Here is a 144,179-nt window from a genome sequence, read left to right on the forward strand (position 1 = left end):
CCCGAGCTATGCCAATTTATACATGGGCCATTTTGAACAAAATTATATATTTGACTCACGCTTTGGGGCGAGCCTGGTATTCTATGGCAGATACATTGATGACCTTATCTTCATCTGGAGAGGTGACCAGTCTTCAGCTATTTCTTTTGTGGAACATTTGAACTCCAACGATAGGGGTCTGATCTTCACAAGTTCGATCAATAAAAAATAATTGTTTATCTGGACCTCAATCTATGTTTCACTGAAGGTAAGGTGACTAGCACACCTATTTTAAGACGGTTGATTGTAACAGTTATCTGGATTTCAAAAGCTGTCACTATCATGCTTGGAAACAAAACGTGCCGTATGGCCAGTTTAAACGTATCAGCCGCAACTGCAGCACTTTATCTGATTTCGACTCTCAAAGTTTGACTTTGAAAGAACGTTTTTTGGAGAAGAATTATCCACCTAGTATTATCGAAAAAGGCTATAGAAGGGCCAGATCTGATGACAGGAATAGGTATTTCATTAGTCCAACCAAACATTTGGGACAAAAAATTAACAATATTAATGAATTCCCTCTTTTCATAACACAATATAATTCCAATCATGAACTAATTAGAAATGTTCTGGATAAACATTGGGATATTTTGACCAAGGATCCTATTTTGGGTAAGCTGATAGGCAACAAACCAAAGGTTGTCTATAGGAGAGCCCCTACACTAAAGACTCTGTTAGCACCTAGTAAGATAGTTAAGCATCAGAGGCAACCTATTTCTACTAAATATATATCAAATGAATTACCTTCTGGGTCATATAGGTGTAGGACCAGCAGATATAAGATGTGTCATTTTATTGACAATAAACAAAAATTTTTTCGATATATTACTAATAGATCTTACTCTATCATTGGTTATGTTTCTTGTGCATCAAACTATGTTGTATATCTACTTACATGTTTGTGTGGCGTTCAATATTTGGGGCGTACCTGTAGGCATTTTAGCACTAGGTGGTCCGAACACAAACGCAATATGAAGAATAATTATAAGAACCATAGTGTCTCCAGACACTGTAATAACGTGCATAACGGTGACACCAATTGTTTTTCTGTGACCCCTATAGAGCATATACCTAAATCTCATTTATACAACCGATACTTTAGATTAAGACAGAGAGAAACATATTGGATCCATGTTTTGAAATGTATGCATCCAGATGGACTCAACCTGTGTGTTGATCTAGCAGCCTTCCATTAGTCCCTTATCTCGTGCCTACCATTAGAGTTTCTATTACCTTTTATATATAATCTTTTTTTACTATTTTTTAGCTTATGACTATTCTCCTATTAGTGTTAGCACTGGTAGTAGTATTTTATGACTACTAACCTACCACAATATCTAATCTAATAATATCTGAATATATATAGAATCTCAGAAAATCGATATTCCAAGCCTGATATTTGTTTTTAATTGCAGTTTTACTTGTATTTCTCAGGGTCAAGAGACTACCTCTTAGATTACCCTTAGTTTCACTGGCACTTTGGATACATTTGAGGGCTTTGAGTCTCTCTAATACGATACTCCCCTCTATACCATTAGGTCCATTTTGATATTTCAGCTTATTATTAGTAATCTTGATACATATTTTTTTATGGATGCTTTAGGTGCCGTCATGTATATATTTTATTTTTGATATATTTGTTTAATAATAATTTATTACAATACATCATTATGGTTATCATTAATTGTATTTATATTTGTATACTTAATTATCAATTGAATATTTTATGTATTAAAGAATATGTTTTGCATAGTTTTAAGGAGCGTATATATGTTTTAGTTTATATTTTAATACTCTATCTATATAATAGTAGTTATTGTCATTTTTATAATCATTTTAAACTGTAATCATTTTTGTATCTATGTTAGCATTTTTAACTTATGATGTTATGAAGTCCATCCACTGCTCTAGCCCCTGTGACACTCCCCGATAAGGTGTTTCATATATCATGTTATTACATACTGGTCGCTATTGGTGGAGGTGTGTTAAGGGCAGGAGCATTGTGTGATTGGCCCAGGTTGTGTTTTAAATAGAGCAGGTATTTCCGTGTATTAGTATCAGCCTGATGAAATGACTACTGTCGAGAAACGCGTTGCTGTACGCATGTTTTTATCTGTATATACTCATTAAATCTATCTGAGTATTTCACACCTGCCTGATTGCTTTTTTGTCTGCCGTTGGCAATTTGTCCGGTCTCTTGTCCTGATGGTTCTCCTTGGAGGTTCCACTGCCGAGATTATTCTTGTCCGATTGGCTCCTCTGCTGGTTTCCGCTCTGACGCTGTCCGTGGAGTGACGTCTGTTTGGTGGTCTGAGTCCACGCTTGTCTGACGGGCGACTTTTGGTTCCATCCTGCCCGCTTTGGTACACGTTTGTACTGCTATTTTTGTGAGTACCATACTGTTGTGGGACTTGTCTGTTGTATCTCCGATTGGGTTCTTTAGACGATACTTGTCCCATGAGGCACCTTTCTCATCTGTTTCTACGGGTTATCCTACTATGTTAGAAAACCCCTTCATAACACATTTATGATGGATATTTTTTTTTTTTTTTTTTTTGGAGGTTAAAAAAAAAAATAAAAAAAAAAATAGAATAGTAAATTGCATTAACAAATGGACCAGATACAGATGGTCAGCTATTGTCACAATACTTACCGTCGGCGACAGGTTCTCCACCGTGCACTAATTCTGAAGCAGTGCTACAGTCATCGGGCACCTCAGCAAGAGTTTGATACAAAGCAGTTTAAGGATGATCCCAGATTCCTCAGCGCATGCTAAATCTGTCTCCACCCCCAGGAGCGCTAACTTATGCTTTTCTAGGCTCCATTACTTCCTAGTTGAGAACCAGATGCACTAAATTCAAGCGCACTAACATCTCTCCAAGTCTCCAACACGTTAATCCACCTTTGATTTCAGGCAAGCTAAATTATTCATTAACCAAGGTACTAGGCGATCAATCCTATACAAGCATACATGACACAGCGCTGAACTAGACTGGTGGGCTAGCGTGCGCACAAGTCTTGGAGCACCAATAAAAATCTAGTTACACCAAGCCAAGGCCTATACATTCCAGAAAGTCCTTCAGTCAGTACTTAGTCGCGAGTCTCCCTAGCTCCCAAAAGTCCTCAGTCTTTCTGGTACACCTTCACGCCTACCTTTTACCTGCCTTGTGCTTTATCTGTTATACTGTCTCCTTGACCCATAGCTGTTCTCATAGATTCTGCTTACTTGCCTGATCCCTTTTGTGTTGTTGCTGGAACTGTTTTACTGGTTTTGGCATCTGGTCTGGACATTAGACCTTGTCTATGGATTCTCCTTGTGGAACACATGCCAATCTCCCTTCTGACAAATCTGTTCCCAAAACCCAGGCTTTATTAATAATTGACATAAGTAAGGGTGTGCTAATGCCTACTCCTGGATTCCTCTACCCAAACGTTCACAGGTATGTTTTTACAGCTAAGGAAGATTACAAACTACATTGCAATGATAAAGTCTATGTCTGAAGATATTCTGCAAACATAGAGGGTATTCCTAGTTAATAAGTGGCTTTCATTCCTAGTGACCATAGTTAAGGTTGCAGAACTATCTAAGCCACTAAGGAGAATTACAATGTCAATTTTGAGAAAGTTTCTAAGTTTTATATTAGATAATAATCTAAATCTAAATATTTATCATTTTGAAAATCTATTTATAATACCAGTGAGTTGCCAAGGTTTGAATACAGGTTTAACCATTTATAACAGTGAAAATACATAAGAGCAGTAATAAAGAACATTTTAAACAATCAATATTCATGTAACACATTTATGTTATTTAGGACCATAGTGGGCACCTGTTAAATACACATGTGTCACTGAAAGTAAGGAGGGAAGAATAAAAAGGGAAAAGGAAGAAAGAATTCCACAAGATGCACACCAGGATAACCAAAGTAGCAGAGGTGATCACCAACCAGCAAACCATCTGACCTGATCTGAAGTAGTGAAATCTTTCTAGCTGTAAAAACCTCCCCATTAGGTCTTTCCAATCACTGACAGTTGACATTTTAGGGAAGACATTGCTTGTATGGATTCTTCCCAAATTGCTCTAGGCAAGGGCAACTCCACCAGATGTGGAGGATGGTGGCTTCTTCCCCTAACCCCTCCAGCACCTCCCATTGGCATGTTTATTTATATACTTGAGCCTAGCAGGTGTATGATAAAAGATAAAAAATTGCAGTTAATTTCCTGGACTTGGGCTGAGTCTTCCCGTCACAAAAGAAGGAGTTTGTAAATATTTGAAATAGAATGTTGTGGTGGGGAGCTCACCATACACAGCGATTCAAATGGTGCGAGAGCTGAGCATATCCATACCGGGAGGAGAAAGACCTTTCTTATAATTCATGTAAGGAGATGTGAGATTTGAGTTTGCCTTATGTAGTTATAGTATGTGTTACATAGTCAAGAATATGATGTGACGACCCATCTACCCACCCGGAAAAAAAAGGTATGTCTGGAATGAATTTGAAAGGTATCATTGGGGAGTAATGTGTGGAAACAAGTGTGCTAGTTTTAAGGAATCTACCACATTGATGAAAAAATTCAACCATAAGCGGAAAACCTTTCCTCATAGCGGATATCTTACTTGGCACTAACCAGGTCCGGGTGCCACTGCCAACATTACCTAAGGAGAGGATCTCATCATCTAGTTGCACCCAAGCCTTTTGCCCGGAATTGTGACACCATTCTACTAGCTTTTGTAGAATGCAGGCCTGTCTGTATGTTCAACCATATAAACTGGCTCAATATTGGCTTCTAATTTAGAGATATATGACTGTGGCATCGGGATGTGGAAGGTTTGCAAAACATATAAAATTCTATGTAATATATTCATTTTAATTACATTCACCCTTCCCATCCAAAACAGGAGTTTATTACGCCAGCTTGATAGGTTGTTTGTAATTTCTGTCTGGAAGGATTTATAATTAAAGTTTCAATTTATGAGGCTGTATTGTCAATGGATAGGATTAATGAAACTGGGACATAACTTTATCAGGGGTTTATACATTATATATTGAGTTTTTACTTGGATTTTATTGTTGTACTTTTTTTTTCTTATTATGCTTGTTTTTTTCATATTTTGAAGTAATTATGTATACTTACTAAGGGCTAGATTACAAGTGGAGTGCTAAATTATTGCTCTCCCTCAAACGGGCAAATGTACCCATTTGCAGGAACACAATAATTAACTAGGTATTACAAGTGGCTGGTTATTGCTGCCACAAAGTTGCAGTAGCAATTAGTGCACAGAAAAATAACCAGAGATTAATCCGATCCGATTAATTTTCTAAAAGTGCCCCAAATGGCCTCAAAATAGAGGGCATTCTAGTTTTCTAATAAAAAACTGCACTAGGCATTTTTCGGGTTAAAGTTGGTGGGAGTGTGGTGTTGGAAAAAACGGCGCTTAAAAGTGCCTTTACATTGCGGTCTAAGGGAACTGTGTGTTCTCATAGACCGAAATGTAAATATATATGTATATTATTATTATTATTATACTTTATTTATTTAGCGCCAACATATTCTGCAGCGCTGTCCATGGATACAATTCATTTAAGTAAAACAATAAAAGACTTGTAAAATACAGGACAAAATTTACAAACACATACAGGAGGGATTGAGGGCCCTATTCCTGTGGGAACTTAAGATTACATACATTTATATTTATGTGTTAATATGTGTATATATACATATTAACACATAAATATATATGTGTATAGTCATATACATATATATATATATATATTTAAAAATGCTGCCCATCGCTGTGCTACTTACCCCCTTCGCTGCACAAGGTTCTGATGCTGTCTCTGACCGCTGCTTTTTAACTTCCGCTTCAGGCGGAACTGAAGCGGAGTGGGTTGGAAGCAGCATTCGCTGCTTCATAAATCGACCCCACAGTCTCTCTCACACACAGTCTCTCTCACACATACTCACACACACAAAATGTCTCACGCACAAAGACACACGCATACCCACACACATTGACTTTCTCATACACACACGCAAAACTCTATCACACAAATACACTGTCTTTCTCTCTCTCCCATACACACTCTCTCACACACATACACTGTCTCTCTCTTCCCCACACACACTCTCTCATGCACACACACTGTCCCTCACACACACTAACACATACTATGGGGCCCATTTATCAAGCTCCGAACGGAGCTTGTGGGCCCGTTTTTCTGGTGAGTCTTCAGACTCGCCAGGAACAGCAGTTATTAAGCAGCGGTCTAAAGACCGCTGCTCCATAACCCTGTTTGCCTGCTCTGATGAGGCGGACAGGAATCACCGGAAATCAACCCGACCGAGTACGATCAGGCTGATTGACACCTTCCTGCTGGCGGTCGATTGGCCGCGAGTCAGCAGGGGCTGGTGTTGCACCAGCAGCTCTTGTGAGCTGCTGGTGCATTATTAAATGCGGAGAGCATATTGCTCTCCGCATTCAGCAAGGTCTTGCGGACCTGATCCGCACTGTCGGATCAGGTCCGCAAGACCTTTGATAAATAGGCCCTACTGTCTCTTTCTCTCCCACACACAGTCTCTCCCACATATATACTTTCACTCTCTCTCTCTCTCTCTCTCTCTCTCGCTCTTATAACACACATGCACACACACACACGCACACACACACACACACTCACAGTCTCTCTCACACATAGTGTTTCTCACACACAGTCTCTCTCACACACAGTCTCTCTCTTTCACACACACACTCTCTCACACTATTTTTCCACACACAGACTAACACACATACACACATAACCTCACACATTGACACTCTCTCTCTACCACACACACACTCTCATACACACCCAGTCTCACCCACAGGATCTCTCTCTCTCCCACACACTCTTCACACAGTCTCTCACACACATACACTGTCAATCTTTCTCTTACACACACAGGGGGATATTTATCAAAGGTATGTTGGACCTGATCCGACAGTGCGGATCAGGTCCGACATACCTCGCTGAATGCGGAGATCAATACGCTCTCCGTATTCAGCATTGCACCAGCAGCTCTTGTGAGCTGCTGGTGCAACAGCGCCCCCTGCAGATTCGCGGCCAATCGGCTGCCAGCAGGAAGGTGTCAATCAACCCGATCATACTCGATCGGGTTGAATTCCGGCGATCTCTGTCCGCCTGCTCAGAGCAGGCGGACAGGGTTATGGAGCAGCGGTCTTTAGAAACACGGGCTCCATTCGGAGCTTGATAAATGGGCCTCACAGTCTCTCTCACACACAGTATCTCTCACTCATAGTCTGACACACACACATACACTGTCTCTCACACACATACACTATCACTCTCTCTACACACTCGCACTCTCTCTCTATTTTGACACACACAAAATAAGACACATACACACATACCTCACACATTGACACTCTCACACACACACACACTCTCACACACATACACTGTCTCTCTCTTTCCACACACACTCTCTCTCACACAAACTCACACACATACTCTTTTTCTTACACACGCAAACATGCACACACATATCCCCACACCGACTCTCTCATATACACACATACACTGTCTCTCTTTCTCTTCCACGTACACTCTCTCTCACTTACACACACACAAACACAGTCTCTCACACACACAGGCTCACACACATACTATCACACTATTTCTCACACACATAGAGTAAAACACATACCCTATTACTTTGACTCTCTCACACACACACTCTCACACACATACACTCTCTCAAACACACAGTCTCTGACACAGTCTCTCTCACATACACATACTCTCTTACACTATTTCTTACACATAGACTAACACACATACACACATACTCTCACAAACTGACTTTCACATAGAATACACTCACTCACACACATACACTGTCTTTCTCTCCAACACACACTCTCACACACACACACTGTCTCTCCCACACACACACACTCTCTCTCACAAACACAGTTTATCTCACACACACAATCAGTCTCTCTCACACACACAGACTCACACACACATAGGGGCATATCTATCAAGCTCCGTATGGAGCTTGAAGACCCGTGTTTCTGGCGAGCTGCTCTATAACCTGTCCGCCTGCTCTGAGGAGGCGGACAGAGATCGCATTCAGCGAGGTCTGTCGGACATGATCCGCAATGTCGGATCATGTCCGACAGGCCTTTCATAAATAGGCCCCATACTCTCTAACACTATTTTTATGTATACACATACCCTTACACACTCTCTCACACACACAATCTCTGGCGCACATACTGTACACTGTCTCTCTCTTTTTCTCTCTCTGTCGCACACACACACTAGAGATGGGCGAACATGTGTGTGTGTGTGCGCCTGATGAAACAGACAGCAGTCTGAGAAACGCGTTGCTTGTTCTTTTAATATCTAGTGTCATGAGACACTGAGATTTTTATTTTATTAATAAAATTTGGTTTTATGTAAACCTCTTTGTGAGAGTCTGAGCTCTGTCAGTCCGGCAAGACATTGGAGAAACCAGTTTCCTTGCAGTGTCAGTGAGCTGGGACACTGTGAGATCCCAGTCTGTTTGATTTAGCACAATTGGGTGCTGCTCCACTTGTGAGTACCTTTTTGATTACCTATCAAATCTCTTTCACCAACTGTATTACACTAGGAAGCGCCTTTGTCTTTTTGTGATTTTTTTCACAGAGAAAACTTGCTCTTAGATAGAAATACGAATGTTATAATAAATTTTCTTTTGTATATTCGTTTTACACAATCAAATATTGATAAGAACAAAATTTCTTTGAAATTCAACAATAGATTGTTATTTTAAATTTTTTAATGTTGTTTTCAATTTCGAATTTTGCTTTCTAATTCGAATGTTGCTTTTGATTTTGAAAGTTTATCATAGTTCAAATATACACATTCAAATTTGAAAATGTATATTTGATATATTCTGAACATTCGGAATCGAATGTTGAAATTTCAAGTCGCATACATTAATTTGAACCGAAATCGAATGTCAAAATACATACCTAAAATTTGAATATGCAAATTAATATTAATGAATGTTAATTAGAATTCAAAAAACAATATTCAAAATTACAATGTTAGAATGTTTGACAAACATTTGAAATTTGACTAGAGCAGACGAATGTATATACATATTTTTTTTTTTTTTTTTTAAATGTTGCTAAATATTTGCCTATCCCTAATACACACACACTTTATGCCAATTTGAACACATATGGGGGCCGATTTATCAAGGGCTGAATGGCCCCTGATGCCCCTGTTTCCGCACAAGCCTTCAGGCTCGCCGGAAACAGTAGTTATGAAGCAGCGGTCTTAAGACCGCTGCTCCTTAACTGGTCCGCTGCCTCTGAGGCTGCGGACATCAATCCGCCCAATCCTATATGATTGGGTTGATTGATACCACCTGATGGCCGCAAATCTGCAGGTGGCAGCATTGCACAAGCAGTTCACCAGAACATATATTGTATATATTAATGTGCATGAAGAACTAGCTTTTCTTTCTTTACAGGTTTTGCACGTTTACACTTAAGCCACACTCTATTACAAAAAAATTTCAAGCAAACACATCTTTTCACTAAACAGAAAAATATACATTATAGCTATTGCTTCTGCTTATTCAGTGCTACTAATACTTGTCCTCCTGGGGGAATGCTAGTTTAATATTATATTATTTCTGGAGATCAATCCATCTATACTGAGTCCTGTACTGGGTATAGATGGATAGCTAATATATGTCCTGCATTTTGGGGAGATCTCTGTTTATTCTTTCATTGCAGATTTAAGGGATCTATAAGGTCGATTCACCCTTAGCAATGGTGGCACTTCACCTACAGACAATACCATATATATATGTGTGTGTGTGTATATATAGACATATATAAAAGTGCACTGGAGCCCTATGCAGTCAAGTAGATAAAAACATATAAAAACATATTTATGCAATATTCATATTTATTTACTGTAAATATTTCACATTCCAATGTTCCTCACATAGCAAAATATGTTCTAAGTATTTATAAATATATACCTATATATCTGTATAAATCTATACCTATATGTTTTCATTTGTGTATAAATGTATATATATATATATATATATATATATATATATATATATATATATATATATACAGGTGGCCCTCGGTTTACTCCGGTTTAATTTGCGCCGTTTCAGAATAACAACCTTTTTTTTCAGTCATGTGACTGCTATTGAAAAGCATTCAAAAGCAGTGCACTAATTAAAATAGCCAGTAGGTGGAGCTATCCGCTTGTGTTGCAGCAAAGTTATGTAAGCTTAGCAGACTTAAATTAATCTGTGTACACAGAACAGACCTTAGCTATTGAGCAACAAGATCTAGCAGCCACTTCCCTATTATCTTCCTGCCCAGCTGCTTGAGGTGAGGGTGCCTAACTGCCTATTAATCACTCCAGATTGAAATGCATAGAATAGGTGCATGCTAACAATGCAGAGAACTGTTTGCAGAAAAATGCAAGTAAAAAAATGTTTTTGTTCATTAAACTTAGTTTGATGATACAGTCTGTTGTGTGATTTTTTAATTAGGTTTATAATGCTGTTTAGCATTTAAAGTCTTCATTTCAAAGCTTTAAAAATAATGTATTAGGTGTTACTTATGTTAATTTTGAGAGGGGCCTGGAACCTAACTCCACTTCCCTTTGACTTACATTATAAACTGGGTTTCAATTTACAACGGTTTCGATTTACAACCATTCCTTCTGGAACCTAACCCCAGCGTAAACTGAGGGCTACCTGTATCTTTAAATGGTATGTGTGATCTTAGAGTGTAGGATAATGGCCAAGAATTCTCTTTTTCAAATCTCATAATTGTACTCTGTTGGAGATTTTTGAAATAGAACCCGTAAGGGTGCAGTGATCCTTCTGGCGTAGGACATTGAGACAAAAGAGCGCCTACTCCTGTCTCAGATTCATTAACCTCAAGGATAAAAGGTAAAGCAGGGTTGGGGTGAGATGGGATCTGAGAGGTAGCAAAAGCGGACTTAAGGGCTTCGAAAGTATTAATGGAACATTAAAAACTAAATAAATGCTAGATAGAATTATGCATTCAACAAAAATATTAGTCTGAGAATCACATTTAGATGTATTTTTATAGATAATTAGTTGTTTAAATATTGACAAAATAAGTGTAAAATTTTAGGGGCCTATTTATCAAAAGCTTGTTCCCCCGGGTCTAAAGATCGCTGCTCCATAACCTGTCTGCCTGCTCTGAGGCGGCGGACAGACATCGCCAGAAATCAACCCGATCCAATACAATCGGGTTGATTGACACCCCCTGCTAGCGGCTGATTGGCCGCGAATCTGCAGGGGGGCGGTATTGCACCAGCAGTTCACCAAAACTGCTGGTGCAATGATAAATGCTGAGAGCATATGCTATCGACATTTATCGATGTGCAGTGGAAAGCAGAGGTCAAGTTACAATTCAGGCAGGCACGGGTTAATCCAAACGAGTTGTCAGGCAAAGCAGAGGTCAAGTTACAATTCAGGCAGGCACAGGTTAATCCAAAAGAGTTGTCAGGCAAAGCAGAGGTCAAGTTACAGTTCAGGCAGGCACAAGCTAACATAGAATAAAATGTTCCCAGGATACAGATGTATTCAACAAGCAGGCAGTGAGGATCTGAGATGCAGGGAATTTAAGGACCCGCCTGACATCCTCAGAACGGGCTGGCACAGAGAGACTGCATCACGTTGCTAGGCAATATGATACAGCAAGCAGAAAAACGGATCTGAGAGCTGCAGCAGCATGGTTAAAAGTGGCAGATCGTGACACTCTTATTGCTTAAAGTGTCATGTTTAGTTAATTACATGGAAGTCCCTTATCGATTTCTCTTATATGTCTTAGTAGGCAAGTTTCAAATTGTATATAACTTTAGAGCACCACTATATAGTTGCACTTTAGGTCAGATTGTTTACTCTTATTTTTAATTTAGTTGTGTATGTAACTTATATACCAATGTATGTTTCCATTCTAAATTGCCAGATTGTGGTATGATCTTGTCATTATAACAGAGCATATATATATATATATATATATATATATATATATATATGCTTTTCATATTATTTAGGGGCTCTTTGTTGCTTTTCATTACTAATTTTGGTGAATCTGATGTTTGAGTACTATCCCTAAGTCCAATACTATCAAGTTAGGGTTGCAGCTACTATTTAGGGCACTAATCTTACTTAGAAACACAAAAGAGTTCCTATTTATATAATTTACTGATACTCTACCTCTTATCTGTTGTTCAGCAATTAGGTGATCTGTTTGAGATACAGTTAATATTTATCTATCGGCTACTGCCTTTTAAAGGGTGGAAGTTGACACATACTGAAGCTCAAAAGCCTATTATATTTTTCCTATTTTCATGTGTCTTAGTAAGGTTGCATCCCAAAACTGACATACCCTGATGCTCTGTGAATATATGATGTTTTCTTTACTAGGTGTAAGGACCATAAGTGGCTTATACATCTGCCTCCAAGCTAGTTTCCATGTGATATATAATATTTATTTTATAAAACTATAGTTATCACATCGCTATCCTATTGACCCACAGCTTTTATGTTTGGCTAGTATACTCTTACAAGGGCTCAATAGTTATTTATTTTATTAAATTGCTCAGAAAATACGTTGTTTTACAATATATACAAAGGTCCAAAAGTGGCCTGTGCAATTTAAATTGTATTTCTCCTACTGAGGAGTCTTAATAAGACTGGAAGTCCAAAATTGGCTTCAATTTTTGTGGGGAGATTTATACCTTATAATTAATGAGACAACTGAGGTGCTGAACTGAGTGTGAATTTTATTTTGTGCGTACAACATTGCATTTTGAAGTACTAATGTTTTTGTTATGGTATGTCTTTAGAATATTGTCTTTTGGATCATTTGTACTTTCTTGTATATTTTGTTGCATGACAAGTTTTTAAAAATTGATGTACTGACTATTGATGCATTTATGTATATTTGCAATGTTTGTCTAAGCACCTCAGTAAAAATTATTGAAACAAAAAAAAAACTGAAACTAAATGTGGAAACAACATGACTTTTGCACGTTCTCTAGAAAGTCCTGGGACTAGCATCCAGATTGGCTGCTTAAAGTTCCTTTACAATAGGATGTGGCTAATGAGGAATATAATATAATTTTTAAAATATTTTTTAAACAGAGAAGTTCAGGTGATATTTTCTATTCAGCTTTTTACAGTTATGCTGCATTACTTTAAGGGCTTCAACAATTGGGTACCATGTCCTTTTAATTAGAATGTGTCCCTGACCCTCGAAATTTGGGGAATTTAGATGTAGGTAGGGTTGCAGTGGGAGAGAATAAGTTAAGTCAGCGGGGTCATCATGTGAATAGTAATTGTGGTAGGACTGTGTTGAGAAGGTAATTGTAATGGGGGCAGTATTCAGTAGTATTGTCATATTGCAAATTTAAATGAAGATACATATAAACATTTCATTCATCAGGGCTTTTATAATGGAACATTGTATCAAGTCATTTCTTTAAAAGGCCTTTGATATATATAACTCCTAGGTGTCCTTAATTAAAGCGGCAATATGGCAAGTTGCAACACAAATATTGGGTGAGCTGGGTGAACCTGTATATTGAGTGGGGCCAGACCCCTGTTAGTTACAATGGCTACATGGTAGTGTTAAATTAGGTGAGACAGGTGTATAGTTAGGGCTATTTCAATAGGGAGTAATCTCAATTTAAAGGACCGGCCACAATAAGTTTAAGACTGCTGAAAGACTGGTGTTCACACACGTTTCAAAAAGTGTTATAAAAGAAGGATTTGTAACAGCATTTTACACATAATAAAGGCAGTCATGGGATGTTATAGTAACTCCAATAGAAGGTAATAGCTGTCATTATTATATCTGGAGATGTTGCATGCTTGAGTCATTAAACTTTGGGGGCCGAATTATCAAGCTCTGAATGGAGCTCCGTAACTTTTCCGCCTGCTCTGAGGCTGCGGACATCAATCCGCCCGATCCTATATGATCGGGGTGATTGACACCCCCTGCTAGCAGCCGATTGGCCGTGAGTCTGCAGGGGGCGGCATTGCACAAGCAGTTCACAAGAACTGCTTGTGCAATGATAAATGCCGACAGCGTATGCTGTCGGCATTTATCGATGTGCAACAGACATGATACGCTACATCGTATCATGTCCACTTGCACTTTAATAAATTGACCCCTTGGTGTGGTTCAAATGTGGTGGCTGGTCAGCTGCAATTGATGGTGACAGGGTTGTAAAAAAAGATAACACATTTTGAATTTCTTACTGAAACTAAATAGTGGAGAATCACAAACATTAATTTTTTACTTAAGAAGCAAAGAAAATGTTGACATATTTAGTATTTAATATAGCTAAATGCAAAATAATACATCTCCACTCTGATTTATGAAACAATATTTATATATTTTTTTACATGTCTCCACATTATAGTGACATTAAATCAAGCATGGCAATTATTTTTATCTTTTATTTATCTGCTGACATTAATATTTAATTTCACAAATGTTTCTTAACAATGATTTGGTTGTAGACATATTTCTTAGTTGAAGTTCTGCAGTCACTTAAAGTTTTAACCCCTTAAGGACCAGCGACGTACCCTGTATGTCGCTTGCCTTTTTTTGGGACTTGATTATTTTATAGCGCGGTCTTGCCACCAGCGTTGAGACTGCTCTATTCCACAAAGCCTGCTGGAGGGAGGGAATTAATAGCGTGTTCTTGCTAGACTTGTGCTATTATGTCCTGAAAAAACCCTTAACGACCAGTGACATACAGGGTACATTGTGGTCATTAAGGGGTTAAAGGTATAAAAATGTTATTTTCTCACGTCTGTTTTAATGGCTAACATTATTTCTTTGTCACAACTTAATTTTCACTGAATAATGTAGCAATGCTATTTATTAACTTGCAACAGCAATTAATTTAGTTTTAAGAATAAACCATTCTGAACAAGCGTAAACTGTCAGTAAAATAATTTGCTACCTTTGAAGACTTTACTAGCTGCCTCCTCCAGACTAACATTTGTCATTTTATTTTAGTTGATATATAATGTATATGAAAAAACAGTGTGTATTAAAATGATGGTAAACTTTAGCTAATCAACCTCCATATATGTAATCTTTGCAATTGAAAAGTATATGTATAATTATTTTTTTAAAAGGGTTAAATCTGTGCCTATAGTAATGCTTTTACTACAATGTTATGCCAGTCCACTAGGATAAACCCTTTTTCTTTGACAATTCCAATGAACATCCAATCAGTGTGTGTGTCATGTGACAGTCTTGAGGTCCCCTTAAAAGCCCTTAGAAACTCTAAGCAGAGAGTGGGTGGGACTTCTCTTTATGTCACAGCCCAGTTAAAAAAAAAGGAAATGAAGGCGGGTGGAGCAACAAAAGATACCAAGTAGGATTTTAAATCTTGTATTTTATATATATATATATATATATATATATATATATATATATATATATATATATATATATATATATATATACTGTTATATATATATACACTTTTAAAAAATAATTATGTAGTTTTGCTTCTTCAATAATATTTTTTTTTTCATTGCAACATTCTTAAAAGTCTGAAATTTACAATCACTTTAAAAAGGTGTGAAAAACAAAACATTTTGGAATTGTTTTACTCTTGTATATATAAATATGCTTTTACTTTTTTTATTATTCCAATTTATTTAAATATCTAATTAAGTTTAATTGTTTGAAGGGTGTATTATTTATTAATACTACATTTACACAGTGTTATCCAGATGTAAAAAATAAAGTTTTGGCCCTTTTAAAACAAAATAACTAATCCAAAAAAAGTAGCCACTGTAATGCCTTGTGGATATGAAACCCACAACTTTTCTTTGTGATTCAGACAGAGCATAACATTTAAAAAACGTTTCCAGTTTACTTCTATTATCAAATTTGCTTTGTTTCCATGGTATTCTTGAAGAGATACCGAGGTATGTGTCTGCAGCACATGCCAGGAAATAGTGCTGACATCTTGTGCTCTTGCTAATATATATAAAATTCTTGCAAGACTGCTGCGATATAGTGCTCCAGACACATGCACGCTCCTGAGTTTACATCTCTGCTTTTTATGTTCCTTTAATGTAGTCTTTGTAGAAAATAATTTAATAAAGATTGATAGACCCCTTAATTACAAAAGGGTCTACTATTTACTTGGTGACACATAGAAAGCTGTAGGTGGTTGAGAGACTGTAGACAGAAACTATTCTTCTTAAATGTATCTTTTTTTTAGCACACTATGGTAAGTAGCTTAGTATAATTAAACATACAGTTGTATGCAAAAGTTTAGGCACCCCTGACAATTTCCATGATTTGCATTTATAGATAATTTAGTGTTTGGATCAGCAATTTCATTTTGCTCTATCAAATAACTGAAGGACACAGTAATATTTCAGTAATGAAATGAGGTTTATTGGATTAACAGAAAATGTGTGATATGCATCAAAATGAAATTAGACAGGTGCATAAATGTGGGTACCCCAACAGAAATATCACATCAATATTTAGAAGAGCCTCCTTTAGCAGAAATAACAGCCTCTAGACACTTTCTATAGCCTGTAATGAGTGTCTGGATTCTGGATGAAGGTATTTTGGACCATTCCTCCTTGCAAAACATCTCCAGTTCAGTTAGGTTTGATGGTTGCCGAGCATGGACAGCCCGCTTCAAGTCACCCCACAGAGTTTCAATGATATTCAGGTCTGGGAAATGGGATGGCCATTTCAGAACATTGTACTTGTTCCTCTGCATAAATGCCAGAGTAAATTTGAGCAGTGTTTTGGGTCATTGTCGTGTTGAAATATCCAACTCCAGCCTAACTTCAACTTTGTGACTGATTCCTCAACATTATTCTCATATATCTGCTGATATTGAGTGGAATCCATGCGTCCCTCAACTTTAATAAGATTCCCAGTAATGGCACTGGCCACACAGCCCCACAGCATGAAGCAACATCCACCTAATTTTTCTATGAGTAGCAAGTGTTTGTCTTGGAACGCTGTGTTCTTTTGCCGCCATGCATAACGCCCCTTGTTATGACCAAATAACTCAATCTTTGTTTCATCAGTCCACAGCACCTTCTTCCAAAATGAAGCTGGCTTCTCCAAATGTGCGTTTGCATAAATCAAGGAACTCTGTTTGTGGCTTGTGTGCAGAAAAGGCTTCTTCCGCATTGTCAGGATATCTGTGAGTGTTATTAAATAATACATATATATATATATATATATATATATATATATATATATATATATATATATATTATTTATACATGATAAGACTAAAGAGTTCATTATATATGAAACTGTTTGCATCAGTTTTATTACTATAAATTGCAGTTATCTCTGTCAGATGGGCTGGGCTTGGTAACTACACCCTCCCTTTCTTGTAGTCAGAGACGCATTGCAAGCCATTGTCCAAATTCATCAAAGGAGTCTGCCTTCAAAAGTTGAGATTTCCTATCTGAAGGAGCAGTCGCTAAGTCTGAACTGATAATGAAATATACAAACATACTTAGAGGAGATAGCCCTTATCATCTAAGTGTTAAGTGCCCCATACTGAGTTTCAAATACACAAAGCTCAGGCGTACATCTCAATGGAAAGTAACAGAAGAAAACAGAGTCATATTTAAGCCTTTGAGTGCTGAAGGCATATAAGTTTTAAAATCTTGGTTTTAAAAAGAGAAGTTAGAAATTCATCTATATGAACTGTATAATTCTCAAAGATTTGATACTTAGACTGTATACATGAGATGTATATATATATATATATATATATATATATATATGTATATATATATGTGTGTATATATATATATGTATGTATATATATATATATATATATATATATATATATATATATATATATATATATATATATATATATATATATATATGGATATCAAAATAACAAGAGTATTGCATTGAGCAATGATACTTTTTTTAATGGACTAACTATACATTTATAAGTTGACAAGCTTTCGGAAGAGGTCCTTCCTTTATCAAGTCTAAAGCAATACTGACCAATTCAATGGAATTTACAGATTATATCTTAAAACACAGAATAGCTAAGAAGACAGTGCAGGGAGAGGAGGAGGTGTCATAAAAATCATGAGGGGGGCTTAGGTAACAGGCAGACAGTGTCCAGTGTAGGATAACAGACAGGGGAAATATATAGCTTTACATAGAGCATATACTGACATAAAGTTATATATCAACATTAAATCAATATCTATAAAGATGTGAAATTGTATATACAGGGGGAATACAAAAGTTAAAAAAAGACAAAAGTGTGGACATAGGCTTACCTGTGTACCTATGTATAAAGAATGTGGAATATACAATGTAATTGAATAAATGAAAGTACATTACAAAAATTATGATAATGTGTTAAGAATCCAGAGTCCACATTTAGTCTAGAATTAAACAGGTTGAAGTTGTAGGGAGGGATGATATGTTGCAAGTAAGGAGATGGTGGTCAGAAAGAGGAAAGGGTGAGTTTGTGAAGTTTGAGAGAGTGCATCGATAGCTAAAGATCAGGTCAAGGGAGTGACCATCTTTGTGAGTGGGAGAATCAGTCCATTGTGACAAACCGAAAGAGGAAATGAGTTGCAGAAGTTGTTTTGCAGAGGAGGTAGTGGGATTGTCAAGAGGGATGTTGAAGTCACCAAGAATGAGGGAAGGGGTGTCTGAGGAAAGAAAATAAGGTATGACATAATCCAATACACATGGAACATGTGGTTTGTTGATACAGGAAATTAAAAGATATTTAATAAATATTTTAAAGGTTAGATTCTAGACTGTTAACAATATTGATAATGAAACTGCATTTCTAGTTATCTGCTTCCCCCTAATGGACTAAAACTGGTATGATCCCAGTAAACCAAGAGATGTTCAGCTCCGAAGGGCCTATCACAGAGACAGCACCAGAAGTGCGTATCCGAATATTCACCAATGATTAGAATAAAAATGAGTGGGGTTTATCACATAATATAACCTCATGCAAGAGGATAGAAATGGTCTTTATCTTGCTAAAATTTTGACTGATAACCTTGCTGGCCTTTTTGGAAATACAGTCTCTATAAGTATAAATTGGGCTAACTTCCTTATCCATATTGCAGTACCTTTTGTACTTTATATTTATAAATCAGTTTTACTAAACTGGTTATTATAGTTAAATTTCTCTGGTGTATTAAGTTATTTGTAGCTATTGTGATATATTTTAAAACTTGTTTGATGGTGGCTAAATAAGAGGTTATTTCAGCTCAGAAAAATTGGCATATCAATTGGCTGGTAAAGTATTTTGTTATATTATTTAACTAAGCATTCCTAAGCTAATAGTCCATATTCTGACCCTCATTTGGGGTATTTTAATGTTATTCATAGTGAATAAGGTTAATTTTAAAGGTATATTTTTTTTATGACCGGTTGTATAGAATATTGTAACGGAATAAGCGTGCATAATTGATGCACAATCTAGTTTCTATATAAATATATTTCAATGTGTTTATAAATGTAACTAATCTAAGAATTTAGGAATAAATATTAATTTCAATTGTTTCGTATGTACATTTTAATTAGAGGTTATTTTAAAGAATAATAAATAAATTATATTTATAACCTGGTATATACCAACAGCATCACTCTCCAATACAGCTTCTCCTTGTGCAAAGTGTGCTGAATTGTTGAGCAATGCACAGTGACACCATCTACAGCAAGATGATGTTGTAGGTCTTTGGGGGTGGTCTGTGGGCTGTTTTTGACCGTTCTCACCATCCTTTGCCTTTGCCTCTCCAATATTTTACTTGGCCTGCCACTTCTGGACTTAACAAGAACTGTGCCTATGGTCTTCCATTTCCTCACTATGTTCCTTACAGTGGACACTGACAGCTTAAAGCTCTGCAATAGCTTTTTGTAGCCTTCCCCTAAACCATAATGTTGAACAATCTTTGTTTTCAGATCATTTGAGAGTTGTTTTGAGGCCCCCATGTTGCCACTCTTCAGAGGAGAGTCAAAGAGAACAACAACTTGCAATTGACCACCTTAAATACCTTTTCTCATGATTGGATGCACCTTTCTATGAAGTTCAAGGCTTAATGGGCTCACCAAACCAATTGTGTGTTCCAATTAATCAGTGCTGGGTAGTTACAGGTATTCAAATCAACAAAATGACAAGGGTGCCCAAATCTATGCACCTGTCTAATTTCATTTGGATGAATATTGCTTATTTTCTGTCAATCCAATAAACCTACTGAAATATTACTGTGTCCTTCAGTTATTTGTTGGATCAAAATGAAATTGCTTATCCAAACACCCAATTATTTATAAATGAAAATCATGGAAATTTTCAGGGGAGCCTAAACTTTTGCATACAACTGTATAGGGCTTGATTAAAAATACTTTATGTAGTTCTTTGTCATACTAATTTATTGAAAGTTAAGTATAAAACACTTCATTCATACATAAATACACATAATAAATATACACAAATATACATACACCTTTTACACTTTCCCATTCTGCCCCTTGTCATACCCCATGGGTTAGATTACAAACTCCACTAGAATTAAGCTTTTTGCGCTAGTCAGGTTTTGTTCATATTACAAGTTCCAAAAAAACGTATTTTGCACCAGCACAAAAATCCTAAAAAAAAGTGCGCATGTATTCCCCTATAGAAATCAATGGAGAAAAAAAAGTAGAAAAAACCCTGAGATTGCACAAACACGATCGCATTTTCGCATTCCTCGTAGAAGTAAATGGTGAAAAAAATGGGGAAGAGAGAGAGCGCAAAAGAGATGGGGGAGAGAGAGAGCACAAAAGAGAGGGGGAGAGAGAGCGCGAAAGAGAGGGGAAGAGAGAGAGCTCAAAAGAGAGGGGGAGAGAGAGAGCGCAAAAGAGAGGGGGGAGAGAGAGAGCGCAAAAGAGAGGGGGAGAGAGCTCAAAAGAGAGGGTGGAGAGAGAGAGAGCTCAAAAGAGAGGGGGAGAGAGAGAGAGCAAAAGAGAGGAGGAGGGAGAGAGCGCAAGGGGTGGGACCGCTGTACTGCAAAAAATGGCCCGTGGGAACGGGCTTTAGGACTAGTATATATATGTGTATATATATATATATATATATATATATATAAAACAAAAAGAAGAGAGAGCGCAACCATGACTCAAGGTAAAAGTATTTAATTCCACTTTGCACATATGAACATACTGCACTTACAGGAATACAAAAATTACAAGCGTCTCTTAAAATCTCACACAGTCCCCGGTCCTCCGGTCTCAGTCAGCTGTAGCTGTTTACTCGCTCGTTTCAATTTCCGGCGTGTGGACTTGGTAGTTGTTCCTTTACATAATGCAGGGATTAGTTCAGACTTTCCTATCCCAATACTATTATTAGACTCGACTGGATCAGCTAACATCTACGCGTTTCGTCTGTCTTCTGCGGACTTTTTCAAGACTTTTGGTCAGTGTATATGGACGAAACGCGTAGACGCTAGCTGATCCAGTCGAGTCTCATAATAGTATTGGGATAGGAAAGTCTGAACTAATCCCTGCATCGTGTAAAGGAACAACTACCAAGTCCACACGCCGGAAATTGAAACGAGCGAGTAAACAGCTACAGCTGACTGAGACCGGAGGACCGGGGACTTGTGAGATTTTAAGAGACGCTTGTAATTTTTGTATTCCTGTGCAGTATGTTCATATGCGCAAAGTGGAATTAAATACTTTTACCTTGAGTCGTGGTTGCGCTTTCTCTTCTTTTTGTTTTATAGTACTATCGATTCTGAAATACTCTGCAAAAGTTCAGTGAACTGTGAAGCTGCACAACACTCATAAGGAAGTTGGGGAGATCCTGATTTAAAGAAAAAGAAATAACTAGTGAATACTAGTCTTCTACCATACTCCCTGAGACATTAAGGTGAGATAAAATCAGTATATGTACAAGAGATTATTTCTATTAAATTGATTTTATATATGTAACATTTTTAACTTAGTTAAATAGTATTTTAAATTTTTAGTAAATCTCAAGGCTGTGAATCAAATGAACTAGTGATAACAAAAGCTTAATAAAGTTATGTACAACGAATGTATTGGTAAAAATTACTGAAGGAAGCAAATCACAGATTTTTAAACATATAAAAGCACTGAAGATAACAAATATTAGTTTATATTGGTGTGAGATATACTGTATTTTTTAGTGCATTTATAAGCCTACTATTGAATCAGTAAGTTAGCACAGTTTTTAAGAGTAAGTGTTTGGATATATATATATATATATATATATATATATATATGTCTATATGTGTGTTAATATAGATTGAGTTTATATGTTTGAAGACGACTTGCTGAAGTTCTAACCGAGCATCAGAATGGGGAAGAAAGGGGATTTAAGTGACTTTGAACGTGGCACGGTTGTTATTGCCAGACAGGCTGGTCTGAGTATTTAAAAAACTGCTGATCTACTGGGATTTTTATGCACAATCATCTCTTGGTACCAATCTCTAGTACTATTTTAGAGCTCTAGCGCAACACTTAATTTATCATTTGTACTGTAATAGGAGCGTTATGAGCATGCTTAAAGGGACACTGAACCCACATTTTTTTCTTTTGTGATTCAGAAAGAGCAGGCAATTTTAAGCAACTTTCTAATTTACTCCTATTATCAAATGTTCTTCATTCTCTTGGTATCTTTATTTGAAAATGCAAGAATATAAGTTTAGATGCCGGCCCATTTTTGGTGATTTATGGATAAATTCACCCACCAATAAACAAGGACTGTCCAGATTTCTGAACTAAAAAAATAGATTAGATGACTTCTTTTTCAAATAAAGATAGCAAGAGAATGAAAAAAAATTGATAAAAGGAGAAAAGTTGCTTAAAATTGCATGCTCCATCTGAATCACAAAAGAAAACATTTGGGTTCAGTGTCCTTTTAAAATGCTTCCTGCGCTACTCATTAAAAATATATAGTGCCATGTTAAGAACTCTGGTTAAAATATTTAACCATCCACTTTAATAGTTACCCGATTGTGCGTTATTCTGTGTGTGAGATTGAGCGACAGGTAACTCAACCTATGACTGTTATTGTTTGTGCTCCACTTGAAATCTAGGAGCAATCAAAATGTGGAACTCTTTGTCTGAGTAGTTAGTAACTGCAATTACAAAACAAATTTAAAAAAGGGTTTACCTATATTTTTGACAAAATATAAAAATCCAAGTAATAATTGGATTTGTGAAAGGGACATTGAATTGCTGGGTATAACAACATCACGGCTACTACTCACCATACTATTGTATATCCTTGTGTCCCTGCAGCTCTCTTTAAAGATGTTTTTTTTTTTAAATTCAAACTCCTTACAATATCTTGTTAGTGAAGTTCTGAATCTTCACACTGGGCACCACCATCTTGGAATTTAAAGGGACACTAAACCCAATTTTTTTTCTTTCATGATTTAGCTAGAGCATGCAATTTTAAGCAACTTTCTAATTTACTCCTATTATCAATTTTTCTTCGTTCTCTTGCTATATTTATTTAAAAAGCAGGAATGTGATGCATAAGAGTCGGCCCATTTTTGGTTGAGAACCTGGGTTATGCTTGCTTATTGGTGGGTAAATGTAAGCCTCCAATAAGCAAGCACTATCCATTGTACTGAACTTAAAATGGGCTGGCTGCTAAGATTTACATTCCTGCTTTTAAAATAAAGATAGCAAGAGAACAAAGAAAAATTGATAACAGGAGTAAAATAGAAAGTTGATTAAAATTACATGCTCTATCTGAATCATGAAAGAAAACATTTGGGTTAAGTGTCCCTTTAAGTTCTTGACAAGCTGTATCATGCGCTTCAGTTAAGTGTGCACAATCAAGAGTAGGAGCTAAATATTTCTGCTGAGACTGCATTTCCCTATATTATTCCAGTGGGCTTTTTTATATTTTGCCATGTATCTTTTAAACTGTAAAAAAAATCGATAATCAAAAGTGCAAAGTACAGCTGTCAAAAAGCCAGCAACATCATTGATTTGTGAAAGCATAGTACTTTTGTCCCAGAATGCAATAATACATGCAAGATGGCACTAGCAAGTAGAAAGATGCCGAGCTTTACTAAGTGGCTTCTGTAATGTGTTAAACAGAACTGTTTTTAAAAGAGCTATAGGTATAGAAGGATTAACAGCAAGGTGAGTACTGTAGTAACTTAACCCTTCTACCGTTGGCATGATCAGTTTAATCTCCCTTGAAATAAATAGACTTTTTAAGTGTATTACTGACAGTTCACTTTGCTGTTTGATATATATATATATATATATATATATATATATATATATATATATTCAGGGCTTTTTTGTGGGGGTACTCAACGATATTAAATACCACCACCTCATAACAGGTAATATTTGTAATCATCATGTAAGGGGGGCTGCAAAATATATCAAGCATTGTAAATAACTTTGTCCCTTTGCTTTTCTCAAACTCACTGAGCTAAATATATCAATAATTAATCAATGAGTACCGGTACCTTTTTTTCTACAAAAAAATCACTATATTTATAAAGATAGATAGATATAGATAGATAGATAGATAGATAGATAGATATATAGATAGATATAGATAGATATAGATAGATAGATAGATAGAGATAGATTGATAGATACTGTATCTATAGAATGACAAAAAAAAATCAAGAATAATAGTAGTAATTTAAAAAAAAAGAAAAAGGAAAGAAGAAGGAATGATTTGTTTATATTTTATATAAGCTTTTAAATGGATTACCAAGCTTTAGTTTAAACTCTATGGTTTCTTATTTATAAAGTGATTATTTTTAAAAAAAAGTATTACAAATAAACATATGTTGAATTATGCATTATTATGAATAAAATATGTTTTAGATATATAAACTGTATGAAATGACATTCGCCTAGATTACGAGTCTTGCGTTAGCCTTAAAAAGCAGCGTTGAGAGGTCCCAACGCTGCTTTTTAACGCCCGCTGGTATTACGAGTCTGGAAGGTACAGGTGTACCGCTCACTTACGTCAATTGCGTATCCTATCTTTTCAATGGGACTTGCATAGCGCCGGTATTACGAGTCTTGGAAAAAGTGAGCGGTAGACCCACTCCTGTCAAGACTCCTACTGCATTTAAAAGTCAGTAGTTAAGAGTTTTATGGGCTAACGCCGTAACATAAAACTCTTAACTAAAGTGCTAAAAAGTACACTAACATCCATAAACTACCTATTAACCCATAAACAGAGGCCCCCCACATCGCAAACACTATATTCAAAATTTTAACCCCTAATCTGCCTAACCGGACATTGCAGGTGTTAGGTTTTTTTCAGCCCGATCTGCCCCATTGATTCCTATGGGGAAATCGTGCACGAGCACGTTTAGCCAGCTTACCACTATCGTAAGCAGCGCTGGTATTACAGTGAGATGTGGAGCTAAATTTTGCTCTACGCTCACCTTTTGCGGCTAACGCCGGGTTTAAAACCCATAATACCAGCGTTGTCTTAAGGGAGCGTTGAAAAAAAAATGCTCGTTAGCAACGCACCCCTGTTACCGCAAAACTCGTAATCTCTGTGATTGTTAGTACAAACTATAAAAATGTAAAGACAAGATCTGTCTGGTTTCACAGTGAAAAACATGCACACTATTATCCACTTAAAATTGTAAAGACCATCTACAACATAAAAAGATGACTAACTAACACCTAGATTTAGAGTTTTGCGGCCAAAGGGGTGCGTTAGCTACGTGTGTTTTTTTCCCCCCGCACCTTTTAAATAACGCTGGTATTTAGAGTTCTCTGAAGGGCTGCGTTAGGCTTCAAAAAGGGAGCGCAGAGCATAATTTTCCGCCACTTCAACTCTAAATACCAGCGTTGCTTACGGTAGCGGCCAGCTTGAAAAACGTGCTCATGCACGATATCCCCATAGGAAACAATGGGGCAGTTTGAGCTGAAAAAAAACCTAACACCTGCAAAAAAGCAGCGTTCAGCTCCTAACGCAGCCCCATTGTTTCCTATGGGGAAACAGTTTCTAAGTCTGCACCTAACACCCTAACATGAACCCCGAGTCTAAACACCCCTAACCTTACACTTATTAACCCCTAATCTGCCGCCCCCGCTATCGACCCCTGCATTATATTATTAACCCCTAATCTGCCGCTCCGGACACCGCTGCAACCTACGTTATCCCTATGAACCCCTAATCTGCTGCCCCCAACGTCGCCGACACCTACATTATATTTATTAACCCCTAATCTGCCCCCCCACGTCGCTGCTACCTTACCTACACTTATTAACCCCTAATCTGCCGACCGGACCTCGCCGCCACTATAATAAATGTATTAACCCCTAAACCGCTGCACTCCTGCCTTGCAAACCCTATAATAAATAGTATTAACCCCTATTCTGCCCTCCCTAACATCGCCGCCACCTAACTTCAAGTATTAACCCCTAATCTGCCGACCGGACCTCGCCGCTACTCTCATAAATGTATTAACCCCTAAAGCTAAGTCTAACCCTAACCCTAACACCCCCCTAAGTTAAATATAATTTAAATCTAATGAAATAAATTAACTCTTAATAAATAAATTAATCCTATTTAAAACTAAATACTTACCTGTAAAATAAACCCTAATATAGCTACAATATAATGACTAATTACATTGTAGCTATTTTAGGATTTATATTTATTTTACAGGCAACTTTGTATTTATTTTAACCTGGTACAATAGCTATTAAATAGTTATTTACTATTTAATAGCAACCTAGTTAAAATAATTACAAAATTACCTGTAAAATAAATCCTAACCTAAGTTACAATTAAACCTAACACTACACTATCAATAAATTAAACTACCTACAATTACCTACAATTAAATCAACTAAACTAAATTACAAAAAAAAACAAACACTAAATTACAAAAAATAAAAAAAGATTACAGGAATTTTAAACTAATTACACCTACACTAAGCCCCCTAAAAAAATAACAAAGCCCCCAAAAATAAAAAAATGCCCTACCCTATTCTAAAATAAAAAGTTAACAGCTCTATTACCTTACAAGCCCTTAAAAGGGCTTTTTGTGGGGCATGCCCCAAAGAAATCAGCTCTTTTGCCTGTAAAAAAAAACACATACAATACCCCCCCAACATTACAACCCACCACCCACATACCCCTAATCTAACCCACCCAAACCCCCCTTAAAAAACCTAACACTAAGCCCCTGAAGATCTTCCTACCTTGTTTTCACCCAGCCTGGTATCACCGATCCGTCCAGAAGAGGGTCCGAAGTCTTCATCCTATCCGGCAAGAAGAGGTCCTCCAGAGGGTCCGAAGTCTTCATCCAGGCGGCATCTTCTATCTTCTTCCATCCGGAGTGGGTCCATCTTGAAGCAGCCGACGCGGAGCCATCCTTCCTCACCGATGGACTAACGACGAATGAAGGTTCCTTTAAATGACGTCATCCAAGATGGCATCCCTCAAATTCCGATTGGCTGATAGGATTCTATCAGCCAATCGGAATTAAGGTTGGAAAAATCTGATTCAATTTCAATCCGATTGGCTGATCCAATCAGCCAATCACATTGAGCTTGCATTCTATTGGCTGTTCCGATCAGCCAATAGAATGCGAGCTCAATCTGATTGGCTGATCCAATCAGCCAATCGGATTGAACTTGAATCTGATTGGCTGATTCAATCAGCCAATCAGATTTTTCCTACCTTAATTCCGATTGGCTGATAGAATCCTATCAGCCAATCGGAATTCGAGGGATGCCTTCTTGGATGACGTTATTTAAAGGAACCTTCATTCGTCGTTAGTCCGTCGGTGAGGAAGGATGGCTCCGCGTCGGCTGCTTCAAGATGGACCCGCTCCGGATGGAAGAAGATAGAAGATGCCGCCTGGATGAAGACTTTGGACCCTCTGGAGGACCTCTTCTTGCCGGATAGGATGAAGACTTCGGACCCTCTGGAGGACCTCTTCTTGCTGGATAGGATGAAGACTTCGGACCCTCTTCTGGACGGATCGGTGATACCCGGCTAGGTGAAGACAAGGTAGGAAGATCTTCAGGGGCTTAGTGTTAGGTTTTTTAAGGGGGGTTTGGGTGGGTTAGATTAGGGGTATGTGGGTGGTGGGTTGTAATGTTGGGGGGGGTATTGTATGGGTTTTTTTTACAGGCAAAAGAGCTGATTTCTTTGGGGCATGCCCCGCAAAAAAAAACCTTTTAAGGGCTGGTAAGGTAATAGAGCTGTTAACTTTTTATTTTAGAATAGGGTAGGGCATTTTTTTATTTTGGGGGCTTTGTTATTTTTTTAGGGGGCTTAGAGTAGGTGTAATTAGTTTAAAATTCTTGTAATCTTTTTTTATTTTTTGTAATTTAGTGTTTGTTTTTTTTGTAATTTAGTTTAGTTGATTTAATTGTAGGTAATTGTAGGTAGTTTAGTTAATTAATTTATTGATAGTGTAGTGTTAGGTTTAATTGTAACTTAGGTTAGGATTTATTTTACAGGTAATTTTGTAATTATTTTAACTAGGTAGCAATTAAATAGTAAATAACTATTTAATAGCTATTGTACCGGGTTAAAATAAATACATAGTTGCCTGTAAAATAAATATAAATCCTAAAATAGCTACAATGTAATTATTTGTTATATTGTAGCTATATTAGGGTTTATTTTACAGGTAAGTATTTAGCTTTAAATAGGATTAATTTATTTAATAAGAGTTAATTTATTTTGTTAGATTAAAATTATATTTAATTTAGGGGGGTGTTAGGGTTAGGGTTAGATTTAGCTTTAGTGGTTAATACATTTATTAGAGTAGCGGCGAGGTCCGGTCGGCAGATTAGGGGTTAATACTTGAAGTTAGGTGGCGGCGATGTTAGGGAGGGCAGATTAGGGGTTAATACTATTTATTATAGGGTTTGGGAGGTGGGAGTGAGGCGGTTTAGGGGTTAATACATTTATTATAGTGGCGGTGAGGTCCAGTCGGCAGATTAGGGGTTAATAAGTGTAGGTAAGGTAGCAGCGACGTTTGGGGGGGGGCAGATTAAGGGTTAATAAATATTATGTAGGTGTCGGCGATGTTAGGGGCAGCAGATTAGGGGTACATAGGGATAATGTAGCTGACGGCGGTGTGCGGTCGGGAGATTAGGGGTTAAAAAATGTATTATAGTGGCGGTGATGTGGGGGGACCTCGGTTTAGGGGTACATAGGTAGTTTATGGGTGTTAGTGTACTTTAGAGCACAGTAGTTAAGAGCTTTATAAACCGGCGTTAGCCCATAAAGCTCTTAACTCCTGACTTTTTTCTGTGGCTGGAGTTTTGTCGTTAGAGTTCTAGAGTTCTAACGCTCACTTCAGCCAAGACTCTAAATACTAGCGTTAGGAAGATCCCATTGAAAAGATAGGATACGCAATTGGCATAAGGGGATCTGCGGTATGGAAAAGTCGCGGCTGGAAAGTGAGCGTTAGACCCTTTCCTGACGGGCAGTAAAAACCAGCGTTAGGAGCCCTTAACGCTGGTTTTGACGGCTAACGCAGAACTCTAAATCTAGGCGTAAGTGAGTCCAACACAGGTAGACAAGAAATGGAAAAAAAAAGATTACAGAAAAGACAAAACTGGAAAGTGTGAAAAGAAGGAACTGAATAGTAATCTAAATTACAATATTACTTAAAGGGACATTATACACTAGATTTTTCTTTGCATAAATGTTTTGTAGAGGATCCATTTATATAGCCCATCTGGGAGTGTTTTTATAAAAATGTATAGTTTTGCTTATTTTTAAATAACATTGCTCTGATTCTCAGACTCCTAACTAAGCCCCAAAGTTTTAGGACAATACTGATGTATACCTACTAGAGTTTGCTTCTGTTTGTGTAAAGAGTCTTTTCATATGCTGAGGGAGGGGGAGTGTCTGTTATTTCCCACCTGCAGTGGGTGTTCCAGCTAACCTTTTTAACAGAGCTAAACTGGGAGCTTCTAAATAAGTTTTTAAACGGTTTTATACTGGATTTTTATATCAGTATCTGTCCATATTATCCTTTATAGTAGTGTCTATTACATGCAGTTAAATGAAAATTGGTGTATATTGCCCCTTTAAGATTAATTAAATCTTTCCAAGAGACAGTGCCACCTCTATAAACCAATTTAATTGCTAAGAGTTATTGATCTTCAGCCTTAAAATGGATATTAGTGAGGGAAAGTATTTAAAGTACAATGAAATGGGTTGAAGGAGGTACCGCAAAATATTTTATTTCCACAGAACTGTTCCTACAAGTGTTGGAGAAATCCCACTTCAATGCAAAAGAAATAGGGCCCTATATATGAAGCCAGTGCAGACAATGTACTAAACTTGTCCACCTGGATTCGCATTAAACAGGTAGCAGACACTGTATGTCCTCTGCCCATATGTACCATTGCACATTCACTCACACTCACCCCAAGTGAACGTATTCGGGGGGATTTCTAATTGCTGACTTTTTACATTGCGAAAAGCAAGGGCAACATGGCAGCATTTGCTGCCTAATATATTAAGCCCTTTGTTTTTCTCAGGATTAAAAAATGCAGGAGATGGTTTAAGAGTTAATGTCAATAACAGACCAAAGTTAAGAACCAGTAGATCTGTAAGAAACCAGGCAGAGATAAACTGGTACAAGCCCAAAATGGGGAACTAGTAAATACATCAGTAATCAAACAGAAGTATAATCAAATACAAAAGCTCCAAAAGTTAGTAACCAGGTAGTCAGCAAGGATCAAGCAATATTCAAAGGGTTGGACATGAATCATAGTCCATAAATCGATCCAAGGTCTCAGTAGAAGGGGGTTTACAAACCAAGAATACCATGATTATCACAAAAGAATAACCAAGCATCAAGTGCCCTTTTCAGAAATCTTTTATATTTTCTGGTGCCCTCTTTAAGCTCTCCTTCTGTAGCAACATCATTTTTCTAAAGCGCAAACTATAAATAGTGCCATTCACAGCTTACTACCTGTGCTATGTCTAGTGCTCCTGCATCTAGAACCAGCGCCATCTTTAGCCATCTTCAGTGCGTATCAGATCTTGAGTAGTGCTACAACCTATGCTACCTCTGCGGGAACTAGTGCCATCATCAGCTCACACAGAAGCCCTTACAGCGCTTCAACCTACAGTCTCCCTAGTGTAAGCTTAGGCTGAATGAGATTTGCCTAAAACAAGGCAAAATTGCTATCTTCATTGTTACGCTCCCATTTTTCATGATTCATAAATAACTGTGGTTGGGGGTTGGGGTTTGCAATTATAACACAGGTTGAAAGGCATGTAGATTGATTCATCCTTTTTAATAGTGTGTATTGATGGTAATGGGTGATATGAGTGAAATCAGTCTATTGTACTTCAAAACCATAGAGATGTCATATATGTGAACGTCTTTCTAAGGGATTTAACAAGGACATTATGAGTACTAAAATTTATATACTAATATAATACAATGTTATAACAAATACAATGTGATACAAAATAAAATAAAAAGAGTACACTGTGCCCTGTGTATTGTTATTGTTATGATTGATGAATGTCTATGTAATTCCTCAACATGACCTTAAAAAGAACAAAAATAAACTTCCATAGCGTAATATCATATAAACATCAAGAAAGTGCCCAACTTAGCCTGGCACTCACACAGGTCAAAGCTCAATAGCTCTAAGTTAAAAGTCCAGTACAAAATGGATCCAACTCTGTTATTCATAGGGGTTTCAAATGTATTAATATAATTTTAAAACAGTAAAGCTTTATATATAAATACAAATAAAGTGTGCATATAACATATCAGGCAGTCAAGTAAGAGGGGTATCCGGAACACGGTCCAACCACTGGTCTGTGCAACAGTGAAAAAGGACTCTGCTACCTAAGTTACCCGGAGTACCGTAGCAAAACGGCGGATCAGGCCGTTTATAGTACAGGAGAGCAAGAAAACGCAGGCACTACTCGGTTAGTGTAAAAAAGTAGTGCCTGCGTTTTCTTGCCCTCCTGTAACATATCAGGCAGTCCCTGTTTAGTTGGGGATATTTATATATTCCAAGTAGAAACATCTACAGATCAAGCTACTATGCATATGCTTAGAGTAGCATCTGTGAATGACTCCAGTTAACTTCAATGAGCGTTCTAGTACTGGATGACATCAGGACACCGTGGCTCCACTTCCCACCTTTCACCTTTCGGCTTTTTCAAGGGACATCATGAGTGTAGTGGGCATGTGTGGTTGTTGGGTTATTGATTTTGCTATTTTTTTCTTAAAGTAAAAGTGCTTATTTTAAATTTTTAAACTTTAATTTATTAAGCAGGTACCATTTGTTACTGTTAAATTAGAGTACCTCAAACCATGGGTCGGAGACCATTACTGGGTCGCAACACCATGTTTACTGGGTCGCAATTTCTGTATGTGTTGTAGGAGTGTGTGTGTGCTGTGTGTGTTGTATGAGAGTCTCCTTTAAGTTTGACTACAATCAGGAATAAAGCACATACACATTTTAGTCTTGTTACTAATTGCAGCTATCTAGTTGTATATAACTTCAGAAATTTTAAGAACAAGCAAAAAAATTGGGTCGGGAAAGCATGTGGTATCATGGCACGTGGTCTTGGGGAAAAAAAGTTTGAAGAACACTGTGTTAGATGACATTGTTTAGTAATGTCAAACAATATGGCAGAAGTGATTTCAGTACATTTTCCCCATGTAACTTAACCAATGTTTCAATTGAAAATGTTTGTGGTACTTGTTAATAATTTAAAGAGTTTTATTTTGTGTATATCAAGCCCTATTAGCTGTAAAATGTTATACCTGAAAAGCAGCCTTGTAAATGTGTTTTTTAAGGGATACTAACCCCATTTTTTTCTTTCATGATTCTGATAGAGCATACAATTTTAAGCAACTTTCTAATTTACTCCTATTATCAATTTTTCTTTGTTCTCTTGCTATCTTTATTTTTAAAATCAGGAATGTAACGCTTAGGAGCTGGCACATTTTTGGTTCAGTACCTGGGTTACTCTTGCTTATTGGTGGCTTAATGTAGCCACCAATAAGCAAGTGCTATCCAGGGTGCTGAACCTAAAATGTGCCGGCTCCTAAGCTTTACATTCCTGATTTTTAATAAAGATAGCAAGAGAACGAAGAAATAATAGGAGTAAATTAGAAAGTTGCTTAACATTGAATGCTCTATCTGAATCATGAAAGAAAACATCTGGGTTTAGTATCCCTTTAAGTATCAAAAATTTGGATTGTGATTAGTCAAACAGGACTGGCATATGTTAAGTATAGGGCTCTTTTACATCAAAACAATAATGAAAAAAGTGCTGATGATAAACAATAAAAAATGGCAGATTATGATTTTATTGACATCAAAAAGATCTTATGTGCAGCCGTTAATAGCTAATGCTGATTATAATGATTTCCAGAGAGAAAGAGTTAGGAAGAAAGCCTGAAAATACATTTTAAAAATAAGCAAAATTAGTAACATGTCATAGGTAAATAGCCATAAGTGTCCAGGAACACATGACCGAGGTGGCAAACCGAGCTGTACAATATGAATATGCATAACAGTAAAGTAGACAGTAAACACAATCCAGGAAACCAGAAATCTTGAGAATTGTTTCTTTTCCTATATGATTGCTTTATAAGTGTAAGGGCAACACTATGCTGGCTGAAGCCTTGTAGTAGTGAGAGGTCAAATCTTGCTCTATTAGTAAGAGCGCTAACTAAGACTAGCTTACTCTAAATAGTTAAAAATTGTGCTGACCCTAGCAGTAAGGTGAGGTTAAATGTTAGGACTTCTGAGTTGCATTTTTACTTACTGAAGCCACCTACCCACTAGTACACGCATGGTTCTACTGGTGTGTGAGAGAAATAGCTTTTACAGTTAAACATGTATGTATATATTTCAGTAATCTTAAAGGGATACTAAACCCAAATATTTTCTTTCGTGATTCACATAGAGCAAGCAATTTTAAGCAACTTTCTAATTTACTTCTATTATCATTTTCTTCTTCGTTCTCTTGGTATCTTTATTTGAAAAAGCAGGAATGTAAGCTGAGCAGCCGGCCCTTTTTTGGTCCAGCACTTGCTGTTTGGTGGCTATATTTAGACACCAATCAGCAAGCAGAACACAGGTGGTGAACAAAAAATGAGCCGGCACCTAAGCTTACATTTATGCTTTTCAAATAAAGATACCAAGAGAACAAAGAAAATTTGACAATTGGTATTAAATTAGAAAGTTGCTTAAATTTGCATGCTCTATCTGAATCACAAAAGAAAAAAAATGGGTTTAGTGTCCCTTTAAGTCTTTATTTGTTCCTTGATTTAGTAAAAAAAAGAATACTTTGCTAAAAAGCAATATTAACAATTTAACATAAAACTGAAATATGTTGTAACCACAACAAGTTCTTAATGTCAAAAATTCTGCTTTTTAACTAAAATATTATGTACTGGTTGGATAAAAAAGCAGGTATAATGTTTTTTTTTGTTTAAAAGGTTTATCACATTATTTATCTACAAAAATTACTATAGATATTATAGGATAATTTTAATACTAATTAAAAAAAGACAATTTTTTTTTTCTATCTGAAATGTAGTGTACTTTATTATTGGCTGCCATGTTGTATTTATTATTGTAATAAAAATGTATTAACATTTGGGCTTTTTACACTGTTAAAATTCAATATTTGATCATTTCAAAATGTCCCTTGAAGGAGGCTCTATTATAGAATTTGAGAGTTTAATGATTTTTTTAAATTTAATTGCAAAGATAAAACAGCACTTAGTAAAATGTGAATTTGACCTACTGTTTTCCTCTCCAGGTAATTGAGTTATAATCAAAGCTTGCATTTCTGTTATACTTTTTAGGATGTCGTCCTGCAGTCGTTGACAGTTCAGCATAATTAGTGACACCAAGGGAGCTGCTACTTAGAAACCTAACTCGACATCTTGATACTTTTTTCCTACCATATACCTATAATTAATGTTATTGCTTTTTAAGTTATTTTATTACAGGCTTGCTAGGGCTCTTCTTGTGAAAAAAAGGCACTCAAAATAAAATCTCTATCCATATATCAGATCTGATACACCAGTGATTATGAAAATGTAATTAATATGATCAACGGCCATTTATAGAACACTTTCATAAGCACTTTATCATCAAAGTGCTTGCTAAATTAGCATATACAGAACAACTTCTTATGTATATAACATTGTAATTGAAGTGTTTCTTTGAAGCCATGATAAATGATTTACTAGCCAATCATTCACTAGTGTGTATTTTTTATGAGAATGTTAAACTTCATCAGCTCCTGTGTTAGCACTTGTTTTATGAGTTTGTTGGCGCAGTTGAGGGCTGAAAACACAACATTTAATTCTGCATAAAAGGTATAATTAAGCATAGTGAAATGAATTTGTTATGCATTTACATTATTTAATGTGATTGCTTTTCATATAATTTAAATCTGAGCTTTTTTGTTTTTACACTCCTCCAGAGAGGTAAGAAAGCATTCTGTGGAATTCAGAACTCTGACCCATTGTACATGATTCCCAGTGATTGTTTAGTGCAAAAGCTCATTTATACTTGTCCTTAATTGGTCACATGAAAGGATATTTTGCTAACAAAATTACAGTTTTAAATGTTTTCAAAATATTTATTTTGTATGCAGATCTGATTCAATGAGGTGCTTAATATGCAATGCACAGAAAAGCTATAGAGCTGCCATTGTATCAGGATCGTCGTCCACCAGATGATTTAATGATCTGCAAAACAATTAACACCTTTTAAGGAGTGTATCAGTATTATAGATGTGGTTTATGCTAATCTTCTGTTTATATCTATGCAGCATAACTGTGTTCATAAATGTGAGGTGAGAATGTTACACAGATGCTAAATCACTTGAAAGTGATGCAGTATATCTGTAAAAAGCTGTCTAGAAAATATCACATGAACATCGCTATGTAAAAAGGGAAAATCAACAATAATTTCATAGCCACATCCTATTGAAACAGATTGTAAACATCCAATAAGGATGCTTGTCCCAGACTTACAGATAAAGCATGAATCTAGCAAGAAACCTCATGAGATTATGGAAGAAACTGGAATCCAACAAAAGTAAAAATGAAAAAAATTCCAGCCTGTTTAAAGATTGACCTTTATTTCACTACTGCATTTGTGTCCAAGGAAAAAAGGGACAATGTTTCAGGCAATCTATTGGCACTTAGTCATCTCATATCAGACATGACTAAGGCCCTGATGATCTAAAGTGCTGCAAGCGGCGAAATATTTAAAATCTCCTAGTCTAATTAACCGATAGAATAAAAGCTTTTTCTATTGGTTAATTGGTAGATTGCACTAGGAATTCACGGGCACACCCCTATATAAGTAGGAACCTTGCATTCAAGCTTTAGTGTGTGGCGGTGACCGCATGAAGAGGACCTATGGAAGAAGAAAAGAAGATACGAAGAAAATTAAGTTTGTATGGAAGATGGAAGAAGAAGTGAGAATATGGAAGACAGAAGATGGAAGAAGAGGACCACCGCCATGAAGAGGATCGTCCCGGAGGACCGCTTGCATGAAGAAAAAAGAGGAGCACCTCTGAAGTCAAGTTGGTGAGTACAAACTTGGGTTCAGCTTAAGGATTTTTTTGGGGTGGGTTATTTTATTTTTAAAATTAGGGTTTGTATTTCCTTTTAAGTTTTTTTTAGTTTAGCTGTGGGCACTGCCCTACCAAATGCTTTTCTAAGGGCAATGCCCTACCAATTCCCTTTTCAGGGCAATCTTTTTTTATGATAGGGATTTTTTTGGTTTAGGATTCTTTTTAGATTGGGCATTTTTCTTTGGGGGTGGGATGGGGGTTACTTTTATTTTTAAATTGGGGTTGTAGTATTTATTTGAAAAAGAGCTGTGACACTTTAGGGCAATGCCCTACAAAAAGCCCTTCTAAGGTCTATTTTTATAGTAACTTTTAGTGTTAGTTTAGGATTTTTTATTTTAGGGTGTGTTTGTTTTTGTTTTTTAAAGGGAGCCATAGTTTTAGTATAGGCATAATTGTGGATTTTTTATTTTTGGTAGTGTTGTTTTTTTCTGTAATGTTAGGTTTTTTGTGTGTGTAAATTTAGCGTTTGCTATTTTTTTGTAACTTAGGGGTTTTTAGCTTAGAGGTGAGGGGGTTAGGTGTTAGGTAGCTAGGTTAGGTGTTAATAGTGTAGGTGTAGATTGTGTTGGGTGGTTGTGGCATTATAGTTAGGGGGCTTATTGCATTTGAAGGCTTGTGGTGGTGTAGGGGTTAATAGGTTATGGGGTGGTTAGATCTTTAGGTTATTGCAGATTAGGGGTTAATATTGTAAGTTCTGCTGGAGACGAGGGCGCATAAGGGATTGATAGATTTTGTATACTTTATTAGTCAGGTAGATTGCAGACATTACGTAGGTGTAGGCATTCTGTGGGAGTTAGCTGGGTGTTCCAGGGGGAGTACAGGGAAGATATGACATAGGTGTAGGCAGTCTGTGGGAGTTAGCTGGGAATTTCATGGAAGTATTGTAAAATGTAGGCGGTATTAGGGAGTTAGCTGGGCATTCTATGAGGATTATGACGTAAGGGTTCTGTGGGAGTTAGCCGGGCATCCCATGGGGAGTAACATGTACTTTTAATAGGATACGTTGCCAGCAGTGCAATATATTCCAATCTCTGAAGTACAGGTTGCGAGTAGTGTGTCAGCCATGGTTGTCTTGCTACCTTTTCAGTGGTGATACTTTACAGTGCGAGGAAGGTAGTATAGGTGTAGTAAGAGTTAGGTCACACAGGTATTATTTGAAGTGTTCAGACACAGAAACCAAGTTGGGAACACTTCAAATACACCCTCCCGTATGCAGAAAGTGCCAACAAGTGGCAATGTTTAGCTGATGTATCGCTCCCCATTATATCCTAAGGGAGACACATCGCCACTTACTGGCACTTTGCGGGTCCGCCCCCTTTTTTAGAAAATATCGACAGACCGACGGACTGTAATGCTTTGAATATTGGGGCCTAAGGGCCAATAGCTGGCTTTTTCTTTGGGACCCTGTGGTGAAATGAAGGTCCATTTTAACTTTAAATAGTTTGAAATATATATATATTTTTTTTGGTTTATTGGAACTGGCAAGTCCAAGATTTTTGCCTTAATAATTGTGGGTACTGAGTTCTATTTGTAAATCTTTATTACCTGGAATCCCTTAGACCACAGTAAAGCTAAGTGTGAACTCAGTTTTGAAGATGCTGATTGGCATTGTATCTTAAGACAGTTGACAATAAGAAAAAATGTTTTTAATGGAGTTGGTATCTCGTTAGCATCTATTTAATTTTGGTGGGTCTGGGAGGCCATTAAATGGCTGACTCTGGTTTACCAAAGCAGAGTAATTTTCCTTTAAGGGCCAGATTTTGAACGGAGCTTGTTGGGTTAGGGTTATCCTCTCATATAATAAGTTGAAAGTAAACATGATCACATGAGCACAATTCCAGTTAACGCTCGTGGGGTTAGTGCATACTTAGAGCCCTGGTTATTTGTTTTGCAAAACAAAAAAGTGTCACAAAACACATGACAAATAAATTACAAAGTACACTTACACTCATAATAACACCAGCTAATAAAAATTATTTTAAAACAAATATTGCACAAAATAGTTATAAGGGCTCAAAGATATAAGGTCTCAAAACAGGCAAAGGGCTTTAATATAGATATACATACGTATACATGTCTAAATATATATATATATATATATATATATATATATATATATATGTGTGTGTACATATGTGTTTATTTATATGCGTACATATGTATTTACAGACATATATACATATATAAACACATAAATACATATGTATACATATATAGACATATGTAAGTGCATTGGAGCCCTTTGCAGTTAAAGGGATGTGAAACCCATTTTTTTCTTTCATAATTCAGATAGAGCATGTTATTCTAAACAACTTTTCAATTTACTTCTATTATCTATTTTTTTTATCTCTTGGCATCTTTTGTTGAAAAGAATAAATAAGTAGGCTCAGGAGCTGCTAATTGGTTGCTGCACATATATGCCTTGTGTTATTGACTCACCCAATGCAATCTGCTACCTCCCAGTAATGCATTGCTGCTTCTTCAACAAAGGATACCAAGAAAAATGAACAAATTGGATGATAGCAGTAAATTGGAAAGCTGTTTAAAATTGTACTTTCTATTAGAATCATGAAAGAACATTTTTGGGTTTTATATCCCTTTAAGTAGATAAAACATGAAAAAAACATTTATACAATATTCATATTTAATAAAGGTTTTAACTATGTATTTACAGTAAATATTTCACATTCCTATGTTCTGCACATAGCAGAATATGTTCTTTGTATTTCTAAATTTATATTTCTATATACGATATATACCTGTATATATCTATACCTATTTATAATCATCTATATATACAGTATATAGGTATAAATATATATTGTACTGAAAAACCATAAGATATATCTAGATATATGTATTTATGAATAAATAGAACATATTTTTCTATGTGAAGAACACTGGAATGTGAAATATTCATTTTTTCATGTCTGGTTAGCACACGTGAGAATATGCACGCAAGTTATTTTTTTTTCGCTTTTTTTCTGCTCCAATGACTTCTATAGGGGAACACGTTATTGTGCGACTGATATTGTAAGTTCGGCTTTTTGCATTCGATGGGTTAGCACCCAAGTGAAAAAACACATAATACGAGCAGAACCTGACGCGCACAAAAAGTTTACTTCTAGCACAATTAACATTCATTGAATAGCGCGCCACTTGTAATCTGGTCCTAAGATGTCAAGTAGGGGAACCTTATCCTCTATACTGTGGTTTATAAAAGGGACTTTTACATGAAGTCAACAGAAACAGTGATATATGGTTATGGGAGGGAAAGATAATACAATTCTCACTGGTGAGTGAATAGTAAGGCTGAGGAAGTTTTGTTTTTGTCAGAATATACTGTTTCTTTTATGTCTCTTTCTGTAGGTGTCACAGAGCAACTTTAAATACTAATTATGATGGTTCCAAACTTGAAAAGGCTGAAATGTAAGTACATTTTTTTCAGCTTACCTATAACTCACCAAGTTGGATTTTCTCTTGATTTGATCTTTAACCTCAGATGTTGTTTCGTGCTTCAATTATTTTCCATTTCCTCTTTCTGAACATCATCTCTTTTCATGCTACACTACACCATCTACCCATTAAACACCATGTCCCCCTACCAAGCTCCACAAAAAAACATAAAATATATTTATTATAGTGCATTCATAAACATTATCACAAGCACCAAAATAGTTTTGTCAGATTTTTATTTTATAAACTTTTGACAATCATGATATAAAATGAAGAAAAAAGACAACATTTCAATGTTTCATGACATAAAAGAAATATATAGAGGGGGCAACAAATACAATGTGTTAGATAATAGTTATAAATGGTACTACTATGTAACAATATAATATACAATATTGCAATATATCTGAAGCAAAAAAAAACCTTTGCAAAAAATGAAAAATATCAAATCAGTAGGTATAAAGAAAATGTTCAAGTTCCCTATATCAAAAAGGGAGGGTATTAAAAGTAGAGCCCAGTGATGTATAGTAAATTCAGGTCAAGGCAACTGTCTGTGTTCGGATCCAAGGCCAAGATCCAAGACCAGCAATCTGCAGAGACAATAAAGGAACAGAAGCACCACATGGTCTAGCACTGTATATACTCTTGTGAGATAATGTATAAGAAGTTTACACTCACATTTAGTGAAGCACCCCTCTTGGTGCAAGTTGATCAGGCTGGAATCTAACAGTCAATCAGCAAACTGACTTCCAGTGTGGTTCGAACTCCAAAATAGCAGGATACGATATCCCAGCGGATAATCCACCAAAAATCAGGGGCGCGATCCGATATCGATCACAGTTTGCGGCGCAAGCGAGGAGTTTCAACTCGAGCCATCCCATATAGGTCGCCGTCAGATGCTAACGTGCCGTAAGTCTCACAAACCAGCGATGTCCAGAAATCTGCGCAAGTACAAATTTCTGGCGTCGCCAGTGACTTGCGCCACGTTAGAATCTGCCGGCGCCTATAAAACCTGACTAAAGTCTAAAACACCCGCACTGTCTAACACGCCTCCCTAACATAGCCCGCACTGTCTAACCCTCTATCCGCTATCCCCCCTCACTATCCTAACAATAAAAAAGCTATTAACCCCTAAACCGCCGCTCCTTTACCCCGCCGCAACCTAATAAAGTTATTAACCCCTAAACCGCCGCTCCCGTACCCCGCCGCCAGCTATATTATATCTATAACCCCCTAAAGTGAGCCCTTAACACCGCCGCCATCTATATTAAAATTATTAACCCCTAATGTAAGCCCCTTACACCGCCGCCATCTCTATTAAAATGATTAACCCCTAATTTAATCTACCTACCCTGCCGCCAGCTATATTATCTATATTAACCCTAAGTATATTATAGTTAATATAGTTACTATAGTATTTATATTAACTATATTAACTCTATCTAACCCTAACTACATTCATATTAAATTAATCTAATTAATTTATAAACTAAAATATACCTATTTAAATCTAAATACTTACCTATAAAATAAACCCTAAGATAGCTACAATATAATTAATAATTACATTGTAGCTATGCTAGGGTTAATATTTATTTTACAGGTAAATAGTTAATTATTTTAACTAGGTATAATAGATATTAAATAGTTATTAACTATTTAATATCTACCTAGTTAAAATAATTACCCAATTACCTGTAAAATAAATCCTAACCTAAGTTACAAATACACCTACACTATCAATAAATTTAATAAACTACAAACATCTATCTAAAAATACAATTAAATTAACTAAACTAAATTACAAAAAAAAAACAAACACTAAATTACAAAAAATAAAAAAAAGATTACAAGATTTTTAAGCTAATTACACCTATTCTAAGCCCCCTAATAAAATAATAAACCCCCAAAATAAAAAAATTCCCTGCCCTATTCTAAATTAAACAAATTTCAAAGCTCTTTACCTTACCAGCCCTTAAAAGGGCCTTTTGTGGGGCATGCCCCAAAGAATTCAGCTCTTTTGCATTCAACAAATACAATCCCCCCCCCATTACAACCCACCACCCACATACCCCTATTCTAAACCCACCCAAACCCCCCTTAAAAAAGCCTAACACTACCCCCCTGAAGATCTCCCTACCTTGTCTTCCCCACACCGGGCCGAACTCCTGATCCGATCCGGGCGATGTCGTCCTCCAAGCGGCAAAGAAGAATTCTTCCTCCGGCGACGTCTTCCTCCAAGCGGCAGCAAAGTCTTCATTCTTCCGGCGGCATCTTCAATCTTCTTTCTTCGCTCCGCCGCCGCGGAGCATCCATCCCGGCCGACTGCTGAACTTGGAATGAGGTACCTTTAAATGACGTCATCCAAGATGGCGTCCGCCGAATTCCGATTGGCTGATAGGATTCTATCAGCCAATCGGAATTAAGTTAAAAAAATCTGATTGGCTGATTGAATCAGCCAATCAGATTCAAGTTCAATCCGATTGGCTGATCGAATCAGCCAATCAGATTGAGCTCGCATTCTATTGGCTGTTCTGATCAGCCAATAGAATGCGAGCTCAATCTGATTGGCTGATTGGATCAGCCAATCGGATTGAACTTGAATCTGATTGGCTGATTCAATCAGCCAATCAGATTTTTTTAACTTAATTCCGATTGGCTGATAGAATCCTATCAGCCAATCGGAATTCGGCGGACGCCATCTTGGATGACGTCATTTAAAGGTACCTCATTCCAAGTTCAGCAGTCGGCCGGGATGGATGCTCCGCGGCGGCGGAGCGAAGAAAGAAGATTGAAGATGCCGCCGGAAGAATGAAGACTTTGCTGCCGCTTGGAGGAAGACGTCGCCGGAGGAAGAATTCTTCTTTGCTGCTTGGAGGACGACATCGCCCGGATCGGATCAGGAGTTCGGCCCGGTGTGGTGAAGACAAGGTAGGGAGATCTTCAGGGGGGTAGTGTTAGGCTTTTTTAAGGGGGGTTTGGGTGGGTTTAGAATAGGGGTATGTGGGTGGTGGGTTGTAATGGGGGGGGGGGGATTGTATTTGTTGAATGCAAAAGAGCTGAATTCTTTGGGGCATGCCCCACAAAAGGCCCTTTTAAGGGCTGGTAAGGTAAAGAGCTTTGAAATTTGTTTAATTTAGAATAGGGCAGGGAATTTTTTTATTTTGGGGGTTTATTATTTTATTAGGGGGCTTAGAATAGGTGTAATTAGCTTAAAAATCTTGTAATCTTTTTTTTATTTTTTGTAATTTAGTGTTTTTTTTTTTTTGTAATTTAGTTTAGTTAATTTAATTGTATTTTTAGATAGATGTTTGTAGTTTATTAAATTTATTGATAGTGTAGGTGTATTTGTAACTTAGGTTAGGATTTATTTTACAGGTAATTGGGTAATTATTTTAACTAGGTAGATATTAAATAGTTAATAACTATTTAATATCTATTATACCTAGTTAAAATAATTAACTATTTACCTGTAAAATAAATATTAACCCTAACATAGCTACAATGTAATTATTAATTATATTGTAGCTATCTTAGGGTTTATTTTATAGGTAAGTATTTAGATTTAAATAGGTATATTTTAGTTTATAAATTAATTAGATTAATTTAATATAAATGTAGTTAGGGTTAGATAGAGTTAATATAGTTAATATAAATACTATAGTAACTATATTAACCCTAATATAATTAGGGTTAATATAGTTAATATATATAATGTAATAACTATATTAACTATAATATACTTAGGGTTAATATAGATAATATAGCTGGCGGCGGGGTAGGTAGATTAAATTAGGGGTTAATCATTTTAATAGAGATGGCGGCGGTGTAAGGGGCTTACATTAGGGGTTAATAATATTAATATAGCTGGCGGCGGTATAGGGGGATTAGATTAGGGGTTAATAATTTTTATATAGCTGGCGGCGGGGTAGGTAGATTAAATTATGGGTTAATAATTTTTATATAGGTGGCGGCGGTGTAAGGGGTCAGATTACGGGATAGATAAGGTAGATGGCGGCGGTTTTAGGGGCTCACAGTAGGGGGTTAGTTTATGTAGATGGCGGCGGGGTCCGGGAGCGGCGTTTTAGGGGGTAATAACTTTATTAGGGATTTCGGGGGGGGGGGGGGATCGCGGTTGACAGGGAGATAGACATTGCGCATGCGTTAGGTGTTAGGTTTATTTTAGCAGATCGCGGTTGACAGGGAGATAGACATTGCGCATGCGTTAGGTGTTAGGTTTATTTTAGCAGATCGCGGTTGACAGGGAGATAGACATTGCGCATGCGTTAGGTGTTAGGTTTATTTTAGCAGCCAGTTTAGGAAGTTACGGGGCTCCAATAGTCAGCGTAAGGCTTCTTACGGCTGCTTTTTGTGGCGAGGTGAAAATGGAGTAAGTTTTCTCCATTTTCGCCACGTAAGTCCTTACGCTGCATATTGGATACCAAACTGCGCGGGTTTGGTATACCTGCCTATGGCCCAAAAAACTGCGGGCGACGGCAGAAATATACGCGTGTAACTTCTAGCTTACGCCGTATATAGGATACCAAATCCGCGCAATTATTGGCGTCGCCGGCTTTTGCGGGCGACGATTTTTATCGGATCGACCCCCAGGTGTGCAGCAGATTAAATGGTATAAAGGCAAGAAATAAGTGCAAAACTTACTTTATTAAAACAAGTATAAAAACAAGCAACACGTTTCTCAGTCAACCGGTGACTGTTTCATCAGGCTTAATCACGCGTTTCTTGACATAACATAACAAACATTGAAAATCAGTTCATAAGTATTTCTGTAGCTATACCTCTCGAAAGGTCAAACTTATTACAGGCTTCAGTATAGCCAAAAATGGTCCTGGCTTTTGATTTGCTAAATTCCTGTTGTTGGAACTTTTCATCAAGAACTACAAAAGATCAATCTCTATATAAGAAATTCCATGTTCCAGGCAAGTTAGTCCATGTCAGGTAGGGATGGGCGAATGTTTCTAAAAATTCGAAAAATAAAATGAAATTTGATACATTCGTTCGTTTGAATTTCGAATGTTTATGTAACATTCTAACATTCTACAGTATTTTCGAATTTCCGTTTTTGAATTTTTCAATAAAATTCGAAAATATTCGTTCGAATGATAGAAAGTTTAGCTATGTAGTCATTCAATTTTTAAATTTAATATTCAAATTTGAATGTGACATTTGAATTCGAATGTGACATTCAAATTTGAAATAGTATTTCTAGTCTACAACTGTAAACCAAACAAACACTTTGAAAAGCGCCAAACTCATATATCCTTAGAATGCTGCTGTATAAGTAAAATCTTGAAAATATTTCAAAACAGACAAGCGAATGTAAAATGTATATAAATACCAACAATATAGAAACATGCAATACAGTTAAACAAGATTAAATAATAAGGGAAGCCTTCCTACTTTATTGCAGGTAGTGTCTCTTTGGATGCCTGTGTAGCAATGTCCAAGTGAAAAAGCAGTGTCTCTATTTCTTATGCAGCTCCTTTTAAATCACTGGTGTGATGGCGATGAGATAGAAGCTAAAAAAAGAAAGAAAAGAAAAACATGGAGCGCAAAAAAGAAAACAAAGAAAAGATCATTGTGCAGTACATCAGGATAAAAATGACAATTTAATAATGACAAAAAACAAACTCACAAACAAACCCTCAAACAATATGAGGTATGTGACAGCGTGTTGTATACAGCAGCATTCTAAGGATATATGAGTTTGGCGCTTTTCAAAGTCTTTGTTTGGTTTTATGTTTGAATTTTGGTGTTTATAGAAAAGCAGCCTTACATCATATACAGGGAGTGCAGAATTATTAGGCAAATGAGTATTTTGACCACATCATCCTCTTTATGCATGTTGTCTTACTCCAAGCTGTATAGGCTCGAAAGCCTACTACCAATTAAGCATATTAGGTGATGTGCATCTCTGTAATGAGAAGGGGTGTGGTCTAATGACATCAACACCCTATATCAGGTGTGCATAATTATTAGGCAACTTCCTTTCCTTTGGCAAAATGGGTCAAAAGAAGGACTTGACAGGCTCAGAAAAGTAAAAAATAGTGAGATATCTTGCAGAGGGATGCAGCACTCTTAAAATTGCAAAGCTTCTGAAGCGTGATCATCGAACAATCAAGCGTTTCATTCAAAATAGTCAACAGGGTCGCAAGAAGCATGTGGAAAAACCAAGGCGCAAAATAACTGCCCATGAACTGAGAAAAGTCAAGCGTGCAGCTGCCAAGATGCCACTTGCCACCAGTTTGGCCATATTTCAGAGCTGCAACATCACTGGAGTGCCCAAAAGCACAAGGTGTGCAATACTCAGAGACATGGCCAAGGTAAGAAAGGCTGAAAGATGACCACCACTGAACAAGACACACAAGCTGAAACGTCAAGACTGGGCCAAGAAATATCTCAAGACTGATTTTTCTAAGGTTTTATGGACTGATGAAATGAGAGTGAGTCTTGATGGGCCAGATGGATGGGCCCGTGGCTGGATTGGTAAAGGGCAGAGAGCTCCAGTCCGACTCAGACGCCAGCAAGGTGGAGGTGGAGTACTGGTTTGGGCTGGTATCATCAAAGATGAGCTTGTGGGGCCTTTTCGGGTTGAAGATGGAGTCAAGCTCAACTCCCAGTCCTACTGCCAGTTTCTGGAAGACACCTTCTTCAAGCAGTGGTACAGGAAGAAGTCTGCATCCTTCAAGAAAAACATGATTTTCAAGCAGGACAATGCTCCATCACACGCGTCCAAGTACTCCACAGCGTGGCTGGCAAGAAAGGGTATAAAAGAAGAAAATCTAATGACATGGCCTCCTTGTTCACCTGATCTGAACCCCATTGAGAACCTGTGGTCGATCATCAAATGTGAGATTTACAAGGAGGGAAAACAGTACACCTCTCTGAACAGTGTCTGGGAGGCTGTGGTTGCTGCTGCACGCAATGTTGATGGTGAACAGATCAAAACATTGACAGAATCCATGGATGGCAGGCTTTTGAGTGTCCTTGCAAAGAAAGGTGGATATATTGGTCACTGATTTGTTTTTGTTTTGTTTTTGAATGTCAGAAATGTATATTTGTGAATGTTGAGATGTTATATTGGTTTCACTGGTAAAAATAAATAATTGAAATTGGTATATATTTGTTTTTTGTTAAGTTGCCTAATAATTATGCACAGTAATAGTCACCTGCACACACAGATATCCCCCTAAAATAGCTAAAACTAAAAACAAACTAAAAACTACTTCCAAAAATATTCAGCTTTGATATTAATGAGTTTTTTGGGTTCATTGAGAACATGGTTGTTGTTCAATAATAAAATGAATCCTCAAAAATACAACTTGCCTAATAATTCTGCACTCCCTGTAAGTATATAAAATAGATAGCACACAGTTTTATTTGTATAACCATACTGAATCTTGCATTACTATTTGCATTTTTAAGTTTCAACTACAATTTGGTATTTTGTTCCTCACAATAATCATATAGGGAGGGAGAAATTTATTTAGTTATCTTTGTAAATACACTTACTATTTAGCATCATATTTGGAAAAGACTTATTGCCGTTGCTAATCTCAGTATACACCTTTTAGCCACTATAGCCTCTGGAGGTAATTTTGGAAGGTATTTTGATCCAGATACTAGAAGTAGACTCTTGTCCATTAATGGGGAAAGTGAGAATGAAAACACAGATCCCAAGTTGCTATTTCGAAGATTAGAGAAATTGAGTAAACAACAAATCAATAGCTGGTACGATCTGATAGCACTGGAGAATTTTGAGAAATATGGTATTATTCCAAAAGGGCTGCGACTGCAGAAGAAATGTATTTTTGAACTAGACGAAGTAGAGTTCCACACAGAATGGGAACTCTCTTTAAAATTGATTCCTATCAATTTTAAAGAGATATAGGGATACAAAAGTTAAAAGTTTGTCTGATGAAATATCCCAAATAGAGATTATTTTAAATGAGCATAGGGATGATGTATTATATAGGGAGCTAGATGAAAGAAATAGATCTTCACTAAAACAATTTGAACAAGAAATTATTAAAAATAAGAAAGAGAAATTAAATAGCCTACTATATAATATGGGTAATAACAATATTGAAACAGACAAAGAAAACCCTGTAGATGAAGGACCAGTAGAGAAGGAAGATACAATTTATGATAGCAGGAGACAACATATTAATGGTCAACCGAAACAACAGAAAAAATTGAGTAATAATAGTCATAAACATGGTAACAATAAAAATAATAAAAATTCATATAAGAGTGGTAACACCAATGGTGAAAGGGGAAATCACCAGCGAAGGCTGGAAGATACAGATAGAGTGGAAATCCCTAGAGGATATAGAGGTAACTACAATAATGAGTATAGAGACAATAGAAGTGAGAGGAATAGGAGGAACTCATGGAGACAACATAATACCCAATTTGATAATTACCATCAACAAAAGACCTTTTTGGGAGCTAGACCAAAAGATAAAAATTGGAGAGCTAATGGGGGACAAGAAGTATCAGAAGATTGGAGAAGGGGACAAGATGTGAATATAGGGGGGTATTTTCCCCACAAAAAAGAACAAGTACAGGATCGTTTTTTAGGGTACCCTTTAGGGGGGACCCCCCAGGGGGGAACAGGAGACCCAAAAGAGGACTAGGAAACGGAGACGAGGATGTAGAGGAGGAGTGGCATATAGAGCCAAGGAACAAAAAAGGCAGAGGAAGGCAATATTGAGAGGATATGAACAGGAAATTTATAACATTTCCTCTAGGACTTTAACGAATGATGAGATTACACTCTTAAAAAGAGGTCTCTCATTTGTTCCAGATAATATCCCAAAAGAATTTGAATTATTTATTGATACCAAAAAACTGGTTAGAAAACTCACCTTGATAAGACATTTTAATTTAACACCAGGACAAGTAGAATCCAATTCTGGGAATGAAATAGGAATTTTGGATGAATCTGTAAATAGTGACGTAACACTAAATAGGCATGATGAAAAGTGGGAACAACCGGATAGTGAAGAACTGATTAATATGTTACAAGAGTTAGAAGAGGAAGCTAGGGATATACCGATCTGCCATACCACATTGAAAAACAAATCTACTTTTTACCCTATTAAATCAAAAGGGAATTTCATACCTGTATTTGAGGCACTCTTAGAAAAAGAGATTAAGGCAATCTGTGAGAAAGACAGAACACTTAAAAAGAATCCAAAGAACCTCTCTATAAGAGAACAAAGAGCACTAAAGGTTCTTGAAGATGATAAGTCTATTATAATACGCAGTGCCGATAAGGGAGGAGGAATAGTTGTGCAGGGTAGGCAAGACTATATAGCTGAAGCCCTTAGACTATTAGGAGATAGCACTACTTATGAGGTTTTAGGTAAGAACCCAACAAATGTCTTTTTGGAAGAATACAAAAACTTGATTATAGAGGGAAGAGAGAGAAGGGTTTTGGATAATATTGAGCATAAATTTTTGGAAGTGGTCAATCCAGTATTACCGATTTTCTATCACCTCCCAAAAGTACACAAAGGGTTGGTCAACCCACCGGGGAGGCCTATTGTATCGGGAATAGGTGGATTGACTATGAAATTATCAGAATACGTGGATCATATTCTAAAACCACTAGTTCTGGTTTTGCAGTCATATGTACGAGATACCCCACATATTTTGAATCTATTGGAAGGCACAATATGGAAGGATGATTATTTATGGGTTACAATGGATGTGAGTTCATTATATACCTCCATCCCCCATGACCTAGGCATTACAGCGGTTATATATTTTTTGAATAAATGTGGTTTTATTAACGAAACACAAAAATGGTTTCTAGAAGAATCTATTAGGTTTATCCTAACAAAAAACTATTTTATCTTTGACAATAGATACTATATTCAGAAAAGGGGTACCGCAATGGGTACAAAATTCGCCCCGAATTATGCAAATCTTTATATGGGGTGGTGGGAGGATCTGTATGTTTTTAATGAAGAGAACCCCTATAAAGAAAACATCATACAGTGGTATCGCTATATTGATGATGTGCTGGTTATCTGGCAAGGAAGCTATGAAAGCCTAAACAATTTTTTAGTGTATGTAAACAGGAATATGATGAATCTTAAATTCACTATGGAAGCAAACAAAGATCTAATCACCTTTTTGGATCTAGAGATTGCCCAAGAGAATGGGGGAGTATACACTAAACTTTATCGTAAACCCACAGATACAAATGGGTATCTACATGCCCAGAGTGGGCATCATGGGAAGTGGATACGAAACATTCCTCTTGGGCAGTTCCAAAGAGCCAAACGCAATTGCTCTAAAATACAGGACTTTATGCAGGAGTCAGAAACAATCAATAATAGATTTTTGGCGAAAGGTTACCCTGAAGATATGGTAAAAACAGCATTTGATAAAGTAGAAAAGATGGATAGGAATACCCTCCTCAATAAGACACAAAGAATAATACATGAAGAAAAGGATCAGAAACGAGAAGTACAGTTTGTAACAAAATACAACAGAGTATCTAAAAAAATTGAGGGAGCAGTTAAGAAATTTTGGCCTATCCTAATGCAAGACCCCATCCTCAAAGACACAATAACTGATAGAGGTCAGGTAGTTTTTAAGAGAAATATGAACCTAAGGAATCGCATCAGTCCCAGTATGTTGAAAGTAGGAACAGAGATGAATTGGCTAAACAAAGCATCATGTAGCTTCTATAGATGCGGAAGAGCAGGTTGTACCTGTTGTGAACATATAGATAAAAATAATAACAATTTTGGAGAAGAAGGAAATGAATTTGCATTTAAAATCAAAGATCTAATGAATTGCAGAACCAAATATGTAGTGTATATGTTGAAATGTCCGTGTAATAGGCTTTACATAGGACGTACTAAACGCCCCGTGAAGATAAGGTTTAGTGAACATTTGAGGAACATAGAAAATGGGCTGATGACACATGGGTTGTCGGCACATTTTTCTGAAGCACATAATAAAGATAGGACAGGGCTAAGCATCAGAGCTATTGAATGTGTTAAAAATAAAATTAGGGGGGGGGGGATAAGTTACTCAAACTCAGGCAACGTGAGACCTACTGGATCCACAAATTGGGAACTATGGAACCAGTGGGTCTCAATAGAGATATTGATCTAGCGGCATTTATAGAAGAATAGTGGATATGTACATTAATCCACTATGAGGAATTAATTTGTTGGAAGCCTCTTTATAATCTATGAAATAAGCATGTCTCTGAACAATGGAATTTTTTTTAATAATAATACTAAGATAAGATATTTTATTAAAATGGTAGTGTATCAGGTTCTAGCAATTAAAATAGCAGTGGATGTATATTTTAAAATTTCTTAAAATATTTTAAAATTTTAACCTATATTTAAATTATATTTTTACATATATCTTTATCTATTTATTTATTAAAGGTCAGATTGTTAGCATTATATTTGAGTATCCACTAAATTTATCTATGTATGTATGAAGTGTTATTATATAATCCTTTTGTGAGTTTACCATTGTAGCATTTTTATGTGTTTGTACACAAATGAATCTATGTTTAGATATAAGCAGGTAATGTTTGCTTTAAAGTGTAACCAAATTTCTACAGACAATGGACATTGCTATTTGACAGCATATGTAGAGCAAACATTGTACTCCCGTGCATAGGCAAATGTGACAGATTGTGGAATTACTGAATTACACTATTGACTATGGGAGCCACAGCTTAAAAGGGGGAACACAAGGAGGAGTGGGCATAAGCCTATGACGAAGCGGGAGGAGTCCCGCGAAACGCATAAGGCCACGCCCACACGCTGAGTTACGCTGTGATCCCTAAGGTTAGGAGTATCTGTTGCCGGCTATACGGATTTACCTACCGTATGAGGGAAATCACAGTTGGAAATTTTGTTTGAAGGACTGCTTGAAGGACTGTAACTAAGACCCTGTATCCTGACTTCCTGTGAGACACACTGAGACTGAACGGTCACAGCCAAGTTAGCCAGGAGGGAGAAAAAAGGATATTATGAGATCGTATAGTAACATCTATACAACACGCTGTCACATACCTCATATTGTTTGAGGGTTTGTTTGTGAGTTTGTTTTTTGTCATTATTAAATTGTCATTTTTATCCTGATTTACTGCACAATGATCTTTTCTTTGTTTTCTTTTTTGCGCTCCATGTTTTTCTTTTTTTAGTCTACAACTGTGTTTAATAAATGTAATATTCGAATTTGAATGCTACATTCGAATTCGAATGTCACATTCGAATTTGAAATAGTATTTCTAGTCTAATACTGTGCTTTAAATGTAATATTTGATTTGAATGTGATATTCGATTCGAATGTGACATTCGAATTCGAAATAGTATTTCTAGTCTAATACTGTGTTTGATAAATGTAATATTCGAATTCAAATGTGACATTCAATTCGAATGTGATATTCTATTCAAATGTGACATTCAAAATAGTGTTTCTAGTCTACAATTGTATTTTATAAATGTAATATTCGAATTCGAATGTGACATTTGAAAACTGTAAATAACATTCGAAAATCGAATTTTTAAGAATATTCGTTCTTATCAACATTCTATTATGTAAATCGAATTTCTACAATAACATTCGTTCTAACATACGAATTCGGATATAAACACATTCGCCCATCCCTAATGTCAGGCAAAACCAATATATTCAAAGGGAAAACATCACATTTAAAGTAAACCTGGGGATGATCAGCAGATAACTAGAGTATTTACTGAAGCAGATGACTCGAACCACAGCCATCTCAGCAGGCACTGCTAATGGAAGTGTAGAGAGCAGATGAGGTTCCATATCGCATCTAATTCAACATTTTGGGGTTAAAATTGTTAAAATTCATGTTTTATATTAAAAGAACTGTAAAATGTTCTCCCCTTTAATGTTTTTGGAATTAACCATTTTATCTACTGGAGTTTGCAAAATTGTTTACATCTATCCGCTTTACCTTTATTTTGTCATTTCAATTAGCTGCTTTTGCCTGTAAAACCACCATCTATAATGAAAGTATTATGGGGTTGATTACAACTAGAGTGCTAAATTATAGCACTCCCGCAAAGGGGCAAATTTGCCCATTTGCGGGAGCGTAATAATTAACTAGCCATTACAAGTGGCTGGTTATTGCTACCACAAGCACAAGAAAATAACCAGAGGCCAGATCTAAAAGTGCACAAATGCCCTCAAAATATTTTGAGTATATTATAGTTTTTTATTAAAAAAGAAAACATTTTTTTTTAATAAAAAATAACTGCACTAGGCAGTTTTGGGGCTTTACAATTGGTGGGAGAGAGGTGTTAGAAACAAAATAGCACTGAAAAGTACCTTTACATTGCGGTCTATGGGAACTGTGTGTTCTCATAGACCGCAATGTAAAAATATATGTATTTGATTATATACATATATATTTAAGTGTTAATATGTCTATATACACATATGAACACATAAATATATATGTATATAAGCATATACAGTACATATATATATTTTAAAATGCTGCCCATTGCTGCGCTACTTACCCACTTCGCACGCAAGCAATATTTAGCGCTCCCCTTGTAATTTACCCCTAATACTTTTGTATCCTCTAAAGAAAAGCTATTGTAACAGGAATAAGCAGCAACCCAATGGGTGGTGAGAGTGCCATATATTAAAGTATTTATTTTCCATTGCTTTCTCTGAGGGCCTGATGATATAAAGCTCCCCTCTCAGATGAGATGATATAAAAATATCCTCCAATACTGAGTGACCCCTTGCAAGATTCTAAAACAGCATTGTTTGTTACAGTTTGATACTTTATGATTATATGGTGATACCGTCACTTTAACAAGTTTACCTTTTAGAAAACACTCCTCTTTTTTCTCTTATGCTTCTTAAAGGGACATGAAACCCTATTTTTTTTCTTTCGTGATTTAGAAAGAGCATGTAATTTTAAACCACTTTCTAATTTACTTCTATTATCTAATTTTCTTCATTTTCTTGATATCACTTGCTGAAAAGCATATTTAGATATGTTCAGTAGCTGCTGATTGGTTGCTGCACATAGAGGCCTTGTGTTATTGGCTCACACATGTGCATTGCTATTTCTTCAACAAAGGATATCTAAAGAATTGAGCAAATTAGATAATAGAAGTAAATTGGAAAGTTGTTTAAAATTGCATGCCCTATCTGAATCATGAAAGTTTAATTTTGACTACACTGCCCCTTTAAGGCATTTCCTGCCCATTAACAGGTGCTGTGTTAATGTATTGTGTTTGCTGCCTTGTGTTGCAAGAAATATGTCTTTCTCTGCTGAAAACCAACTACATATTAAACCTGTGTCTGCTGACAGATTTCCATAACAAAATTACTTTTACTAATACTTCCAACCTATCTTGAATGTTGGATTACCTCCTTATTGTGAATCTTTCCTACCTTTGGATTTAGAGTTTTTATATGCATGCTGAAAGCATCAAGACTACTATTTGGGATCTAAAGTGCATGCTGGATCTGCCCTCTGGTTTTCACTACACTTTTCATTTACTTAAAGGGGGTCGATTTATCAACCTGTCAATGTATTTGTTTCCGCGCAAGCCTTTAGGCTCGCCGGAAACAGGAGTTAAGAAGCAGCAGTCTTAAGACCGATGTTTCTTAACTCGTCCGCCACCTCTGAGGCGGCGGACAGCAATTATGCCGATCGGATACGATTGGGTTGATTGACACCCCTTGCCGCGAATGTGCAGGGGGCGGCATTGTGCAAGCATTTCACTAGAAATGATTGTGCAATGATAAATGCCGACTGCGTATGCTGTCGGCATCTATCGATGTGCGACGAACATGATCCGTTGCTCGCGCATTGTTAAATAGGCCCCATAGCATTAACTCTGCTGTTTGTGATTTGATTTGCAAACTGGGACTATTTTTTTAGATTTAAAGTCACAATGGCCTCTAGTTATCAAGCTCCGTACGTACCTGCCTTCGCCGGCCCCAATACGATCGCCTAAGCTCGCCTAAAATCGCTGCTGCGGACCTGAATACGTTCGCCAAAGTTATCAAAAAAGCTGTCAAAAAGCCGCGCACCAAGTACGGGGTGATGAGCAGCGGACTGTGATAGTTATCACTCATCCGATCTCGCTGCTCTTCGGCTTTTCTACAGCTTTATTGATAAGCTATCACTAAGCACTCACACTATACTATACTGTTCTACCCCCTATACCGCCGCTCCTAGACCCCGCCGCAACTATAATAATTGTATTAACCCCTAAACCGCTCCGTCACCTACATAATACCTATTAACCCTTATCCTGCCCCCCTATACCGCCGCCACCTATAATAAATTTCTTAACCCCTATCCTGCAGATCCCGTACCCCACCGCAACTAAATAAATTGTTTAACCCCTAACCCGCCACTCCCGGACCCCACCGCCACCTATATTAAACTGATTAACCCTAATCTTCCCCCCCTACACCGTCGCCACCTATAATAAATTTATTAACCCCTATCCTGCCCCCCTACACCGCCGCCACCTATAATAAATTTATTAACCCCTATCCTGCGGATCCTGTACCCCGCCGCAACTAAATAAATTGTTTAACCCCTAAACCGCTGCTCCCAGACCCCGCCGCCACCTATATTAAACTAATTAACCCCTATCCTGCCCCCCTATACCGCCGCAACCTATAATCAAATTATTAACCCCTAAACCTAAGTCTAACACTAACCCTAACACCCCCTAACTTAAATATTAATTAAATAAATCTAAATAATATTACTCTTATTAAATTAATTATTCCTATTTAAAACTAAATACTTACCTATAAAATAAACCCTAATATAGCTACAATGTAATTAATAATTACATTGTAGCTATTTTAGGATTTATATTTATTTTACAGGTAACTGTATTTATTTTAACTAGGTACAATAGTTATTAAATAGTTATTAACTATTTAATAACTACCTAGCTAAAAGAAATACAAAATTACCTGTAAAATATATCCTAACCTAAGTTAACATTAAACCTAACACTACACTATCATTAAATTAATTAAATAAATTAGTTACCAATACCTACAATTAAATACAATTAAATAAACTAAACTAAATTACAAAAAAACAAACACTAAATTAAAGAAAATATTTTTTATTTTACAAGAATGTTAAACTAAGTACACCTAATCTAAGCCCCCTAATAAAATAAAAAAAAATAAAAAAATAATAAAAGTCCCTACCCTATTCTACATTACAAAGTAATCAGCTCTTTTACCAGCCCTTAAAAGGGCTTTTTTGCGGGGCATTGCCCCAAAGTAATAAGCTCTTTTACCTGTAAAAAAAATACAACCCCCCCAACATTAAAACCCACCACCCACATACCTCTACTCTAACCCACCCAAACCCCCCTTAAATAAACCTATCACTACCCCCCTGAAGATCTCCCTACCTTGAGTCGTGTTCACCCAGCCGGGCCGAAGTCATCATCCAAGGGGCGCTGAAGAGGTCTTCCATCCGATAGAAGTCATTATCCAAGGGGATGAGTTTGTATTCTGTTTAGCCTTTTCCTCATTATAAACTATAACTGAATAATACAGTAAGAATCATGTGTAAAGTTCTCTTTTAAAAGGAAATGTGTTTACTTTGATTTGATCTAGTACTCAGTTTCAGAATCCATAGAAGTCACTCTCTTAAAAGGACAGTGCATCACATGGTTTGCTATACTTCTCCAAGGGGCATTCTGCGCATTTATGGATGTGAAGGAGAGACAAGCCCAGTGCAAGATAACATTGCATGACATGAGAGTTCAGCTGCATTTACTTTTTGTGCTTTGTATTTTATATTACTGCAGATTAAGTTTTATTACATTAAAAGGGACAGTTCACCCAAAATGTTCTCCCCTTTAAATTGTTCCCATTGATTCATTTTACCTGCTGAAGTGTTTTAAATTGTTTACAAGTAGCTGCTTTACCCATATTTTGGCATTTGAAATAGCTGATTTAGCCTGTTGTATCCCAACCTATACTGAAAGTTTCTATACTAGAGTATATTCTATTGAATAGCCTAAGTAAACACAGCCAGAAGAGATTACACTCTCAGTGAGGGGCAGGATAGTTAAGTAATAAAATTATAATTTTCCATTGTTCTCTCTAAGTATTGAGCTTTAGTTTTCTAGACAAATATATAAGATAAGGAAACAAGTATGTGTACATAAAAGTCATAACATATTGAGATCTGATATTACCTGAAGCTCAACCCATTGTAATAGGCTGTGGTTTAAAAGCACAAAACCAGCTACTTCATAAACACAAATAAACTGAAAAATGCAATTTCTCATATGTTTTATAGTCTGCAGCTGGTATAACAAGTCATTGAAACTACATTCATATAAAAACAATTTTGCAGTGTACTGTCCCTTTAAGCATTGCACTTTCAATTTTGTATTATAATGCAGTTTTCTATATACATCAGTGTATTTAGGATTGTGATTTTCCAAATTACAAATTCTCATCATACTTTGACAGTTTTCTGAGTAACTTTAACAAATTAGAGTCATACTTTGTATATGTATGTGTATCTTTTACAAATTACATTGCACTTTGTATTTTTTCTATTTTAAATAAAACTGAAAGCTGCATTACTTTCTATGGACACAAAGATCAAAAAATCCCTAGTTTGGAGATAAATTATAGGGCAGACTTCACTCAATCAATTCCATAACAAAAAGAGTGTAACCTGGAAGTCACAGAGAGATGAGATATGCCTTCCATATAAATTAAATTTCTTCTCTGTAATACAGAATTTCACAGGGGAGAGTCAAGTTAAGAGGAGAACACCTGTGACTAATATAAAGGCTCATTTAGCAGCAAATACAAATTAATGCTCCTTAATAGTTCAAGTAACTTCAGCCATATTTTCTACCATTTGAAGGGTTTAGTTATCTGGGATATCATGTTGTATCACAATATTCAATTGCCTGCATATTCCCATTCTCCTTAATATAAGAAATCAAGTGTACTAGGCAGAGAAAAATAATGGGTGATATCGGGCAACCTTTTCTGGTTCTGTTATATGTTTAATGTTCTATTTACCTTTAACCAGGAAATATAAGGTATATTTATCTTATTTATAAAATAATCCTGAAACACATAATATCACAGCTTACCCAAGCACATGCCTTTTCAAAATAATGAAAAATAAAGACAATGAGGTAGAGTGCATAGATCACATTTTTTCATGCTTCCCTACCTGATACAATTTAGTTGACATTGCTTTACTAGCACAATACATTGTTGATGGAGACAGAAAAATACATAGCAAGTATTTTAATGACCCAGTTTAAGAAAAATATGGAGCAGAAGTTATCTAGATCCACTTTGTTTCTACTTACTTTAGGGAGAGAGCAATATGTGCTTCTATCATGGACTTAGGCCATTTGGTTTCTTAATACCAAATACAATAGCTTGCAGAGGTAAGAACTAGATGGTTGAATAAAAACATAATATTTGGCTGATTGAATGCAGGAATACACTCTGTAAGAGGCAATTTGGATTACACAAAAAATAACTATCGTATAGTAGGATTTTGCAGGATGAGAAAAAAAGGGAAAGTTTTTGGTGTTAGGAAGGAGAGTAATCCATGCAATGATAATGGAACATATGATCCTGTTCATTAATTTTTTTCATATAATGGATTTGACAGTACAGCATTGTTATCAGTCATTTCAATATTTATTAATATTCAGAAAACTCAGCATTTTTGTTTGTTTTTATATTATCTATGTTGTCTTTTTATGGTACTTTGGTTGGCCAACAGATTTATATATATATATATATATATATATATATATATATATTTATATATTTAATTTTTTAAAACATAGGTCAATATATTATTACTGTGAATTAATGCATATTTGATAAAATGGTTATCTGAAGGATCAAGTTTTTTAGTGCTCCTTTTTTAGCAGTATTTTTGATAATAGTATTTTGGTATGAGGAGGGGCATACCCTAAATAGGGAGCTATCTTTATTTTATGGTGCAATTAGTTCAGTCTCTTATTTAACTAATAGTGTTTACATCCCTTTTTATTTCAGCAAGACCATTTTTAAAGATTTTTTAAATTTTCCAGATAAAGTTATCAAACAGTGAAAAATACTGAGTTTTCATACAGATAAATCGATTGGAGTGGAAGGTCATATGGCTTTTCAATCGTAATGCTATTTTTTGCTGGGGGAGGCAAGTGTCCTTAACACAAGAATATCAAAGTTGATAAGTGAATACAACATGTATTTATATTTTTCACACCCACTGCAAAGCAAGTATCTATCAATATAAATCTTTGCCATTTTTATATTAACCATTTGATATGTAGAAAGTCATAGGACCCACATTGTTAAGAATTGTTTTAGAAGCTGGTTTGCATTTTAGAGGCTGGTTTGGTGCACTATATGAAGCTCAGTGTCTAGTGCAGGAGTCAGCAACGTTGGTGCCCCAGATGTTTTGAAACTACATTTGCCATGATACTCAGACAGACTAAAGAGTGTCTGAGCATCATGGGAAATGCAGTTCCAAAACATCTGGGGCACCAACGTTGCTGACCCCTGGTCTAGTGAATTAAATATTCACTATTTTGGCATTAACCATATAGCATCTAAAGAGTTGTATTATCTCTCATTTGAAAGGAAATTGGCATTGCTAAATATTTCACTTTAGATGTCTCATAGGTTTATGTATCAAAGCTTTGCAGAGAAAGAGACACAATATTAGCCATTCCCCTCTTTTATTGTGCTAAACTTGTTGGGTTAAGAAAATTACATCAGGGGCATGTCTGGGTAACGGGAATGTTTGCTTGTTTCAGAGTCTGTCCAACTTATCTATGTTACTATCAATACCGTAAACCTGCCTATTAAGAATTTAGTCTTGTCCTGACACAGTTAAGAGGAGAGTTCCTAGACAGATGGGAGTCCAAAATACTACAACTCTTAAATGTTCATTGCAGAAAAATGAAACAGAGGCTTTGTGATGTCCTGAGTCTTGTGCTGCAACCATCTGCAGAAGATCAGCAGGGGACCTGTGATCAGTCTAACTCCAAGATTATCAGCTCTGGCACAGGGGGCTTTCTCTCCTCAAGTAAATATATGTCTCTGTGTGTCATCTACTTCTTCATGTATACCATTTAATAGAGATTATGGGGAGTCTGCTAACAGTGACTTGAATGAATAATGGGGGAATTTAGAGGCTGCGGCCACAGATTTTTCCCAGGTCAGCTCCTTCAGATTGTAAGGATATTGAAAATCGTCTCAGGAAAGTATGGACTCTAAGTTTTGATTTTTAGATTATTTGGATCATCTTTTTCTCTATATATCAATACCTACTTGTATGGAGACTTTCCAACCATTTAAGAAGCTTTGCCTCATATGATAATAAGACTAATACAGCCGGCAGAGGCATTTATTCACTATGTCTCCAACATACTGAAAAACAGGGTTGGTTAGAAATTTGATTTTACGGTCAGAGATGCTTTAGGAGCCTGAGACTTACATACTTGCTCTGAAAGCTCTAAAGGGACAATCCATTAATATGGATTTTACCTACTCTCAGTATTTTAACTTTGAACTAGAGATCCTACCCATTTATCAGATTTACAGTTATCCAAGTGCATGTGATTTACTAAGGCTTTCACTATTCATAGCTTTTACTTTTTGTATTTTTTTTATTGCTGTTCTTAATATTTTTACATTATTTTTGAGTTATATGAGAATCTCAATTCTGTTCTCTGATACAAAGGTTTCACACATTCATAAATTTATAAATCCTTTATATTAACATGGATACCAGAACAAGACTCCCTATCTATTGTGTTCACCTGGTCCTATGGGGTCTGCTGAAGGGACTTCCCTTCTGCTTAGCTGCCTAGATGGGTGGTGATCTGTATTTCGTTTATGGAAAATAAAATGGTGCCACCTGTGGCCGGGGTGGTACTAGATATTTATCGATCCCCTTACACCACACTCCTTTTTTTTTTTTTTTTTTTTTTTTAGCATTAGTCTCCTATATGATTAGGTGAAGTTAATTATTTATCTTGCATCTTTCTAATGCCCCACTCTAAGTCATACATTTGATGTTATTGAGATTTCTTTGGGGCATAGACCTTATTTACAAATGTATTCTTCATTTCTATCTGGGTGGACAAAGCTAGTACAATAGTATACCTAATCTATAAACTGCTGTGATATTGTTTAAAAGTTTTGATTAGAGTTGGATTAACCATATTATAATATTAACAATCCTCTGTATCTATAGCATAGCACTTGAAGCACAATCTCCTATTGGTAAAATACAGTCATCTTTTTCAGGGCATTTGTTTCAATTAAATATATGTTTTTATTGCAGGTGCTACTATATTTAGCTATCTTTAAACTGTTCTAGATTAAGAGTGCATTAGTGATTAGTTTTGCAGCCAGTGTGCTAATCTAGATGTATATGTGTATTACTGTAAGTTAGTTGCACTGCACAGTATTTTAAATTTCTGATTTCTTCCACATAAACTTAAGGACCTGATATTAAACCCCTTAGCGGATCATATGGTCATACGATGTAATTATTATAGATACATTGTCTAATGTGAGGAGAATTAGTGAAGCTGACTTCACTGCCATGCTAATGTCTTTTCCAAGTAGTTATTTTCTTATACATGGGCTCAAGAATCATATTAGACCTACTCCTGTTTGAATAGGTTAGGTTCCATGAGTGGCTCTTTGATAGTTATAGAAGGTTAGGATGGTGCAAGTAACATTAAAATTGAAAATGTGAGGTTCACAAATTTAATTAAGAGGTAGTGCAGGGATATAGTATTGCTTAACATTTTCAGATCTTATTTTATTAGGGATGTGGTGTTCAGCCACATAGTAATAATCCTCATTTTGTGTTACGATACAAATGCGTCTGTTAAGTGATTTACTAATTTATGATTTCTCTATATTGCTGGTTTCCTATGCGCAGCCTGGATGAAGACTTCTTGCCGCATGGATGAGGACTTCGACGGCTGGATGGATCCTTCAAGCAGGACTTCAACAACTGTAAGTGGATCGTCGGGGGTTAGTGTTAGGTTTTTTTAAGGGTATTTTGGGTGGGTTTTATTTTTAGATTAGGGTCTGGGCAGTAAAAAAGCTAAATGCCCTTTTAAGGATAATGCCCATACAAATGCCCTTTTCAGGGCAATGGGTAGCTTAGCTTTTTTTTAGAGTTAGGGTTTTTATTTGGGGGGTTGGTTGGGTGATGGGTTTTACTGTTGCGGAGTGTTTGTATTTTTTTACAGGTAAAAGAGCTGATATCTTTGGGGCAATGCCCCACAAAAGGCCCTTTTAAGGGCCATTTGTAGTTTATTGTAGGCTATGAGTTTTTTATTTTGGGGTGGCTTTTTTATTTTGATAGGGCTATTAGATTAGGTGTAAAATATTTTATTTTTGATAATTTGGTTTGTAATTTTTCGTAATTTAGTGTTTTTTTTATAACTGTTTTTTTGTTATTTAGGTTTAATTGTATATTTAAATCATTTTAGTAGGGTTAGGTTTTTTAATATGTAATTTAGTTTATTTAATTGGTAGTTTAATTTAATTTTAGTAAAATAGGGTAGGTTAATTAATAGTTTAAAATTAGTTTATTTTAATTTTAGAGGTAAGTTTTAATTTATATTAAGATAGGGATCTTGTAATTTTAATTTAAAGTTAAGGGGTTTGTTAGGTTTAGGGGTTAATAGCTTAATTTATTTTTTTGCAATGTGGGGGGCTGATGGTTTAGGGGTTAATAGGTTTAGTTAGTGATGGTGATGTGGGAGGCCAGAGGTTTAGGGGTTAATTAGTTGTCGGGGAGCAGCGGAACTGGGTTTAATAAATTTTATTTAGGTTGCAGAGATGTTGGGGCGGCAGATTAGGGGTGTTTCGACTCAGGGTTGATGTTAGGTGTAAACGTAGCTTGTTTTCTACCATAGAAATTAATGGGGTATATTTCATTGTCTTGCATCGAACATAAGCTTTCGTTGCTTTCATACGCCCATTGATTTCTATGGCATCCGCGGCCTCAAGGGTGGCAGATTGAAAACCAGGTACGATGCGTTGGAATAGCCGCAAGCGTACCTGTTAAATTTTATTTAGGTTGCAGAGATGTTGGGGCGGCAGATTAGGGGTGTTTCGACTCAGGGTTGATGTTAGGTGTAAACGTAGCTTGTTTTCTACCATAGAAATTAATGGGGTATATTTCATTGTCTTGCATCGAACATAAGCTTTCGTTGCTTTCATACGCCCATTGATTTCTATGGCATCCGCGGCCTCAAGGGTGGCAGATTGAAAACCAGGTACGATGCGTTGGAATAGCCGCAAGCGTACCTGTTAACTATTTGATAAATTGGAAAAATTGTCAAATAGAGGCGAATGTGTATTCGTAACATCTGTAATGACGTAAGCATCGATCTGCGTCAGATTGAGATCGCGGGATTGTATGTTACGTCACAAATTTCAACATTTGCTGGTCTTGAGGCTTTGATAACTAGGTCGGATCAATCTCGCAACAATTACGATGCAGAATTCTGGCAAATTTTCGGTTGACACTTTGATAAATACGCCCCTTAGTGCAGTGTTTATGTCAAGACACATTTTTTAATCCTTTACTCAGGACAATTTTTAGTATTTATTCAAAGCTTTTTTTTCTTCCTAATCAATAAACAAGTTTCATAGCAAAACCGTATGTACATAATTATTTCCTAAATTTTATAATAAACTTTAAAGCATAATATAATAGCATCCCATAGAGTAATTTCTCCCTAATAAAAAGTGATTACCTAAAACTAGAAATACTAGTCCCTTTATTTATCTGACAAATTAATTAGCTTTCTATAGAAACACTCAATAGATTTTATAATAAAATATGCTAATATAAATATACAAGCGAACCTGTAGTCTGGCCAGACAAGTGTTGCTATTTACAGATTTGTAGCCTTTTTTTTTTTTTTTTTAGTATTCTATATCTGTTTGTTTTTTGCTGTTTTTTTATCAGATATGTTGTTAGCAATTCATATGTTTTAATTTCTGCATCAATACATATAACTTATGCTGCTAGCAAATAGTGCATCCTTCTTTTAGCACTGTCTTAATGTTTACTATATGATACACTGCTAGCATTTTGCATGTTTCATTTCCTGCATCTTTAAGCACATTACTCATGCTGTCAGTAATTAGTGTGTTTCTCTACTTTTTTATATATATATATATCACCAGCATTTAACGTGTCCTGCATTTGACTTATAGGGCCACATTTATCAAGCAGTGTATGCTGCTTTGGAGCCCCATCTTTCCACTCTGATTGGTGGAAAACATTATCGCACTATGCGGACCTGAATGGACCTGAAGAAACTAGATGCTACATTCAAAATAATGGAGGAGGTAGGCGTGATTCTGATTAGCCGCCATGATGTACGTCTAAGCAGACATGTTTGAGAACTACTCCTTATAGCCGTTAGAATTCTTTAGCGCGTCTTCTTCTAAACGGCGACCAATCAGAGATGAGCGACTGCTTTCTGATTAGTCGCTGTTTTATTTACATTTTCAAAAAGTTTTTAGAGTTTATACAGTCTTTTTGTTTTGAGACAGGCCCGTATATGGGCCAAAACGCGTCACCTTGACTTCTGCTGTCCTGTCCAACTTTTTCTACTTGTTGGAGGTATGTGAGGGGGGTCCCCACCCGACGCTGGGGTATCCAGTTATCGGCCAGGAATCTTGGTTGCAAACTTCTCTATCAACTCAGGCAGCTTCAATATCAGCTTTGCTGGCACTTCTCTGAGACCTTGAACAGGCGTCCTCCTAAACAAGGCCCTTCTTGCCCCTTGGAGGAGAGAAGTTTTCAGCTCTTTTTATGGACAATTTTTTTTCCCACTATCCTCACTTTTTGTCTCACTATTAGAATTTTAATGTATAGTAATAAACTTTAGAAATAGTTGCACCCCGAACTCCCCTTCCTAATTTCTTACTATATTTGTTTAAAATGTATGTGGAGTGGGTAGCACCAGGAGAAGATTAGATTATCCCCCTGTAATTTCTAATGATATAATCTAAATCCTGTTATGCTACTAAGTAGTGCCACTGGGGCCTATTTATTATGTGTCTGTCCGACATGATCCGATCAGCACTACGCTCTCCACATTCAGCATTTCACCAGCAGCTCTTGTTAACTGCTTGTGCAACGCCGTCACCTGCAGATTCGCGGTCAATCGGCTGCTAGCAGGGGGGTGTCAATCAACCCGATCGTATATGATCGGGTTGAATTGCAGCGATGTCTGTCCACCTCCTCAGAGCAGGCGGACAGGATATGGAGCAGCGGTCTGTAGACCGCTGCTTCATAACTGGTGTTTCTGGTGAGCCTGAAGGCTTGCGAGAAACACGGAGCTTCAAGTTTCATATAGAGCTTGATAGATAGGCCCCAAAGTCTCCAATCTGTTAAAAAAAAATTACAGTTACACTCATATTAACACCATCTAATAAAAATTTATAAAAAAAATATTGCACACAAGTTATAAAGGCTCAAAGATATGAGATCTCAGGTGTTAGGGAAAAAAACATAAACATACATACATATACATGTCTAAATATGTATGTATATATACAGTATATATGTATTTATTTGTGTATTTATGTATTTACAGACATGTATACATATATAAACACATAAATACATATATAAACACATAAATACATATATATATATTTACTTTAAATAATTGACATTCCAATGTTCTGCACATAGCTGAATATGTTATTTTTATTTATAAATATATATTATGGGGCCTATCTATCAAGCTCCGTATGGAGCTTGAGGGCCAGTGTTTCTGGTGAGCCTTCAGACTCACCAGAAACAGAAGTTATGGAGCAGCAGTCTAATGACTGCTGCTCTATAATCTGTCCACTTGCTCTGAGGAGGTGGACAGACATTGCCGCAATTCAACCCGATCGAATACGATTGGGTTGATTGACAGCCACCTGCTAGCGGCTGATTGGCCGTGAATCTGCAGGGGGCGGCGTTGCACCAGCAGTTCACAAGAGCTGCTGGTGCAATGCTGAATACAAAGAGCGTATAGCTCTCCGCATACAGTGAGGTCTGTTGGACATGATCCGCAATGTTGGATCATGTCCGACAGACCTTTCATAAATAGGCCCCTATATCTGTATATATCTATACCAATATATAATTATGTATATATAGGTATAGATATATTTTGCAGCAAAAAATAAACCCATCATATATATATGTAGAAATATGTATTTATGAATAAATAGAACATATTCTTGTAAGTGCAGAACATTGGAATGTGAAATATTCATATTTTCATGTCGGGTTAGGGCAAATGAAAATATGCAATTGGGGTTTTCTTCTCCATTGACTTCTATGGGGGAATACGTGAATGTGCAGGCGATATTCTAACTTTGGCTTTTTGTGCTTGTCGGGTTAGTGCGAGAGCGAAAATAGTTTACTTTCAACTCATAATATGAACACAACCAGATGAGTGCAAACAGCTTACTTCTAGCCCAATTAACACTTGATCAGGAGCATTATTTAGCACTCCACTTATAATCTGGCCCATAGTTAATACATAAGAAGAAACACAATATATGTTGTATAAGGCTTGTTAACATTTGATTTCCACAATATTCCTACCATTTTAAATGTGCAAACTAGTTTTATTGTGACAAAAGAGTTAATTAACAATAGACTTTGTTGGTTGTAGGTACAGATTGGTGATGGATGGATACAATTGATGAATACCAAAGTTTCATTCTTGCCACAGATTCTCATTTGGATAAAGGTTTGGGCTTTGAAAGTGCCATTTTAAAACATTCAGGTTCTTGATTTTAAACCACTTCAGTGTAGCTCGAATTTTTTGTTTAGGGTCATAATCCTTCTTGAAGGTAAACCTCTGTCACAGTCTCTGGTGTTGTCATGCCGCAATATTCTAGTCGTTGCTAGGGGTGCAGCATCTCCTTCCCTGCTCGTTGCCAGGGACTATGTCAGGTCGGATGTGTGCGGCGCTGACGTCATCGCCAAACGCTCCTCTCAGTTACCGGTCTGGATTCCTGTGGCGCCAATACTGCTCCTATGTAAGTCTACTAGTAACGATCTATCACTGCCCAAGTATAGGTGATTCTTTGTATGCTCCGGGGTGTGATAGATTGTTACTACTGTATTGCCTTAATGTGTTTGAACCCTGCCTGTCTGACTACTCTGCCTGTTATACCCCTGAATTGCTGGATTGATATACTGCTGCTGAACTCTGCCTGTCTGACTACTCTGCCTGTTTAACCCCTAAATTGCTGGACTGATATATTGCTGCTGAACCCTGCCTGCCTGACTACTCTGCTTATTAACCCCTGTTGATCTGGATTGCCTCTTTGTTGCCGAACCCTGCCTGCCTGAGCATTCTAGTGGTGTGCCCTTGGACTGCTTTACCATTGCCAAACCCTGCCTTCCTGACCATTATAGTGGTTTGCCTTGGACTGCTCTGCCGTTGCCACTGGGGACTGTCCTGCCTGTGGTGAGTGCTGCTCTCCTCATCTTACTAACTCCATCTGCTCTGGGATATTCCCTATCATTCTGGCTCGATGCCGGGATAACAAGACTACTGGCCGAGTTCGTTCTGATAGAGGAGTATCCCACGAGTATTACATGTGTCTTGCAAACTGAAATAGTTTTTCTTCTAGAATAGCTAAATTCCACCCATATTCCCTCAGTCCTGACCAGCTTTGGTAACCAATATCCCCACAATATGATGCAACCACCACCGTGCTTCATTGTGTAGTTTTGTATCATAGATTTTACTTTACACTAAGATGAAAAAGTTGAACTTTGGTATCATCAAGTTTGCTGTGTCTCTCACTTTCTGTTTAGCAAACTCTAAATCAAATTATTTTGTTTTTCATCTGTGGTTTTCTTCTTACCATGCTTCCATAATGCCCAAATTTATGGAGCATTTGGGTTATAGTTTTCTCATAGGTGGTTTGTCCTCTCTCAGCATTGGATCTCTCAAGTTCTTTCAGAGCTACTATTGATATTTAGTTTGCTTCAATGACTTATGTCCCTCTTGCCCAGTCACTGAGTTGTTGTGCACGACCTCCCTGGGCAGAACTACTTGTGCCATATTTTTTCCATTTAATGATACCCCAGGTATGTTTAAAATTGCGATATTGTTTGCTAAAACAAGAATTGAAGCATTTAGTAATTGTTTTGTTAGCTCCTTGGTTTTTATAATGCTGTTTGTTAAGATATGATCTCCTCAAAATTCTGAAACAGTTAAGTACTTGTTATCAGTATAGAATCCAACCAAAACTGACATATACCATGGCCCTTTCACATCTCTTAAAGTTACAGTACAGTTTTTTTAATTAACTTCTTTATGTGTAAGGGAAATACTAATTTAAATGTGTGAGATTAACTACTTCTCCATCCTGATCACTGATAAACAATATGAATGCTGTTTGTATATAGACATGAGGGACATACTGAACATGTTTGCTTAATGTTTATACTAAAACTTTTAAAATTTTAATAAAATTGGACCAGATTACAAGTGGAGCACTAATTAATGCTCCGACTAGAGCATTAATTGCACTAGAAGTAAGCTTTTTGCGCATGACGGGTTACCCTCGTATTATGAGTTGAAAGTAAACCATTTTTACGCATATAAACAACAAGCGCAAAAAGCCCAAATTAGAATATTGCATGCGCATTCATGTATTTTACAACAGAAGTCAATGGAGCAAAAGAAGTGGAAAAAAACTAACGCCCCACTTGCGCAAACCTGATCACATATAATCCGACAAGAAAATATGGATATTTCAAATTTGAATGTTCTTCACATACCATAATATCTTCTACTTATTCATAAATACATATTTCTACATATATCGGATAGTTTTTTTTTGTGTACAATATATCTATACATATATAGATGATTATATAGGTATAGCTATATAAAGTTATAGATAGGAATATCTATTTATAGATACATAAAACATTCTGCTATGTGCAGAACATAAGAATGACAAATATTTACAGTAAATACATAGTTAAAAGCTTTATTAAAAATTAATATTGTATAAATATGTTTTTACATGTTTTTATGTACTTAACTGCAAAGGGCTCAAATGCACTTATATATATATACAGGGAGTGCAGAATTATTAGGCAAGTTGTATTTTTGAGGATTAATTTTATTATTGAACAACAACCATGTTCTCAATGAACCCAAAAAACTCATTAATATCAAAGCTGAATAGTTTTGGAAGTAGTTTTTAGTTTGTTTTTAGTTATAGCTATTTTAGGGGGATATATGTGTGTGCAGGTGACTATTACTGTGCATAATTATTAGGCAACTTAACAAAAAACAAATATATACCCATTTCAATTATTTATTTTTACCAGTGAAACCAATATAACATCTCAACATTCACAAATATACATTTCTGACATTCAAAAACAAAACAAAAACAAATCAGTGACCAATATAGCCACCTTTCTTTGCAAGGACACTCAAAAGCCTGCCATCCATGGATTCTGTCAGTGTTTTGATCTGTTCACCATCAACATTGCGTGCAGCAGCAACCACAGCCTCCCAGACACTGTTCAGAGAGGTGTACTGTTTTCCCTCCTTATAAATCTCACATTTGATGATGGACCACAGGTTCTCAATGGGGTTCAGATCAGGTGAACAAGGAGGCCATGTCATTAGATTTTCTTCTTTTATGCCCTTTCTTGCCAGCCACGCTGTGGAGTACTTGGACGCGTGTGATGGAGCATTGTCCTGCATGAAAATCATGTTTTTCTTGAAGGATGCAGACTTCTTCCTGTACTACTGCTTGTAGAAGGTGTCTTCCAGAAACTGGCAGTAGGACTGGGAGTTGAGCTTGACTCCATCCTCAACCCGAAAAGGCCCCACAAGCTCATCTTTGATGATACCAGCCCAAACCAGTACTCCACCTCCACCTTGCTGGCGTCTGAGTCAGACTGGAGCTCTCTGCCCTTTACCAATCCAGCCACGGGCCCATCCATCTGGCCCATCAAGGCTCACTCTCATTTCATCAGTCCATAAAACCTTAGAAAAATCAGTCTTGAGATATTTCTTGGCCCAGTCTTGACGTTTCAGCTTGTGTGTCTTGTTCAGTGGTGGTCGTCTTTCAGCCTTTCTTACTTTGGCCATGTCTCTGAGTATTGCACACCTTGTGCTTTTGGGCACTCCAGTGATGTTGCAGCTCTGAAATATGGCCAAACTGGTGGCAAGTGGCATCTTGGCAGCTGCACGCTTGACTTTTCTCAGTTCATGGGCAGTTATTTTGCGCCTTGGTTTTTCCACACGCTTCTTGCGACCCTGTTGACTATTTTGAATGAAACGCTTGATTGTTCGATGATCACGCTTCAGAAGCTTTGCAATTTTAAGAGTGCTACATCCCTCTGCAAGATATCTCACTATTTTTGACTTTTCTGAGCCTGTCAAGTCCTTCTTTTGACCCATTTTGCCAAAGGAAAGCAAGTTGCCTAATAATTATGCACACCTGATATAGGGTGTTGATGTCATTAGACCACACCCCTTCTCATTACAGAGATGCACATCACCTAATATGCTTAATTGGTAGTAGGCTTTCGAGCCTATACAGCTTGGAGTAAGACAACATGCATAAAGAGGATGATGTGGTCAAAATACTCATTTGCCTAATAATTCTGCACTCCCTGTATATATATATATATATGTGTGTGTGTGTGTGTGTGTATACATATGTATTTATGTGTTTATATGTGTATATTTGTCTATAAATACATAAATAAATACATATGTACACACACACATATATATAAATATATATATATATATATATATATACATATACATCTTTAGACATGTATATGTATGTAATTATGTGTTTAGATATGTCTTTAAATACATATATACACATATAAATACATAAATATATATGTATACATGGTAATGTATATTTATACATATATATATACAAATGTATGTATTTCTATGTTAAATCCCTTTCCATGCTTTTTTTCTAGCACCTGAGACCTCCTATATTTGAGCCCTTATAAGTTTTGTGTGTAATATTTTAGTTTTTAATCATTTTTATTAGTGTTATTGTGAGTTAAAGTGTACTTTGTAATGTATTTTTGATGTGTTTTGTGCATTTTTTTTTGTTTCACGAAACAGTTAAACAGAGCTCTGAAATCATGGTAATCATTTTAGCATAAATCACAATTGCGCTCAAGTGATTGCATTTACCAGCGGTAAGTACGACAAGTGCAAACACACTGCGATAAACCCATTATCGCTCGTGTACAAACATTTGCACTACACTTGGAATTTGGCCCAATATTTCTTTCAATAATACTGTTTTTTTTTATTTTAAAAGAACCGTTTTCCAGTTTTGTGATGTGTACTTCTGAAATCAAGAAGAAGACCACAGTTTTCTATAATAAGAAAGTGGGCATAATTTATCTCATCTTCTAAAATAGGATTGTAACAGTTCCCCCCATAGTAAACTTGGAAACTGCTCCATTGTAATGTGGTTGCAAAAACAAGAGGAAACATGCCTTTGTGACCAGGCTTTCTAATGGCATCATGTCTTTGTGAGTTCAATAATGTAGCCACAAGAACTGGAAAATGCAGAGTTGTAACCATGCTTTTACTTTGTAATTAATCAATGATTCCATATGAAAACTCAGTTATGATGGAGCAGTTCCTTTTGACAAAACGGTCATGAAAGAGCGATCCAATTATGCCTGGTTATAAAGATTTCTGTATTGAAAGTGACAATCACGACAATGCGAGTGAGATTTAGAAACAAACATTAATAGAAAGTAATTGCTACATTCCATTTCTAGATGTTAGTGTCCCTATCTCACTTTGACTGAATATCCCCTTAGCTGTACAGGATATTACATATTAAAATAAAAATACATATGTGCCCTGCAAACTGCAGGTGAAGTGAACTATACAATAGTTGTGAAAAGAGCTTTAATGAACATAGACCATGTATGCAAATACACCTCTAAAACATTTTGTGTGGCCATTTCAGAGCTTCTACCCATGGGCAACCTAATTGCATGTGAAACCCCACCCCCTATTTGTACACAACCGCCCCAAAGGTACTTAAGACAGCCCTAAAGGCACTTAAGAAACTTAATAAATGGGGGCCATAAAATAAGAGATGCTATTTTGTTTTATTTATATGTGTTTTGGTCTTTGCAGCTACCTAGTAGTGTGCACTATATTTTTATAAGGGTGATGACGTTTTTTTTTTTTTTTTTAAATCAAAGTTTTTTATTTAAGGCATTTAGTAATACAACATTCTTATGTCATCATATGTGTCTTAGGAAAGGAAAATTACTTTGGCTGGAGCCGTAACAGGTGTTAAATGTTTGGTGCAAATTGATCGGAATGGTCGATTCTTTAAAAAATACAAATATTCAAATAACATACTAGTGGAGGCTCATATTAGAAACAATGTATACTTATATTTTTCATATTTTAATTAATAAAAAAACGTATCTATAAAAACATGCATTTTAGTGTATGCATACACATAAAAGTATATTGCTTCTTCAAACATGATCCAAATATTTGCCTAATAAAACCGGATAAATTGCGAGTATATGTAAAACCAAATAAGTGGGAATGTGTGATAATGAAAATATAGTATGAGTCATCAGTGTCGACAATTGAACTGGCTTTTGAAATAGTAAGAGAAACAAATATGTTTGTATATTAAAAAATGTAATGTAAAAATAGTAACATCTGATATTTTATGTCCAAATATGTCGGGTATCAATTGTTGATAACCAAACAATGATACATGAAAAAATTAAATATTTAATTGACTTGTATATCTGGTTTGAATGGATCCTCGGTACGATGAGACAGAGGAAAGTATATCTGTACCAATAAAGTCTGTGGTATAAAAATATGTAATTAAATACCAGTATAAAGAATTCCCAGTCGGATCTATGAAACAATAATTTCATATGTGAAATAGAGATCTGTATTCAAAAAGAACCTGATAGGTCTTAAAAACTGACTTATGTAGTCTTATTAGTAAATATGGTTGGTGATGAAAAAGAAAAAATGCTTGATTTTATTGAATTGACCGTAAAAAAATCTATAGTCATATTGTCAATTGAACCTTATGATGGAAATGTAATCTTTGAAAAGAAATATGATGGTTAACTAGTTTCCAGTGGAAGTTAGCTATGTGATGAAAATTTGTGTAATGTAAAGTGCAATGTATGTGACTAACCAACATGTCAACCATCATGTTACTTCAAATTGGAACCTATATCATACTCCAGAGTGTAATGGGTGGGAGCTAGCTGTACAAAGTTGTAACGGATTAATACAGCTGAGATATTCACCTAGGTGGGTGAATGAAGACTAAATGATAGAGTATTTTCTCTATTTTAAGGAAAATCTTAGTCAATTGGGGGGGGGGGGAGAGGTGAGATAATACAGTAGTGACTAAATAATGATAATAATAGAGCATAAATTAATTGTGGCTTTAGCAATTCGATGCATATACGGTCACTTTACAATCTAAATGTACCAGAGAGAACATTGAACTAGGATGAAAAATAACCTATGCCCAAGCTGTCTGCATAAGACTATTTAGGAGGAAGTAACAATGCTGCTCACTCTATGCCACAACTTCCATTTTAGTAGTAGGTGACCTAATTATATGTTCAAGCTAATATGTTGACCTATGTTATATCTTTGATGTAGGATAAATATGAAGGCATAATTATTGTTAGGTCTGGGAACAGAGTATATTAAACATCCATGTTAACTAAAATAGTAAGTGCTCTGTAAGAGCATTGCTGTAGTGTTAACTCACTCTATTGCACTACAGGTGCAAGCAAACATATACTACCCGCTAAATATGAGAAAACAGACTATACTTGTATAAGTAGTTGAGCTGGCTTCTTAAAGATAATTGAGCTTTTATATGTAGTACTAGAGAGAGTATGCTGTCCCGGACGAAGACAACACTCCCCACCCTGTGTAAAGCTTCCAACAAACTGCAACCTACTATGATAGTTTGAACATAGTTATAGCTAGAATCTGAAGATTAAAGACCTGGTAGCTTAATGGATGTCATTCAGGGTAACAATAGATCCATATATGCCACATAGATGTAGATTAAATAGTAAAATATTACCTTATAAACCCATTTGTAATGCGATAAGCCTAATAAAGTACTTTCATAAGGTTTCATGTTTCAGCTATTAATAAGCTGTTTATGAATTGGCTGCAAATGCTATATGATTACCTACTCAAACAACACCATAGGAGCGGACATGGGTTACCATAATATAGGACTTCATTTTATGACATCTTTGTATAAACGGTGTGCCTGAAATAGGCCTGCTACTTAGCTATAAAGTGTAGAAGTGCTGCGTATGATCAATAGAGCTCTAAGGGAAAATATGTTAGGAAATAAGACAAATACACAACTGAGGGAATAAACATAACTGAGAACTGAAGAATATACCGTATGACAAAGTTACTGTATTTAGGATCACCCTTAACTTTCAGATGGAGATAGATAGTTGATTACCCAAACCCTATTTTCTGTGGGCATATGTGGTATTGAAAACTGTTCCAATTTTATTAATTGTAATTGAGAAGTATCTTATAGTATAGTACATAACAAAAACTTTTTACCCTGAAACCTCACTATATATTGTATAATAGTACAGAGAACAAATCCATTACACTTGGTTTCTCTAATTAGCCCCTAAGAGAGAATAAGCCTCGAGATATATGAACCAAGCCAAAATATATGACATATACAGTATGTTAAATCCAGTCATTTGTTGAAATACAATAGGCAAGTAAAATATTTTACAAAGGTGCATAGATCTGTATTAAACTGCCCCTGTCATATAACTAATAATGAGGGACCAAATAGAACTAGAGCAAAAGAAAAAGGTTAATGATTGAATGGCTTATCGTAGAGCTTAACATTTTGTTAAGAGTATCCTCAGACTTTAGGGTCTTTATCCAGGACTCAGTCACTTGAGTGACAACATAATAAAGTATCTGTACAGTGAAGGTAAGGGGACAATCTGAAAACCCAAGGTATGACTGAGGCATACAGTCTGGGTTGCTGAGTAAAAGTACAACAAGTTTAATCCACTCCGACTTTCAAATTAGCACTAAAAGAGTCTCTGTGGCTCTTAGCACAAACCGATATACAATCTTCTGCAGATCCCATGTTTTTAAGGGAGAAAATAGCGCAGAAAATCCTCGCTTTTGCGCCTTCTGAGGAGGTTACCTGTCCGATATGTTTTGAGGTGTACATCAATGGGAACACTGTCCTTTCAGTTGTAGTCAACATGTTCTGATCACTTACTGACCAATCTATCACACCATAATTATCACCGGTTCTCTAGGTGTGTGATAATCAGGCTCCAACGGTTTTATGGTGTTACCCTTAGGTAGCTGCTGTGGATCGTAAAGAATCACTTCCTGTGACTCTGACATACCTGTTCCGCACTGACTTAGTAAATCTTGTGCAATAACTCCTCCAAATGTAGGGGAAGCCTCCCTTCACAGTGGCATAGAATGATTGGAGATGCTACTGTAAACCTTGGAGAGATCCGCAAATCCTTTGTCCATCTTAATCACTAGGTCCTCTAGGAGGCTCTGAATGGTGATCAAGGATTCCTCCATATCTGTCTGTTAAGCAGATCTCAAATTGAGTAAATAGTAAGTATAGCAAGAGCGCCATGTGGTTAGCAAGATGGCTGCTCTCAAGGGGCTGTTGCGGTTGCTTTCGCAGAGATATGTGGTGGAGGTCTCTTTTTGTCGAGCTGCTTCCTATATGGAGAGTAGTTATTATATCTCCCTAAAGCCTATGTCATATCTCAGTTACATATTGAGCTGTACTGAGCGGTCAAAGATCAATAAATTGATGGTATATGTCCGGAGCTAATGCAGTATGCGACCGCTCAGATACAAGGCGGGCTCCGCCCCCCCGGGTGATGACATTATAAAATATTTATTGTCCTTGAAAATTTTGATAAACTTTCTTCTTCAAGAAACAAGTAAAATTAGAAGAAACTTCCTCATGATACTGTTTGCTTATTACTTATCTTAGTATTTTCCAATACAAGTTTTATTAATTAACACGTTAATGTTACACTAAAACCTTCAAAATTAATACATATTTTAAAAAAAATTGTAACCCCTTCACAGCCAGGACTTTCAGAGAAGAACTTGCCCAAAATACCGGAGAATTTTTAGAAGTTTTGTTATCATTAAATTTAAACAGAAATAGAGACATCCCAAGGTATTGATCTAGGCCCATTTTGGTATGTTTCATGCCACCATTTCCTCGCTAAATGCGATCATATAAAAAAAATGTTAACTTCTTTACAATCTTTAGGTTTCTCACTGAAATTAATTACATATCACTTGTGCAATCATGGCACAAATAATTGCAAAAGCTTCTCTGGGATCCCCTTTGTTCAGAAATAGCAGACATCAATGGTTTTGCCATTGCTTTTTGGTAATTAGAAGGCTGCTAATTGCAGCTGCACACCACGCTTCTATTAATCCCGACAGTGAAGGGTTAAATAGGTAGCTTAAAAAGAACAAGGGGATATGGGAACGCGCTGTAAAAAAACAGCATATGAGAGGTAAAGAACTATATAATTTCACAAGTTATGAGCAAATTTCTACGCGTTTCAGCCTAGTCAGGCCTTTATCAAGATGCTCATTATGGTCTTTCATGAATTTAAATACACTGTGGTTCTCTGTGATTGGATCACCATAATGAGCATCTTGATAAAGGCCTGACTAGGCTGAAACGCGTAGAAATTTGCTCATAACTTGTGAAATTAAGTAGTAGGTAAGGTGGTTGAGACCAACTCTAATTCACAGAGTAGTTTTTTCTTGGAAATACCATCATACCCATGATCTACTTTCTTCTGTCCAGCACTGGAATCTGAATAATATGGATGCTGTTACAAACTTCACCTGCAATAGAACTGCTTGACTTACATATGCGGTAGGTGCGGTGCATTGAGCCTCTTTAATATATGAATTGACTCTATATGCGTAATTCCCACCCATGACCCACATCTGTTAAAAGCAGTTTGATTCATTTTAACTTCAAAGAAACGAAGTCTGTCGTTGCTTATCATTACTCCTGCAACTTGACCTCCTGACCGGAACCGGTCCACAGCACGGGATATCCCGCAAATACGGCTGTGAATGTGTCTTTGAAATTTAACTCACAGTCATTGGATACAAGCCAGAAGATTTTGCAAGCTTTTCGCTGTTTTATAAACAACGCAGAGGGAATTATCCAAGTTATACCTGCATTCATATAAACAGCTGGATCAGACACCCTAATCACTGGCCTGATTGTAAAAGGACGGTAACATTGACTCTGTTTCAATTTTAACATTGTGTTATTTTGCAACATATCATTATTTTTTTCAGTTACTTACAGCACTACATACTGATGTTTTATAATTGATGTTGATTCTTATCCTATTTTAATTGTACTATTTTATTTTGTATCAGATGCCGGCATCGCTTATGGTAATACAATTATAAACAAATATAAACTCTTTTATTATACTCTTGTGTAATCCACATTCCTTATATAGTTCTTTACCTCTCATATGCTGTTTTTTTTACAGCACGTTCCCATATCCCCTTGTTCTTTGTCTATTTTGGTTTGATGTTAGGAGGTGCACTTACCTTTTGGGAATAGCATTTGAGATTTGAGCGTTGTATCTTATACCTACCCTGTTGTTTTGATTAAATAGGTAGCTTGTAAGGTTAATTTTAACTTTAGTGTAGAGATTACCCTCCCAACTGACACTTCCCACCCCTTGATCCCTACCTATTCCCCTCCAAAAAGCTCTCTTTCCTCCCTCACTTCCACTGGTCACCACCATCTTAGGTACTGGCAGACAGTCTGCCTGCTTTAAGAGTTAAGGTATTTTTTTAAATTATTAAATGTTTTCTTTTATATTTTTTATATTTTCTGCAGTGAAGGATCCCCCATTACCTTCAACCTCCCTGATCCCTCCCAAACAGCTCTCTAATTATCCCCCCTGTCTGCCAGTACCTATAAACCACTTTTTAAAAATATTTTTGTATTTATTTTAAGTTTTTTTTTTTTTTTTATTCTGTAGGGTAGTGGTCCACCCCCTCCCCCCGGCAATCTCTAGTTAGTTAGCCTCCCACCGCCTACCCTACCATTTTTCTGTAGTGTAGCTCCCCATCCCTCCCTGCACCTTTAGTTTTTTTCTGTAGTGTAGGGCCCTCCTCCCTCTGATGCAACCTCCTCCTGGATTTCATCCCACACCACCCACCGACACCAGCAGATGACCGTTACAGATGGCGACTCACACAGTGTCACCGTCTGTAATGATCTGGCATCTGCCTTCATATGGAACTGGAGCGCGATCCATATGCGGGCAGATGCCTTAAGCTCAGAAACTCCAGCACTTGGCTGTAACTTAACAGCCGAGACTGCTGGAGCTTCCTGCAGCTCCGATGTGTATATATACGCTCGGCTAGATTTGGAGTTTGGCGGTAAAAGGGCTGTTAACGCTCCGCGGGTTTTTTTCTGGCCGCACCATAAATTTAACTCTGGTATCGAGAGTTCAAACAAATGCTGCGTTAGGCTCCAAAAAAGGAGCGTAGAGCATTTTTACCGCAAATGCAACTCTCGATACCAGAGTTGCTTACGGACGCGGCCGGCCTCAAAAACGTGCTCGTGCACGATTCTCCCATAGGAAACAATGGGGCTGTTTGAGCTGAAAAAAAACCTAACACCTGCAAAAAAGCAGCGTTCAGCTCCTAACGCAGCCCCATTGTTTCCTATGGGGAAACACTTCCTACGTCTGCACCTAACACTCTAACATGTACCCCGAGTCTAAACACCCCTAACCTTACACTTATTAACCCCTAATCTGCCGCCCCCGCTATCGCTGACCCCTGCATTACACTTTTAACCCCTAATCTGCCGCTCCGTAAACCGCCGCCACCTACGTTATCCCTATGTACCCCTAATCTGCTGCCCTAACATCGCCGACCCCTATGTTATATTTATTAACCCCTAATCTGCCCCCCACAACGTCGCCGACACCTACCTACACTTATTAACCCCTAATCTGCCGAGCGGACCTGAGCGCTACTATAATAAAGTTATTAACCCCTAATCCGCCTCACTAACCCTATCATAAATAGTATTAACCCCTAATCTGCCCTCCCTAACATCGCCGACACCTACCTTCAATTATTAACCCCTAATCTGCCGACCGGAGCTCACCGCTATTCTAATAAATGTATTAACCCCTAAAGCTAAGTCTAACCCTAACACTAACACCCCCCTAAGTTAAATATAATTTTTATCTAACGAAATAAATTAACTCTTATTAAATAAATGATTCCTATTTAAAGCTAAATACTTACCTGTAAAATAAATCCTAATATAGCTACAATATAAATTACATTTATATTATAGCTATTTTAGGATTAATATTTATTTTACAGGTAACTTTGTATTTATTTTAACCAGGTACAATAGCTATTAAATAGTTAAGAACTATTTAATAGTTACCTAGTTAAAATAATTACAAATTTACCTGTAAAATAAATCCTAACCTAAGATATAATTAAACCTAACACTACCCTATCAATAAAATAATTAAATAAACTACCTACAATTACCTACAATTAACCTAACACTACACTATCAATAAATTAATTAAACACAATTGCTACAAATAAATACAATTAAATAAACTAGCTAAAGTACAAAAAATAAAAAAGAACTAAGTTACAGAAAATAAAAAAATATTTACAAACATAAGAAAAATATTACAACAATTTTAAACTAATTACACCTACTCTAAGCCCCCTAATAAAATAACAAAGACCCCCAAAATAAAAAATTCCCTACCCTATTCTAAAATACAAAAATTACAAGCTCTTTTACCTTACCAGCCCTGAACAGGGCCCTTTGCGGGGCATGCCCCAAGAATTTCAGCTCTTTTGCCTGTAAAAAAAAACATACAATACCCCCCCCCCAACATTACAACCCACCACCCACATACCCCTAATCTAACCCAAACCCCCTTAAATAAACCTAACACTAATCCCCTAAAGATCTTCCTACCTTGTCTTCACCATCCAGGTATCACCGATCCGTCCTGGCTCCAAGATCTTCATCCAACCCAAGCGGGGGTTGGCGATCCATAATCCGGTGCTCCAAAGTCTTCCTCCTATCCGGCAAGAAGAGGACATCCGGACCGGCAAACATCTTCTCCAAGCGGCATCTTCTATGTTCTTCCATCCGATGACGACCGGCTCCATCTTGAAGACCTCCAGCGCGGATCCATCCTCTTCTTCCGACGACTAGACGACGAATGACGGTTCCTTTAAGGGACGTCATCCAAGATGGCGTCCCTCGAATTCCGATTGGCTGATAGGATTCTATCAGCCAATCGGAATTAAGGTAGGAATTTTCTGATTGGCTGATGGAATCAGCCAATCAGAATCAAGTTCAATCCGATTGGCTGATCCAATCAGCCAATCAGATTGAGCTCGCATTCTATTGGCTGTTCCGATCAGCCAATAGAATGCGAGCTCAATCTGATTGGCTGATTGGATCAGCCAATCGGATTGAACTTGATTCTGATTGGCTGATTCCATCAGCCAATCAGAAAATTCCTACCTTAATTCCGATTGGCTGATAGAATCCTATCAGCCAATCGGAATTCGAGGGACGCCATCTTGGATGACGTCCCTTAAAGGAACCGTCATTCGTCGTCTAGTCGTCGGAAGAAGAGGATGGATCCGCGCTGGAGGTCTTCAAGATGGAGCCGGTCGTCATCGGATGGAAGAACATAGAAGATGCTGCTTGGAGAAGATGTTTGCCGGTCCGGATGTCCTCTTCTTGCCGGATAGGAGGAAGACTTTGGAGCACCGGATTATGGATCGCCAACCCCCGCTTGGGTTGGATGAAGATCTTGGAGCCAGGACGGATCGGTGATACCTGGATGGTGAAGACAAGGTAGGAAGATCTTCAGGGGATTAGTGTTAGGTTTATTTAAGGGGGTTTGGGTTAGATTAGGGGTATGTGGGTGGTGGGTTGTAATGTTGGGGGGGGGTATTGTATGTTTTTTTTTACAGGCAAAAGAGCTGAATTCTTTGGGGCATGCCCCGCAAAGGGCCCTGTTCAGGGCTGGTAAGGTAAAAGAGCTTGTAATTTTTGTATTTTAGAATAGGGTAGGGAATTTTTTATTTTGGGGGTCTTTGTTATTTTATTAGGGGGCTTAGAGTAGGTGTAATTAGTTTAAAATTGTTGCAATATTTTTCTTATGTTTGTAAATATTTTTTTATTTTCTGTAACTTAGTTCTTTTTTATTTTTTGTACTTTAGATAGTTTATTTAATTGTATTTATTTGTAGCAATTGTGTTTAATTAATTTATTGATAGTGTAGTGTTAGGTTAATTGTAGGTAATTGTAGGTAGTTTATTTAATTATTTTATTGATAGGGTAGTGTTAGGTTTAATTATATCTTAGGTTAGGATTTATTTTACAGGTAAATTTGTTATTATTTTAACTAGGTAACTATTAAATAGTTCTTAACTATTTAATAGCTATTGTACCTGGTTAAAATAATTACAAAGTTGCCTGTAAAATAAATATTAATCCTAAAATAGCTATAATATAAATGTAATTTATATTGTAGCTATATTAGGATTTATTTTACAGGTAAGTATTTAGCTTTAAATAGGAATCATTTATTTAATAAGAGTTAATTTATTTTGTTAGATAAAAATTATATTTAACTTAGGGGGGTGTTAGTGTTAGGGTTAGACTTAGCTTTAGGGGTTAATACATTTATTAGAATAGCGGTGAGCTCCGGTCGGCAGATTAGGGGTTAATAATTGAAGGTAGGTGTCGGCGATGTTAGGGAGGGCAGATTAGGGGTTAATACTATTTATGATAGGGTTAGTGAGGCGGATTAGGGGTTAATAACTTTATTATAGTAGCGCTCAGGTCCGCTCGGCAGATTAGGGGTTAATAAGTGTAGGCAGGTGTCGGCGACGTTGTGGGGGGCAGATTAGGGGTTAATAAATATAACATAGGGGTCGGCGATGTTAGGGGCAGCATATTAGGGGTACATAGCGATAACGTAGGTGGCGGCGATTTGCGGTCGGAAGATTAGGGGTTAATTATTGTAAGTAGCTGGCGGCGACGTTGTGGGGGGCAAGTTAGGGGTTAATAAATATAATATAGGGGTCGGCGGGGTTAGGGGCAGCAGATTAGGGGTACATAAGTATAACGTAGGTGGCGGTCGGCAGATTAGGGGTTAAAAATTTTAATCGAGTGGCGGCGATGTGGGGGGACCTCAGTTTAGGGGTACATAGGTAGTTTATGGGTGTTAGTGTACTTTAGGGTACAGTAGTTAAGAGCTTTATAAACCGGCGTTAGCCAGAAAGCTCTTAACTCCTGCTTTTTTCAGGCGGCTGGAATCTTGTCGTTAGAGCTCTAACGCTCACTGCAGAAACGACTCTAAATACCAGCGTTAGAAAGATCCCATTGAAAAGATAGGCTACGCAAATGGCGTAGGGGGATCTGCGGTATGGAAAAGTCGCGGCTGTAAAGTGAGCGTTAGACCCTTTAATCACTGACTCCAAATACCAGCGGGCGGCCAAAACCAGCGTTAGGAGCCTCTAACGCTGGTTTTGACGGCTACCGCCGAACTCTAAATCTAGGCCGCTGTGTGGTATGATAGTCAAAGTACCGCACAGCGTATATATACATCTTTTTGGCTGAAGGGGTTAATCTACTATTCATTTTAATCAAATCTTGAATGTTTCATTTATTTTGTAGCAAAGTTTTTTTTTCTTGTGGATTAGTTGATATTTAACAAACAAAAATAGATGTTTATCCCAGGTAGAAAGAATGTTTTTAAAAAAATTCTTCCTACTCCTTTGTTGCCAACTGACTACTGGGGAGAATCCATACTTACAAGTTATTTATCTGTTATTTATTTGCTCTACTTGAGTATTCCAAATATTCCAAGTAAAATAATAAAATATTAAGATGCAGTTACAAAAAACTACTAATATTTTCATATCATTTTTATTTTTAGATTTTTTTTATTTCAGTTATTTCACTGTGCGCATGCTAAATAAATATACTACTCAAACTTATTCTAAAAAAGCAGCAACTGAAAATAAAAAGTAAATACTTTATTGTGCTCTTATAAATCCATGTAAAAACATTCTAAAATTCAGTAGAATTGGTGTGTTTCAGCCTAACCAGCCCTTATCAAAGATCTTAATTGCCCTGTGTGCATAAGCCTTAAATACGCATACTGTATCTCTGAACTAATTGGTTAATAGTAAAAACAAACAATTGAAGGGGACACAAAACACCACGGGCTAGATAACGAGTGGAGCAGTAATTACCGATCCCGCTAGCACGCTAACTCTGCTCGACTTTTGCACATTGGGTAACACGCTTATTGCAAGTTGAATGTAAAAATAATACTGCGTGCAAAAATGAAATTGAAATGGCTGGTTATGAAGGTGATGATGGTAAGCTCAAAACAAGCAATATATATATATATATACCCTCATAATCATAGCCTTTCATGCTAAGGAGCGCTATTTCAAGCCACAGCATTATTGCGAAACCTACAGTTTCCTGGTCTTTTAACCGTTTACAGGCTGAAAGAAAATGACAATATGCACTCCTAATATAATAACATCAATTAAACCTATCCACTAACATTGTTGTAACACATGAGTAGTATAATAGAAATGAGCTTGGCTCAAAATGTAAACCTTAACATGTAAAATACATATGAACAATCGGCTAGATTACGAGTCTTGCGTTAGGAGTAAAAAAACAGCATTAAGCCTCATAACGCTGCTTTTTTACTACCGCTGGTATTACGAGTCTTGCAGATTTAGGGGCACTGCACACTTTTTTGGCCTTACCACAAATGTACTTACCCAAATTACGTATAGTCTTTTTTTCTATGGGACTTCCATAGCGCCGGTATTACGAGCTTGTCTTGGGAGGCCAAAAAGGGAGCTGTACACCCTACCCCATCAAGATTCGTACCGCATTTTAAAGTCAGTAGTTATGAGTTTTACACTACAACGCTGTAGCATAAAACTCATAACTAAAGTGCTAAAGTGCTAAAAAGTACACTAACACCCATAAACTACCTATTAACCCCTAAACCGAGGCCCTCGCCCATCTGGAGGACCACTTTTGCCGACTTCGTTGAGGACATCTTGCAGCTTGGATGAAGACTTCTCCCGGTAAGTGGATCTTCGGCGGTTAGTGTTAGGATTTTTTAAGGGTGTATTGGGTGGGTTTTATTTTTAAGGTTAGGGCTTTGGGCCGCAATAGAGCTAAATGCCCTTTTCAGGGCAATGAGAAGCTTAGATTTTTTTAGTTAGGGTTTTATTTGGGGGGTTGGTTGTGCGGGTGGTGTGTTTTACTGTTGGGGGGGTTGTTTGTATTTTTTTAACAGGAAAAAGAGACAATTTATTTGGGGCAATGCCCAGCAAAAGACCCTTTTAAGGGCTATTGGTAGTTTAGTGTAGGCTAGGGGTTTTTTTTTTTGGGGGGGGGGGCTTTTTTATTTTGATAGGGCTATAAGATTAGGTGTAATTAGTTTAAAGATCTTGTAATTTGTTTTTTATTTTCTGTAATTTAGTGTTTGTTGTTTTTTGTAATTTAGCTAATTGTTTTGAATTTAGTTAATTGTTTTTAATTTATGGAATTTATTTAATTGTAGTGTAAGGTTAGGTGTTAGTGTAAGACAGGTTAGGTTTTATTTTACAGGTCAATTTGTATTTATTTTAGCTAGGTAGTTATTAAATAGTTAATAACTATTTAGTATCTATTCTACCTAGTTAAAATAAATACAAACTTGCCTGGAAAATAAAAACAAACCCTAAGCTAGATACAATGTAACTATTAGTTATATTGTTGCTAGCTTAGGGTTTATTTTACAGGTAAGTATTTAGTTTTAAATAGGAATAATTTAGGTAATAATTGTAGGTTTTATTTATATTTATTTTAATTATATTTAAGTTAGGGGGTGTTAGGGTTAGACTTAGGTTTAGGGGTTAATAAATATAATATAGTGGCGGAGACGTTGGAGGCAGCAGATTAGGGGTTAATAAATGTAGTTAGGTGGCGGCGATGTTAGGGGCGGCAGATTAGGGGTTAATAATATTTAACTAGTGTTTTTGTGATGCGGGAGTACGGCAGTTTAGGGGTTAATATGTTATAGTGGCGGCGACATTGGGGGCGGCAGATTAGGGGTTAATAACATTATGTAGGTGTTGGCGATGTTGTGGGCAACAGATTAGGGGTTAATAAATATAATGTAGGTGTCGCCGATGTTGGGGGCAGCAGATTAGGGGTTAATAAGTATAATGTAGGTGCCGGCGATGTCAGGAGCGGCAGATTAGGGGTTAATAAGTATAATGTAGGTGTTGGCGATGTTGGGGGCAGCAGTTTAGGGGTTAATAAACGTAAGATTAGGGGTGTTTAGACTCTGGGTTTATGTTAGGGTGTTAGGTGTAAAAATAAATTTTGTTTCCCCATTGGAATCAATGGGGCTGCGTTACTGAGCTTTATGCTGCTTTATTGCAGGTGTTAGGCTTTTTTTCAGCCGGCTCTCCCCATTGATGTCTATGGGGAAATCGTGCACGAGCACGTACAACCAGCTCACCGCTGACTTAAGCAGCGCTGGTATTGGAGTGCGATATGGAGCTTAATTTTGTTCTACGCTCACTTCTTACCTTTTAACGCCGGGTTTCTGAAAACCTGTAATACCAGCGCTGTAGGTAAGTGAGCGGTGACAATAACGTGCAAGTTAGCACCGCACCCCTCATAACGCAAATCTCGGAATCTGGCCGAATGTAAGCAAATCCTAATTACTGAAGAGAGATACTAGCTTCACTAACCGTATATCCTCATCAAGTTGTAAAATAGTCTAGCACAGTTCAGCATACTTTTTGCTATTAAATCATACCAGCAGCAAATTAATAAACACTTGTACACACAATAATTATTTAAATCAAATTCAGAATTAAAGCTAAACAATTAAACAAACAATAACAATAGAGCAAAATAAATTAGATAAAAAAAGTAAATTGGAAAGTTGTTTAAAATTATATGCAATCTGAATAATGAAAGTTTAGTTTTGTCCTTACTTTCCCTATAACTTTTAAATTATGTTATACATTACATGTATTTAGTTTCAATGTATTTAATCCACATCTAATTAACCAAAAATATTTCAACCATATTAAAAATGCAGTAATAAAACATAAAAAAATGTATAAATATGTTTTTACATGAGGCAGATTATGTAAAACTGTTTATTCTTAAAACTAAAATTAAATTCAAATTAAAAATAATTACAGTATAATGTTCTCTTAGCAGTATTTATTGGCCCAGACAAACTTTCTCTTTCCTGTTTATTTAGCATTTTCATAAAATGAGTATGATATATTTTTCATATCCCCTCCTTTAAATGGAGCAGAGGAAAATGGGTACAGTGTTCATGTTTAAAGGGACACTAAACCCACATATTTTCTTCCATGATTCAGATAGAGCATGCAGTTTTAAGCAACTTTCTAATTGACTCCTATTATCAAATTTTTATTTTTTCTCTTGCTATCTTTATTTGAAAAACAAGAACGAAACCTTAGGAGCCTGCCTATTTCTGGTTCAGCACCTGGGTTGCACTTGCTGGTTGGTGGCTAAATGTATACACCAATCAGCAAGCACTATCCAGGGTGCTGAATCTAAAATGGGCCAGCTCCTTAGCTTAGAGTCCTGCTTTTTCAAATAAAGATAGCAAGAGACCGAAGAAAAATTGATAATAGAAGTAAATCAGAAAGTTGCTTAAAATTCCATGCTCTATCTGAACCATGAAAGAAAAAATTGGATTTAGTATCCCTTTAACACAATGTTTAAAATGTCCTATTCCCAAGAATTATTATAGAGTCAGAGTATAAAAATAAAAAAGGAATGTTATTGAAAAAGTGTTGTTAAAGGGCCATTATACACCACATTTTTCTTTGCATAAATGTTTTGTAGAAGATCCATTTATATAGCCCACCTGGGAGTGTTTTTGTAACAATATATAGTTTTGATTATTTTTTTTATTATAAATATTTATTTTATTGAGATTCTAAACGTAGTTACAACAGGGAAGTAAAACAAGATAAGTTGTGATATAAACAAGATGAATTAGTTACAGTCAGAAGCTCAAATCCAAAAGATACGTCTTCACTTCCATAACAGAGATTGCATGATAACATGGTCATAATGCGATGGTTCAAATGTACCAATTGTTATAGGCAGTAGAAATATGTGAATGATAACCATAAAAAGAAAACAAAATACATAAATATAGAACCACAATAACATTGTTCTATTATATGACATATTCTAAAGATTTTGACACCTTGTCTTAGACGTGAAGAAGACCTTCCATTTGACTGACTTCAGCGGGTAAACACCGCTTTATAGCAGTCTCAGAAAAAGAGATCAAAGTGGTGCTAAGATTCTAGTGTATCAATGTATTGTGTGTCAGAAAGGAGAGAATAGAGGGGAAGGGGAGGGTGAGGAGGGGGAAGGGAGAAATGCTAGGTATTAAGTATTTAATAGTTAATTTTACGGTTGATGACTATTGATATTGGTATCTTAAAAACAGTGATAATGACTACCATAAGAAATATTCAAGTACTATATAAATTACTCCTCAACTGTATTGAGGAGTTGCATGAACATCGAGGAAGAGGAAGAAAAAAAAAAAAAAAGGAGGGAGGGAGGGGGAGAGGGGGAAATAGGGGAAGGTAAGATCAAAAGGAGGGGATTAGTTCGGTAATAAAGAGAGGAGTGGCTTTATCTAGTTAAGCTGTTCCCCTTTCTGGTTTCTCTAGTTCTAGTTTGGTAGGAATCCCATATTGTCCAAATACTAAAGTAAAGGTCAAGCTTATTCAACAAAAAAATAACAAAAAAATAACAAAAAAATAAACAAAAAAATGAGGGGGCGCCCTACTGGTTGATTAAATAAAATATATATAGACACTAGAGACTATGTCTTCTAATGTGTCAAAAATCTAATATAATTTGTGAAAGGGGTAAATATAAATATGTGAATGTAAACAATAATTACCAATAATATAGTGTCAATTGTGAGTGACCCAAGTGATCACAAAATTACAATAAGCTAGTGATATTAGTAATCAATATCACATATTAATCCATAAGTATATATCAACAACAAAAAATACAATAAAAATTGTGAAACAATTAAAACGTAATACAATTAATTAATATAAGTGTGTGTCATTGCCTAAGATAGACAAATATAAAGGCAATAAAGATATTATGTAAAGTCTCTGGAGAGGAAAGGAGGCAGCTATCTGTGAAGATCCAGACCAGGACCCAGGAACAGCAATCTATAAAGGAAAGAAAAAACAGAAGCGCCACATGGCCCAATATTGTTTGGTCCAAAACTTGTAGATCTTGAAATAAGAAACGGACTCACATTTAGAAGAGCACCTCAATCAGTGCTATAGAGGCAGTCTGGGATTTATTTGGTCACCCAGAAGACCAACTTCCCACACAGGAACTGATGTCTATGTGGACAGAGAAGAGACACAGGTGCCTTAATGGCCTAGAATTGTTGGTACAAGGTGACAGGATCAGATAATGATAAGAGTGGTACATACAATATATAAAGCACCTATTTTGATGCTATAGGAGCATGAAGGGATCAATTCATTGAAGCCTGATGAAACAGCCATTGGCTGAGAAACGCGTTGCCTGTATTTTTATAATTTTTATTAAAGTCATTTTTAGCATTTGAACACTTGCTGCTCTTTCTTTGGGATTTTTCTACTTTTTATTTGAGGATAATCACCATTCGGACCAATGTGGGACCCTCTGAATTACTGAATCTACTTGGATGCCTTGCTACAAGTCTGTTGGGTGACTGAATTGATCCCTTCATGCTCCTATAGCATCAAAAGAGGTGCTTTATATATTGTGAGTACCACTCTTATCATTATCTGATCCTGTCACCTTGTACCAACAATACTAGGCCATATAGGCACCTGTGTCTCTTCTCTGTCCACATAGACATCAGTTCATGTGCGGGAAGTTGGTCTTCTGGGTGACCGAATAGATCCCAGACTGCCTCTATAGCACTGATTGAGGTGCTCTTCTAAATGTGAGTCCGTTTCTTATTTCAAGATCTACAAGTTTTGGACCAAACAATATTGGGCCATGTGGCGCTTCTGTTTTTTCTTTCCTTCAAGCTTATTCAGCATTTTGAAGGCATATAACTCCATTTCTTTAATATATTCCATAGTGGTTATCATTTTTGAATATGAGGGCGGGGATACTTGCTTCAAATCCCTGGCAAGTACTAGCTTAGTTACTACCAACATATAGATCATAAGTGATCTCTCTGTTTCACTGATCTCAGACGCTCCATGATGAAGAATAGCCAAAGAGGGCAACATTTGCACTACAATACTCATGTCCCTAAGCGTTTGAAACACTTGTCTCCACAAATTTCATATCTTAGGACACTCCCACCAGATATGTATATATGTGCCAAGATTACCACACTCTCTCCAGCATAAGGGAGAAGATTTATAAAATTTGTGTAGTGTGGTGGGGACCAGATGCCATCGAACAGCGACCTTGTAATAAATCTCCGAAAGAGTAGCGCAGTGTAATAATTTCTTAGTGTTCACTAGTTCTCAAAACCAATCTTCTGGAGAAGTGGTAGTATGTAAGTCCCTATCCCACACATAATATTGATTGTGTTTGGTCAGAGTTGGAGGTATAGTTAGGGTTTTATAGTGAAAGGATAGAGATCCTCTAAGAGGTCTGCCTCGTAACCATCGGTTTTCCCACTTAGTGGGTGTTCTAAGACTACGTCCATCCAGCTTCCAAGACACTAGGAAGGAAACTAGACGAAGATACTCAAAATTTAGTATTTGTGGGAGATTAAATTCCCTTGCAGCGCACTGGAAGTCTAACAACTTACCTCTCCGATAAAGTACCGAAATTGGGAGATCTGCCGTGTCACTCCACATAGAGAGATGGGTCTCAGGGAGACAAATTAGTACAGTACGAATTTTGTGGATATAAGAAGGATGTGGGGAGAGCTCGGGCCAATGTTGTTTAGTATCCCAATGTGTAAGTTTCATCATGATCAGCAGGTGATCAATACGCAAGTTTTTTCGCAGATGTGGGGGAATACAGGGTAAGTCTATCAGATAGATACCCTTAGGTAGTAGAGACTGCTCGACCTCCTGCCATCGAAAACTGGTCTCCGGAGCAGACCAATTTGCTAAGTTGGAGAGGCGGGCAGCATCATAATACAGTAGTAAACTAGGGTAGGAAAGGCCTCCTCTGTGTATGGGTTTCATGATCGTCGTCATAGCTGTGCGAGGTCATTCTCCTCTCCAAACATAGTTAGATATCATGCTCTGTAACCTGTTCAGGATGGATCTATTGATTGTGAGAGGTAAGCACAGAATAAATATGTCAGTTTAGGTAAAAAGGCCATTTTAATTGCCACTATCCTTCCGGTCCAGGACAATTCTCTGAACTCCCAGCCATCCAGAGTCCTCTGGAAATTTGGAATTCTTTCTAAGAAATTTTTAGAGATGACTATATCTAAATCAGAACTTAAATATACACCAAGGTGTTTAAGGGTTTGGGATGACCATTTAAACGGGTATCTGCGAGTTAATATATTAAGGTCACGTTGTGGGATATTAATATGTAGAACCTCCGTCTTCATGAAATTAAGCTTGTACCAGCTATGCATACTGAAAATGGAAATAATATCAAAGACCGCCGGCATAGATGTCATGGGTGAAGTTAACAAAAGAGTCACGTCATCTGCAAATAACGCTATTTTATGCTGAGAGTTGCCAAACAGCATCCCCGTGACTACCTGACTATTTCTAATAGCCTGGGCCAAAGGTTCAATGGCAAGCATGAACAATAGGGGGGATAACAGGCACCCCTGGGGGTCCCATTTGTAATAGCAAAGGTCTGTGAGGTAAATCCCTCTCCTCTAACTCTCGCTACTGGATGAGAGTATAGCGCCCGGGTTGCTGAGATGAACTGTTGAGGCAGGCCAAAAGTTTTCAATGCGTCCCATAGGAAATCCCACCGGACCCTGTCAAACGCCTTTTCAGCGTCGAGCGACAGGGCCAGGAGGGGAATATTGAGTCTCTTTGCCTCATATAACACCGATAGAATACGTTGTGTGTTATCTGGTCCCTCTCTGCCCGGCACAAACCCAACCTGATCCTTGTGTACTATACTCGGAATTTCTTATGCCAATCTGTTCGCTAAGATCTTTGAGTACAGCTTGATGTCAGAATTGATTAAAGAGATGGGCCTGTAGCTCTGGCAGGAGCGAGGATCCTTGTCTGGTTTGAGAATAGTGACAATATCAGCGCGTAAGTATTCTTCCAAAATTGCTCCTGAGGAGGCAAAATCATTAAAGGTCCTAAACAAGATGGGGCTAAGGACATCAGAGAAGGTCTTAAAGAACTTCCCGGTAAAACCATCAGGTCCCGGGGATTTATTCGGTTTAGCCTGCTTAATGGCTTTTACGAGTTCTTGCATGGTAAGAGAAGCCTTCAAGCGATCAATCTGCTCTGAATTCAACTGGGGAAGTTGTAGAGATCTTAAGTAGTCCTCACTACTACATTCCTTATTGACACATTCTTCTTGTGTGTATTTCAAATTGTATAAGTCCGCATAGTAGGAGCGAAACGCCTCTCCAATATCTTTAGGTGAATTAACCGTGGTATTACCAGACTGAATCGTAGAGATTCATTTCTGAGCTCTTCTCTGTCTATGTTTGCTCACCAGGAGGGCGTTAGCTTTATTATTTTGGGAAAAGAATATCCTGCGAAATCTACTCAACATTCATTGAGTTTTTAGGTATTCTAATCGTTTGATGTCAGCACGGACTTCTTTAAGCTGCACTAGTCCAGTAGTAGTGGGAGTATTTTTTTGGGAATCGGAGATGGTTCTGTATAAGCATGTCAGTTCTGCCATGGATTTGCACATATTCCCTCGTATAGCTGAGGCTTATTTCAAACAGATACCTCTGACGAATGCATTAAGCGAAGCCCATACATACTGAATAGGAGCTTGATCATCATCGTTGGCTGATATAAATTCTATAATTTGTTCCTTAAATTTCTGCTGGGATATAGGGTCCCTTATAAACCAGTCATCATATCTCCAGGCAATATCTGGGGCCTTAATAGGGCCATTTTAATAGCATCAGTACAGGGTCATGGTCTGACCATGCTGTCAATTTTATGCTAGAACTGTATATAGCATCTAGTGTCTGTGATTCAGCGAAAAAATGGTCAATGCGAGAGAACGACCGATGCGGGTTGGAAAAGAAAGTAAAATCTCTATCAGAGGGTCTTAATGCCCTCCAGACATTGTAGAGACCATGCTGGGCTATCAGAGAACAAAAAAAGAATGAGCTAGTGAACTAGTATTACGAGTAGGAGTGTAAGATTTATCACTTGACCTGTCTATAGCTGGGTCCCACACCAAATTAAAATCCCCACCTAGAATTAGAGTACCTCTCTTGATCTCCATCACTAGACCCAGGATTTTCCTGAGAAATGGGATCTGATGAGTGTTAGGAGCATAAATGTTGGCGAGCGTGTAAATCTCACTGTTAAGTCTGCAGATCGCCACCACATATCTAGCCTCAGGGTCACTTTCAACATGGAGCGTCTCTACTGTTAAAGTGTCCTTAATCAGAATTGGAAAGAAGACTCAAAAACTGTGGAAATTTTTTTCAATGGGAATCTCGTAGGGGTGACCCAATGAGTCTCTTGTAGAAATGCCACATGAGTTCTGAACTTTCTGAGATTATGTAGGAGTAAACTTCTTTTTGTGGGCGAATTGAGTCCCTGTACATTATGGGTGAGGAATGTAAGATCCATGATGGCCGTTATAGTGCACAACTATATTTGGAAGGCAGGATGGGAGGGTGAGAGGGTGAGAATGGGAAAAAAAAAGGGGGGGGGAATTTCCTCTTCCTCTGTCCCAACGTCCAGCAAGCGTTATTGGTCCGTAAGTTTATCTCTCAGATTAATGTAGGGGAATAGGGGAGAAGGGAGGGAATAAATAGGGGAAGGGGGAAGAAAAAGGGAGAAGGAAGGAGAAGATAGAGTGGGAGGGCGGGCTTAAGCGTCTAAGATCTTAAATTTTTAAATTTTTTGTGGGGCTATAATTCTTAGCTTATAAGAGAATACAAGATTTTTACTTGATGGGGTTCTCTTCAAGGATGCAAACAATAGTATTGGGGTGGTAGGTAAGAATAATAGTGAATTTAGGCAAAATGAGGAGAGACAGGCACACTGCCCCCCAAATATAAATAACAAAATGTATTGAAAACATGGGGTAAAATATGTCTACAAGAGTCTAGGTGACAAGGGTATGTACTCATCTAAGGTAGTGTAGTGGGTAACTAACTAATCTGTCGTATGAAGCAGGGTTAGAAAAGGAAAGGTGTTCATTACCTCTATAGGTTATTTGGAGGCACAGCTCTGCCACGCTTACAATTATATATATAGTAGGTCTAAATAAGCATATACTAGCCTGTGTGAATCAAACTGATAGCTAACATTTCAATTCAAGAAAGGGAGAAAGAGCATCACAAAGTATTGATTTAATAATACAAGACTAATGGGCTCCTCAAGGCTGTAGCTAAATCTGCTTCTAATGTTTATCACTCATTTGTTTGGGGATTTATAAATAAGTAAAGTAGAGCTTATAACATAACATTGACACAAATTAAGTTTTAACCTAGAGCACATATTTGTGACTAGACTAGAAATCTAACATCCTATATAGCCTAACAGGAGCATAATAATATACAAATACAGGATGAATTTATAACAATAAATGGAACATATATTACTTGGTGTCAAAAAATCCCTAAGACAAAAAGAAAGGACTATACTAATCTGGTTCGCTGTCTAGACGCGTCCTTTCCACTTATGGATTCTGGTATAGGCCAGAAGCAGGGCTCCATTCTTCAGCTTCAAAATTAATTTGTTTAATAATAAAAGTCTGAAGAATTCCACAGAGCTGTGTACAAATCTATGTCTAAAATAGAACATCTAATTGTGTGTTGAGCTATATCTAGACAAGCTATAGCATACAGACTTTCACTGGTATCAATTTTTGTTTAACCCAGGGCTTACAATAATAAATAGTCTAGAAATACAATACCCTATACAACTTAATGCATGTAACAATCTAAAGCATCATAACATATTTATGTCAGATAAAGTCCTCAAAGTTCAAAGTTCAAGCTGGGAGGACCATAAACTTCTGCAATATATATAGTGTAATTTAGAACAAATTTAACAAGTTTGAGAACAAAACTAAGAGTCCATATGTGAGTGTTTACAGACCACGACTAGAATTCTGGACACATAAAATGCAATATCAGAAAGCAGTTACAAAAAAAAACAAAAAACAATGCACTCATCTGTTCTGCTGTCCAGGAATGTCCTTTCTTCTTAGAGGTTCCGACATGTGGCCAGAAGTTGGTCTCCATTCTTGAGCTGTTACATTTAAAGGTGGAGAGTGTTCCCGAGCTTGTGTGGATGTAGTTGAGGGTTGCAAAATATGAAGTCTCTCCAACAGATCTATCCCCTGCTTCAGTGATGGGACGGTGTAGTTTTGTCCATTGTGTTGGAAAATTAGCTTCACAGGGAATCACCATCTATATTTTATCTCCTGTTTCCTCAAGCATTGAGTGATTGGGTGGAAGCTTCTTTTCGCTAGAGTATGTACTGAAAGATCTGGGAAGATCTGGATCTTTTGGTGCGGATCAGGAAGAGATTTGTTTAAGAAGGATGCTCTCAACAGCTTCTCCTTAAAAGAAAAATAATGAAAGCGAATGATGACGTCACGAGATGCTTCAGATGATGTATTCCTAGGGTGTAAGGCTCTATGTGCCCTATCTATTGTTGACTCCTGCTCCTGATAAGACCCTAGGAGGTTCTTAAAGAGGTCTCTGAGGTAGTCAGGAAGTTCTTGATTTGTAAAAGTTTCCGGTATGCCTCTTATACGGAGGTTGCTTCTTCTCGATCTGTCTTCGAGATCTGCCAATTTTGTTTCAACATCCGTGAGTTGTTCTGCCAGCGACTGCGTGTATGCTAATAGGTTGGACTGGTCTGTGGCTATATCTTAATTCTTTCGCTCGAGAGTTTCCCCTAAAGTGGCCATCTCCTTTTTAAGATCAGCTACTGATGACTTGATTTCTTGCCTAAGTGAGGCATAATGCAAATCCATCTTTGTAGACAGGGAGTTAATGAGATCTATAACTGTGGAGTCTGAGTGAGGGTGTACCTGAGTTTGTGGGCCAAAAAGGTCCGTCATCTTAGCAGAAGTAGGTGAATCATGTGAGTCCTCATCAGAAAAGTTTCTGTCTACCTGAGATTTGCTATGAAAATGATCCGCAACTGTACGTTTAGGTCCTTCCTGGTGCTTGGGTTTCTTCCTCTGAGAATGGGACATTTTATCAAATTAGAAGAGGTGACTCGTAGACATCTAGTATTTGGGGGGCATCGCCCGTCTCACTGAGGTCTCTAGCCCAGCATATTGGATCCTTTAGCATTATTAACTGAGGTGGACTATAATAAAGTCAGTTTTTAGGCTAGTTAACTTCCAGCGCCTGTCTCCTGGCTGCCTTCACTAGGATTTGAAAGTGTGGATTATTAGAGACTGTTACTATCCGTCTATCTTGTATATCTCTCCAACGAAATAAACGATACAGCAGAGCTGGCGTGCACTCTCTACAGGTATTTTGCCACCACTGGGCCAGGATGGTACAAGGTGTGAGGATATGACCTGCTGTATTCTCATACAACAGGAAAAGGGGGGGAGATAGTGCGTGAGGAAAAATGGGTGGTCTCTATGCGATTATGTGCTAAGTTGAAGTCACTAAACCAGATGCTTCAATACCAGATGTATGTTTTAGGCTTAGGAGCAGTGCAGAAAGTAATTAGTAGGATATTTGTCTGGTTAAAAAAAAACTTGGATATGTCCACTCCCAGAAGGGTACTAGTTTTAGAATATGCTGATGTTACAGCCGGACTAGAACTGGGTGTCTTGTTATATGAATAAGTGAAAGGTCTGCACAGGGTTTAACTGTGTGAGATTATTGTATATATTTCAGGATACTGCCTCAGCAGTACATATGTCTAAACACTCACTCTCCTTTAATGTTTTAACTGTAGATATTAGGGCCGATTTTCAGGCATACAGGTAACTTTAGTTATATACTGCCACTGGAAAGCTTAAATTCTTCTATCAGCTTCCAAGAATGGGCCAGGCTAAAGTCTGACGTATCGTGAGTATGTCCAGATAGTGCTTTGGTATGTAGGCGGGTAGTTGCGCAGTTATATTCCTGATCAAGATGGCGACTCGCGCCACAAGTATAGAGCTTTTCAGCCGGTGGGTAGGAAAGTGAGGCTAGGACTCTGGTTATTTAGAGGCGGCTTCAGTGTATGATCATCCGGGTGCAATGTCTTAACTAGCATGCAGCTGATCTGTCATGAGCGGTAACCGGGTGTATAATAAAGCGTACCTGATGCTGTTGTTGTTATAAGCCGGTGATCTCTGCAGTCCTCCCAGCTGGAGTCCGATACTGGGTACTTTGCTCAACTTTGCAGCAGCCTGTCTAGTGTGTCTAGGTTTAGAGATCGCCGAGAAGGGCTCCGGTGTTCTTCTCAGGTTGAGTAATGACAGTCTCCTTAGATCTCAGAGTAGAGCAGCTCCGGTGTTTATCTGGGGAGCAATTATCCTCCTTCAGATCGGGATCTCACAAGGAGTGCGCAGCAAAGGATGTTTCCTCTCTGTAGTTAGTTACAGCTGCAAACTTTCTTACTCCTAAGAGTATTTTTGTAGGATATAGCAAGAGTAAAATAATAGTAAGAAAAAAAAAAAAATATGTATCTAAAGCCAGAATTATAGCTAATAAATGTATTTGGATCGCAGAGCTACAGACACACACGTCTGCTCACTCTGCTGGCTAGCTCCGCCCCCCTTGATTATTTTTTAATAACATTGTGCAGCCCCAAAGTGACGGAAATAGACGCACTTTTCCAGTCTACTGCTGGCTTCTGTTTGTATAATTAGTCTTTTCATATGCAGAGAAAGGGGGGAGGGGTAGTGTCTGCTATCAAACACTTTCCCTGGGTGTTCCTGCTAATCTAATCAACAGTGCTAAATTGGGAGCTTCTCAGTAGTGATGTCGCGAACAGTTCGCCGGAGAACAGTTCCCGGCGATCTTAGCTTGTTTGCGTTCACCGCGGCGGGCGAACATATGCGATGTTTGATCCGCCCCCTATTCGTCATCATTGAGTAAACTTTGACCCTGTATCTCACAGTCTGCAGACACATTTCAGCCAATCAGCAGCAGACACTCCCTTCTAGAACCTCCCAGCTTCTGGGCAGCAGCCATTTTAGATTCATTACAATCCTGCATTCTTAGTGAGAGGAGGGATAGTGCTGCTGCTGATGATTTTATAGGGAAATTGATAGCTAGGCTAGTGTATTCAGTGTCCACTACAGTCCTGAAGGACTCTTCTGATCTCTGCTGTAAGGACAGCACCCCAAAAAGCCCTTTTTAGGGCTAGAACTTCAGCCCAAAAAGCCCTTTTTAGGGCTAGAACTTCAGTCGTTTTTTTTTTTTTTTTTTTTTAAATCTAATTGCATTTGCCTGCCTGTCAGCCTGTGTGTGAGGCTCACAGCATATACTGTGCCTACTTCCTCACTGCAACCACTCATATCTGGTGTAACATTAGAGTAAATTTAAAAAAAAAAAACTTTTACATCAGTTTGCTAGTGTAATCTAATTTAATTTTCCATCAGGCCTGTGTGTCAGGCCCACAGCATATACTTTGATTAATTGCTCTGTTTTCAACCACTCATATCTGGTGTAACATTAGTGTAAATTTTTAAAAAAAAAAAACTTTTACATCAGTCTGCTAGTGTAATCTAATTTCAGTTGCCAGGCCAGCCTGCCACTGCCAGCCTCAGTGCCACCACTCATATCTGTTGTAACATTAGTGTAACTTTTTTTAAAAAAAACTTTTACATCAGTGAGTCTGCTAGTGTTATTTAATTTTAGTTGCCAGGTCAGCCTGCCACTAGTGCCAGCCAGTGTGTCAGGCTCCCAGCATATACTGTGCCTACTTCCATCCTCAGTGCCACCACTCATATCTGTTGTAACATTAGTGTAAATTTTTTTTAAAAAAACTTTTACATCAGTCTGCTACTAGTGTTATTTAATTGCAGTTGCCTGCCTGCCAGCGTGTTTGCCAGGCCCACTTGCCAACTAGTGCCACCAATCATATTTGTTATAACAGTAGTGTAAATATTTAAAAAAAAAAAACTTTTTTGACTGTGAAACATCAGTCTGTTAGTGTAATCTAATTGAAGTTGCCTGCCTGCCAGCGTGTGTGCCAGGCCCACTTGCCAAGTTAGTGGCACCACTTATATTTGTTGTAACAGTAGTGTAAATATTTAAAAAAAAAAAAATTGACAGTGAAATATCAAATCTATCTATCTCGTGGTTGCGCAAATGGACTGTTTGCGGTGCGTTACATGGGGAGTTTGGTCTGTCACTGTTGTACCGGATCGATACAACATCACACCTGATGTTTTAAAACACGTTATTCCAAACAATTTAGGAATGTTAGGTGATTTATGCCCTTTATGGCTTAAAACCAAACTCTGCATCAACTATGTAATTTTCCGTGGGAGTTTTGCTATGGATCCCCCTCCGGCATGCCACAGTCCAGGTGTTAGTCCCCTTGAAACAACTTTTCCATCACTATTGTTGCCAGAAAGAGTCCCTGTTGGTTTTAAAGTTCGCCTGCCTATTGAAGTCAATGGCGGTTCGCCCGGTTCGCGAACAGTTTGCGGAAGTTCGAGTCCGCCGTTCGCGAACCGAAATTTTTAGGTTTGCGACATCACTACTTCTCAGTAAGTTTTTAAAAGGTTTTATACTGGATTTTTAGATCAGTATCTATGCATATTATTCTTTATAGTAGTGTCTACATGCAGTTATATGAAAATATATGGCAGCAAAGAAGTTCACATTCTTTGCCCTAGATTATAGTTTTGCAAATTGTCTATTTGGTTCAATAATTTCTAAGCAACTTCAGTCAGTCTATTAAAAACGTATTTTATGGCTGTGATACAACCACATATACCAAACATTGGTATGTGAGTATGTGTTACTACGTTTATTCCTGTTAAAATTATGTATTCGTTTTTGAGGCTATTTTTTTTTTTATTTTTATAAATCTTTGTTATGGCTGTCAAGTTGATAAACAGAAAAGAACACATACAATTAGCCATGCAAGGCTCTGTAAGGTTTATATTTAGTTAAAAAACAAAGATTCACCAATTGATTGCATATCACAAATACAATCAAAATCCTGACATTTTATGGATTTTATATTAAGATTTATATTATGTAGCAATGCTTTGGTACACTGTGCTGAAAGGAACATAGGACTTCCAAATACGTATTGCCCTCCTTTTCCTTTAGAGCTAGTAAATCAAGGTTCTACAATACTTATCATCTATATATAGTAAAGGCACTGATGGCGTTAAAGATTTGTATAGTAGGTAGGGATGGGCGAATGTGTTTATATCCGAATTCGAATGTTAGAACGAATGTTATTGTAGAAATTCGATTTATATAATAGAATGTTGATAAGAACGAATATTCTTAAAAATTCGATTTTCGAATGTTATTTACGGTTTTCGAATGTCACATTCGAATTCGAATCTTACATTCGAATATCACATTCGAATTTGAATATTACATTAATAAAACACAATTGTAGACTAGAAACACTATTTCGAATGTCACATTCAAATCGAATATCACATTCGAATCGAATGTTACATTCGAATTCGAATATTACATTTATAAAACACAGTATTAGACTAGAAATACTATTTCGAATTCGAATGTAACATTCGAATCGAATATCACATTCTAATTGAATATCACATTTAAAACACAGTATTAGACTAGAAATACTATTTCAAATTCGAATGTGACATTCGAATTCGAATGTAGCATTCGAATTTGAATATTACATTTATTAAACACAGTTGTAGACTAGAAATACTATTTCAAATTTGAATGTCACATTCGAATTCAAATGTCACATTCGAATTCGAATATTACATTTCGAAATTGAATGAATACATAGCTCAACATTCTATTATTCAAACAAATATTTTTGAATTTTATTGAAAAATTCGAAAATGAAAATTCGAAAATAGAATGTTAGAATGTTAGAATTCGAACGAAGGAATGTATCAAAATTCGTTTTAAATTTCGAATTTTTTGAAACATTCGCCCATCCCTAATAGTAGGGGGATCATAGTACTGCCCATATAATACTAGTTCAAGGGAAATAAAACACTTTTTTTTCTTTCCTGATTAAGATAGCTAACGCAATTTTAAGAAAGTTCCAATTCGCTTTTATTATCAAATTTCCTTTGTCCTCATGTTATTTTTTGTTGAAGAGATATCTAGATGGGTAGCTTGCGCATGTCTGGAGCACTATATCATAACAGGAAATAGTGCTGCCATCTAGTGCTCCTGCTAATGTATAACATTGTTAAAAACTGCTGCCATATAGCGCTGCAGACACGTGCACACGCTTGAACTTACCTTCCAGATTTTTAACAAAGTATAAAAATAAAACAAAGAACATTTGATAATAGAAGTAAATTGGAAAGTTGTTTAAAATTGTATGTTCTATCTGAAGCATGAAAGAACAAAATGGGTTTTATGTCCCTTTCAGTCAACTGAGATTTTTTTGGAAAGTCGAAAGATAATGGCGTTAGAAACGCTACCTATAAAATAATACGCTGTAGGCATATTGGCCAATACACATCTTAGAATTATTTAGATTGTTGAGTTATGTAGAAAAAATATAAAGCAGACTTATTAACTGCTTCACATTCCATGCCGTCCTAATAGTGCTTGACTTTGACACCGTTAGGACGGCATGGAACGTCTTATATGGCATCCTGCAGCCTCCTTTTAGGGAATAGAACATTGGACTGGGGGGCGTACCTAGCATCATAGGCAGTCCCCCATGATCTGATCCCAGCCTTGAATCATGTGATCGCATCGACAATCGCGTGATTTCATTTTTCCAGCAAGCGTTTACATTGGAACTTTGATCCCATGTTAAACACTTGCTACGGGCATGAAGGGGCTTGTTTATTTAAGAGTGGCATATTTGGTAAATAGTATCACTAATGTCTATATAATTGCAAGGTAAACTTTAAATAATCATTAAAGGGATACTGAACCCAATTTTTTTCTTTCATGATTCAGAAAGAATCATGCATTTAGCCACCAATCAGCAAACATTACCCAGGTGCTGAACCAAAGATGGACCGACTCGTAAGCTTTACATTCCTGCTTTTTCAAATAAAGATTCCAAGAGAATGAGGAATATAGGAGTAAATTAGAAAGGTTCTTAAAATTGCATGCTCTATCTGAATCATGAAAGAATAAACGTATTTTCAGTAATCCCTTTAAGGTTTGCATGAAAAAAATGCACAAAATAATTTGTTACATAACACAATCGTTTTTTTTTGGCACTAATTTGAAAAAATATATATTTTCTTTTAACTTGTATCCATTTTTTTACTAAACCTTGCCTTACAATCAGAAATTTCCAAGATTAAATTCTTATATCAGTCAGAAAAGAAGAAAAAGTATTAAATACAAAAGAAACAGTTTGCAGTTTTGTACCATTACTTATATAATACATCAAACAATAAGTTAAGACATATTTACTTTGTGTCTTAGGGATCTCTTAGCAGATCATTTTTTACAAGTTAAAAACTAACAGAAAAAATTATGTTCTTGAAAACTAAATAAAAATAGCTGAGTTATGTTTAATAAGTAAGCTTTTTTTTGTTTCTTATACACTGATTCTAACAATTCTTGTCTAAATAATAAATCTCAGCCACATAACAAAAAGGAAAGAAAAAAAATGCAGAAGGAAAAAAACTGGAAAAAAAAAAAACCCCATTAGAACATTCAGCACAGTTTCAGACTTCTAAATGAGAAGCTTCTGGCATCCCTGCTGTCAGTAAGGGACATAAATCAATATTTTTGATATGATTTTATAATGAAAATCTCAGCTATTCTTGAAAAAAGGATGAAAAATATAAGGTTACTCTTACAACCAATAAAAAGATGAGACTGATGAACTTGTTGACCGAGTGCCAAAGTTACTCTTGAACTACTTAAATCTTGGTGGCCTGCAAACCAAATTCTGTAAAAATGATATGGTTGTTGGATTGTTATACAGGGGATTGCCCACAAACCCTAAATTGAAACTGTGCATAGAGAAAATGCCAAGTTATACAGGTTTTTTTTTTTTTGCTAAAGAATTTTGCTAAAGAATATTTAATAAAGCTTGAATTTATATTTTAATAACACTAGATAATTAGTTAATATGCCCTTTTGTACAGTAAAATGTCTACAATCTCCCTATTCCAATAAGACTAATTCATACATAAGCATATGTGTGTGTGCCAATTTTAAATTATTTCCAATCAATGGTTAAAGATTACAAATCAATTTAAAAAAAAAAATGGAGTTACCTACATAGGGCTAGGTTACGAGTGGCGGTCAAACAGTTGTGTGTAAGCGATAAGGGGTGTATCCCAGGTGTTTGCGTGCATCAGAAGTAGTGCACTTATTACAAGCTGAAAGTGAATGCATTCGCTAAAGCGCAAGTGAATTAAATGCGCATCAGGTTAGCGCGACTTCAGAGCTCTGGTTAACTGTTATGTTTGAATAAAAAGTTGCACAATATACATTAAAAATACATTACAAAGTACAGTTATACTCGTAATTACACCATTTACAAAAAATCATTGCCACAAATTGCATAAGAAAGTTGTAAGGGCTCAAAGATATGAGGTCTCAGGTGTTCGGGGGAGAAAAGGACTGTAAAAGGCTTTAATATACATGCATAAAAATATTTTTTTTCAGACATATATACACATATAAAAAAATAAACACATATGTACACACATATAGACCTATATATAAGTGCATTGGAGCCCTTTTGCAGTCACGTAGCTGAAAACATATAAAATGAAATTTATGCAATATTAATTTTAAATATAGTATTTAACTCTCTATTTACTGTAAACATTTCCCATTGCAATATTCTTCAATCATTGGAATATGTTCAAAGTATTTTAAATACATATTCCTATATATATATCTGTATATTCCTATAACTATATATACCGTAATCATATACAGTACAGTATATATATATGTGTGTATGTATATATATATATATATAAAAATATATATATATATATATACACATATATAGAACAGTTTCTGTTATGTGAAGAACATTGTAATATGAAATATTAATATTTCTTATTGGGTTAGCACCCTTGAGAAAATATGATCGAGTTTGCATGCGAGTAAGGCTCTTAGACTTTTTTCCACTTTTCTTGCTCCATTGAAGTCTATGGGGGAATATGTTAACAACGTCACAATATTCTACCTTTGGCTTTTTGCGTGCATACATATAAAGTGAGCAAAAACTTTTTACTTTCAACTTGTAATATGTGCTGTACCCAATGCAGGCAAAAAGCTTACTTCTAGCGGAGTTAGCGTGTGAGCAGGGTCGAGTAATAGTGCTCCACTCATAATCTAGCTGATACTATTTCCAGATTTGCAAAGGATTTTTGCTTCTAAAAAACACAGAAAGCATGTGTAAAGGGCATTTTCATGTACTGTACATTGCCCTTTATAGCACTTTCGTGGGCTTTTGATAAGTAGTTTTACACTATTTAAGACCATGCTTTGAAACAAAATTTTAGCTTTATGGATTACACAGAATGAGGGCCAGCTAGGGTAATATTATTTTTCGCACTTATTGTACACACACAAAACACACATCATATTATACATACTGTACACATAAATATCTATTTTTTCTTAAGAAAGCGAGGGAGGAAGTGAGAGTGGTAATCTGAGAGGAATCTACAGTAAAGGAGGAGACAAAGAGAGGGAGTTAGAGAAAATAAAGACTGAAATATGAAGAGACAGGATTCATTAATCAGATGATAGTATGAGGTATGAGAGGTGCGTGAGTGAAAGAATTGTAAGAGGAGTAAAAGAGCAACCTATATCTAAAACCTTCATCATCTGGGGAAAGAAAAAGTAGCATAAATCCATTACAATTATTAAATCATGATGAAGTGTGACATGTTGGTTTTCGTTTATGCTAATTAATTGTCATCTAAAATGACAATAACAAGATTTAAAATCAAAAGAAAATAAAAAAAATAATGTGTATGTTATCCAGGTGAATATTGTATAAACAATCATTAGACTCATGGTATGATTAGAAACCATTTTCACATTGATAGAGTTACACAGTCCCTTTAAGGAATCTCATTATATTGGGTTGTACTTACTGCCATATTACTCTCTGCACATAAAACCATTTCTGTATACTGTGCCAACATTCAGGAGTAGAGGAAAAGACAATTAATCTCTGGTTTTGCTTCCTCAATGTTGTCAGGAAATAACCTAGAAACTTAGTTTATGTAGTCTGGGACATTCCTTGACAAGCCCTTCGACCAACTAAAAGCTTCCATATAACAGAAAATTAATGCAGGCCAACATCCATGGCCAAAACGTACGTCTGGGGTTTTGCTGTTTCTCTCGTTTAGAGAGGGATTGCCTGGTATTTCAGGGCTTAACTGTACTGTTAAAGGGACACTGAACCCAATTTTTTTCTTTTGTGAGTCATATAGAGCAAGCAATTTTAAGCAACTTTCTAATTTACTCCTATTATCAATTTTTCTTCGTTCTCTTGCTTTCTTTATTTGAAAAAGAAGGCATCTAAGCTAAGGAGCCAGCCAATTTGTGGTTCAGAACCATGGACAGCACTTGTTTATTGGTGCTGTCCAATCAGCAAGGACAACCCAGGTTGTTCACCAAAAATGGGCCGGCATCTAAACTTAAATTCTTGCTTTTCAAATATAGATACCAAGAGAATAAAGACAATTTGACAATAGGAGTAAATTAGAAAGTTGCTTAAAATTGCATGCTCTATCTAAATCGTGAAAGAAAAAATTTGGGTACAGTGTCCCTTTAAGTCAGGATCAGACTGATATGCTTCAGGAAAGTTCTTCTCTGTGAAAGGCACATGTTGAGCAAAAAGAGGCTACTTCTTGGGTGGTAATTAGCCAGAGAACACGCTATTATGCTATTGTTCGTTCCCAGGTTGAGCGCTTCTCTCTTTTTATTTATGCAACCTCCATGCTAGCCTAGGCATATCTAGTTAGCTCAAGATAATGGTTCAAAAGACATCCTTAATTAGATCATGCTAAAGAAGGATCCTTGGACAGGGACCTATATCTTTCTACCAATTCTTACATCCCTCAAACCAAGAAGCAGAACCATTTGATGAAATGTTCATGAGACCCCGGACCTTATGGGTATATTATTTTACTGGTTGCGTTCTACTCCACAATAGATCCCCTGGTTATGGCCATCTATCTTTCTCACACCATATCCACTGGCCAAGCCCCTTTTTCAAACCTTTCCCCTCTCACTCTGGCCTCTCAAGCTCAATAAGCTTCAGATATATAATGTGTTGTCAAAATAAGCAATCTCTATTCCAAAACTTTCTGGTTTACTAGTTCAGAAAATACTCCCCAAGTGGGAAAGTAATGTTTCTGTTGTTCAGACTCTTCCACAACTATCTGCTACAGGCTATACCCTATCACCCTGCCTCCCATATTAACTGTTTCTCTCACTGTCTGTAACCCTTTTACTTCTCTTAGTTGACTAAGCCCTACACATTGCACAGGTTGAAGACTTCTCATTGTCCATAACATGACAAAATATTTAGGGCATGTGGAGCACTATTTAACACTCTTAGAAGTAAGCTTTTTGCATGTGTCGGGTTGCGAACTTAGAATATTGTGTGCACCAGGGCCGCCATCAGGGGGTGACAGGGGTGACTCCTGTCAGGGGCCCAATGGGCTAGGGGGGCCCCATGAGGCAAGAACTAAAAAAAAAAAATTTTTTTTTTTACATTTTGGCAGCCACCAGTGGGTACTACAGCAGAGTGCTAATTGAGCATGGGAAATGTTATTACAAGGAGTAAAGTATTAGCATTTGAGAGGATTTCTGAGTGTGCACTAAACCACTATGCACAGCGTGAGACAGACTTGGCACTTTGTTTGTACAGTGTGTGCCTGAGTCAGACGGCAGATCACTTTCATTTGCAGAGGAGGTAGGAATTACTTAGCAAATGTTTTTTATTTCTTTGTGCAATTTAAGATTGTAACTTCAGTGTGGTAGTAGTTGTATAGTGGGGGCAGGGGTCCATAAAAACACATTTTTTTAGCAGCAGTGTATTTATGATTATTTGACAATGCTGTAGAAATTCTATATTTAAAACCATGCAGAAATGTTTCCTCCTCAATACACAAATGATATATATTATATTCCAGTTTACTGCCCCTTTATGCAAGGACTTTCCAGATACAAGGAGGCATTTTATCTAAGATTTTTACATCTGCATAACATGTTATACTCTCTGACTACGATTGCTCAGTGTTGGAAATGAGACAGGTTCACTTAAAACTGTTCAGTTTACACTACAGCTGACCTAATTTTGAAATGTATACCAACAAGCTTAAATCCTGCATTTAACCAGATCTAATAGTATGAGTACCACAGCTTATGGTTCCACCAAGACCATATAGAGTACAGCATTTTCAAAATCCACAAGTACAGCTGACAGATAGGAACATTTGTACACTATATTTGAAGTGGTGCTCTTGGTTGGGGAAAATGGGGAAAATATCAAACAAACATATGTCAAACTTTTAAAAGTACTTTTCTTCATCTAGCCATCTACCCAGATCATTAATGTACAATTTTGAATTCACAGAATTATTTTTGTTTGCACATTTACAAATATGATTCTTTAAAAAGTGATCTCTTAATTTCTGCATTTTTTTTTATCATGCATGTCACACACTGTTGATTTAGGGGATGCAAGGTGCATAAATGTTTCCTCCTGTGAGTGTTTCTGTGTCTGTCTGTGTTTATGTCTTTGTGCTTTGGTTTGTGTCTCTATGAGTGTGTATGTATTTTTTTTTCTGTTGGTATCTCTGTGAGGGTAGGTGTGTATGTCTTTGTGCATTTTCTGTGGATGTCTGTGAGGGTGTGTGCATATGTCTTTGAGCTTTTTCTATGGGTGTCTCTGTGAGGGTGGGCGTGTGCTTGTCTTTGTGTATTTTCTCTAGATGCCTCTGTGAGGGTGGGTGTGTATGTCTGTGTTTTCTGTGGATGTCTCTGTGAGGGTGTGTGTGTGTATCTATGTCTGTGTTTTCCGTGGATGTCTCTGTGAGGGTGTGTATTTTCTGTGGGTGTCTCTGTGAGGTTGTGTGTATGTCTTTGTGTGTTTTCTGTGGATGTCTCAGTGAGGGTGTGTGTATGTATGTCTTTCTGTGTTTTATGTGGTTGTCTCTCTGTGTGTGTATGTCTTTGTGTGTTTTCTGTGGGTGTCTCTGTGTGTGTGTATGTCTTTGTGTGTTTTCTGAGGCTGTCTCTGTTGGTGTTTCCTTGGGTGTATGTGCAAATTTGAGTTTGTGTGTTTGTGTCCTTTGTCTGTTCCTTTTTAAGTAATTTTGACCTTACTACTGATTATTCACATCTTTCTACAGACTTTGAGACTAATGAGACCTTTCCGGAAGTCACCAATCTACCATGTAACCTTTAAATTATTGTTTAGGCAGTTCAGGGCACTTCCTTTCAGCCACTGCATGCTGTTGTCATCATTTAGTTGGCATCTTCCTTTACAAAAAGATAATCAGAACTCCATATTTTGTTTTCTAAATCTCCTTTTTTTTCCAAAACTGTAGTCTACCTCATTACTTGTCAGGTCAATGTAAACAAGTGCTGAGTGTCTGTTTGGGTGTCTGTGTCTGAGTTTCTTTGTGTGTCTGCTAGAGTGTCAATATGTGAATACTTATGTGTGAGTGTGAGTGTGTGTGTTTCAGTGTATGTTACTACCTTTACAACATTTCCAAGTTTAAATAGACAATTAATAATAAAGTGCATATACGTTTTAGTCACTTGGTCAAAAATTGCACGCGTCAAAGGAGGGGGGGGGGGGCCTGATCAATGGTTAAGTCAGGGGCCCCAAAATTTCTAGTGGCGGCCCTGGTGTGCACAATAACCTATTCCCTCATAGGAGTCATTGGAGCAAAAAAAGTGGAAAGAAAACCTAACACCCTACTCGCGTGTAAACCCATTCGCATATTCTCAAGTGTGCTAACATGAAAATATGAATATTTCACATTCCAATGTTCTTCTCATAGCAGAATCAAATTTGAATGCAAATATTTGAACTATGGTCTGTCTTTTCTTTTGATTATAGTTTTCTTTTAAAAATAATGTTGTAATATACACACACTGGCCATTGAATGTTTATCATGCAAACTGTAAACATTACCAGTGCATTTTCCAATCTATCTTGTCACATAACAAAAAAATGCACCTTACATATTACAGACATAATTTTGTTTTTAGACAGCATCGCAGACAAACGTTTTAATCAAGAGATTTGTTTGTACTTAAACCATGTATAAAGATCAATTTTAGCATGACAGTTACATTCAATGATTCTCAAAATGTGTCATTCTCTATTTTAAAATTAAAACTTTTTTTTTTTATTCTAACAAAATAGTCACTTTATAGCAATACTAGTTTTAGGGGCGATGCATTGGTACGATGATCTTGAAACTTTTCCTCATTAATCACATGACTCTATAATCAGTGCTACCTGCCTAATGTTGTTAGTATTCTTTTGCTGTTTTTAATACTGACACAATAAAGCTGTATTGATTTTACTTTGCTGAATCTGGGACATCTTGCTCTTTTGTTTTGGATATCTATAATCAGTTAATCATAAAGGCATTTGATCAAATTATCATAGGACTCTTAACAATAAGTGTTAGGTTTTTTTCTTCTGTGCTCTCCATTGATGTCTATGGGGACAATAAGTTAACATGGTTGCGATATTCCTTTGGGTAGCACGCGTCAGATTCCCATCGCGCAAAATGTTTACTTTCAATTTATAAAAAGCTTACTTCTGGCGAACCACTTCTAATCTGGCCCATTAGTGAGCTTGTGGCCTGATTGCCACTTACAGCAGCAAACAAATGATTGATGACTTATGAGATTTGCTGTTTAGGCCCAGGAAGTGGATGTATTATATGGTATTCAATAGTCGATATGAAGTTATTAGAAATATGTATCTATCCAGTTGTTGGTTTTGTGTCTGGTTATGTATTATCATACAAAATGATTTATAAAGACATGCTGGGTAACTATTAACATGCTTTGTTTTGACATCTATAGCATTTGTCTCCTTCCAGTGATGCTTTGTTTTCTAGGCTCCATTATCAGTTGAGATTTCATTTGGATTTTTGTTTATCCACGTAGTGGATTAACGGTACCTTGGTTGCTGCCCCTAATGGTCAGTGAGAGTAAATATATATATATATATATATATATATATATATATATATATACGGTATTTATATATATATATATATATATATATATATATATATATATATATACGGTATTTATATATATATATATATATATATATATATACCGGTATATATATACCAAAATAACGAGTATTGCATTGATGAATGATACTTTTTTATTGTACTAACTATATATTTATAAGTACTCAAGCTTTTAGAATATTCCTCTCTTTCTCAAGTCTGAAGCTATATTTTTTTGCTTGTTAAATTCCTGGTATTTTCAGCCATGTAATCAGTCTTTTCTACTTTTTATATTTTTTATAGAAATTTGGAAAGATTTCCATTTGACTGGTATCCTCAACTACATTGCAATAAATATATTACTGGTATTTGTTTTTTATTCTTTTACAAAAATATTAATCTAATTTATTTTGGCATTATTTTTTGGGCCTGGTTCTCTTAAGTTCTCTAGTCTGGTGAGATTCTATAAGATGCATCGTCAGTATTACAAGGACTCTTAGGGATTGTATTAAAGGCAATTTATGAACGATGTTAAAGGGAGTTCACATATATTCTTTATCTTAAAAAGAGACCCTTCTATTACAATATAGCGCTCAGTAAAATAAGCTGACGATTTCTCTCCACTCCAGCACGCTATTGAGAATAGGGTCCTAAGAGCAAAAGTCTATATTCTTCTCTTCTTATACTTAAACTGAAGGTCCATTTTGATGAATTAGTGCCCGTTTTTTAATAAACCTATTAAAAAACAATGGCACTTTAATTCATCAAAATTGACATTTCACTGTTTTCTTTAAAAACGTACCTTTTAATCCTGGCAGCCTCTCCAGCACTTCCTCCGACTGTCGCAAGCCGTCTTCGCGGGTCCAAAATGACGAATCTGGCTTCCTTCAATCACAGCGTTGCATCAGGCCAAGATTCCCCCAGGGGGAAAGCTGTGATAGGAAGAAGCCTGAATCATCATTTCTGACGTTTGCAGAGGCTTCCGACGGCCAGGGGAATCGCTGGAGCGGCATTCAGGATTAAAAGGTAAGTTTTTGAAGAAAACAGTGAAATGTCGATTTTGAGGAATCAAAGTGCCCTTGTTTTTAATAGGTTTATTAAAAACTGGGCACTGTGGGCACTAATTCATCAAAATGGACCTTCACTTTAACTCAAATTAAAGGTATTTCTATTTTCATATATAATAAATGTCCAAACATATAACACAACAGGTTTCTTAAAAAAAAAATTGTCTTAGTACCAGATGGCAGAAGAATTTTTTTTAAAAAAAACTAACTCTTGGGAGTTACATTTCTGATATATATTGGGCATATACAAAGTAAACAAATGTGGTTATTGTCATGAAACAAACTTGAAACATTCTAAAAGTAAATTAACTTTTTTTTTTACCAGCTATATAAAAGACTGGCTAAGATTACAAGAGAATCACTATTTAAAGTGTAGGTTGCAATATCAATATCGTTGGACTGTGCTAGAATTAGCAGGCAAAAAAATGCCTATAACTGAATATCCAGAGAATGCTTAGCAGCCAACCCCCCTTTAGCATGCCCCATACTTTCAATGAATATCATGTCCATGCTAAACATTGCTCATATTACAAGTTAAAAGTTATGTGTTAGAGCTACAATATAAGTATAATAAAATACATGTAAATTGTAAATGATACTAAAATAAAGTATTACACACATATATGCATATTAAATATAAAATATAAGTTATTATTAAATAAATATATAAAAAGTATTTAAAAGTGATATGGAAAATGTAAAGGTGTTTGACTTTAAAAGGCTCAAAGGTGTATGTCAATGTGTATATATTTGTATGTGTGCATGTATATATGTGTATATATGTGTTTATATGTGTACATATCTAAGTGCACACATACTTACATAGATACACACATACCAATGAATACACGTCTGTTAGCCTTTCCCAGTCAACCACCTTGACATATACCATACACCTTTTACGTAAAAGTAATTTTTTAAATAGAAATACTTCAAATACCTTTCACCTAGATTACGAGTTTTGCGTCAACAGGGGTGCAGTGCTAACAAGCAGTTTATGCTCAATGCTCACTTGCAGACAACGCTGGTATTACGGGTTTTAACAAAAGCCGCAAAAAGGTGAGTGTAGAACAAAATTTAGCTCCACATCTCATCTCAATACCAGCGCTATATTCATCTGTGATTTGGTCCCACCTTGTATCTGGCAGGGATACTGCTTACTACAGGTACAGGGAGGGAAGTATAGCTGCCAGGGAGAATCACAGAGCAGGTACCCGAGTTAACTATATACACAGGGAAGTCTCGCCCAGTATTCTCCTAGTTGGATAGATACAACCCTGAGCTATAAGGAATTAACACACAATAGAGGAAGCGTAGTTAAAAAGAGAAGGAGGGTGCTTTTGCTACAGTAGGCACAGTGCTGAGGTGTGTTTAGCACTAGAGTGGGGGTCTTAAAGTGCATGCAAGTCTTTATTTTGCAGTTTCCAAGAGTTGAGGACTTTGTCCTTTTTTAACTTCCTGCTTTGCTTATTACTAAAATGCAGCTCATATTATCTTGTGCCACGTTGACTGTTTATAATCTGTCCACACCCAGCTAACTTTTGTTTGATAAGGCACTAGTAGTCAGCAGCCAGCTTGATTGTGCTACAGGGAGGGTGCCATAGAGAGTGCAAAAAGTGTGGTCCATAGAATGCTGCAGGCAATGTGTGCCACAGATAATGTGTGTGTGGGGTGCCGTGGAAAGCTGCAGGGGCTGTGTGCCAAATGGAATGTAAGAAGTGTGTTCCATAGAATGCTGCAGGCAGTGTGTGCCACGGATAGTTTGTGGGGTGCCACAGTGAGCTGCAGAGAATGCCATGAATGTGTTCCATATAATGCTGCAGGCAGTGTATGCCAGAGAAGTTGCAAGGGGATGTGCCATATATTTGACTTACCGGAGTATCCAAGGTGCGCTAAAAATGAGAGAGCAGAAGATACATCCAGAATAGCGGTGGGACTGGTGCAGCACTAAATAAGATCCCCACCTCTATGAAAGAAAAAAGAAATGACACTTTGCGCATGCGTTTTGCTAAACACTCGTCATCAAGTTTGGCGCACACGATACTATTTGAAACAAGGTCCGGGGAAGAAGACAATAGGAGGAGGAGTTATGGAGCCATTTTTTTTTCAAAACGGATAGAATTCAATAAAAAAAAAAAAAAAAGATTTCAATGTGGACTACAGAATAGGAGCAAGGGTGTGTGGCATAATTGTGTGGCAAGTAAATGATTAAAGCAAGTTTATTTTGGGTGTTGACTGTCCCTTTAAATTCTCATTTTCATAAAAATTTAGAATGTTTTTTATATTAATTGCTTTTCTAAAAATGTTAATTTCCGTGGAGAATTTGTTTATAGGTTGAATCCTTTTTATATTAAATAAAAGAAAATAAACACAGTTAACTCACATGTGCATCATTCATAGACATTTTTAAATCATAAGATGTTCATTTTGATGTCATTGTTTCAAAATGTCTACCTATTTCTTGTATATTTTGCTGTTGTTTTGCAGTTAAATTTCCCTATTTTTATATTTAAATGTGTTACCATATTTTCTTTGCACATTTATGTCACTTACGTGCTTGATTGCTCTGTTGTGTTTAATTGGCAACACCTCTTAGGCTGCGAAACTCATATTTACAGGTTTTCTCTCTTGATTTTCAGACAATGGGCTCCATGTACTAAAGCATCAATTTTTTCGCCGACAACGTGTCTTCTTGACTCGCTTGAACTCGCAGCTAGCGAGATGTTGCCCGCCCGCCATATGTACTAAAAACTATCCAAAAAAAAGGCGCGTCTAATCCGCATCGAGCACTGGCGAATGATTCATACATATGACGCTTCGCTATTTGCGAATGTACTATTAATCGCTTACAACCTGTCAGTCATGTTTGTCCCACGTGATTGCAAGGTGTCAGAAACGTCAGCTTTGTCACGGGAACATATTGCAGCACTATATAAACTCGATTTTATAAAGTTTTTCAGACTGCATATTTCAAGAACTTGAAGCTTTACTGACTGTTATTCTTATCGATAAATTAAGTATGGCTACTTCTCGATCTGATTCACAGTCCAAATCGAAGAATCCCCACTTTTCACATCAGCAGAACGCTTATTATTCTCATTTTGGGGTCACAAACCATCTGTACATTCAAGGAATGGCAGGACTTTCGGTTGCTGTAAATCTCCTCCCGTAACCGTGGCGGTCGAACTGCAATATGGGTACAGTCTATTGCACCAAGAACATTTGGCATTCCAGCCACACTGTAGAATTGTGACTTTATCGATTGCCACTCTTCTATGGTAGATGGTAGACAAACATATTCGGGGAATATATGCATGAGTGCATCGATAACTTTGGAAAGATGACGAGAAAAGGCAGACTGACTGAAACCAATGATGACGCTGGACACTGCCTGAAATGATCCGGTGGCAAAAAAGTGCAAGGCAGCAAGAAACTTGAGTATTCCGGGAATGGCCCTTGAACGAGCCGTCACAGGCTCTAGAAAATGTGCTATTTGAGCATATAAAGTCAATATTGAATGTCGATCCAGACGGAACCTTTGAATAACCTCTCGATCAGAAAGGGCATCTAAAGGAACACGAGGAAGGAATACCCGCTGTACTCATAATCGCCTTCTTCGAACCGGATTTGGGGCATCAGGTTGACGAATTTGCCTTCTACCCCTCATTTGCATCAGACGAATAATATAAAGTTGAAGAAGTGTCTCCATAATGGCTAACAGGATCAAAAGTGAGTAACCATTCAATTGTACACCTCTTTTAAATCAGTTGTAGGCGTTGATGTGATAGACATTATTGTTTATTATGGTGCTCGTCACCTATTAGCTGGCGAGGGATTTTTAACGAGGTAGGTGTGGATAAATTCACAAGCGTATAAATAGATAGTTTAGTAATTACTGTTTTGTGCGAGATTTATGTCGAGCGAGTATTTTCTAGCTACAAAAAAGACGAGAATTCAAGATTTGTGGACAAGTTCGCTCGACGTTTGTTAATATAAGGTTTTCAATGGATTCGTGGCATAGTACATACGGTTATTGATCCGCACGCAGAAATTTAGACGGAAATTGTCACGAAGACCTCGCAGACAGCTTAGTACATGGAGCCCAATTTAGTGAATTAACATACACAAGTGCCGTTAGTGTAATACATTTAGCAAATTAAACTTATTTCAATAACAATACATTTTGGAAATTCACTCATATATATAAAATCTCTATACAGTAAGGTACTATTAGTAACAAGCACAGCCAAACGTGTCAATCAATCTTACCACTTTCTAGCATTGCACAGAGAACTAAAGTCTGTTATTTAATTAACACCAAACTTGTCACAACACAAATATATATATATATATATATATATATATATATTCACAGAAAAAGATATTTAATTCAATGGCAAAATTACCCGATGTTAATGCAAAAATATAAATTCACAATCAAATGTTAAAAAACATGGGAATTTAATAATTAAACTTTAAAGATTAAATTATTATTTTATTAAAATCTATGGATGAGTGGGTTTAATTTCAGAATTTTCATGCTTTTAACATCTGACTGTGAACTTAAATTCTAGTATTAATGTATTCCCCCCACTCCCAATGAATACCATAGGTTGCGTGCAGAGTGAGTGTGGGTAATGTGTGCAATATGTGCATGTAGTATGTGTTTGTGTGTTTTGCTTTTGTATTCTGATTTCCACTTTGATATATATAGATATATAATATATTTGTAACTTAAATGTAGTTTTACAGATTAAAGATTTGTAGCAACGCTGTATCAAGCAAGTCTATTGCTCCATTTTTCCAACATATATACACATAAATACACATGTATATACATACACACACACACACACCACCATCAAAAAGATTATGACTCACTAAAGGCTCAGATGATGGTTAGCATTTTTTTTAGCAATAAAGTGTTTTTTAATTAAGGTACGTACATTGTTTTTATTTAGAAATAATGCTATTGCACATATAATAGACTGCAGTATAGTGTAAATATAACTTTTATATGCACTGGGAAACAAAGAAAATAGTGTGACTCACTTTATTGCTATATTTGACTTATTGCTGTGGTCTGGAACCAAACCCGCAATATCTCTGAGGTACGCCTGTATATGTATATATATATATATATATATATATATATATATATATATATATATATATATATACATGTAGGAACTCAATACCTTCCAGGCTACTACTCATAACAGACCAATATTTCTGTTGCCGAATTGCTACTGTGCATGTCTGATGTTTCAGCTGTTGTTTCTACTGAACATGCTTACAATATAAGTGAATATCAGTGAATTTCTATGTAAGAATCCACTGCTCATTTTCCCCAAATAAATAAACAAAAATCTAACTACCTGCCTTATTGCAAAAGAGATATGTGCAGTGTTTTTGCTGTGCATCTGGCTAATCATTTCAATGACATATTAGGGAAACATACTTATTTCAGCTCTTTTAGGATTGTCACAATTACATTTTCATGATTAAGATACATCATGCGATTTTAAACAGCTTGCACTATTCTTTAAATCTCTTTGTGGAAAAGCATTCTTAAGTAGGCTGGGAAGCAGTAGTGCACTACTTTGAGCTAGCTGCTAATTGGTGACTGCACATACATGTCTCTTTTCATTGGCTCGATTAATGTGTTCAGCTAAATCCCAGCAGTACATTGCTGCTACTTCACCAAAGAATACCAAAGAATGAAGAACATTTTATATTAGAAGTAAACTGTAGAGTTGCTAAAAAAATGTTTGCTCTATCAAAATTATGATAGAAAAAAATAAGTTTTATTTCCCTTTAACAGGAAAATACTCAACAATTTACTTCAAATTTGATTATTTCCAGTCCCTGAGGTTGCACAAAGTTACAAGCACCTGCAAACAAGGTTTGCCACTTAAAGGGACAGTTTACTCCACATATTTTATTGTTTAAAAAGATACATAAACACTTTATTACCCATTCCCTATTTTTGCATAGCCAACGCTGTTACATTAATACACTTTTTACCTCTGTGATTACGCTTGAATCTAAGCTTCTGAAGATTGCCCCTTATCTCAGTTCTTTTGACAGACTTGCATTTTAGCCAATCAGTGCTGACTCATAAATAACCCCATGGGAGTGAGCAAAATGTTATCTATATGGCACTTATTAACTAGCAGTATCTAACTGTGCCAAAATGTAAAAATGCACTGAGATTAGAGGTGGCTTTCAACTGCTTAGAAATTAGCATATGAGCCTACCTAAGTTTAATGGTTTAGGTTTCAACAAAGAATACCCAAGAGAACAGAAGAAGAGAACTGTCCCTTTAACATTGTACATTTTCTGGGAGCTTAAAATATATATATAAAAAAAAAAAAAGCAGACACATGGTAAACAACGGAACCTAAATAAAATAAAATATACAATAGCATTTAGTAAACTATTTAATGCGTAGGGTAAAATTGAGAATCTAGACCAAATGTTTCCCCCTGCTGTTATTTAGCTCCACAGCACAATGTGGGCATCATCATTACCAGCACATCAATAACCTTCACTCATATGTGTTATCTGATTTTATCTGCATGGATCCCGAATCTGTACATAAAATATAGACATAGCAACTAATTAGCTACATCCACTGTAAAGGAATAAAAAACAAACTACTGAGTGAATCTTCACTATAAGGATTCAATACAACAATATTGTGCTTGTAAATAAAAAAAATAGATTGCTAGGGAGGTTATGAAAATATGATGCATGAGCTCACTACCTGTGATGAGGCCAGCATGGAATCCTCAATTTCCACCATTGTAAAAAGGCAAAGGCAGAAATACATAATCCCGCCATATCTTACTCGCTCACAAAGATATTTAACATCAATCCTGTCATTTATGTGTTAGAGATTAAAAACAACATTCCAATAAAGTATTGTTTCAGATTTGAAGTCCAACCTGTTTAAAAATGGGCATAAAAGGAGACACGTCAAGTATTTTATTGTAGCCAAGTGAGGACTAGATTAGAAGTTGAGCGCTAAATGTTGCTTGCGTGCAAGTGATATTGGCGCTCCACTTTGTAATACAAGCGCACAATAATGTGCACTGGTTTTACAAGTATGCTCCTAAGTATGCTTCCATATGCTCCTATGGGAGCCTCGCTCTGATGCCGTCAGAGACGGCATGAGAACCTTGCGAAGCAAAAGTGGTAAGTAGTGCAGCGATGGGCCGCATTTTTAAATATATTTCATATTTATATATGAATACATACATATATATTTACGTGTTAATATCTGTATATACACTTACTAACACATAAATATATATGTATATAAGCATATACATACAGTATATATTTACGTGTTAATATCTGTATATACACATACTAACTCATAAATATATATGTATATAAGCATATACATAAAGTATATATTTACGTGTTAATATCTGTACATACACATACTAACACATAAATATATATGTATATAAGCATATACATATATATATACATTGCAGTTCCCATAGACTGCAATGTAAAGCGACTTTTCAGTGCCGTTTTTTTCTAACACCCCACTCCCACCAACTTTAAAAATTGTACTTTTTTTTTTTATTAATAGAAAACTATAATACCCTCTATTATGAGGGCATTTTGGGGCACTTTTAGAAAATTAACCACTTGTAATGGCTGATTAATTATCGCGGGGCTGCAAATGGGCAAATTTGCTTGTTTGAGGGCGTGTGATAATTTAGCGCTACACTTGTATTCTATCCCTAAATGGAATTCACTAATCCCTAGTTTATATATAAGCCATGGCTTGGTAATAAAGGGAATCATTTGGTTCTCTGGGTCCCCAGTTCCAGATAATTGATTTGTAGGATTCAGTTCCACTACCAAATGCAATAACCTTATCCTAATGTCCTGAGGGACAAAACAAAAAAGGCCCAAATATCCAACAATGTGATCTAGCTAATATCACTGTATCCTACAAAAAACAGCTAATAGAAGTCCATACATCATAAACTCTCTATACTAACATATGAGTAGTTGAACAAATTAAGTTGAAAAAAGTAAAATTAAATGGATTATTTGTATAGCAATGAAAAAACATTTGTTTTCCTTCACTTTATCAGAGCTTCCATCTGTAAAATATTTGCAAAAGTGGCCAGGTTAAAGGGTCAAGAAACCCAACTTTTTTTTCTTCATGATTTAGAACAACTTTTAATCAACTTTCCAATTTACTTTTATTACATAATTTGCTCCATTCTCTTGATATCCTTTGTTGAAAAGCCTATCTAAATAGGCTAAGTAGCTGCTGATTTGTGGCTGCACATAGATGCATCGTTTGGCTCACCCATGTGTATTGCAATTTCTTCAAAAAAGGGTATCTAAAGAATGAAGCAAATTAGATAATAGAAGTAAGTTAGAATGTTTAAAATTGTATTCTCTATCTGAAGCATATAAGAAACATTTTGGGTAATTCTTATATAACTTTATAATGGTGCTTGACAGTAAACTACAACATGTATATACAGCTTGCTGAGAAATATAATACAACATATACATTCAAAGGTGTACAGTTGTAGCATACAATTTAGCAGCAAAAATATAAAACCAACCCTGGATAATTTATTAGTTTCTCAACCATGGTCCTCGATACCCCAACAGGCCAGGTTTTTATTATAGCTAAACCAGTGCAGAGGTGAAGTAATCAGCTGATGTGTAAGAGCAGGTTAGTAGTACAACAAAAAACAAAGGTCTGTTACAGCGCTAGTGGGATAATTATATAAAGCCAACAGAAAGGGAACTCCTCCTTAACCCCTTAACGACAAGGCCATTTTTCAGTTTCTTTCCCTTAAGGACCAGGGCTATTTTTACATTTCTGCAGTATTTGTGTTTAGCCTTAATTTTCCACTTACTCTTTTACTGTACCCACACATTATATACAGTTTTTCTTGCCATTAAATGGACTTTCAAAAGATACCATTATTTTCATCATATTTTATAATTTACTATAATTTGTTTAATAAAATATGAGGAAACAATCGAAAAAAACACACTTTTTCTAACTTTGACCCCCAAAATCTGTTACACATCTACAACCACCAAAAAACACCCATGCTAAATAGTTTCTAAAATTTGTCCTGAGTTTAGAAATACCCAATGTTTACCTGTTCTTCGCTTTTTTTATAAGTTATAGGGCAATAGGTACAAGTAGCACTTTGCTATTTCCAAACCATTTTTTTTAAAAAAACTAGCTATAGTTACATTGGAACACTGATATCTGTCAGGAATCCCTGAATATACCTTGACATGTATAATTTTTTTTTAGTAGACAACCCAAAGTATTGATCTAGGCCCATTTTGGTATATTTCATTTCACCATTTCACCGCCAAATGCGATCAAATAAAAGAAATTGTTAATTTTTCACAAACTTTCTCACTGGAATTATTTATAATACATAAGAAGAAAGGGTTAAAAGGGAAGCGCTAAAACAAAAGCTAAAGGTAATCTCTCACTTAATATATATACAGTTTATTTAAACATATATAATTCACATCAAAGGGACGTCTCCCCAAATGACACTGTCATAAAAATGTTACTACAGTATATAACAAGGCCGCTATATATAAAATCAATAAAATATATTGCACATTGATTGACGGTTCTAAAACATATCATAAATCAGAGTTCAGTTAAAAGTTCATGAAATTGACAATTAAAACCACCAAGCTGCCAGAGGAAAAAGTTAATATGGTAGGTCTACCAATCAAAGTGTTCTGAATACTCCACACTTCCTTAAGAGAGATACAAGACCAGCGTATGCACAGAGATGTTATGTTATGAGTTCTTGACAGTTACTTTACCCACGATCTCCTGATCGTCTGCAGTACACCTTCCCTGTTCGGTATCTCCCTCGAGTGGATCCGACTGGGGTTTCTCGGCGTCTGACGTCACGGAATCGAGATCCGGCAAAGAGAAGCTGTCAGAGCTTAACGCTTCACAGGTGCGATTCTTTCACATCCACCCTGCACTTAGTGCTTAATGCACGCAAGGGTGTATACAGGTATTGTAGAGAGATGTTGTAGAGAGGTATTGTGGTGAATATTCCAACTTCATTCAAACCACAAAACATGTAGTAGAAATTCCAAATAGGAAAATGAGTTCCATTACTTATAACCCGGGTTAAGTTTAAGGAATCCAAATGGTGTAGATATATTGCACATATGACAAAGGGTAGTCCTGCCTTCACAGCCGACGCGTTTCGCCCTCTTCAGGGCTTTATCAAGGTAGTGATGGCAAGTCCAGATACCGTTATTTAAAGGTGTATCTTTAATTTGATTGGTGCTGATTTTAATTGACAAACTCTCTTAAGGTGGTATTTGGCTTCCAATGCAGCTTTTTCTTAAGGTGGTATTTGGACAAATCTTAGTGCATCTCTATATCTATAATAGCGCATAATTCACAATAGGAACCCTAAATGGGATCTCTATTTCAATAAGGATAAACAGATGACTCGCATAGATACAGCTAATATTATTAGTATCGTAGTGTAGACATAAACATATAAATTTGTGTGTGATAAGAAATTTTTAAAGTGCTATGTGAATAAATAAAATAAATATCTAAATCAACTACATATAAACTTGTGTTAATTTTACTCAAAAAGGAAGGGGGACAGGTCCAATTCCGAGTTAAGCCCTTTGGGGTATAGAGTATCATATCTGTAAATATATTCAGCCTCCCTTATTAGGAGCATTTTCTCAATATTCCCCCCCCCTCCAGTGATTTTTGATTTTGTGTATTCCCCAATATTTCAAATCTTTAGTGTTACCCCCGTGAACCTCCTTAAAGTGCTTGTACAGATGTGTATCTTCTTTCTCTTTTTCTATACATAGAAGATGTTCCCTTATTCTATCCCGGAGATTTCTAGTTGTTTCTCCGAAATAGAATAAGTTACAAGTACATCTAAGTACATAAATAACATTTTTGTGAGTGCATCTTATCAATTCCTTAATAGTGATATCTTCACCTGAGCCATTTATCCTCAGACTATTAAATTTAGAGCTGTGTGTGCACGCTTTACAAGTATAGCAGGGGAAGTATCCTGCTATCCTCTTACCCTCCAGGTCTAACTGTTTGGTATTCCTAGTTTTATGGCGTAATTCGCTAGGTGCCAAAATGGTTTTGAAATTCCTAGCTTTCTTAAAGATAAAAGTTGGTCTGTCTGCCAGATGGTCGCCTATAATATTATCTTCCTTCAGTAAGTGCCAATTCCTCTTTATAATTTTTTTAATCAAATAATGATCTGCATTGTAGTCTGTTATAAAGGGAACAGTAATTTTTTCTGTTTTGGTAGGTTCTTTCATTTTATAGCTCAAAAGGTCATCCCTATTTTTCTCCTTTGCTTTCTGTATTGCTTCTGCAATCTTTTTTTCTTCATAACCCTTAACCGTGAATTTATCTGCTAATTTCACTACCTGCCTTTCAAAGTCCTCGACTCTTGAACAGTTCTTTCTAATGCGTAGGCTCTGGCCAAAGGGGATGTTATTCTTCCATGATTTCAAATGGCAACTATCTGCATGTAGCAGACTATTACAATCCACCTCTTTGAAATGGGTTTGTGTCTCAAATTTCTCATTTATCACCATAATCTCCAAATCTAAGAACACCACTTTTTCTTTGCTATAGTGACTTATAAATTTAAGGCCATAGTCATTAACATTCATCTCCTCAAACAGTTTAATCAACTCATGTTCAGGGCCCTTCCATACTATTAGTAGGTCAACTATATAACGCTTATAGAGTACGAGGCTTGCACCAAGATCTCTACTATTGAAAAAACTCTCTTCCCAAACACCCATGAAGAGGTTTGCATAACTCGGTGCAAACCTCGTACCCATCGCGGTCCCTTCTATTTGTAGGAAGAATTTGTTGTCAAAAGCAAAATAATTGTGCTCAAGTATATACTTAATATTATTTACAATGAATTTTTTCTGATCATCCTTCATATTGGAGTCTTTTTCTAGATAGTATCTGACAGCATTTAGGCCATGTTCATGTTTAATTATAGTGTATAATGACGACACGTCACAGGTCGCCATTATCATATTACTACTCCAAACTATTGATTTTAGATAATTTAAAACTTGGGTGGAGTCTTTAAGGTAAGAATCTATCTTAGATACATAAGTTTGAAGATATTTGTCAATATACTGAGATACATTCGCTGTGATAGAGTTAATCCCAGAGACAATTGGTCTCCCCGGGGGGTTGACTAAGCACTTGTGGATCTTTGGTAAGAAATAAAAAATAGGGAGCCTGGGGTGATCAGATGTTAGGTATGCCAATTCCTTATCATTCAAAATTCCATTTTTGTTACCCTCTAATAAAATCTTATCCAGAATTGCTTTTTATCTTTTTGTGGGATCATTTGTTAACAATCTATAAGTTTGTTTATCGTTAAGGAGTCTGTAGGCTTCCATCATATATTTAGTGGTGTCCATCACTACTACTCCCCCCCCTTGTCCGCTGGCTTTATGGTAATGTGGTTATTAGTTTGTAGCTCACTAAGAATCTCTTTCTTTTTTACTAATATTCTGTTCTTCGCTTTTCTTGCAAGTTATAGGGCAATAGGTACAAGTAGCACTTTGCTATTTCCAAACCATTTTTAAAAAAAACTAGCTATAGTTACATTGGAACACTGATATCTGTCAGGAATCCTCGAATATACCTTGACATGTATAATTTTTTTTTAGTAGACAACCCAAAGTATTGATCTAGGCCCATTTTGGTATATTTCATTTCACCATTTCACCGCCAAATGCGATCAAATAAAAGAAATTGTTAATTTTTCACAAACTTTCTCACTGGAATTTTTTATAAACAGCTTGTGCAATTATGGCACAAATGGTTGTAAATGCTTCTCTGGGGTCCCCTTTGTTCATAAACAGCAGACATATATGGCTGTGGCATTACTTTTTGGTAAATAGAAGGCTGCAAAAATGCCACTGCACACCACACTTGTATTATGCCCAGCAGTGACAGGGTTAATTAGGTAGCTTGTAGGGAGCTTGAAGGGTTAATTTTAGTGTAGAGATTAGCCTCCCACCTGACACATCCCACCCCCTGATCCCTCCCAAACATCTCTCTTCCCTCCCCCACCCCACAATTGTCCCTGCCATCTTAAGTACTGGCAGAAAGTCTACCAGTACTAAAATAAAAGGCTTCTTTTTTTTTTGTTAATTTTTTTTTAAATAAAAATATCTGTTTAGCTGTGATGGACCCCCCTTAGCCCCCAACCTCTCTGATCCCCCCCAAACAGCTCTATAACCCTCACCCACTAACTATTTGCTGCCATCTTGGGCACTGGCACCTGTCTGCCAGTACCCAATTTGCCTCCCCAAAAAGTTTTTTTAAAACTTTTTTTCATGTAATTTACATTTTTCTGCAGTGTAGCTGCCCCCCTCAATACCCCCCTCCCTCTCCCCCTCCCAGATCCTTCTGATCATTAATTTCCCCCCTCCATCTCCCACCCTCCCATTCATTGGTGGCAGTGGTTGTTGCGCAATCGAGCACACGCATGAGCGCGCATGCGCTTCCTGCAGGCCCCCCGCACGCTCCCGGCACCCGGCTTGCACATTGCACATTCAGGAACTGGATGCCGGGTAGCGATGGGCCACCCACCAACAATCGGCTCCAGCGATACCGGTGCAGAGAGGACCACAGAGTGGCTCTCTCTGCCTCGATCTTGGAAAAAAAGGTATTGCAGTGATGCCTCAATATCGAGGCATCACAGCAATACCTTGAAAGTGGCTGGAAGCAATCAGGATCGCTTCCAGCCGCTTTAAACTCTAATATTGTACAGGGTACGTCTCTGGTCTTTAAAGACCAGTTTGTGTGTGACATACCCTGTACGACATGCGTTGTTAAGGGGTTAAGAAAGAACCCTAAAATAGCCAATGTGAGAATATGAAACCTTATATGTTTAAAAAACAAAAAGGAAACTGTTTCTGCAGCACCACTAGGGGTTAATATATTTGCAGCATCAGGCTTAGAATAACATTAACTGATATTAACTAATATTAACAAATATTGGACTATTAGATGCGTAGTATCAAAAATCCCGTAGGATATATATTTAATATGTGCTGAAGGATCGCACTTTTAAAGCAATGACAGCAATAATAAAAAAAAAGCAATAAAAAACATAACAAAAGAAATAAAATATCACATTTGCATATGACAACAAGTAAAAAGTTAAAAAGTTTGTCAGAGTGATTCCAAGCAGGAAATTTGAATCCAGTAATCCTGTGAACGATATAATGAGACAAGAGATCCTTGTCAAAGTATAACCGAGTTTTTCACTTAAAGGTGCGCTTTTTTACTTACACTGAAGGTGAATTGCAGTTGGTCCGATTGGGAATTTTTTCTTTCCTGGTCCTTCGCGTTAAACGTTTTCCTGCCAGTATTATGTCTCCCAAAATAGCCCCACAGACAAAGTGAAATTATTTGAAGGAGGAAAAAAAGAAAGAGCAGGTTAGTAACCATGGAGTTAATGATCTGGTGATTATTTCCCTTGTGCACTGGTTCAGCTATAATGAAAACCTGCCCTGTTGTGGGTACTTAAGAACTGCGGTTGAGGAACACTGATTTATCACATGTTTTAATAGGCCTGATTTAGCTATTTAATATAGGTCTTTGCTAGAGTCATAAAAGCAAAAACATTCATAAAATAGACAGAAATTCTCTATGCATATTTGAGAGAAAACTAAAATCCTTACTCAAATACATCAAAGCATGCATCATTGAAGTAAAGACAAAAAAAAGGACAAATGTGAAAGCCTGTTAAGGAGCTAATGGCTTTTCCGAGCATATCCTTTGAAAAGCATTTTGAAAAAGTAGCCTTTTAGTCTTTAGACTGAGTTATTGATTCAAGTAACACAAGTTTTATTACTTTTCTAAGGTAAAACTTGCTAATGAGAAAAATTTAGTATAACAGTGGAATAGCTATTGGATACAGATCTTATAGGAAAAAAAGCTTTTGTAGTTTAATCAGATAGAACATGATTTGGCACTAAATAAATTCCCTATGGTGTTATGTGTAGTCATTATTTCTTCCCAAGTATCCACCCATGATGTTTTATTCGCTTTAGAAAATGTGCATCTCGAGACCTTTTTAATTGATATTTGTTTGCAGAAGATTAACAACATGCAAACCAAAAATGTTCAAAGATTTATAAATATACACTAATCGTTACATAGCTAAAATTTTCTTTTATAGTTTGTTTGCTAATAAGAAAACATTTTGGCTTTTTTTCTTAAAAAAAACTTTTCTTAAATCTACAATCAACAAATATGCTGTATATCAGCATCTGTCAGATACAAAAAAACTGCTTACCACATAATTAATATACAAAAAAAATCTACTGACACTGAACAATTTAATTGATTAAATGGTTGATACATTTTAAATTAAACCATAACTGTGCATATTCAAGTCTTACTGATTAGAAATTTCCATGTCTCATAAACCAGTTTCCTTTCTTTATTTCACAGATAAGACATTAGATGTTAAAAATATCAAAGGTTAGATTACGAGTGGATTGCTATTTATCGTTCCTGTTTTAACTATGCTAGACTTCTTTTGCGCGTGTCTGGTAGCACACATATTACAAGTTAAAAGTAAATATTTTTCGCTTGTGCGCTAGGCCAACGTGCACAATAAGCTGCAGTTAGAATATCGCAAACTCGTTAACATACTCCCCATAGACTTCAAAGGAGCGTGGAAAGCAGAAAAGAGTCATAAACAAACTTACTTATCTAAGGTGTAGAGACTTATTATGCTGCAGAGTAAAAAATATATGTTCTATTTCTAGGATAGTATTAATGCACAAGCGGGAGCGCAAAAATAGCTTTAAGCCTTAAAATAGCTTTTCAGTTCAAATTTTGTCAACATCACATTTTCCAAGAAGCATTGTAAAACATCCATGCGGTCTTAGGCAAATTTGAGAAATTTTTCTTTTTTTAGATGGCAGTGGTTTCCTTCATGGTGTCCTTTCCTGAGCACCATTCTTGATCAGTGTTCTTCTGTTAGTGGACACATGAACAAAGACTTTTCTAGTTTGTAGAGTTTTCTGAAGGTCTTTAGCTGTTACTCTTGGTTTTTTTTCTCACCTCTTACAGTCCTGAATGTTCTCTATTTGTAGACAATTTATATTAATGTGGATTGATGAACTGCCATGCACTATGCTTTTATAGCCTTTTCTAGCTTCAAGTATCTCTATGAAGGGTCTTCTATGGTCCTGTGAAAGTTGTTGGGATCCAGGCATGGTTCAAATTAACCCATCTTTCTTGAGAAGAAAAGGTTTTTCAGTAACCAGACTTTGTGTGCCTTTATTTAAAGTGAAGGGCACCTGTGCAACTCACACTCCAATGTTATCTTCTTTGTTGAAACTCCTCACTCCAAAATAGCTTTTAAAGTAGTTAACACAGAGATTTTCTTATTTTTTCCAGCCTGCTCTGTGAATGATTATTCAAAGTCTTCAATAAAATTTTGGAAAAGTACAACTATTTCTGTGTTATTACTTTAGTCAGATTGTGTTTGTCTATAATTGTGACTTAGATGAAGATCAGACCACATTTTGGGTTTGTAACCATCCACTTGTAAAACTATATTGTGTGTTATTCTTAGCACGAGTGTGAGCAAGATAACAAAATATGTGCTATCAGTTGCGCTCCACTTGTAAACTAGCCCTTAACATGTATAATTACATTACAATATATATAATTATTACATTGATGTTGCAACCATCTATCTTTTAAAAAACAATTATGAAACTTTAATTATATAATTTTCAACGTATAAAATGTATTTCTTTGTTGTAGTTAGTCATCATAGAAGTCAATGGGACTATATCATATTCTTTATTATTTTTCTTTTTTTTCTTTTTATTAAGTTCCAATTATAAATTAACTACCCACATACATAAACCATTCCATGTACAGTTGCAAGAAAAAGTATGTGAACCCTTTGGAATGATATGCATAAGATAATGTTGTTGAAGTTATGTGATGTTATAAACTCTGTTAAGGGAAGGGTGAAGTTGTAAAATGATTGCATTTATTATTTTATTTCTTGTATGTTTATGTATTTTTGACATACAGTATGTCAAAAATACATAAACATACAAGAAATAAAATAATAAATGCAATCATTTTACAACTTCACCCTTCCCTTAACAGAGTTTATAACATCACATAACTTAAACATCATTATCTTATGCATATTTAATTTTAAAGAAGGAAAGGAAGAAAATAAAATAAAAAGACCACACAATATACAGACTCTCTCCTCACTCTCTAAAAATTGTACAAAATTGTTCTTCCATAAAAAACACAGAATTCTTAAGTCAAGACTTCATTTGTTTTTGTACTTCTATAGGGTATTGCACCCATTTAATAAAAAATCTCCTTAGCATATAAACATTAAAGGGACAGTCTACCATAGAATTGTTATTGTTTTAAAAGATAGATAATCCCTTTATTACCCACTCCCCAGTTTTTCATAACCAACACATTTATATTAATATACTTTTTATCTCTGTGATTACCTTGTATCTAGGAACCTTCTTCCAGCCCCCTGAACACATGACTGTGACTGCTTATTATATATTGTCTTAAATCTAGCATTGTTTTATGCTAAATCTTAAATAACCCCCTGTGTCTGAACACAGTGTTATCTATATGGCCCACATGTGCGTTCTGTCTCTTTGTGTTGAAAAGAGATTTTAAAAGCATGTGATAAGAGGCAGCCCTCAAAGGCTTAGAAATTAGCATATGAGCCTACCTATGTTTAGTTTAAACTAAGAATACCAAGAGAAAAAAGCAAATTTGATGATAAAAGTAAATTGGAAAGATGATTAAAACTAAAAGTCCTATCTGAATAATGAAAGTTTAATTTATACTTGACTGTCCTTTTTAGATATGTCCTTATCAAATTGTTCTTTAATCACTGCCCTAAATAATTTAAAATTAAATTCTGTTAGATGGTATTTTACGTTTTGTTTCCCTTTATAAACACTTCCATGATTCCTAGATTAAAGCCATCAGTATTACTAGTTTTTTCTTTATAAACACTTCCATGATTTCTAGATTTCTAGCAATTAGTATTACTAGTTTTTTTCTTTATAAACTCTTCCATGATTTCTAGATTTCTAGCAATTAGTATTACTAGTTTTTTTCTTTATAGACACTTCCATGATTTCCAGATTTCTGGTAATCAGTATTACTAGTTTTTTCTTTATAAACACTTCCATGATTTCTAGATTTTTAGCAATCAGTATTACTAGTTTTTTCTTTATAAACACTTCCATGATTTATAGCCATCAGTATTACTAGTTTTTTCTTTATAAACAATTCCAAGATTTCTAGATTTCTAGCAATTAGTATTACTAGTTTTTTCTTTATAAACACTTCCATGATTTCCAGATTTCTGGTAATCAGTATTACTAGTTTTTTCTTTATAAACACTTCCATGATTTCTAGCAATTAGTATTACTAGTTTTTTCTTTATAAACACTTCCATGATTTCTATATTTTTAACAATCAGTATTACTAGTTTTGTCTTTGATTTCTAGATTTCTAACAATCAGTATTACTAGTTTTTTCTTTATAAACTCTTCCATGATTTCTAGATTTCTAGCAATTAGTATTACTAGTTTTTTTTCTTTATAAACACTTCCATGATTTCCAGATTTCTGGTAATCAGTATTACTAGTTTTTTCTTTAGAAACACTTCCATGATTTCTAGATTTTTAGCAATCAGTATTACTAGTTTTTTCTTTATAAACACTTCCATGATTTATAGCCATCAGTATTACTAGTTTTTTCTTTATAAACAATTCCAAGATTTCTAGATTTCTAGCAATTAGTATTACTAGTTTTTTTCTTTATAAACACTTCCATGATTTCCAGATTTCTGGTAATCAGTATTACTAGTTTTTTCTTTATAAACACTTCCATGATTTCTAACAATTAGTATTACTAGTTTATTCTTTATAAACACTTCCATGATTTCTAGATTTTTAACAATCAGTATTACTAGTTTTGTCTTTGATTTCTAGATTTCTAACAATCAGTATTACTAGTTTTGTTTTTTTCTTTATAAACACTTCCATTAACAAAGAATATAATTTCTAATTTGGATATTTTAACATCTTCATTAAATATGGTAGTCAACCAAAAATCTATTTTATTCCAGAAATGTTTGACTATTGGGCATTCCAACAAACAATGATCCAACTTTGCATTTTCAAAACTACATATCCATCATTTATTTTCAAGACTTCCAATTTGTAATACTCTTTAAGGAGTGAGAAATGTTTGATGAAGTGATTTTGCCTGTACCTCCATATATGAAGTAGACAGGGATATTTTCTTTAACCTATGAATACACTTCTTAATACCCTCTTGTACTAAATTACTCTTTAGTTCCTTATACCACTTTTAAAGTATATCTAAGCTGAATTTTTGTCCTAACTCTGCTACAATCGCTCTATATAGAAATAAACTTTTAAATATTCCAGCTTTATTCAATATTCCCCAATCTTTTCCTGTCTGAAGTATAAGAAACAAAATCTCTCTTCCCAGGATATCCATTTTGTAATCTTTTCAAAAGTTTTAATTTTTGTGTTTTTAATGTCTATCAGTTGCCCTATCTGTTTAATTTATTTTCTATCCCACTTTTCATATATTTCAGATGTATAACCTAATATAAAGTCCAAGTTTCCTCTAATTGGTAATAATTCTGAATAGTTCAATTAATTTTTAAACTTTTCCCTAATTTATTCCAGATTCTTAGTGGTTCTCTGAATACACAAAGATCTTTTATAAATGCTGGTAATTTCTTTAAATTTTGATGTGGCAGAGCTTTTAAAGAAAATGGATAAACCATTTCCTATTCAACATCTAGTATAGAAAAATGTCCTGTTTCTGTTATCCAATCCAATACCCATCTAACTTGAGAAATTATATTACAGATCTCAAAATGACGAAGAGCAAAACCACCCATTTTTAGGACTGTGTCATATTCTTAAAGTTAATAATGATTTGGTGGCTGATCAGTTATTGTATCATTTTATGGTACACAATTTTTTTTATTTATGCATGCAAAATTCAAATATTGTTTTTAAACCCAATATTTATATCTAAAAGATATTTGTAATATATTTATAATATAAGTATTTTACTATTCAGTATATTTAGAACATAAAATAATAAAAATACTAAATAAACTGTTGCAGAACATTAAAATACATTTTACCAAGGTTCTTCTTTACTGTTTCTATAATACTTTAATGCATTTATATTTACTAAGTAACTAAGGGCTTGTTTACATTGAGCCGCAATTGGGTTTGCACAAGCTCACAAAAAAAGAAAACACTGTTATTATTATTATTATTATCGGTTATTTGTAAAGTGCCAACAGATTCCGCAGCGCTATCTGTTGGGAGGCATTAACAACAGTTTCCATACTGGTTTTCCACTATTTAGATACAAGGTAATCACAGAGGCAAAAATTGTATTAATATAACTGTTGGTTGTGCAAAACTGGGGAATGTGTAATAAAGGTATTATCTACCTTTTTAAACAATCACAATTCTATAGTAGACTGTCCCTTTAACAACATTAATGGATGACCACATCACTTCATATCTGTATTTTATGTCAAAATATTTTATATAAAAAAAAAAAGTAGCATTTTCATTTTTTTAAATAATAACTGCACAAAGCCGTTTTAAGGGTTTAAAGTTCACAGATGTGGGGTGTTAAAAAAAAACGGTAATCAGAAAAAAAAAAAGGAGAACAGCGCACCTGATTTTGGAGCACGGAGTAAGATTTGCCAAATCTTTGTTATCCAAATAGATATACTGTATGTAGAAAAGTACTCCAGCCACCAGCAAGCTTTCTTGTTTAAAAGACCTTGATTTTCATTGGTTGGGTCCAAAAATCATAGGAACAACATTTCAAGCCTATAATAGGTACATGACTAAGAGCCTATTGCAGGCTTGAAATGTTGTTCCTATGATTTTTGGACCTAACCGATGAAAATAAAGGTCTTTTAAATAAGAAAGCTTGCTGCTGGATGTATATAAGCTTATACATATACATTTTGAGCAATAACACAGTCCCCATAGACCGCAATGTGTCTATTTAGGCAAAAAAAACGGCACTGAAAAGTGCCTTTACATTGCGGTCTATGGGGACTGTGTTATTGCTCAAAATGTATATGTATAAGCTTATATACATATAAATGTATGTGTTAATATGCGTTTATACACATATAAACACATAAATATGTATGTATATAATCATATACATATATATTTACACTTGCTGTTCAACGCTGCGTGACTTACCCCATTCGCTGCGCTAGGTTCTGTGCTGTGTCTCATGGCATCAGAACGAGGCTCCCATTGGAGCCTACGGAAGAGCGCTCTCGTGAGTGCAAAGCTTCCATGCAATGCGTGTTAGCATTGCACTGAACTTATAATACCAGCGCAAATTTGTATGCGCTGGTATTATGAGTGGAGTGCATATATCACGCTTGTGAAAGCGCAATTTTGCGATTCACTCGTAATCTGGCCCTAAATAATGATCTTTCATGAAATTAATTTAATCCAATATACAGTATGTTTATTAATACAATATTTTATAAAAAAATAATATATGTTCTTTGTTTACATGTTTGAAATATTGTGTTAATATATAAAATTACCAGAAACAATAAATATAAAATCTTGTTGAAACAACCTAAAATTCCTAAAGATAAAATTAATTCTAATGGTCTAGGAAATACTTTATCTATACAAGTAATAAGAAGCTCAATAAGAAGCTAAAAATAGAGACATTTATAAATAGACAATTTATTGAATAATTACAAATATTGATTGTTTTATGACACTGGGTCTGACACAGATTATGGGCTCCATGTACTAAGCAGTCAGCGAGCTACCCGCAACAAATCTCGCGCCCAAACTCGCAAACTGATATGTACAAAGCCGTCAATTATGTAAAAACTCGCATCTTTAAAATTGCGAGCGTACTTATCCGCCATACCTCGCTACCTCTCCATTTTTTACTGTAATTAGACACATTTGACCACCAACTCGCCAAAAACGAATGTACTAAAAAATCTATTTGTCCGCTCGCGTCAATTTCCGCTCCCACCTCGTTATTTTTGCCTCGCCACCTTTTAGGTGGCGGGCAAGGTACAAAACAATAGGAAAGTCACTCTAGACGCCAGTCTAGACATATATAAAAGGCAGTAATATCAGCATTGTACTTACATTGTTCATTTCAGCAGCTATGGAGAGAATTCTGTTTTTGTTTATTCTCCGTTTGATGCGAATCCGGGCTAGAAGACAGAATACTGGAAATGTAGCTAATCGATTGGTTAGAAGAAGGAGAGTTCGAGTCCCCCGTGTATTCCTTCCACGGGTTGGTTTGCACGGCCTTTCTGACCGAGAGATCATACAAAGATTCCGGCTTGATCGTGAATCGATATTACACCTGTATCGAGAGATTGAAGATCATTTGGAGCCGATGACTGCTCGTTCACAAGCTATTCCGGGACTTCTCAAACTATTAGCGGCATTGCATTTTTTTGCAACAGGCTCCTTTCAGGCAGTTTCTAGCGTCATTATTGGAATGAGTCAATCTGCTTTTTCACGCCACTTATCCAAAGTAATAGGGGCTATGATGGTTATTTTTCATCGATATGTTTGTTTGCCATCTACCCCTGAAGAATGGCAATCTATCAAGTCAAATTTCTATAGGATGGCTGGGATGCCCAATGTCCTAGGTGCCATAGACTGTACCCATGTTGCTGTAAGACCACTTCAAGCTCGTGAGGAGATCTATAGGAATCGAAAGCATTTCCATTCCTTGAATGTCCAGATGGTCTGTGACCCCCACATGAGGATTATCAGTGTCCGTTCTAACTTTCCTGGATCCTGTCATGATTCTTACATTTTAAGGCAGACTGGGTTATACCGGAAGTTCGAGGAGGGAAATATGCCTGACGGATGGCTTCTAGGTAAGCATAACTGGCGTCTAATATGTCTCTCATTTCAATGTACCAAAATTGCGCCCAATTTGTCGACTGTAATCTGTATAGTTTAATTGTATTGTATAGTTCTGAATCTTTATAATTATTCTTATATTAATATTTATATTTATTATATCTTCTATTAGGAGATGGAGGGTACTCATGTACAGAATGGCTGTTGACTCCCTATAACAACCCACAGACCAGAAGTCAAGTACGTTTCAATGAAGCTCACCGATCTACCAGGGGGATTATTGAGAGGACTTTCGGTCTTTTGAAAATGCGGTTTCGATGTCTTGATCGTTCTGGTGGTGCTATGCAGTATGCACCAGAGAAAGTTGCCAAAATTATATTGGTTTGCTGCATACTGCACAATATTGCAATTAAAAGAGGCTGTCCATTAGAAGATGAAGATCCAATAGATACTGATGATTTACCAGAAGAAATATGTGTCGAACAAGCTAATAGGCGTGGAAATGCAACAAGGGACATGGTTTCAGAACAATATTTTGTGTTTGAGGATTAAAGTTTCAGTTGATCAATAAAAAACTTTCTTTATTAACTTGTCTCCATTTTTTTTTAAGAGTTAAGGTTATTAAAAATCACTCATGATAAACAGTTAAATACATAACAGTTGTTGATCTTCAATTATCAAAGGTTTCAAATAAATAAAGTTTATGATCAAAGTTATTACAGACAATATATTATAGGTAATACATTGTCTTTGTGACATCACACTAGTGTCTACAGCTGCACTCACTCTTTTACATATGTGATTATTGTAATGTAATCCCTCCATAGCTGATGCTAATTCATTGTATTGTGTCATTGAATTGTAGCTGTAACAAGCGACAGTATATTCAACAGTGCTTTATGTTATCAGATTGGATTTTTGAGTTAAAAAAGACTTGCTAATTTTATTTGTTTTATTCTAACCTCTATTTTTAACAGCTACTAGGTTTTCCCATATTCAAATAAATACCTTAAGGGCTTACTCTTAGCACTTATTTTCTTAACCTTTATAATATATTTTTGCATTCAAGATTTGTTAAAAGAATAGTGGCATATAGAAAATAATGGCAAAATAAATTATTTTATTACAAAATTATAATCTTTAAACATTATATATTAACAATTGTAAACCAAAGTAACTTGTTATACATATAAACACATCTGAAAAAAAAGGAAATGTTTAGAAACCAAATAACAATTGTAAACCAAAATAAATTCTAATACATATAAACACATATGAAACAAAGAAAATGTTTAGAAACAAAATAACAATTGTAAACCAAACAACATTTTAATACATATAAACACATCTTAAAAAAATTAAATGTTTAGAAACAAAATAAAAATTGTAAACCAAATTAAATTTTAATACATAAAAACCCATCTGAAACAAATAAAAAAATGTTTAGAAACAATAACTATTGTAAACCAAAGTATAAATGTTAATACATACACATCTGAAACAAATAAAATGTTTAGAAACAAAATAACAATTGTAAAACAAAGTAAATTTTAATACATATCAACACATTTGAAACAAAGAAAATGTATATGAAACAAATATCATTTGTAATAACTATAAACATCGATATTTACAAACCTTCATAAAATACATTACTATACATATACATTATATTTGTCTCTATTTTTCGGGGATACATATCTGGATCAATGCGCTAATGATTGACATAACGATTAATCACGTCATCGTCAAACATGTCGCGTCCTGAACCTTTTGGTGCTGGAGAATTGGTGATATTAGTTTATGCCATGGATAAATATTTCCCTAAACGGATTGGTGGTGTGAGGGGAGTGAGACAGGAATGCCGAGACAAAATTATATACGAGATGCTGAGAAGAATGCATCGTATTTCAAAAATTAAAAGAACAAGACGACAGTGTCTTAGAAAATATAGTGATTTGAAGAGAAGAGAACCGAAGTACTATAAATCGATTCGAAGATTGATAAGGACATGTAAGTTTCAAAATTATATATGAAATAATTTTTAATAATATAAAAAAAGGGTTTATTTTTGAACTGCGTCATCATTGACGAATCCAGGAAAATAATATTTCCTGACTGTTACTTTGACTATATTAGTATATACAATTGCAAAAAGTTACAAACGTTAGCATGCAGAACTGAGTTAGTAGATTAAAATTTAACTATATAACTATATACACTTAAAAGGTTAGAAAACTTAGCATACAAAAATGAGTTAGTAGAGTAAAATATAACTATATTAGTATATAACATTGAAACATGCAGAACTGAGTTAGTAGAATAAAATATAAATATATTACTATATAACATTGAAACATGTTAGAAAAGTAAGCATGCAGCATAATTATTTCAATTTTTTTTATTAAATTTTTTTCTTATATATATGTTTATAGATATGAGAAGTAGGAGAATGAAGTGTGCACACCCACCACGCTACTTAAGGTCAATGTTGGTGCAAACACCCAGAAGTGAAGCTCTTTCTCCACCTTTGCCAATAACACTATTGGATATTGAATTATCTCCAAATCCATATGCAATTTGTCATAAAGAGACACAGACAGGTAATGACTTATTATTTAAATTTTAAATCATATATTTTAGGTTTTGGCTAAAAAAGTTTTAGCATGCAATATTAATCAAGTTGCTAATTTACTTCTATTATCATTTTTTTCCTCATTTACTTTCTATTTTTATTTGAAAAAGAGGGCATCTAAGCTAAGGAGCCAGCCAATTTTTGGTTGAGCACCATGGACAGCACTCTTTGATTGGTTCTGTCCAATTATCAAGTACAACACAGTTGGTTCACCAAAAATGGGCTGGCATCTAAACTTAGATTCTTGCTTTTCAAATAAAGATACAAAAAGAATGAAGTAAAATATAAAGTTTATTTAAATTGCATGCACTATCTGAATCATGAAACTTAGAAATTGGTTTCTATGTCACTTGTAATGATTATTATTATTATTGTTTTAAATAATATATACAAGGTTTTTGATTTAATCGTTTTCTATCTTTGTAATTTCGTTCATAGATATTACCATGGAAGAAATGGAAACTAGTATGGAAATGGAAGAATTTCAAAATCCAGATAGTGTGACAATATTTGAAGCATTAACTTCAGATGATACTCAACCAAGGATAGAAGTTTTACCAACAATGATGGTAGATAAAGGTATGTTTCATACTCAGTAATCTTAAATCTAAGAAAATACAAGTTTTAACTAATACATATATTGTATATTTCAAATAGGAGTTGGCTCAGATGAAAGCTTTAAAGGAGTGGACATAAGTGTAGAAGCTAATATAGTAGATAACGTAGATAACAGCACATCAGGAGGTAATATTTGTGATGAAAAACCCTATCATACATTGAATATGTATATGACAATTGAATTAAATTTTGCTTTTCATTTATTTTTCTACAGATTTATCTTCAACATCAACTATTGAGACTGCAGACAAAAGTACTCAGAGTTGTCTAGAAGATCATGTCAAACAAAAAATTTCTAAAATTAGGGCAACTTTGGCAATGTTAATGGAGCAAGTAGATTTTTTATACCGTAAATATGTAATTTGATTTCATTTTTTGTTTTGTCATGATTAATAACTGAGAAAAAGTTTTGTGTTGAAGAATCAAAAGTGAGTTTGAATTTATGTAAATAAACTTTTTTTTTGGCCATAAAAAAATTTGTCTTTATTAAATAATAACATTTTAAACTTAAAGGGACACTGTATCCAAATTTTATCTTTTGTGATTCAGATAGAGCATGCAATTTTAAGCAACTTTCAAATGTACTCCTATGATCAAATTTGCATGCTCTATCTGAATCACAAAAGAAAAAATTTGAGTACAGTGTCCCTTAAAAATACACAAACAATAACTTTGTACACAATATACAGAGTAAAAAAATTAACAGTGACTAACATTTTAAACTTAAAGGGACACTGTATCCAAATTTTATCTTTTGTGATTCAGATAGAGCATGCAATTTTAAGCAACTTTCAAATGTACTCCTATGATCAAATTTGCATGCTCTACCTGAATCACAAAAGAAAAAATTTGAGTACAGTGTCCCTTAAAAATACACAAACAATAACTTTGTACACAATATACAGAGTAAAAAAATTAACAGTGACTAACATTTTAAACTTAAAGGGACACTGTATCCAAATTTTATCTTTTGTGATTCAGATAGAGCATGCAATTTTAAGCAACTTTCAAATGTACTCCTATGATCAAATTTGCATGCTCTATCTGAATCACAAAAGAAAAAATTTGAGTACAGTGTCCCTTAAAAATACACAAACAATAACTTTGTACACAATATACAGAGTAAAAAAATTAACAGTGACTAGATAATAAAAAATGTTCACTCCAGACGTTGCCTCTTTGGGTCTGTTGTCGCCTCCCTTTCACTGACAATAGCCAACAGAGATTGTAATGTCCTTTCGCTGATGCTCAAAGCTCTGTTAATTTGATGGTTTTTCTCTTCATCCATCTGCCTCTGCCACTGGAACATCTCTCTTTGCAGCTGTAATTTCTGCATCTCTATCTCATTCCTTTGCCTTTCGATTTCCACATTTTTTTCTGACAGAGCAGCCCAGCGTTCAATATTAGTGTTAATAATATTCAGCATTTCTCTGTGGTCCTCTCTGTATTGCCTTGCCAGTGTCAACATTTCCCTCAATGCAACATCGCCAAATTGTCCTTCTCCCGGTGTATTGTCAATATTTACACCACCTGTTTGCAGTTCAATTGGTGGTGCCTGTGTTTCAACAGGTTCCTCAATGTTTTCTGGTGTGTGAATTTCATCCGGTTGCGCATCTCCAAAATCTTCAAGAATATCCGGAGTCTCACTTCCATCATGCCCTCCTGGTGGTTCATCTTGAATGGGATTTTCCACTATCGGCATGAGATTGATAGTGATCTCCCTTGATGAGTTTTCTTCTTCTAGATCAAGACATAACAAATTGTTATTAAATAAAAATAAAATGTTATAAAAACACTTGCAGAAATAGAATAGAAGGAGAGAGCAGATACAACCGTCATACACCAATTTAAGTTATATTATATATATATATACATATGTGATACATACCATCAAATAATGGAGATGAATGTCCAGTCAATCTCTGGAAAAGACGTCCCAAATCACCTATAAAAAAATAAATAACATAAAAATAAATAAATAAAATGCTTTTTTGTCAATGTAACGATATATTCGAAATTATTAATGGAAATGTATTTTGCAATTAACTGGACACTGAAGCAAAAATAATCTTTTTGAGAATAAGATATATTGCATGGAATTTCTATCAGCTTTCTTATGTAGTTCTATGATCAATTCTCAAAAAGAAAATAATGATAAATTTTAAAAAAAATTGAAAGTTGATTAAAATAGCATGCATGCTCTACAATAATCCTCATTTAAAAAAATATGTACAAGATCTCGAAATAGAATATGTCAATAATGACATTTGACATTTAAAAAAAAAATTACAAAAAAAAAATTGAGAGATAAAAGAGATAAAACACACAACATTGAAATTATTCATTTGTAAAGTACTTACCAGTTGCTCTACCAACACCAGTTTGTGGAGTGCTGGTCCTTAGATCCGGAAGTGTGTCCGCCGAGGAAGTTGTGTGTGTAACATTAGATGATGAGCGTATAAATTGTCCATGTGTAAAACTGTCCGAAGGTCTTGAAACAGCTGCACCGGGTGGTCTCGAAACCGCAGAAGAAGAAGTAGAACAAGTGGGCACCTCGTTACTCCTCACAGGCTCTGCTGTTGTTGGCATTGCTTAAAAAAAAAAAAATTAAAAAAAAAATTAGGTTTATTTTTATTTATATTTGAAAATGAAAGTTAAAACTGTTAATAATAATAATTACAGCAGTGAATGCAGGCTCAATCATTAAAGGGACATGCCAACCACCTTTTTTTATGATTTGGAAAGAGAATGCAGTTATAAACATCTTTATAATTTACTTATATTATCTAATTTGTTTTATTCTATAGATATTCTTTGTTGAAAAGCATTTGATTGATGCACAAAGAAGCCTCGTGTGATTGGCTCAACATGTGTATTTATTTTTCTTCAACTAAGAATATCTAGAAAATTGAAGTAATATGTTGTTTAAATTTCAATTCTCTATCCGAATCATTATTAAAAGATTTTGGGTTTAGTGGCCCTTTAAAGGGACATGAAAAAAAATAATTACCTTTACAAATTGCATAAGAAAATGCATTTTTAAAAATATTTAAATGTATTATGTTTTTGCATTCATTGGATTTTTATACTTTGAGGAAAAGCAAATCTATACAGGCACAGTAAATGATCATTGGTTGATGCACATAGATGGTTCATGTGACTGCGTCAACTATGTGCATAGCTATATCTGAAAAATGTATGTTTATAAAGCGGAGAACAATTTTGAAAGATGCTAACAATAATATTCTATAGTGAAATAACGCAACATGGAAGTCAATAGATCAGAAATTTAAGAAGGCATGTGATCTGGGGTTAGTCTCATGATTAATGTCGGACATACAATATTATTTTAATAGTTTCAAATTACATTATTTCTATTGTCATTATCTCTTTAAGGTTTCTATGCAATACTGGTTTGAAAATAAACACATGGGTGTTATCTTTAGGGATCACTATAGTAATAATCAACAAATCTTTAGTTCCGTTAGACCATTAAAAAAAAGGCAGTATAACAATACTATTATTGTACAATCCCTTATACATATATGAGACATAAATGATTACAGTATTTGGGGCCTAAATGGCTTGTACAATCCCTTATACATATATGCGAGATAAATTATTACAGTATTTCGGGCCTAAATGGCTTGTACAATCCCTTATACATATATGCGAGATAAATTATTACAGTATTTGGGGCCTAAATGGCTTGTACAATCCCTTATACATATATGCGACATAAATGATTACAGTATTTGGGGCCTAGATGGCATATAGGATACTGAAGCGTAAGAAGTCATATAATGTTATTTTAAAGAAATATATATTGGAGACAATAACCTATCATAACTTTAAAAAGAACATTTACGTCAACTATGTTGTACATTTACCTCTTAAATCACTGTCACAATCATCCGTTATGCCAGTGATGATCTCCGGTCCCAGACGCTGAACAAGCTTCTGCTCATAGTCATTGAGGTCTGCCACATATGCTGGTCCACCTCCGGTAGCACGTGCCGAATTTTTCTCTCTGGCCAATTTAGCTTTGGCGAAGCGTTTAATGTCGTTGTAACGCTTCTTCAGCTGATCGACATCCTTTTTTCCTGGACCCTGGGCACTAACAGCGTCGCTGATCCTTTGCCAGATCTGCTTCCTTCTAGAAAAATTTGTCTGTTTGACACGACATCCAAACAAATAATCATAAGAGTCAATAATCATATCAATCAAAACGACGTTTTGCTGATGAGAAAAGTGAGGATTCTTGGATTTTGAAGCGGTTTCAGATCCAGATGAAGCCATATCGAAATAGTAAATAAAGATCTCAAAAACGAGCGCTCTGTAATTACTCTCCAAAAATTTTGGAACAATAATAAAGTTGTTTAGAAAACTTGTCCATTTATAGGAGCAAAATTCTATTCCCGCTTCTACTATGACGTTCATGACACCTTACATGTCACGTGTTAACAATTGGCCAGACAATTGAACTGAAAGTTAAGTACATCAGCTTATTCGCGGCGAGCGAGGCGTCAAATTTATCAATATTCCGCCACTGCTCGCGGCGGGCTAGAGGTGTCTATTTGTTGTGGGATTATTAGTACATAGCTACAGCGGACACCATTTCGCCCGCGGCGAGTAACGGCAAGTTTAGCCGCGACTAAAATGACGGATGAATTGACGGCTTAGTACATGGAGCCCTGGTATGTTGTTAGATAAATATGAATTATTTGACAATACAATAGGTGCAATGTTCTAGTTACAATACTACAGACTAATTAATGTAGGTTTCTTCAAATGCAATAATTGTAAAAATAAAATGCATTTTATCCCAAATTGAATTGAATATTCTGCTTTACTTAGTAATACATTTATTTTTCTGATTACTTTGTTATTAATCTGTTTCTGATATGTTTTCCCATATCCAAATATCTTACATTTTATCTTACCAAAGCTATTTTATTTATAGTATCTTTATACATATCTTGTGATTGGACATGATAGTCTTTATTGTTTGAACAATATTGTCTGACACGTATATTTTGTCGTCCTCATACAAAACTATTTTTTAAGTCATTAATATCCCAAAACATTAGAAAGGATTTATTTACCATGTGAAGTAAAGTTTGGTGCATTCAGGTTCCTTAAAATATACCCATTGTTATCATGGGTTCAAAATATAATATATTAGCTTTACATATAACAAACACTAGGATTTACCATCACTAAAAATAAATGTTAGTTTCTTTCATTGTTTCGTAAAAAACAATGTTAGACTCACCCTATAGGAAAGAAGATCGCTAACTCAGCGCCTACAGCAGCCCATGGTACAGCGGTTTCTTTAATGAGGTGACGTTTCTACCTGTAACCAATAGCCGTGCATGTCAACTGACATCCTACCACAGCTATTGGTCTAGAGGTGAAAACGTCACCTCATTGGAGAAAGCATTGTACCGTGGGCGACCGGAGGCGCTATGTTAGCGATCTCCTTTCCTTACATATAGGTTAAGTTTAAGACTTTTTTTTATTTTTTTTAAGAAATGATGAGAGAAACGAACGTTTATTTTTTTTTGTGATGGCAAATTCTATTGTTTGTTATACGCTTGGATTTACCATCACTTTAAGCAATCTTCTGACTTTTATGTAGAGACACTAACACCACTTCCACAAAAGACATTCTCTTTTTATCACACTAATACAGCATCAACTTAGTGCACCTTCCGGTCACGCCCATGTAACCGGCACCATCTTGAAAGATTCCAGTCAGCACGGGCCCAGCATTCAACAGTAGGTCTGAAGTGAGGCCTACCCCTGAATTAACTACCGCCGATGCAGCAGCCGTGGGAGACATTGCGGCTGCCAATGATCTCAGCAAAGCCGCCACAGCCGACACTGCCACGGGAGGCAGCTGCATGAGAGTCGCCGCCTCCGCCCCGGCCTCCGCCAGGCCAAGTGGTAAATTGGGACACATGGTTGGTCGACTAGGGGGATCCTGAAGTACAGGGGGTTGAGTGGGAGGGATCAGCAAAGGGGGTTGAGAGACAAGAACTGGGTCCGATAATGGCTGCTGCAGGCCCAGCAAGGCCTACTCGCCCACTGCAACCACTATTATCCCAGGCTCCAAAGGGGGGCCCACCCTGCTAGTGGAACCTAAATCCAACATCACTTCTCACCCGGCCTGCAGCCCGCCCCCCTGCCTAGCACAGACACCCCACAACGCCTCAGGGGTTGGTGGTACCACCTCATCATCACCCATAATACTGCTCTATTTTGGCTCTCTTACTCCACATCGAAACCGACTCAGACTCTTCCCTGAATTGCTTTGGAGGGACAGATGATCTCCTAGAACGATCTATGACTCCAATACCACAAACAGGAATCTTCAGCCGGCAGGTGAAAGGAAAAAGAGGCTTTGTACTTCCTTTCCAGACCTTATAAAGGTAAGCTAAATCCCCTCCCTTAACACTGAAACATTGTTGCAACTCACTACTATACTTCACAACCCTCAGGACCTTAACCCTTAAGCCTGTTCCTAGCCCATACTGAGCTTTACACTACTATTCAAGAGACAGGTATTGTACTCTCTGGCATTACTATAATAACTGTAATTACTGAATTTACTCTGGACTTTTTTTTTTTACAAAGTGTGGATTAGGTTAAAAGGTGTAGTACACACACACACACACACATATATATATATATATA

The sequence above is a fragment of the Bombina bombina genome, chromosome 5 (assembly GCF_027579735.1).
Source record: "Bombina bombina isolate aBomBom1 chromosome 5, aBomBom1.pri, whole genome shotgun sequence".
NCBI classification, from domain to species: Eukaryota; Metazoa; Chordata; class Amphibia; order Anura; family Bombinatoridae; genus Bombina; species Bombina bombina.